Source organism: Hylobates moloch, unplaced genomic scaffold, assembly GCF_009828535.3.
Source record: "Hylobates moloch isolate HMO894 unplaced genomic scaffold, HMol_V3 SCAFFOLD_17, whole genome shotgun sequence".
Lineage (NCBI taxonomy): Eukaryota > Metazoa > Chordata > Mammalia > Primates > Hylobatidae > Hylobates > Hylobates moloch.
This window is the reverse complement of record NW_026652292.1, coordinates 49020269-49152743: the sequence shown is the minus strand read 5'-3', so window position 1 is coordinate 49152743 and position 132475 is coordinate 49020269. Positions and strand designations below refer to the sequence as shown.

General features: G+C 38.2%; 2 protein-coding genes and 1 pseudogene across 2 annotated transcripts; all 3 read left to right on the top strand.

Annotated features, from left to right (window-relative positions):
• The first annotated feature begins 16881 nt into the window (after nucleotides 1–16881).
• On the top strand, nucleotides 16882–21633 carry DCAF4L1 (DDB1 and CUL4 associated factor 4 like 1). The gene has a single exon (XM_032135956.2). The coding sequence runs from the start codon at nucleotides 16983–16985 to the stop codon at nucleotides 18171–18173; it is 1191 nt and encodes a 396-aa protein (XP_031991847.1). The 5' UTR covers nucleotides 16882–16982; the 3' UTR covers nucleotides 18174–21633.
• Nucleotides 21634–25687: 4054 nt separating this feature from the next.
• Nucleotides 25688–125564, top strand: SLC30A9 (solute carrier family 30 member 9). The gene is made up of 18 exons (XM_032135955.2): nucleotides 25688–25932; nucleotides 37374–37538; nucleotides 56889–56948; nucleotides 59180–59279; nucleotides 61436–61528; nucleotides 61901–61983; nucleotides 73017–73075; nucleotides 77078–77145; nucleotides 87583–87685; nucleotides 98647–98702; nucleotides 101470–101605; nucleotides 103794–103833; nucleotides 105024–105095; nucleotides 105559–105666; nucleotides 108997–109162; nucleotides 114085–114214; nucleotides 116645–116758; nucleotides 124118–125564. Exons 1-18 carry the CDS (start codon nucleotides 25821–25823, stop codon nucleotides 124160–124162), a joined length of 1710 nt encoding a protein of 569 aa, XP_031991846.1. The 5' UTR covers nucleotides 25688–25820; the 3' UTR covers nucleotides 124163–125564.
• On the top strand, nucleotides 65836–68013 carry LOC116457030 (sodium/potassium-transporting ATPase subunit beta-1-like; annotated as a pseudogene).
• Nucleotides 125565–132475: the final 6911 nt, after the last annotated feature.

Below are 132475 nucleotides of genomic sequence, written 5' to 3'. Positions count from 1 at the left end.
TAGTTTCACCATTAAATAGAGTATGCAAAAAGCCTTTTTGAAGAGTACAAAAGAAGTTTGGGTTATCAAAATTAACCACTTAGTAAATCTGGTTCTAAATCACGGTACAAAGTCACATAGACTCTTTTGAGGAATGTTGTTTTTTTTTTTCTTGAGATGGAGTCTCGCTCTGTCACCCGGCTGGAGTGCAGTGGCCACACCCGGCTAATGTGTTTTGTATTTTTAATAGAGACGGGGTTTCACCGTGTTAGCCTGGATGGTCTCGCTCTCCTGACCTTGTGATCCGCCCACCTCGGCCTCCCAAAGTGGTGCAGTTACAGGCGTGAGCCAACGTGCCCGGCCTCTTGAGGAATTTTTAAAAAATTGTTGCTACTGAATATTGATCAGGCTCTTAAGAAAAAATAAATGGCCCAGACCCCAAGTGTTCAAGTAGGTGATTACTATTACCTAAGGAAAATAAACACAAGATGATGTCACACACACATGAATTGATAATATTGGTAGTAGTGGGAAGACTGAACTGAGCTGGAAAGTACATGGTTTGCCTAAAAGCATTCAAACTTTAAAAACATGTGGTAATCGCACACTAGATCCAATTTAGCAGCCCAAGTGTTAAAACATTATCAAGGAGTTATAAATAATAGCATCAGGAGTGATGGCAGGAAGTCCTCAAATAGTGGTTCCAATCTGTGGACATTCTCTTAGTTTCTCTGGGCCTCAATATTTTCATTTGTAGAATGTGGCTAGGAAAGGATTATTTGAGGTAGTGTATGTGAAAGTATTTGTATACTATAAAGATTTATATGAACAAACAGCTACATTTTATATTATGCTTCTCATTTTACCTTTGGAGATTCTGGGACTCTTGGAATTTAAAAGAACCTCCCCCAAGACCATACTTCATGAGCTGGTATTGGCTAAAATTTGTGTGACCATATTTTAAGTCACCTTTCTGAGAAAAAACGCTTTGGATCTGTGTCACCAATCGAATTATTTTACTCTCTCTCTTTTATTTCCATAGGTTTTTGGGGGAACAGGTGGTGTTTGGTTACATGAGTAAGTTCTTTAGTGATTTGTGAGATTTTTGGGCTTTTGCAAGGGACAAAAAGCAAAAGTGCTATTACTTAGCAAAATCAGATTCACTTCTGTAACTGTGAGACCACTCTCCAGAAGTACATCTTCAAAATCAGGAAATGATTATAAGTCCTCTTCAAAACCATGCTCCTTCTAAACCCTCCCAAATGAATACATAAGAAGAATGCAAACACAGTCTATGAAATGCTCAAAACTAAATGTATCTGTAATGTTTAGAAAATAGAGACCAGAATTACAATTCTGTTTTCATTAGGGATTATGCCAGAAATTGGTAGAGACTTGATTTTTATCCTGAGGTACCTAGGAAGAAGCAGGGATAAAAACAGTATCATTGGAAGTCACTGCAGTCACAGCTGAAGAACGACTTTCAGTCAACAATGGTGCATATATGATGGTGGTCCCAGAAAATTAAAATGGAGCTGAAAAATTCATATCTCCTAGAGGTGCCTTAGCTCTTCTAATGTTGCAGCGCAATGTATTGTGTTTGTGGTGTTGTTGGTATAAACAAATCTACTGTGCTGCCAGTTGTATGGAAGTATAGCAGATACGGTTGTGTACGTTAGGTAATACTTGAAAATGACAATAAACAACTATGTCACTGGTTTATGTTATTGGTTATTGTTAGAGTGTACACGTACTTAACAAGGTAACTGTAAAACAGCCTCCGGCAGTTTTTCCAGGAGGTATCCAGAAGAAGGCAGTGTTATCATAGATGACAGCTCCATGCACGTTAGTTACCGCCCTTGAAGACCTTCCAGTGGAACATGGAGGTGGAAGACAGTGATATTGATGATCCTAACCCTGTGTAGGCCTAAGCTAATGGGGTGTGTTTGTGCCTTCCTTTTTAATTTAAAGAGTTGAAAAAGTTAACAAGAATTTAAAATAGAAAAAAGCTTATAGAATATGAGGATAAAAGGAAAGAAAATATTTTTGTACATTTGTACAATGTGCTTGTGTTTTAAGCTAAGTGTTATTACAAAAGAGTTTAAAAAGTTGGCCAGGTACAATGACTCACGCCTGTAATCCCAGTGCTATGGGAGGCCAAGGCAGAGGGATCGCTTGAGCCCGGGATTTGGAAACCAGCCTGGGCAACATAGTGAAACCTCATCTCTACAAAAATTAAAACAAACAAGCCAGGTGTTGTGGTGCACACTTGTAGTTTCAGCTGTCTGGAAGGCTGAGGTGGGAACATAGCTTGAGCCCAGGAATTGGTGGTTGCAGTGAGCCATGATAGCATCACTGCACTTCATCTTGGGCAACAGAGAGACACTGTCTGGGGGGGGGGGGGGGGGGAGTCAAAAAGTTTTTAAAGTAAAAAATGTTACAGAAAGCTAAAGTTTATTATTGAAGAAAGAAAAGTTTAAAAATAAATTTAGTGTGGCCTAAATATATAGTATTTATAAAGTCTACAGTAGTATACAGATATGTCCTAGGCCTTCACATTCACTCACTACTCACTCACCCAGGGCAACTTCCAGTCCTACAACTCCATTCATGATAAGTGCCCTATACAGGTCTACCCTTTTTTAAAAAAAATATTTTATACTGTATTTTTACTGTACTTTTTCTGTGTTTAGGTACACAACCATTGTGTTTCAATTGCCCACAGTCTTCAGTAGAGTCACATGCTGTACAGCTTTGTAATCTATGAGCAATAGGCTCTAGCCTATTTGTGTAGTAGTCTATACCATCTAGGTTTGCATAAATACACTATGATGTTTGCACAATGACTAAATCACCTAATGATGTATTTCTCAGAATGTAATCCTTCATTAGCGATGTATGACTGTATAATGTGACTAGTCTCTAGGGCTCTGAAGTATAACAGACCCGGTTGCCATCATTTTGTAGCTGTGTGACCTGTTTTTCCTCTGTAAAATGGGAATAACAATACCCCATACTTTGTGAAATGGTAAAATGAGCTGAAACATATAGTGTTCAGCATAGTATTTTCACATAATGCTCAGTAATTTTGGCTGTCATCATCATCATCATCAATGGTATGGTTTGGCTCTGTCCCCACCCAAATCTCATCTTGAACTGTAGTTCTCATAGTCCCCATTTGCCATAGGAGTGACCTGGTGGGAGGTAATTGAATCATAAGGGTGGTTACCCTCATGCTGCTGTTCTTGTGATAGTGAGTGAGTTACCCAGTCTGGGGCAGTTCTTTATAGCAGTGTGAGAACAGACTAATACAGTAAATTAGTACCAGGTACTGCAGCACTGCTGTAGAGATACCCCAAAATATAGAAGCAACTTTGGTACTGGGTAACTAGAGGTTGGAACAGTTTGGAGAGCTCAGAAGTCAGGAAGATACTGGAAAGTTTGGAACTTCCTACAGCATTTTGGCATTGACCAAAATGCTAGTAGTAATACAGACAATGAAGTCCAGGCTGAGGTGGTCTCAGATGGAGATGAGGAACTTATTGGGAACTGGAATAAAGGTGACTCTTGCTATGTTTTAGCAAAGAGATTGGCGGCATTTTGCCCTTGCTCTAGAGATCTATGGAACTTTGAACTTGATAGATGATTTAGGGTATCCAGTGGAAGAAATTACTAAGCAGCAAAGTGTTCAAGAGGTGACTTGGGTGCTGTTAAAAGCATTAAGTTTTATGTATTCACAAAGATATGGTTTGGAATTGGAACTTATGTTTAAAAGGGAAGTAGAGCATAAAATTTGCAGCCTGATGATGTGATAGAAAAGAAAAACCCATTTTCTGAGGAGAAATTCAAGCTGGCTGCAGAAATTTGCATAAAGAGGAGCCAAAGGTTAATTGCCAAAACAATGGGGAAAATGTCTCCAGGGCATGTCAGAGGTCTTCTGGCAGTCTCTCTCATCACAGGCCCAGAGGCCTAGGAATTAAAAATGGTTTCGTGGGCTGGGCCCAGGAACTTGTTGCTTTGTGCAGTCTTGGGACTTGGTGCTCTGTGTCCCAGCTGTGGCTAAAAGGGGCCTAGGTAGAGCTCAGGCCTTGGCTTCAGAGTGTGCAGGCCACAAGCCTTGGCAGCTTCCATGTGGTGTGGAGTCTGTGGGTGTGCAGAAGAATTGCGATTTGGGAGCCTCCACCTAGATTTCAGAGGATGTATGGAAATGCCTGGATGTCCAGGCAGAAGTTTGCTGCAGGGGTGCAAACCTCATGCAGAACCTCTGCTAGGGCAGTGTGGAAGGAAAATGTGTGGTTGGTGCCCCCACACAGAGTACCCACTGGGTACTGCCTCATGGAGCTCTGAGAAGAAGGCCACTGTCCTCCAGACCCCAGAGTGGTAGATCTGTTAACAGCTTGCACCGTGCTCCTGGAAAAGCCACAGACATTCAACACCAGCTCGTGAAAGCAGCCAGGAGGGGGCTGTACCCTGCAAAGCCACAGGGGTGGAGCTGCCCAAGGCTGTGGGAGCCCACTTCTTGCATCAGCGTGACCCAAATGTGAGACATGAAATCAAAGGAGATCGTTTTGGAACTTTAAGGTTTAATGACTGCCCTACTGGATTTCAGACTTGCATGGGGCCTGTAGCCCCTTTGTTTTAGCCAATTTCTCCCATTTGGAATGGGTGTATTTACCCAGTGCCTGTACTTCCATTGTATCTAGGAAGTAACTAACTTGCTTTTGATTTTAGAGGCTCATAGGTGGAAGGGACTTGCCTTGTCTCAGATGAGACTTAGGACTTGGTCTTTTGAATTCATGCTGGAATGAGTTAAGGCTTTGGGGGACTGTTGGGAAGGCATGATTGTGTTTTGAAATGTGAGGACATGAAATCATATCATTCCACGGTTGGAATGATATGATTTGGCTATTTCCCCACCCAAATCTCATCTTGAATTGTAGCTCCCATAATCCACATGTATCATGGAGGGATCCGGTAGAAGGTAATTGACCTCCATGCTGTTCTCGTGATAGTAAGTTCTCATGAGACCTGATTGTTTTATAAGGGGCTTTCCTCCCCTTCACTCTGCACTTCTTGCTGCCTCCGTGTGAAGAAGAGTGTATTTGCTTCCCCTTCTGACATGATTGTAAGTTTCCTGAGACTTCCCCAGCCATGCTGAACTGTGAGTCAATTAAACCTCTTTTCTTTATAAATTACTAATCTTGGGTATGTTCTTATATAGCAACATGAGAATGGACTAATACAATCTATAATTAGAACAATTCTGTGAATTGCTTTATTGAATAAATTGAGTAGTTAACATAATTTCCCACATATTTATATTCCAAAGGGTTAAAAAATAACTATTCTTCAGATACTTTCTGGTAATCGATATTTGTAATGATGACCACCCCATCTTGTTCCCTCCCAGATAGTCTAAAATTTTGAATTGTCAAAACTTAAATTTTGGAGACACATGATATTGTGATATAATGGTAACAGGAATGAATAAAGATCAGATACCAGACTTCAGTATTAATTACATACAGCTCTGTGACCTTGGGTAACAAATTTAACCACTCTGAACATCTGCTTCGTCTTGTAAAATTTGGAGAGTAATATTGAATGAAAATAATTTTGTGTGGTGGAAGGTTCTCTCCCCTGTCACTCCCTTCCATTTTCTAGGATGTTGAATCTCTCAAAGCTATCTTAATAGAAGGATGTATTTTTGGCCAGAACACTGTCTCACAACTGTAATCCCAGCACTTTGGGAGTCCAAGGTGGGAGGAGTGCTTAAGTCCAGGAGTTTGAGACCTGCCTGTGCAACATAGCAAGACCCTATTCTGTACAAAAATAAATAAATAATTAGTTGGGCATGGTGGCATGTGCCTATAGTCCCAGCTACTGGGGGAGGCTGAAGTGGGAAGGTTGCTTGAGCCTGGGAGGTCAAGGCTGCACTGAGCTGTGATTGCACCACTGCACTCAGCTTGGGTGACAGTGAGACCCTGTCTCAATTTAAAAAACATAAATAAATGAAGGATGGATTTTGATATTGCCTAAGGTAGTAAAGCAGAAAAAGCATCAGTGTGATGAGGAAAAATATCTAATTGCATCAGATATTTACATGGGGGGCAGACCCCCATGAGAACTTTTCCCGTCTGCCTCATGCACACTCATGTTCTGAAACCTGACTGCTATGAATAGCAGAACAAGTCTGAGTAGAGAAATACTGACAACATCCTTTGGAGACAAGACTCAAGAAGAGCTGGAGCAGGGACTTCAAGGAAGGAGTGAGTACTGTATATCAAAAAAACTAAGAGACTGTGTGTGTGTGTGTGTGTGTGTGTGTGTGTGTGTGTGAATTAGCACTGTCCAATAGAAATATAAAGCAAGGTGCTAATGTGAGCCATATATGTAATTTTAAATTTTCTATTAGCCACATTAAAAAGAGTAAAAAGGTGAAGTTAATTTTTATAATATATTTTATTAAACCCAATATATCAAAAATATTTCAGCAGTAATTAACATAAAAGTTAACGTATTTCACATTTTCATACTAAGTCTTTGAAATCTGGTATGGTATTCTTATAGCATATCATATTAGACTAGCTATATATCAAATATTGATGTACATATTCCATAGGTACATATGGCTAGTGGCTAAGATACTGAACAGTACAAGTATTGAGGGTATGAAGGGGATTGTTGGAGATTCTCTGGTAACCATGGTGTCACTTCACAGTGCTCCCCCAGAGTCTAGGACAAATACCCTATGTCTGTGAATGGAACTTAGGGATAAGTTGAAGTGATCAAAACAGTGATTCTAGGCTCATTGGCTTGTGGATTTGTGGACCTTGTGTGGTTTGGATTATATGGCCTGAGAATGAAATTGTGAATGAACATTCTTGGAATTTTGTGTGTATATGTAATTGGCCAACATCAAGACCACCTTTTCCTTCTATAATGTGGTGTATTAGTCATCATGGGCTGCCATAACAAAATGCCACAGACCGGATGGTTTAACAACCAAAATGTATTTTCCCAGAGTTCTGGAACCTAGGAAGTCTAAGTTCAAGGTGCCAGTAAGATAGGTTTCATTCTGAGGCCTCTTCCCTTGGTTTTTTGGGAGTTACCATCTCACCATGTGCTCACATGGCCTTTCCTCAGTGTGTGTGTATGCAGAGATAAATAGATATCTCTCTGTCTTCCTTTTAGAAGGCCACTAGTCCTATTGGATTAGGGTGCCTAATATGGGTGTGCGTCCCCACCCAAATCTCATCTTGTAGCTCCCATAATTCCCACGTGTTACAGGAGGAACCTGGTGGGAGATATTTGAATCATGGGGGTGGTTCTTTCCTGTGCTGGTCTTGTGATAGTGAATAAATCTCACTAGATCTGATGGTTTTAAAGAATGGGAGTTTCCCCGCACAAGCTCTCTCTCTCTTTGCCTGCTGCCATCCATGTAAGATGTGACTTGCTCCTCCTCGCCTTTTGCCATGAGAGTGAAGCCTCCCCAGCCATGCGTAGGTAAGTCCATTAAACCCTTTTTCCTGTATAAATTATCCACTCTCTGGTATGTCTTTCTCAGCTGCATGAAAACAGACTAATACAGTAAATTGGTACCAGTAGAGTGGGGTGTTGCTGAAAATATACCCAAAAATGTGGAAGAGACTTTGGAACTGGGTAACAGGCAGAGGTTGGAACAGTTTGGAGGGCTCAGAAGACAGGAAAATGTGGGAAAGTTTGGAATTTCCTTGAGACTTGTTGAATGGCTTTGACCAAAATGCTGATAATGGTATGGACAATGAAATCCAGGCTGGGGTGGTCTCAGATGGAGATGAGGAGCTTGTTGGGAACTGGAGCAAAGGTGATTCTTGTTATATTTTAGCAAAGAGATTGGCAGCATTTTGCCCCTGCCCTAGAGATTTGTGGAACTTTGAACTTGAGAGACATGATTTAGGGTATCTTGTGGAAGAAATTTCTAAGCACCAAAGCATTCAAGAGGTGACTTGGGTGCTATTGAAAGGCATTCTGTTTCAAAAGGAAAACAGAGCATAAAACTTTGGAAAATTTGCAGCCTGACAATGTAATAGAAAGAAAATCTTATTTTCTGAGGAGAAATTCAAGTCAGCTGCAGAAATTTGCATAAGTAATGAGGAACTGAATGTTAATCACCAAGACAATGGGGAAAATGTCTCCAGGGCATGTCAGAGACCTTTGCGGTAGCCCCTCCCATCACAGGCCTAGGAGGAAAAAGTGGTTTTGTGGGCCAGGGCCAGGCCCAGGGTCCTTGTGCTGTGCGTAGCCTGGGGACTTGGTGCCCTGCCTCCCAACTGCTCCAGCTGTGGCTGAAAGGGGCCAACATAGATCTTGGACCTTGGCTTCAGTTGGTGCAAGCCCAAAGCCTTGGCAGCTTCCACATTGTATTCAGCCTGTGAGTGCACAGAAGTCAAGAATGGGGGTTTGGGAACCGCTGTCTAGATTTCAGAAGATGTATGGAAACACCTGGATGCCCAGGCAGAAGTGTGCTGCAGGGGTGGACCCCTCATAGGGAACCTCTGTTAGGTCAGTGTGGAAGGGAAATATGGGGTTGGAGCCCCCACACAGAGTCCCTACTGGGGCACTGCCTAGTGGAGCTGTGAGAAGAGGTCCACCATCCTCCAGACCCCAGAATGGCAGGTCCACCACCAGCTTGCACCCTGCGCCTGGAAAAGCTGCAGACACTTAACACCAGCCCGTGAAAGCAGCCAGGAGGGAGGCTGTAACCTGCAAAGCCACAGGGGCAGAGCTGCCCAAGACCATGGGAACCTACCTCTTGCATCATTGTGACCTGATGCAAGGCATGAAGTCAAAGGAGATCATTTTGGAGCTTTAAGATTTGAGTGTCCTGCTGGATTTTGGATTTGTGTGGGGGACCTGTAGCCCCTTTGTTTTGGTTAATTTCCCCATTTGGAATAGCTGTATTTACCCAATGCCTGTACCCCCATTGTATCTAGGAAGTAACTAACTTGGTTTTGATTTTACAGGCTCATAGATGGAAGGGACTTGCCTTGTCTCAGATGAGATGTTGGACTGTGGACTTTTGAGTTAATGGTTTAATGAGTTAAGACTTTGGGGGTACTGCTGGAAAGGCATGATTGGTTTTGAATTGTGAAGACATGAGATTTGGGAGGGGCCCAGGCAGAATGATATAGTTTGGCTCTGTGTCCCCACCCAAATCTCATCTTGTAGCTCCCATAATTCCCATGTGTTGTGGGAGGAACCCAGTGGGAGATATTTGAATCATGGGGGTGGGTCTTTTCTGTGCTGTTCTTGTGATAATAAGTCTTACAAGATCTGATGGTTTAAAAAACGGGAGTTTCCCTGCACAGGCTCTCTCTTTGCCTGCTGCCATCCATGTAAGACGTAACTTGCTCCTCCTTGCCTTTTGCAATGATAGTGAGGCCTCCCCAGCCACATGGAACTGTAAGTCCATTAAACTCTTTTACCTATATAAGTTACTTGGATACGTCTTTTATCAGCAGCATGAAAATGAACTAATACAGTGGCATTTTGACTTCATTTAACCTTAATTACCTCCTAAAGGCCCTCTCTCCAAATACAGACATACTAGAGGTTAGGGCTTCCAACATAGGAATTTTGTGGGGGCCTACTCAGTCCATAGCATATGGGCTTAGTGTTCAAGAAACATATGTAGAAAGTATTTTATAACTAAGAAAGTGAAACTTAGGTGATGGTGGAATCCTACTTCAGAGTATAGTTGTGATGTAGCACTTTGTGAGTTACAGAATCTGGCTGTGTTCAAGGATGGATGTTAAAGTGCTTTGTAAACTCTAGTGCTACTTAAAATGTTTGGTGATATTACTAGATTACTATGTCTTGCACATAGTGCTGAAAATAAATACTTTAAAAATGAGTTTGGCATGGTAATGATGATATATTTTATTACATGCATCAGATAGTGTTGACTCTAAAGCTCTATATCAATATATCAATGTTGGGGGTTTATAGCACCACTAATAATGTTTTAGTACATATTTCTGGCTTTTGATTCTTAGAAACCACATTAAATCGTATGTGCTAATTCTAGTTGTCAGAAGCATTAGGTCATCAGAATGTCCCCAAAACAATCCATAAACAAATTGTGTCAGTTATACCTTCAACATATATTCAGAAATGCCCAGGCACAGTTTGCACACATGTAATCCCAGTTACTTAGGAGGCTAAGGAAGGAGGACTGCTTGAACCCAGGAGTTCAAGACCAGGTAGGGCAACATGGTGAGACCCTATCTCAAAAAAACAGAAACAAAAAACAGACAAACAAATCTAACATATATCCACAATCAGATTCTCTCTTCACCCAGCTCAATTATCACAGTGAATAAACAACCTTCATGTCTTACCTTGATTATTCCAGTAGCTTCCTCACTTTTCTCTTCTGCTTTTGCCTGCCTCTCCCCAATTTGTCTTGATACAACAACCACAATAATTCTGTTAAGTCATACATCAGAATATGTCTCCTCTGCACAAAACTCTTCTGTGGCTTCTACTCTCAGAGCTCTTGCAGTGACCAACAAACGCCTCTTGATCACACTTCTTGTTCCTCATCTCCTACTACTTATTCCCTCATTTGCTCTGTTCCAGCCACACTGGCTTTTTGCTCTTTTTTGAATTTGCCAAGTACAAAAGTACTCCTCCTACCTAGAATGTTGTCTTAGCTATCAATTTGACTCATTCCTTTACCTCCTTCAGATCTTTATTCAAATGTCACCTTGGTGAGTCCTCTCCTCAACTCCCTATTTAAATATACTACACCCACTTCCACACTGACATTTCTTTTTTCCTGCTTAATTTTTCTCTATAGTACTTATTGCCGTATAGTGCCTATCATAATGTACATAGCATTATCACACATTTGTTTATTTTGTTTCTCATTTGTGTCCCCACCAGAGTGTAAGCTTCATTAGGACAAGAATCATTTTCTGTTTTGTTCATTGTTAAAAACCAGTTCCTGGAAAATAGTAGGCACTCAATAAATACACATTGAATGCTTGAAACAAAACTTACCCTAGTTAAACAGAAGAGGAATTTTTTTAAAAAGGATATTAGGTATTTAAAAGTCTGGACGGAGCAGGGAATCAGGCTTGGAAGCTATCTAACCAGGAATAATGCAGTTTCCATTGGGAACAGTCACCACTATTACTGGGACACTCCCCTGGACTTGTGTCCTTACCACCTCCACTGGTTGTATTTTGCCTTACGCCTCTTCCCTTGCAGAATATGTTCCTTGAGATGCCTTACTTTTCCCATTACTTTATTTCAAATTGTAGCCTCTCATAGATGTTCTGATGGTTGGTTGGTGGTTTGTCACATGCATGGGCCCTTGCTCCAAAGGAGCCCAGGAGAGCAAATTCCAGCCTTCTACTTTGGGGAGGTAGGCTCACAAGGTAGGACATTCCCCAGATATTGGAAGTATGTTCAGAATATGCTGTGCAGTCACAAAATATAAATGCTCTTCACTGGCACTGAGTGCTATCATTAAAAAAAAAAATCTAGCTCAGGAGACCTGAAGTTATTTTAAAACTTTATGTGTAATCCAGAATCCATTTCCCATAGCAATTGTTAAACAATCTGTCTGCTTTCAAATTTATTATTCTTCATTCCTGACCTTGTTTCTAAGCTTAACCAATCACATATTTTCTCATTTGACATCCCAGTAATTAATAGCTGAAACCCATTGCCTGGAGAATGGTTTCCATTATGAAGTGGTATTCCTTGGCTGGAGAGCGGGATGAACAGGCAACAGAATGCTTTATTTATGGAAAAGGAATAAGAGTGTGAGTCCATTATCAGAAAATGCAGCAAGGGTGTAAAATATTGGGCTGCCATGTTAGAGCTCACCTGTTACCATAAAAACCTCTGTACTCAGCAGCTGGGTCAGTGGGAAGCCTGCTGCCCAGTTCGAATGGTATATTGAATTATATGACCAGTCTTGGCATCAGTTTACCATTTTTTTAAATAACTTTTATTTTTTCTTCCTTTCTTTTAGTCCTTTTTTTTTTTCTTGCAAGTAGGAAGCAGGAATGACTGTTCAATTATTAGATATTCAAGTTTAGAATTCACTGTCATTACTGCGCAATTCAATTGCTAAAATAACAAGTAGCAGATGCTACAGTGCAAGTTAATGAATAATTCTTATTTGTACTCTGGCCTTTCATTGCAATTCATTTGTTACAGACATGTGGGTTTAGTAATTATTATTCTCACACTTTCTAAAATGTTTTTAGCTTTTTAAAAAGCATTTTGCTCCTTATTTTTTATTTTCTTCTGTTTGTTTCATTTATTAAATTCTCCCATTTATCCCAATTGTTTGGGAAGTCTCATGGCTCTTTATGGTTCACTTCTGAATATGAAATACTTCAGTTGATTTGTTCCTCATTGCAAATAAGCCAAAGCCATGGCTCATTTACCATTACCAGGTTTGTTTACCATTTCACAGGCACACTTGAGGCCTCAACTTTCAAGGGCATGTTTTCAGCCTGTTACAAACCATGCTTGGCCTTCCTTCTCTAAAGTCTGCTCCTTCCTAACCAGGAAACAGGGCAGGAATGGAATTTTCTTCCCATTCCAGTTTCTCTTTAGCTGCTTGTGTCCAGAAGTTGATATGGCATAGCTAAAATTAATACCTGAATTGACCCAGTTCACCTTCTGTTTTAGAAACAACAACAACAAAAAAAATTGGCTAAAATGCAAAGGCCTGGGTATTTTTAGAAAGAGCAGTAATTAGTGTAAAATGTCACAGATATATAACACGTTTAGATTAATGTCAGACAAAAGTTATTTCCAGCAAGCTTCTCAAAGACAAGAAAAGGAATGTTGGAGATACTGGGAAAAAGTATAGTGAAATTGGTAAGAACAAGTAAGCTGCAGTGAAGCCTATCTGAAGCATTTGGAATATGACTTTGCAAGAGGCTCAGAATAGAATAGAGTAGGAATCTATCCCTGTTTATCTTTTTACCTCCCTATCCCTCTTGTATAGATATTAGAGTAAAAAGATGAGGAATGTTGCCCCTTGTTCCTCTCTCTGTGACTCATAAGAGTGATGCTAAAGTGAGGAAGTGGCTTCAGACATGAACAGAGGTGGGGGATGGGAAAAACGGTCAGTATTAAGAGGCACGTGGCATGTGTGAAGATTTAGGAATTTAAAACACACACACACACACACACACACACACACACACACACGGTGGAAGCTGGTAAGCCTTGCCTTTTATACACAGTCCTGAATTTCAACTCTGAGAGAAGGAAGGTTTCTCAATAGTGGCACTATGTTTTTTGGGGTATAATTCTTTGTCATAAGAGGCTGCCCTGTGTGTTGTAGGATGTTTAGCAGCATCTCCAGCCTCAACCCACTCGATGCCAGTAGTATCCAGTTGTGACAGCTAAAAATGTCTCCAGATATTGCCAACAGTTGTCCCAGGATGAGAACCACTGCTGCAAAGGTCACACGATGTGGTTGGGCAGGGTGAGTATGGGACCTTGAGCTGGGGTAAGACCTGAGGGGCAGAGTTGTGAGAGTTGTGGCGAATGTTTCCAATTTTTCCTATGGAGAAATGGGAAGAGATGGTGGATGAAGGAAATGGAGTGGCATGGTGGGAATGGAGTATGTAAATTCCTAAAAGAGAAGGAAAGAATGCTAAAGGCTGAAATAATTTTTTAAGACAGTAGATAAAAAGTCATGTAGCATTTAAGGAGACTTATTTTTTCTAGAAGGTTGATTTATGTGTTTATTGAGAGGGAAGGAAAGTTAGTTGATCGGAAAAAGAAGGGAGAGGTGGGGATAGTAAATGAGTAAAAAAAAAAAAAATTTTAATAATGAATAGGACTGACCAGGCGCGGTGGCTCATGCCTATAATCCCAGCACTTTGGGAGGCCGAGGCAGGTGGATCACAAGGTCAGGAGTTCGAGACCAGTGTGGCCAATATGGTGAAACCCCATCTCTATTAAAAATACAAAAATTAGCTTGGCGTGGTAGTGGGAGCCTGTAGTCCCAGCTACTCGGGAGGCTAAGGCAGGAGACTCGCCTGAACCCAGGAAGCAGAGGTTGCAATGAGCCGAGATCATGCCACTGCACTCCAGCCTGAGCAACAGAGCAAGACTCAAAAAAACAAAAAAACAAACAAACAAAAAACAAAAAACGCATAGGACCTACTATGTGATAGCACAACGAGGTGATTATGGTCAATAGTAACTTAATTGTATGTTTTAAAATAACTTAAAGAGTGTAATTGGATTGTTTGTAACTCAAAGGATAAATGGTTAAGGGAATGGATACCCCATTTACCCTGATGTGCTTATTTCACATTACATGCCTGTATCAAAACATCTCATGTACCCCATAAATATATATACCTACTATGTATCCATAGAAATTAAAAATTGAAAAAAAGAAGTGGAAATAGATTGAAAGCTCTCTCTGTAGAGTAGAAGTTGGATAGATTTTGCAGAAATAACCCTAACCCCTTATTCCTCTCAGTGAAGGAGCCTATGCAATAAAGGAGAATTAAACATGTAGTTCTTATAATTTTTATTCCTTCATTCACTTACCTATATCCTATGTCCCATGTACTATATTATACACTAGACAGTAAGGATAGAAAGATGGATAAGAAACAATCCCTGTCTAAAGATGTCCACAGTATACTAGGATAGACAAAGATGTGTAATCAGTTTGATTGAGAATCTCACCTCAAGAGGCATAAGCTTGAAAGTCTCATCATTTCTACATTTGGTATTTTGTCAGATTTCATTGCTTCAAAGTATCAGCCTCCTTAGTTATTAAAACTTTCATTCTAGGTATTGAGATTAGGTCCTACTCATTTAAAATATTAGTCTCATATTTATTTCAAAAACTTCCTCCATGCCTTCCAGAGCAGACCAGACCTGTAGTTCCAACTGTCTTTACACACACCCCTCTTTTTTTCCATGTGCCTGGTCTTCCGATGGTGGGGTCAGGAGGTTTAAGAAGGAAAACAGGCAATGCCTTAAATGTCTGACTGCCGCCATGTTGCTATCTGCTTTCTGTAGGTCATTGTTAGTGAGAATGCATGGGGTTCCTAACAGACCCACCGATAACTCAGTATCAAGCAGTCCTCTATGCTTTGATAGCCCTTTGCGAGACTTCTGCATCTGTCAGCTGACTTCCATTTGGCAGTGGTGAAACACATTCTTCTGATACATAGAAATCCCTTGTCCCATGTTATGTTCCATGGCAAGTGTGTGCGCCTCAATCTCCTGTGCTCTCTGTGATCCCAGCTCTGGGGCCTGTAGATTCCGACAGGATCCATAGTACAGATATCACCGGATTTCTCTGTAGTCCCTACCAACTCTCCCCAGTCCTCCAAAATTCCTGGAAATTCATAGCGTAGGGGGATTCAGCAAGCTTTGTGGCAGAGGAAACATCCAGATGGGGACTGGAGGTATCAGTCTCCTCTTGAAGACACCCCAAAACTTTACTAGTATCATGTAATAGGTACAAATGTCCTGAACAGAACACGAAAGATACTAATCATTAATGAAACAAATGGACAATTTGGACAAACTCATAATTTATTTACTTATTTTTCTTTCTTTTTTGAGACAGGGTCTTAATCTGTCTCCCGGCTGGGCTGGAGTGCAGTGGGGCCATCACTGCAGCCTCAACTTTCAGGGCTCAGGTGATATTCCCTCCAAGACTCCTAGGCTCAAGTGATTTTCCCTCCCAGTCTCCTGAGTAACTAGGTCTACAGGTGTGCACCATGCCCTGCTAATTTTTGTAATTTATTTATTTATTTACTTTTTGAGACAGAGTCTCACTCCGTTGCCCAGGCTAGAATGCAGTGGCGCGGTCTCAGCTCACTGCAAGCTCTGCCTCCCGGGTTCACACCATTCTCCTGCCTCAGCCTCCCGAGTAGCTGGGTCTACAGGCGCCCGCCACGACTCCCGGCTAATTTTTTTATTTTTAGTAGAGATAGGGTTTCACCGTGTTAGCCGGTATGGTCTCAATCTCCTAACCTCGTGATCCGCCTGCCTCGGCCTCCCAAAGTGCTGGGATTACAGGCGTGAGCCACTGCGCCCGGCCTAATCTTTGTATTTTTTTAGAGACAAAGTTTCACCATGCCGCCCAGGCTGGTCTTTAACTGTATTTTAAAAATACAGGAGGCTGGGTGCAGTGGCTCACGCTTGTAATCCCAGCACTTTAGGAGGCTGAGGCAGGCCGATCATGAGGTCAGCAGATCAAGACCATCCTGGCTAACACAGTGAAACCCCATCTCTACTAAAAATACAAAAAAATTAGCCAGGCGTGGTGGCGGGCGCCTGCAGTCCCAGCCACTTGGGAGGCTGAGGCATGAGAACGGCGTCAATGTGGGAGGCGGAGCTTGCAGTGAACCGAGATTGTGCCACTGCACTCTAGCCTGGCCGACAGAGGGAGACTCCGTCTCAAAAAAAGAAAAAAGAAATACAGGCAGGGCGCGGTGGGCTCATGCTTGTTGGGAGGCTGAGGCAGACAGGTTGCTTGAGCTCAAGAGTTCCAGACCAGCATCGGCAAAGCAGGGAGACCCCATCTTTGCAAAAAAATTAGCCTGGCGTGGTGTTGTGAGCCCGTAGTCCCAGCTAAGTAGGGCAGAGGTAGGAGAATCACTTGAGCCCAGGAGTTCCAGGCTGCAGTGAGCCGTGGTCGTGCCACCGGACTCCAGCCTGGGTGAAAGAGCAAGACCCTGTCTCAAAAAGAGAAAGGAAAAAATTTAACAGCAAGAACTTCCTTTCATCAAGACACCACTGAGAGAATAGGACAACCCAGAGTATGAAGAGATTTGTAATACACATCGGCAACAATGGACTTCCTCCTAGAATATAGAGGATAAAAAGTAGCAACACTTCCGCTTGCACCCGGACGGAACTTCCTGTCACGGAGAAGAACATCCTGTCACGGAGAAGAACATCCTGCAGAATTTCCTGTCACGAGGAACATTCCGCAGGAGGAAATGGAGGCTGAAAGGCTGCGACTTCTCGAGGAAGAGGCCAAGCAGAAAAAGGTAGCCAGAATGGGATTTAATGCATCTTCCATGCTCCGAAAAAGCCAGCTAGGTTTCCTCAACGTCATCAGTTACTCCCGTTTAGCCAACGAGCTGCGTGTGAGCTGCATGGAGCGGAAAAAGGTCCAAATTCGGAGCTTAGATCCCTCGTCTTTGGCGAGCGACCGATTTAACTTCATTCTGGCGAGTACCAACAGCGACCAGCTCTTCGTAGTGAACCAGGTCGAAGTGGAAGGCTCCAAGTACGGCATCATCAGCCTGCGAACTCTGAAGATCCCTTCGTTCCACGTGTACGTGCTCAGAAACCTCTACGTCCCCGACCGGAAGGTGAAGTCCCTGTGCTGGGCCTCGCTGAACCAGTTGGACTCTCACGTTCTGCTGTGCTTCGAGGGAATCACAGATGCTACAAGCCGTGCAGTGCTGCTCCCAGCGTCGCGGTTCTTAAGTGTTCACACAAGAGTAAACCAGCCTGGCATGTTCTGCAGTTTCCAGATCCCAGAGGCCTGGTCCTGTGCCTGGTCCCTCAACACCCGGGCATATCACTGCTTTAGTGCAGGCTTGTCTCAGCAGGTCCTGTTGACCAACGTGGCGACGGGACACCAGCAGTCATTTGGTACCAGTAGTGATGTCTTGGCCCAGCAGTTTGCTAATACGGCTCCTTTGCTGTTTAATGGCTGTCGCTCCGGGGAAATCTTTGCCATTGATCTGCGTTGTAGAAATCGAGGCAAGGGGTGGAGGGCCACTCGCCTGTTCCATGACTCAGCAGTGACCTCTGTGCAAATCCTCCAAGAAGAGCAATGCCTGATGGCGTCAGACATGACTGGAAAGATCAAGCTTTGGGATCTGAGGGCCACTAAATGTATAAGGCAGTACGAAGGTCACGTCAATGAGTCCGCCTATCTGCCCCTGCATGTGCACGAGGAAGAGGGAATCGTGGTGGCAGTGGGCCAGGACTGCTACACGAGAATCTGGAGCCTCCATGATGCCCACCTGCTCAGAACGATTCCTTCCCCGTACTCTGCCTCCGAGGACGACATTCCCAGCGTGGCCTTCGCTTCTCGGCTCGGGGGCATCCGGGGAGCAGCACCAGGGCTGCTCATGGCTGTCCGGCAGGACCTTTATTGTTTCCCCTTCAGCTAATTCTGCAGGTTGCAGCGCGGCCGAATGTGGATTTGACTTAAGGAAGTTAAGAGTATCTTACTACCCTTTCTGTGAGAGCATTTTAAGAGACGTGTTGTATGTAGATCCCATCCATCCGGCTGCCAGGGGTAAGGTGTTCAGAGTTTTATGTGGAGACATTTTTGTAAAGTTATTTCAGTTAAACTATGGACTTCACTTGAAAGTCTTTTTCATAAAAGGTACCTGTTTCTTCTTGTTGAATGCCTTAGAACAGTTAACCACCTCCCCCACCCTTTTTTTTTTTTTAAATAATTAAGACTTTTCTAAGGACTGAAGATTGGCAAAAGCTAAAATAAATTAAAGCAGCTTCTTTCACTAGTAGCCCTTTAGAGAAGCATAATGATGGTACTGGTAAGATTGTTTGACTAGTCATGCAGGGTCCCAGGCATCTGCGCTTGAGGAAGCCAGTGGGAGTGGAGACAAGGGAGAGGTAATTTCTCGGACTCTCTACAGAAATATTTAAGGCTGGAGTTTGGAATCATTAAATTTGGCCTTCTCAAACTCAATAGCAGATCTCTTAAGATTCTCCTTTTATTATTATCATCCATAGGCATTGGAAGGAAAGATGGATTTTTTAAATACTAGAAGTTTTAAACAGTCCTTAATGTGCTTTTGTTGAGGTACCTTTCAGAATGTAAGGTGCAGCAGCTCCGGTTTCTATTATGGTGACTTGAAGTTCAGATTCAAGGAACTGGCTTTGACTTTTTGTAATCTAGGAGCAGCAGTTTGTGAGAGATGTATTAAAAATCTTAGCTTGTTTCACTACTAAGCAAGGAAGAAAAACAACGTGTAATAATGTTAGTTGCTACTTCTTAATAGCCAAAGCCTGGAAATGATCTGAATTTCCAAAATGCTAAAATTCGTGCTATAATCATACAATTGGATACTGCATAATAATAGAAAATAAGGCACACTTGCTATGTCAAACAGTATGGATCAATCTCAACATGTTGATTGAAATTAGGTAGAAATGAATACAAACTGTATGATTCAATTCTAAAGTTCAAAAGCAGTAAAAACTTGTCTATGGTGATTAAAGGTAGAATAGTAGGTACCTCTGTAGAAAGAAAGGATTTTTTTTTCTTTTTCTTTTTAGGATGTTTGAGAAGTGACATGGGGAAGCTTTAGGAATGCTGAGTTTTCTTTATCTTGACACTGGATACATACATAATTCATATATCTATATGCTTCACGTTTTATAGTTTATGTTATTCCTCAAAAAATAAAAATAAGCAATTAGGACACTATTGTAGTTAGTCAGGCAAGGGACAATGATGCCTTGGACCTGCATGTGAGAAGTAGAAATGATCAGAAATGATTGCATTGGAAGATCATTCGAAGGTAGTATTATTGATAAGGCTTGCTGATGAGGGTAAACAGAAAGTGAAAGAAAAAAGCATGGCAGCTTTTTTTTTTTTTTTTGAGATGGAGTCTCGTTCTGTCGCCCAGGCTGGAGTGCAGTGGCGCGATCTCGGCTCACTGCAAGCTCTGAGGACGGCAGCTTTTTTGTTAACTTTAGAACTGGTAAATGATGGTGTCATTTACTAACCTGGGGAGGATGAGGAGAAAAAACTAGGTGAAGGGAATGATGCTGAGTTTTAAACATCTACTAAACCTCCAATTGGAGATACAAAGTATTCTGTAGATCAGGGGTCATGTCACGGCTGGTAATACAAATTTGATGACTTCAATACATAGAATTAAAATAGATGGGATAGATGTGCTTTATATGACATAGATGAGGTTAATAATGTAATTACATATTGATAGAAGATGAGTAGATCAATAGAGAAGATATGGGAGTGTGGTTAGGCACAGATTTTTGGAATCCTTTCAGTCAGTTTTTGATACTAACTTGATATGTGACATGAGAAATTGTGTAAGCTTTACTTGCTGTTGTTTCTTCAGTGTAAAATGTTTTAGATAATAAAACTAAATGATAAAGTAGATATAGGGTTAAAGGATATATACCTTGTCCCTTTTACATTGTAAGCATTCAAAATAAAACAATGAAGAAAAGACATTGTAATCATTCAGTAAGAACTAGCTGCAGACATATATATGTATATATATGTCTGATACTGATACGTCATTTATTTGGCAATTGACAAAAAATGACTACATAACTTGATAAACTGTTTATCCTCATTTGCAAAGAAAACAAATGCAAAAAAAAAAAAAAGAAATCAGTAAGAAAAACACACCTAAAAGAAAGGTAGGCAATAGTCTTGAATAGGAGAAAAAGAGGAGATCCAAATGGCTAATATACATTTGAAAAGGCATCCAACTTCATTTATTGTCAAGGAAATGCAAATTAAAACCACAGTGCCACATCACTTTCACCATGATGGTTAAAATACATCAGGTGAAGTGACGTTGGGAATTAAAGAGAAGCAAATGTTGGTGCAGTTGTGAGCAAATAGAACTTTCATATACTGTTGAGAGTGTATACTGGTACAAACACTTGGAAAAGTTAGTAATTGCTAAAGCTAGAAGTTTGCATACTCTATGACCCAGTAATTTCAGTTCTAGGAATATATTAATCAGAAATGCATACCTGTGTCCACCATAATTTGTTAATAGCTCCAACTGGAAACTACCCAAATGTTCATTAATAGTAGAGTGGATAAATTGTGGGATATTAACACAATGGAATCCTTTTTGCAGTGAGAATGAACATAGCAGTATGGACAAATCCTGCAAACATAATGTTGAAATAAAGATGCCAAACACAAAAGAGCACATATTGTACAACTAATACACATAAAGTCCCTAAACAGGCAAAATTAATCTATGTTCTTAGAAGCAGGATTAATGGTATACTTGTAGGACAGAAGAGTAGTGACCAGAAGAGGATTCTAGGAAGCTAGCAATGCTGGTGTCATGCCAGACCCCTAGTGACTCCAATAGGAATGGCACTGTGTCCGAGAGTCCAAAGAAGATGTGTAGACAGCGAACAAGAGTTGGGTTTATTGGGGGAACTTATATAGGGATGGTCCAGTGGTAGTAGGCTGGACAGAAGAACCACTACTGTTTGTCAAAAGCATGCAGTTTATATAGCATTTTCATTTAGCACACTCCACCTAGCAACCTCCATTTAACCCAAAGCAAAGGACCTTGATCTCCTATATTGCCTGTGTTGTAAGGGATGGGCTGGGGGTTCAGACGTCCTTCATAAATAAGGAGTGAAACTCAGGGTTAGTCGCTCCTGATTCCTTAGTTTGGGATTCTGAGCACACATTTGTTTTAGATCACAGGGTCATTCTCAGAGTATGGTTGTTATTGCTGTCAAGTGCATCTGCTGTATAGTGGGGTACTGGCTACACAGTTTTTGTTCACTAGTGATAATTCTTAGAGCTGTGCCCTTAATATATGTGTCTTGTGTGTATTGTACTTCAATAAAAAGTTAAATTTTAAAAAACCTAGTAAGACTTTCTCTTGCTGTCCCCACCTGTGGCTTTGGGGAAGGAATTGACTCTTCACAAATGCTACCCTCTCTAAAAATACTACATCTCCATGCTCTGTCTCAGCTTAATTCTTCTCAAGGATAAAGGTTATCAAACAGTCAATCTCTTGCCTCCAGGAGTATTTAATAACTCAATTATTCCAGCTATAATATGAATCTTGTTCACTACCCTCTAAGGAAAAGGTGTGTGTGTATGTGTGTATATGTAATTTTTTCTCCACCATACTGGGTAAATTGCAGAAGAAGCTTTTATTGGAGAAGCTAAGAAGTGTTGAATAAGAGAGCTATGATCCAGGAATACAGTTATCATTGGAGAACTCATTCTCCTTTTCTTGGATGGAAGTGGCAAAGAGTGAACCTAAGTTTAATGTTAGTGGAATACTAAATGGCTATTTTAAAAGATAATTGTGACAAACAAATCCCACAAGTAATTTCATAGGATAATGTCAGGGGGAAAACCTGTAAGAACAAGCCACTCCTTCCTTCTCTTCTCCTCTACAATGCTCACTCAACCATGTAAATTGATTGGAGTTAGAGGACCTGAGTCTGATTCCATTTTCTATGACATTCTTGCTAACTGAACTGTGGAAAAAACCTTTCACCTCTCTGAAAAATGGAGATGAGGATTAGCAACCTGGTCAGAAACCACATCAACTGCATGTTTCATTTCTTTTGCATGTTTGCCTTTACAGGCCAAGTGTGTCTGTGCGGACGCTTATTGCTTCTGACCATTGTTGTACAGGAGAGGGGGTGTGACCAGATAATTCTTTTTACCCATGTATAAGCCACTTTTGCTTTCTGTTTTTTGTTTTTTTGGTACAGATGGGATCTCATCGTGTTGCCTAGGCTGGTCTTGAACTTCTGGCCTCTTGCCTTAGCCTCCCAAAGTGCTGGCATTACAGGCATGAGCCACTAGCAGCTGGCTATAAGCCATTTTCTTTCTTGCTGCTTTTGTTTTCGAGACAGTCTCACTTTATTGCCCAGGTTGGAGTGCAGTGGTATAATCTCGGCTCGCTGTAACCCCCACCGGCTGGGTTCAAGTGATTCTTATTCCTCAACCTCCCGAGTAGCTGGGATTACAGGTGTGCGCCACCATGCTCAGTTAATTTTTGTATTTTTAGTAGAGAAAAAGTTTTGCCATGTTGGCCAGGCTGGGCCATTTTCTTATTGAAGTGTTCAGGTGGGCAAGCTCCCTCCTCCCCCACTCCTAGAGGCAAAGAAAAAAAAATCGCCAAAACATGATGACAACAAATATGTCTGTGTTCAAAATTAGTGTTCTTGGTAAGCCTCATGATAGAGCCACTTACTTTATTTTGCAATGAATTATCTAAGTCAGTTTTCCAGATAACCAGTCAAGTTTGTCTCAAGATCAGAATTATTTCCCCAAAGCTATAGACAGGATGAAACCAAGCAATGGTAGTTAGCTCAATTGCACAAGCAAATTTCTGAAAGATGTTGGAACTTCTTCAGAATTAATGGAAAACCTTGCAGGAATTATGGTGTATGGTAATAATCAAATGACACTTCACTCCTTTCCTACTTCTATTTCTATCTATCTGACTTAATAGTTCCCTATATTTAGTCATCTATTTATATCATGAATCCTCATGAAACTCAGACAATTTTATACCATGTTGATCACATAAAATGATGTAAAAAATATCTGGGGAAATTCTCTCTTAACCTACATTCCAGGGGAAAAAAAAATAGAAACACCACATTATCATTCGAGTCTTTTGAGAAGACCTCACATTTTCTTCCAAAGGCAAGTACCCACTGACTTAGAAAGAGTGGTGCTTAAAAGCAAGATCTTTGTGCCTTGGTTTCTTCATCTACCTATAACTTATTTAAGGTATTATGAATGAGAGTGTACACAGAGGGCCTGGCAATTAGTAAATTATTAATATTACTACTGCTGCCATTAGTTTTAAATTATCAATATGTTTGTTTATAAATTTGCTGCCACTTCCAATAGAAAATAAGCCCTATGATACTAGAATCTTACCTGTTTTGTATAGGTAGGCAACGCTGAATGTGTCTCAAATGGAGCATAAAAGCAAAGTCTCTTGGTAAGGATGGGATTTAGGGTCAAAGGAAATTCCCCTAAGGAACTCTAAAACTGACATTATCTTAAGTTTTAGCACTTGGGGAAGTTTCGAAGACTTTCCAAAGGGATAAATATATCATGATATGTAGGCATAAATACCAAGACAACTGCAGAGTTATTTTAATCCAAGTCTGTTGAGGCTTTATTATGTAATACAGCATTATGAGAGTTAACACAAAATGATACACTTTGTTCTTCAAACTTATTTGGCAAATCAAGAGTACTGGAGGTTTATAACAATTAGTAGTGTCTAAGTCAAGTTACACCCCAACTATACCAGGAAAAAGAAGGAGAGGAAAGAACACACGGTGAAATTTTACTGTGCACCAACATTATATTTTACACATCAGGTGGGCTGTTATGGAAATTAAGAACTCTGACAAAATGTATTTTTTTAAAAAGTTTTATCAAAAAAGGAACATTTTCTAAAAATGATTAGAACATACAGCTAAACAAAATAAAAATAATAATCCTATCACACAAATTAAAAATAAAACCTAAGAAGTTTCGATTAGGCTTGCCTAAAATGACAGTTGAAACCAGAGCCATTTTAAGAATCCAAAATATGAGATTAGTTTTGTTCAAAAAGAATTATTCATAAAAGTTAATAGATGTTTGCATAGTTACCATAAAATAAGAGGTAAGCCTTTATGTATTTTTACTTCATAAAGTTGAATTTCTATTAAAATCTATTACAAGAAAGGGAAAGTAACTTTCCAGTAATGTTCAGATTTTTTAGTGATATTGAGCCTACATTAATGGGACATCATTTTTTAATGTTTGTCCACTGAATATTTTAAGATGTTTGTCATAGGAAATTAAATTTGCTTACCATTCTTACGATAATTTCTTCTCTTTCCTCATTTGGTTATACTTATCTCAATTAGTATAAAAGACTTGTTGATTTTTTTAAAAATTAAGGACATACTAAATTTCCCCGAGATAGTTATTTTGCAGTAATATAGATAAGCGACTCAGATTAACTTTAAAACAAACCACCATACATTCCATTCAATTTATTTTTGCCAGGCATTGTTTTAGCGTCTTTATACAGCCATGTACAAAATAGACAAGATTCCAGCATCGTGATGCTTATTTTCTATTCTAGGACATAAAATAGAAAAAAAAAATCTCAAATAGTGATAAGCGTTTTGAAGAAAAGTATATAGGACAGCGCGGTAGAGAATAACCAGGCCTACCATAGCTAGGGTGGTCAAGGAAGGCCTCTCTTGAGTTTGAGCTAAGAGCTGAATGAGCATGGCAGAGAGAAACAGTTAACGTGGATAGTGTTCGGGTTTCTTTCTCCCTGGGACCAGAATGTTTCGAAGTCTCCATACCTCCGTTTACCCTAACTTGTCATGAACATAAAACCCTTTCTTATATTGCAGGCAAAATCTGAGGTTCACAGATTAGTAGGGCAAGTAACTGATTCCGAAGTGTGTACTTGCCTTTATGATGCTGGATACACACTGGTGTTAACAAGGAGAACGATGTACGTGGCAGAGGTACGGAGAGTACTGTACATGTTGGCTCCAACTTGGGTTTATCCCGGCAGGCTCTAGGTGGAGAGGCTCAGAACACCTGCGTCCATCCTTCCCATCTTTCCTCCCATTTCCGAAACCATGGCCCCGGTTTCGAGTCCAGAAAAAAGGAATAAGTAGACAGAACTCCCAAAGGACAGCTTTCCTGGCTGACCAAGATGTAAACAGTTTACGTGATAATTTCCAACCAAGCGCAAAGTACAGGTGCAGAAGAAGACGGCAGACATCACACTTCCCCTGCAGCCACGCCCTCCCCACTTTGGGAGGGGTCCCTGGGAGGGAGGCCTCCCTATTGGTGGTCAACGTGTTACGTCACTTCCGCTACCTCCACGGCAGGCGTCGGTAAATGACGTTGCCGCTTCCGGGTCACTGACGCAGCCTGTGGTGGCGAAGGCATCAGTGTTCGCTGATGTCCAGTCTATGGAGTCAGTTGGTACCGGTGGCGGCGCGGAGGCAGAAGGCGGTGTCCGAGTAGGGGCCTCTGCCCCACCAGGATGTTACCGGGCTTGGCCGCCGCCGCCGCGGCGCACAGATGTAGCTGGTCCTCCCTGTGCCGGCTCCGTCTGCGATGCAGGGCGGCGGCCTGTAACCCCAGCGACCGCCAGGGTGAGTGTCCCGCGCTGGCCGCTGGCTCCGTAGAAGCCGAACTGGAGGGCCAGGCTGGGCTCGGCGCCTCGCCTGGGGCAATTCGCCCACTTGCCTTTCGCCAACCCCAGAACCTTCCTTTGTGGCTTCCGCCTTTCCAGTTCACCCTGCGCAGCCCGCGGGGATCCTGACAGGTCTCTCTGATGCCTTCTGCAGCCCTAGCATGGCCCCCGCGGGAACTTGTGGGCACCTCGCGGGCCGGATTGCACCTCTGAAGCCTACTGCTTTGTACCAAACAAAATGTTACGTGCGCATCGCGGTGTCCCGCGGTGACTCACCTCCGCGGTTGGAAATTGCGGACTCCGCAAAGTTCCAGGGTCTTTGGAACTTTCCAGTGCACCTTCATTTAGCACTTGGTTGAGATTTTCTTAGCCTTCTTTTTCTTATTCTCCCAACTTGTTTTCTTAAATTTTCTAAAAGGAAGGAGGGGTGCTACTCAATACGGATCTTTCGGAAGAAGTACGAAAGTATCCGACAATCATTGAATGAACCCAGTTTGGGGCCGAAAAACAAAGGAACTCTTCAGTTCGGCTGAGCAGTCTTTTTGGTGAAAAGGTGTCAGTTGTAATTGTAACCCAGAAAAAAAGGTGGTTGAAGAGAATTTTCGTCTCTCAACATTCTTTTCTGACTCAAATTTAAATGGTTTGAGAGTTTCCAAAATAACATTGAACTTCTAATCAGGCCTACCTTCTTTTTTACCGTAGCTTGACACACATTGCTTGACACTGAGAACTGATAGGAACTCTGAGGGAGAAGACAGAACTAAGTCCACCCTTAATCTAATCCCTCCATTCTTGGGATGCAGAGAGTATTTACCGAAACATTCGTGTTCGAAGCCAGGTGTGGTGGTGGGCTTCTGTAGTCCAGCTACTCGGGAGACTGAGGCAGGCAGATCTTTTGAGCCCAGTAGTTCTAGGCTAGCCTGGGCAACATAGTGAGCTGTCTCTAAAAACATATCATGTTTGAAAAAACCTGTAACGTGTTTGTGACCTCCTGAAAGAAGTCGAAAGTTGCAGTCATTCGAGATTTTATGTAGTATAAGCTATAGTAACTATGCTGTGGATATAAATTAGAATATATTCGTATCTTTTATTTGCAGTAAATGTAAAAGCTGACTCTTAGAATTTGAAACGAATAAATTTTAACAGCACTATTCCCAGGGCTTTTTTGGTAGTGATAGAAAAGTGTAACTGTTGAGTTTTTCCATATTGGCAATATACTGCCAGGTTCTCTTATGGACAAAATGAATCATCGACTGGGTGCAGTGGCTCATGCTTATAATCCTCAGGAAGATTGTAAACCTTAGGACGCTGAGGTGGGTGGATCGCTTCAGCCCAGGAGTTCCAGACCAGCCCGGGCAACATGGCAAAACTGCTTCTCTACAAAAAATTAGCCTGGTTTGGTGACGCACGCCTGTAATCCTGGCCTGTACCCAGGAGGCTGAGGTGGGAGTATCGCTTGAGCCCAGGAAGTTGAGGCTGCAGTGAGCCTTGAGCATGCCAGTGCACTTCAGCCTGGGTGACAGAGTGAGACCCTGTCTCAAAAAAAAAAAGGAAAAATGAATCATATGTTTATACTGTACTCCAGAATCCCCAAGTAAGTTTCTAACACAATTGTTTCTATTGACCAAGCAATTTGGGCATTTTACACTGAAATTACGGTGGCTGTTAAATTTAGTCTAAACTGCCCTTTAAGTGTTGCCAAAAAGGAGTAGAAACAGTGTAATTTGTAATCCCTCTTCTGTGTAGCTGTCATCATGTTGAAAATTATGTTTTCTTTGTCTCATCTGTCTGTGAAACACAGATAATTATTACCTATCTTAGTGGTCAAAATGACTTTCAAAGTTGTTTAGAATGTTTATTACTACAAAAAATTAAAATGTTAGGCCGGGCGCAGTGGCTCATGCTTGTAATCCCAGCCCTTTGGGAGGCCGAGGCGGGCAGATCACGAGGTCAGGAGATCGAGACCACGGTGAAACCCCGTCTCTACTGAAAATACAAAAAATTAGCCGGGCGTAGTGGCGGGCGCCTGTAGTCCCAGCTACTCGGAGAGGTTGAGGCGGGAGAATGGCGTGAACTCGGGAGGCGGAGCTTGCAGTGAGCTGAGATTGCGCCACTGCACTCCAGCCTGGGCGTAAAAAAAAAAAAAAAAAAAAAAAAAAAAAAAATTAAAATGTTTTTTCACACTTAAAAATGCTTAATAGGTTTTTAAAAATAACTGTGAAAATTTAGTTTCAGTAATGAAGCATTTCTTAAAAGGGCAACCATTATTATGGCAAAATTTAAAAATCATTTAGAAAAAGTACTATTTAAATTGGATGCATGTGAGAAGACTATTTGAAGAACTTTTGGAGAAAGAAAATCTAAAAACAGGTGTTTTTATTTGTCTAGAAGTAAGGTTTAGTTTATGCTTCTAAAATGCCTGTGGCTGGGAAAAGCTTATAAAGCATAAGGAGAGGAGGAAACCTTGAGGGATTGCTTGAATACTTAAAAATGAGAAATGCCTTTAAAGGCAAAATAGAAACGGTCTAAAAGAAATATGAGAGCCCTGTTTGTAATTTTGAGTTGTCTGATAGCCATATTAAAAAAAGCAAAATTAAAGATGAATTAATTTTAATATATTCTAGAATTAATTTTAATAATGAAATTAATATATTTTAATAATAAAATACATAAAATTTAATACTATTTTATTAAGTATATTCAAAATATTTCAACATGTAATCAATACCAAATTATTGAAGTATTTTACATCATCTTTTTGTACTGTCTTTAAAACCCAGTGAGTATTTTACGCTTACAGCGCATCACAGTTCAGACTAACCACGTTTTAAGTGCTCAGTAAACAGTGACTACTCAATTAGGTAGTGTAGTTAGAGTTAGTATCTAAGTTATAAAGAATTTTTACAAACCAGTATACATTCCAGTAGGAAAATGGACAAAGGAATTGAATACAAAGTTCATAAAGTTGTTCAAGTGGCCAATAAAAATGCAAAAATGTTCCATACTTACTGAAAAACAGACTTTAAAGGGTTTTACTTCTCACTGCCTATTTCATTTTGGCCTAATTTTTCATAATGATGATACCCCGTATTGAGGGTGTGGGAAAACAGGAACTCTGTTAACTAGTGATTGAAAACATAAAAGGTTTATGCCCTCTGACCTAACAGTTTTTACTCAAAAGGATTTACTTTAAAGAAATAATCAAGATACATATTAAAATGTTTGCAGAAGTTTATTATAGTAATAAATTGGTAGTTCATAGTTATGGAGAGTTGGAAACCGAAATATGTTACATTTATTATGGGCTGGTGATATATACAACCATTTTTTTAAAAAATTATAATTCAGGGCTGGGTGTGTTGGCTCATGCCTGTAATCCCAACACTTTGGGAGGCCGAGGTGGGTGGATCACCTGAGGTCAGGTGTTCGAGACCAGCCTGGCCAACATGGTGAAACCCCATCTCTACCAAAAATACAAAAATTAACTGGGCATGGTGGCGGGCGCCTGTAATCCCAGCTACTTGGGAGACTGAGGCAGGAGAATCACTTGAACCCAGGAGGCGGAGGTTGCAGTGAGCTGAGATTGCGCCACTGCACTCCAGCCTGGGTGACAAGAGCGAAACTCCATCTCAAAAGAAAAAAAAAAAAGTTATAATTTAGAAGAATAGTGACATGGACAATACTCTTGTGTTATTAAGTAAAAACTGTAGAAAAATACAGTAAAAATGTATACTGTGATATTAACAGTGAGTTTCTCTAAAAATTTTTTTATTTGTGTTTTACAAATGATCTACAGTAGACATATACTTCTAAAGAATAAAAATGTTACTTAGTTTCTGTAGTAAGTATATCCTTTTTTATAAAAAGTTCTTTGGGTAAGGATAGAGCACATATTTCTTTTTTTCATGTATTTATACCTTGCCTCATTTGGCAAAAATTTGAGAGGGGAAGACACGTAAGTATACTAGATGAACACTGAAATTAATAAAAGTGTAATTTTTAAATAGAAAATAGAAATCAAACATACTCTGTTATTATTGTCTCTAATCTGCTAGTATTTATTGTCATAAGAAAAGTAGGCTGAGAATTTAACTTTTATCCCCAGCAGAGGTCCCTCCTCCTCCTCAACCTCTTTAAATTACTAAGAGTATCGACAGTTACAAAAGACCAGCCTGGCCAACATGGTGAAACCTCGTCTCTACTAAAAATACAAAAATTAGCTAGGCATGGTGGCGGGCGCCTGTAATGACAGCTACTCAGGAGGCTGAGGCAGGAGAATTGCTTGAACCTGTCAGATACGGTCTCAAAAAAAAAAAAAAAAAAGGCCATTTAGACTGTCAATGCTCTTAGTTGTTTAAAGAGGTTGGGGAGGAGGAAGGACCTCTGCTGGAGATAAAAGTTAAATTCTTAGTCTGATTAAGAGCACTGACAGTTATAAAAGACCATTTAGGGCTGGGTGTGGTGGCTCACACCTGTAATCCCAGCACTTTGGGAGGCCGAGGTGGGCAGATCACCTGAGGCCAGGAGTTCTAGACCAGCCTGGCCAACATGGCAAAAACCTGTCTCTACTAAAAACACAAAAAAATTAGCTGGGCATGGTGGCAGGTGCCTGTAATCCCAGCTACTTGGGAGGCTGAGGCAGGAGAATTTCTTGAACCCAGGAGGCGGAGGCTGCAGTGAGCCAAGATCACACCATTGCACTCCAGCCTGGGCAACAAGAGCAAAACTCCGTCCCCCCCCCCCCCCCCCCAAAAAAAAAGACCATTTAGGCAGGCCGACAGGACGATTCTATGCAGATCAAGTTCATGATAGAATTTATTGTACTTAAATATAAAATGAAGCTAACTGTAGTATGTGCCTCCTGGAGTTTTTGTGAATGAGAATCATTCAGCATTAGATGCCAGACATTATAGTTGCTGATAGTGTAGTGCTGAACAAGGTGGATGGTTTCCACCTTTCTTCCACCAGAAATAAATATATTTAAAGTGCCATAGAAGAGATAGGCAGGATGATGGGCTAGAAAGTAGCCAGGACGGGCTATTTCATTAGATAAGATGGCCTAGGACTCCAGCTTTTCTGAGGTAATGACTGAGCCTAGGCATGAAAGATGAAAATGAGCAAGCCACGTGAAGGTCTGGGAGAAAGAGCAATTTGGGAAGAGTAAAGAGGAATGGGAAAGATCAGACTTGTATGTATATATGTATGTATTTTTGAAAAAGGGTCCTGCTCTGTCACCCAGGCTAGAGTGCACTGAAACGATCACAGCTCACTGCAGCCTTGACTTCCTGAGCTCCGGTGATCCTCCCACTTCAGCCTTCTGAGTAGCTGGGACCACAGGCTAGCGCCACCACGCCCAGCTAATTTTTGTATTTTTGTTAGAGACTGGGTTTCACCATGTTACCCAGGCTGGTCTCGAACTCTTGAGCTCAAGCATTCCACCCATCTCGGCCTCCCAAAGTGCTGAGATTTTAGGTGTGAGCCACTGCGCCTGGCCCAGACAAATAGTTTTAAGGAGCAGAAAGAAACCTGTTGTGTCTAGGATATGGTGGGGTGGTATGAAAATAAATTTGAGTTTTTTTATTATTATTTTTTTTTGAGATGGAGTTTTGCTCTTGTTGCCCAGGCTGGAGTGCAGTGGCAGATCTCGGCTCACTGCACCCTCCACCTCCTGGGTTCAAGCGATTCTCCTGCCTCAGCCTCCCAAGTAGCTGAGATTAAGGTATTAGCCACCATGCCTGGCTGATTTTTGTATTTTTAGTAGAGACGGGGTTTTACCATGTTAGTCAGGCTGGTCTCAAACTCCTGACCTCAGGTGATCCGCCTGCCTTAGCCTCCCAAAGTGCTGGGATTACAGGCATGGAGCCACCGCACCTGGCCGAAATTTGAGTATTTTAAGCCATAGGCTTAGAAAAAGGGGAGTGTTTTCAAAATATCACTCTTGGCCAGGTGTAGTGGCTCACACCTGTAATCCCAGCAAAATTTGGGAGGCCAAGGTAGGTAGATAACTTGAGTCCAGGAGTTTGAGACCAGCCTGGGCAACATGGCAAAATCCCATCTCTACAAAAAAAAAAATATTAAAAAATGTAGCCAGGTAGGGTGGCACACGCCTGTGGTCCCAGCTACTCAGGAGGCTGAGGTGGGAAAACCACCTGAGGCCGGGGAGGTTGAGGCTGCAGTGAACCATGATTGCACCACTGCCCCAGCCTGGGTGGCAGAGCAACACCCTGTCTCAGAAAAACACAGCTGGGTGCGGTGGCTCACGCCTGTAGTCCCAGCACTTTGGGAGGCCAAGGAGGGTGGATCACCTCAGGTTAAGAGTTCAGGACCAGTCTGGCCCACATGATGAAACCACATCTCTGCTAAAAATACAAAAATTAGTCAGGCGTGATGGCACATGCCTGTAATCCCAGCTACTCGGGAGGCTGAGGCAGGAGAATCACTTGAACCCGGGAGGTAGAGGTTGCAGTTAGCTGAGATCATGCCACTGCACTTCAGCCTGGATGACGGAGTGGGACTCCATCTCAAATAAATAAATAAATAAATAAAAATGAAAAAGAAAAATAGAATTAAGCAAGGCAGTAGAGATGTATGTCAAGATGCAGTCTAGGAAGTTGTCATCATCTCCTATTGTTTCCTAACTCAAAAAAAAAAAAAAAAAAAAGATTCTCTGTTTCTTACTCTGCTCTAGAGAAAAGTTACATCAGCAATGGTCTTCTAGACTGAGCTACTCCATCCAGGTCACACTTTTGCTTGCTACATGATTAAGGATAAAAAGGATTTTCCTGTAGTTTTGGCTAGCTGAAAGGATTAAGGTAAACCAGAGATAGTCAATCTGTTAATGGTAGACAGTATTACAAATTGTGATGATGATGTTAATAAGACCTTGATGAAGTTCCAGATAATTTAGCCATAGATACATTCTTAGGTTATTTTTTTTATTATTATGGGCATTTTTTTAATACAGGGAAAGTATAAGGTATAAAGTAAAAACTATGCATAATTCAGATATTTCACCACATTCTTAGTAGTTGAAATCATACTGTATAAGTCTCTTGCTTTTTTTCATGCAACATTATAACATGAGTGTTTTTCCTTGTTATTAAAATTTTTAATGAATACATAATAAAAGTATAGTTACCTGCCGTAACTTAATCATTCGTCTATTAGGGAACATTTGAGTTGTTTCTGTTTTTTCCTGTGATAAATAATACTATGAGGAATCATCTTTGCATTCTGTATTATGTATTTTAAATTCACACTTAACCTCTTTAAAAGATTATATAACCTCTTAGTAACCTCTTTAACAGTTATTTAGCTTTCATATATACTGCCTTAGAAATTTTGGGAAAGAATTATTGAAATAGTCTCTTAAGTAAGGAGACTGAAATCTAGAAGACAGGCTGCAGGCTTGACTCTGGCTCTGAAATTAGCTGGAAATAAACACATGTTGCAAGAAATCTTTTTGTTTATTTTTAGTTGTTGCGGAAGCAACATATACCGTAGACTGAGTTGTCAGTTTGTGTGAGAGAAAAGGAGTGTCTTTTTGTTGTTATTCGTAGCCTAAAAATGATGGCCAGATTTTCTCCGGAAGCCAGAGTAAGTGGTAGGTGACAAACCAGATTGGAGAGAGAGAGGACAAGTAGTGGTCACTGGCAATGGCCATTAGGTCACTAGCTACAGAGGCCATGAGAGTAAAATAAACACAGAGAAGTGTGGCTGTTCTGAGTAGACTGATGATGGGATACCAGTAGCTCTGCAGTCTTGAAGACACAGCCCTTATATACACAGCCATAAGAAAGTTCTTGTCCAGGCCAGTAGAATAGTAAGTGCCAGAGTAAAGACTTCGATATGTAGCTTGTTTAGAAGTCACCTTGAAAAAAGAATATTAATGGTGGGTAATATTTTTCACTATCTCTTTGCTTACTGGAATTAATGAATTAAGTAATTCTTTTTTTGTTTGTTTTTGAGATGGAGTCTTACACTGTCACCCAGGCTGGAATGCAATGGCGCGATCTTGGCTCACTGCAACCTCCGCCTCCCGGGTTCAAGCGATTCTCCTGCCTCAGCCTCCCCCATAGCTGGGATTATAGGCGCCCACCACCACGTCTGGCTAATTTTTTTGTATTTTTAGTAGAGACGGGGTTTCACTATGTTGGCCAGGCTGATCTCAAAACTCCTGACCTCATGACCCGCCCACCTTGGCCTCCTAAAGTGTTGAGATTACAGGCGTGAGCCACTGCACCCTGCGGAATTCAGTAATTCTTTAACCAGTGGTTGTGTTTCTATTGCTGTGTTTTAGGTATTATATTTGTTTTATTGAGTTAAATGTGCTCCAGTATAGTTTTTATAATAATACAATATTAAAGGTGGTAAATGTACGTGCCATTTTCTGTCTCGTATGAATGCCAAATGTGTACTTTTAAAGTTGCCGATACCTGAATTTCTACTGGTGTTAAAAGTTAAGGGCCGGGCGCGGTGGCTCACGCTTGTAATCCCAGCACTTTGGGAGGCCGAGGCGGGCGGATCACGAGGTCAGGAAATCGAGACCATCCTGGCTAACACGGTGAAACCCCGTCTCTACTAAAAATACAAAAAAAATTAGCCGGGCGTGGTGGCGGGCGCCTGTAGTCCCAGCTACTCGGAGAGGCTGAGGCAGGAGAATGGCGTGAACCCAGGAGGCGGAGCTTGCAGTGAGCCGAGATCGCGCCACTGCGCTCCAGCCTGGGTGACAGAGCGAGACTCTGTCTCAAAAAAAAAAAGTTAAGGACTTTTCAAAACAGCCAGCAAGAAAGCTATCAAAGATTATGAAGATAGTGTCAAAAGCACTTAGGAGTCAGTTTTAAGAGGCTGCTACTGGCCCAAAATAGAACAGCTTGAGCATTAGTCAGGATAATGACTAAACTAGATTGAAAAATGCCAAGTACTGTTTAAATTTATGAAGTTGCAATGATATACACACAAATTAAAAATGTGTAACTATTACAGGACCTTGGGTAATTAACGTATTATTTTGAGAACTGGTAAATAAAGGGAAAGAAGCATTTAGTCTGACTTTCCTATGTGAACCACTTTTCTGAATAACCAATAAATGATGGATATTTTCTCTTTGTAGAAATATTCTGAGTAGTAAATGAAGGAGTAATAAAATTGGTATCATCATTTTGTAACCACCTAATGAATAAATGATTCTAAGCATTGAAGAACAGTAGATACTATCATCATAAATAAATCAACCAGTTACTGTGTGGTTCCTGATGAAAGAACTCATCACCACTTAACAAAGTAGTGTTGACCTAATAAAAAGAGCCTGAAGTTAGATAAAGCCTTTACAGCCATTGATTTATAGAACATACAGAAGAATGGGCTAAACAATACCATAGGAATTCAGTCAGCAAAAAACAGCCTGGGAAACTACCAGGACAAAAACTCAGGACAAACAACCTGGCTTTTTCAACATAAAAATTGCAGTTAAAAAAAAAAAAAAAGACATTCTGTAGCTTAAAAGAGACTTAAAAGACATCTCAATTAGTCCCAATATGTGGACTTTATCTGGATCTATTCACGTAGAAACTGGAAAAAAATTGTAACATTTGTAACAACTGGAAATTTGAAATTGAGAATATTTGATATCAAGGATTTTTTTTTAATTTCTGGTAAAGTTTTTGTCTCTTATAAATACATACTGAAATATTTATGGATGAAATTATATCTGAGATTTGCTTCAAATTAATATTGGTGCAGGTAGAGATGAGATGAAATTGTCCATGAGTTCATCATTGTTGAAAGTAAGCAATGAGTACGTGGCAGTTTATCGTGCTGGTTTTTCTACCTTTGCATACGTTTGAGATTTTCTGTAACGTTTTAAAAACAAAAGAGAACACTGAAAGAAATCTAGCATCAAGTCGTGGAAATGGGTCGTCTTCCGAGGAAGGACTTTTAAACTGTGGAGTAATCCCTCTTTAAACAGCTTAGCACAAATTCTATGAAAATATTTCATCAGTGTGTGAAAAAAAAGAAAAGTTAGTGGCATATTGTCTTTGTCAGGTAATAATTACAGAAGATATTTTGAATAGGGCTGAACGGTCAAAACACCAGTGGCCAGGATGAAGAAGATGCTTTTCTGGAGTGTGTTTCCTATGAAAATCTGCTTTAGTCCATATTTACTAATTATTTTTGCTAGTAGGCAGCATATTTTAATGTGTAGGAATCTTTTGCTGTTATATTTGCTTTACTGACCCTTTAAAAAATAGACACAAATGACCAAAAACATTCCAGGCCTTCAACAGTTTCCCAAATAAGTAAAAGAATCAGTTCACATCAGAAAGTTTTTCAAGAGAATAAGTTCTAGGCCTGAAACTTGAGTGAATACTTACGTTCCCTTATGCCCTTTGTGCTCTTCATATTATCTTCAACATTCACAATAATTTATGTTCCTGATGAATTCTCTGAGCTATTAAGAAATGGCTTTTCTTTCAGAATGCATATATCTGCACACACAATCCATGAATTAACATTTTTGGAAGATCATTATTAAGCAGTTAGAAAAGTTTCAACTCTTAAATGCTCAACCCTCCATCCTTGGAAAAACTTGACTGTCTGTAATGATGTAATTTGATTTCACCTAAAACTTTACAAAATATATGAATGATATCTAGATAGAGTTTTTGGGTTCTTTCAAAAAGAGGAATTCTCAGTACTCCATAGTAAAAAATAAAAGAGAAGGACGGTCACAGGAAAATAGAGACAAATTTGGTTTTCTAGTACTTGGGTAAATTGTGGAATATATTTTCCTTCTGTATTTGGGCCCTTCAAAGCTCACAGTCAACCCAGATGAAGCAGCTGAAGTGCTTTGTAATTAGTCTTCTATTCTTCACTCAATTAAAATTCCCCGTTTACTGAGGCATCTCACCAAATGTTGATCTAATTATCTGATTAAAAAATCGGTGATAGTATGAATGAATGATTAATATAATTCACTTATTGATTGTGAAATGAAAGAGGAATAAATCTTTAGCTAGTGGAAGAAGGACACAGGATAATTTTGTGTAGGAAGTCTTCCTGACCTTCCCTCCCAGAGTCCTTTATTCTGAAAAGTAATTATGCCAACATTTTTTTAGCTTGCAACCAGCATGCAAAATAAAGAGTATCTGTTATGTACTATATACCTTTCAAAATTGCTGAATAGCATAAATATTTTATTTTATTTTTTTATATTTTTTAAAATTTCCAAATAAGTTTACAAGTTAGAGAAAATCAGAATGTTGTCACTAATTTTTCTTTACAAAATGTATTTCCTGTGTACCTAGAAGCAGTGAAACACCTCTGGAGACGGTGGCTTGGCAATTAATTATGCAGCTAGGACTTGGTTTGAAATTAAAGTATATATATTTTTTCTTTTAGAGTGGCAGAATTTAGTGACATTTGGAAGCTTTTCAAACATGGTTCCCTGTAGTCATCCATATATTGGTACACTGAGTCAAGTAAAGTTGTACTCCACAAATGTTCAGAAAGGAGGACAGGGATCACAAACACTCAGAGTGGAAAAAGTACCATCATTTGAAACAGGTATGTGTAATTTTTTTAATGTACTTTTTTCTGTATACTGGAATAGTTTGTGTAAAATTATTTGTTCCCTGGATGTTTGATAGAACTTACTTATAATACTGTCTGGACTGATGTTTTCTTTGTGAGAACTATTTTTTTTTTTTTTTCGCAAACCAAAAAAATGTTCATTTTATTCTATTTTTTTTTTATTATTATACTTTAGGTTTTGGGGTACATGTGCACAATGTGCAGGTTTGTTACGTATGTATCCATGTGCCATGTTGGTTTGCTGCACCCATTAACCCGTCATTTAGCATTAGGTGTGTCTCCTAATGCTGTCCCTCCCCCCTCCCCCCACCCCACAACAGTCCCCGGAGTGTGATGTTCCCCTTCCTGTGTCCATGAGTTCTCATTGTTCAATTCCCACCTATGAGTGAGAACATGCGGTGTTTGGTTTTTTGTCCTTGCGAGAGTTTACTGAGAATGATGTTTTCCAGTTTCATCCATGTCCCTACAAAGGACATGAACTCATCATTTTTTATGGCTGCATAGTATTCCATGGTGTATATGTGCCACATTTTCTTAATCCAGTCTATCGTTGTTGGACATTTGAGTTGGTTCCAAGTCTTTGCTATTGTGAATAGTGCCGCAACAAACATACGTGTGCATGTGTCTTTATAGCAGCATGATTTATAGTCCTTTGGGTATATACCCAGTAATGGGATGGCTGGATTAAAGGGTATTTCTAGTTCGAGATCCCTGAGGAATCGCCACACTGACTTCCACAATGGTTGAACTAGTTTACAGTCCCACCAACAGTGTAAAAGTGTTCCTATTTCTCCACATCCTCTCCAGCACCCGTTGTTTCCTGACTTTTTAATGATGGCCATTCTAACTGGTGTGAGATGGTATCTCATTGTGGTTTTGATTTGCATTTCTCTGATGGCCAGTGATGATGAGCATTTTTTCATGTGTTTTTTGGCTGCATAAATGTCTTCTTTTGAGAAGTGTCTGTTCATGTCCTTTGCCCACTTTTTGATGGGGTTGTTTGTTTTTTTTCTTGTAAATTTGTTTGAGTTCATTGTAGATTCTGGATATTAGCCTTTTGTCAGATGAGTAGGTTGCGAAAATTTTCTCCCGGGCTTCATCTCTGGGATACAAGGTGGGTTCAACATACACAAATCAATAAATGTAATCCAGCATATAAACAGAACCAAAGACAAAAACCACATGATTATCTCAATAGATGCAGAAAAGGCCTTTGACAAAATTCAACAACCCTTCATGCTAAAAACTCTCAATAAATTAGGTATTGATGGGACGTATCTCGAAATAATAAGAGCTATCTATGACAAACCCACAGCCAATATCATACCGAATGGACAAAAACTGGAAGCATTCCCTTTGAAAACTGGCACAAGACAGGGATGCCCTCTCTCACCACTCCTATTCAACATAGTGTTGGAAGTTCTGGCCAGGGCAATCAGGCAGGAGAAGGAAATAAAGGGTATTCAATTAGGAAAAGAGGAAGTCAAATTGTCCCTGTTTGCAGATGACATGATTGTATATCTAGAAAACCCCATCGTCTCAGCCCAAAATCTCCTTAAGCTGATTAGCAACTTCAGCAAAGTCTCAGGATACAAAATCAATGTACAAAAATCACAAGCATTCCTATACACCAATAACAGACAAACAGAGAACCAAATCATGAGTGAACTCCCATTCACAATTGCTTCAAAGAGAATAAAATACCTAGGAATCCAACTTACAAGGGACATGAAGGACCTCTTCAAGGAGAACTACAAACCACTGCTCAATGAAATAAAAGAGGATACAAACAAATGGAAGAACATTCCATGCTCATGGGTTGGAAGAATCAATATCGTGAAAATGGCCATACTGCCCAAGGTAATTTATAGATTCAATGCCATCCCCATCAAGCTACCAATGACTTTCTTCACAGAATTGGAAAAAACTACTTTAAAGTTCATATGGAACCAAAAAAGAGCCCGCATCACCAAGTCAGTCCTAAGCCAAAAGAACAAAGCTGGAGGCATCACGCTCCCTGACTTCAAACTATACCACAAGGCTACAGTAACTAAAGCAGCATGGTACTGGTACCACAACAGAGACATAGATCAATGGAACAGAACAGAGCCCTCAGAAATAATGCCACATATCTACAACTATCTGATCTTTGACAAACCTGACAAAAACAAGCAATGGGATAAGGATTCCCTATTTAATAAATGGTGCTGGGAAAACTGGCTAGCCATACGTAGAAAGCTGAAACTGGATCCCTTCCTTACACCTTATACAAAAATTAATTCAAGATGGATTAAAGACTTACATGTTAGACCTAAAACTATAAAAACCCTAGAAGAAAACCTAGGCAATACCATTCAGGACATAGGCATGGGCAAGGACTTCATGTCTAAAACACCAAAAGCAATGGCAACAAAAGCCAAAATTGACAAATGAGATCTAATTAAACTAAAGAGCTTCTGCACAGCAAAAGAAAGTACCATCAGAGTGAACAGACAACCTATAAAATGGGAGAAAATTTTCACAACCTACTCATCTGACAAAAAAATTTTCTCAGCCTACTCATCTGTGGGAACTATTAAACCACTTATTTAATTTCTTTATTTTTTCTATTTCTTTTTGACTCAGTTTTCTACGAAAAACTATCTACTTATCTACTTAAACTAAAATTTTAATTTATTGGTATAAAGTGTATAATAATACTCCCTGTTTACTCCCAATAGCATATGTAGTTATGTCCTTTTTTCATTCCTAATATTTGTCTTATTTTCTTGGCTAGTCTTCCCAGAGGTTTGTCTTTTATTATTTTTCCAAGTAATTTTTTTTTAACTTTGAACCATTATATGTTTGTATCCTATTTCATCAATTTTTGCTTTTTAATTATAGCCTCCTTTCTGCCTTTTTTTGGGTTTGTTCAGTCATTTTTTTTTGTTTTATTATTTTATAACTTCAACTTTTATTTAGATTCAGGAGGGTACATGTGAGGGTTTGTTACGTGGGTATTTTGTGTGATGATGAGGTATGGGGTACACTTGATCTCATCACCCAGATAGTCAGCGTAGTACCAAATAGTTTTTCAACTATTGCTGCCCTCTCTCTCTCTCCCTCATCTAGTAGTCCCCAGTGCCTATTTTTGCTATCTTCATGTTCATGTGTACCTAGTGTTTAGCTCCTAGTTATAAGTGAGAATATGTGGTACTTGGTTTTTTGTTTTCTGTGTTAATTTGCTTAGGATAATGGCCTCTAGCTACATCCATGTTGTTGCAAAGGACATAATTCATTCCTTTTTGTGGCTGCATGGTATTCCATGGTGTATATCTACCATATCTTCTTTATCCAGTACACCATTGGTGGACACCTAGGTTGATTCTAAGTCTTTGCTATTGTGAATAGTGCTGCAGTGAACATATGAGTGCATGTGTCTTTTTGGTAGAATAATTTTTTTCTTTTTTTTTTTTTTTTTGAGACGGAGTCTCGCTCTGTCGCCCAGGCTGGAGTGCAGTGGCGCAATCTCGGCTCACTGCAAGCTCTGCCTCCCGGATTCACGCCGTTCTCCTGCCTCAGCCTCTCTGAGTAGCTGGGACTACAGGCGCCCGCCACCACGCCCGGCTAATTTTTTGTATTTTTAGTAGAGACGGGGTTTCACCGTGGTCTCGATCTCCTGACCTCGTGATCTGCCCGCCTTGGCCTCCCAAAGTGCTGGGATTACAAGCGTGAGCCACCGCGCCTGGCAGAATAATTTATTTCTTTTTGATATACACTCTCTAATGGGATTGCTGGAGTTCTTTGAGAAATCTCCAAACTACTTTCCACAGTGGCTGAACTAACTTACATTCCCACCAGCAGTGTATTAAGTATTGACTTTTCTCTGCAGCCTCACTAGCATCTCTTGTTTTCTGATTCTGTCATTCTGTTATTAATTGTCAGTTAGATACTTAGTTTATTGATATTAACCCTTCCTTCCTTTCTGAAGTAGTCATTTAAGCCATGATAACACATCCCACAGTTTTGATATATAATATTTTTATTATTTGTAATTCTAAATGTATTCTTATTTCTATTGTGATTCTTCTATGCCTTTTTAGTTGTTCAAGTAGCATTTTAAATTTACAGATAGATGGAATTTTTGTTTATCTTTTTGTATTTAATGTATTCACAAAATGTGGTCTGTATTGATTCAGTCTTGAAATTTGTTGAGTGTAACATTTTGGTTTAGCAGTTGGTCAGTTTTTCTAAATGGTTTTCCTGTGCTTGAAAATAATGTGTATTTTTAATTGCTGGTGTGGTGTTTATACACATCAATTCTTATTTTTAGTTGTTCAATGCAGATCTTTGTCCTGTTTTAAAAATTCATTATTACCAAGGGAGATGTTGGAGTATCACACTCTGATGGTAGATTTGATGGTCTTTTTTTATGGTTCTGTAAATTTTTGCTTTTTATAATTTGAGGCTGTCATTAGATACATACATATTTAGAATTATTACATAACACTGATGAATTATACCCTCTATCATTGTACAGCTACTGTTTTTCTTTAGTGAGCTCTCCACTACATTTCTTTTGGTTACTATTTTCCCATCCTTTGATTTTAACTTAATTTTGTCTTAATATGATCATCTCTGTCTTTTAACTGGAAGTTTAGGCAGTTTACATTTACTGTAATCACTGATATAGTTAAACATATTTCTACCATTTTATCATGTTTCCTTGTCCTGTTTTCTTAAATTCCTTTTTTGCCTGTAATTTTTTTCTCATTCCATCATCCTTTCTCCTCTATTCTCTTCCTCTCATTTGAAAGTTTTAGACTCTGTGTCTGTACTTCAAAGCCTAAAGTTAATTGATAAATTTACTTTCCTTCTGAAAAACACAAAAGCTTTAGAGTGCTTTAATTCTGATCACTTCCTCCAACTTATGTGCTATTTGTTGGCTAATATTTTCTGTCTATTCTGCTCTTTCTGTGCTATAAAGTATACATTGTTGCTTGCTTAGATTTATTCAGAATCTTCGTTAGCCACCTTTTCTTATGTCTGATTTTTCTGTCTGATGTGCATCCTATAGAAGTTCGTTTAGGTGGATCTTTTGTGGGAAAGGCACATTTAAGATGTTACTTGATTGTTTTTTGGCTTCCACTAATTGTTGAGAAGTCAGATATTATGCCTTTGTTTGTATATTTTTTCTATTTGACAGCATTTTAAAATTTGATTAACTTTAATTTGAAAGTCTTTTTCTTTGGTATAAATGGCAGTTTTATTATGAAGTAACTACGTATGTATTTCTTTGTATTTATTCTACTTGAGATTTGTTGGGCTTCCTGGATCTGAGGATTGATATTTTTCTACAGTTCTGGAATTTTGCAGTTCTCTTATTATCCCTTCATATATTACATCTTCCCATTTCTGTCTCCTTCTGGAACTTCAATTAGAAATGTTACATCATCTTAATGCTTTTCATGTCTCTAAACCTCTCTATCATATTTTCTACTTCTTTACCTTTCTGGCCTGCATTCTGTATTATTTCCTCAAGTCTACCAGGATCACTAATTTCCTCTTTAGTTGCTTCTAACATGCTGGTTGATTATGTATGTTGGGTTTTTAACTTAAATGATTATATTTTTCTTTTCTTTTCTTTTTTTTTTTTTTGAGACCAAGTCTCATTCTGTTGCCCAGGCTGTAGTGCAGTGGCCTGATCATGGTTCACTGCAGCCTTGACCTCCTGGGCTTGACCTACCTCAGCCCCCTAAGGAGCTGAGAAAACAGGTGTGTGCTTCCAATTTGCCCAGCTAATTTATTTTTATATTTTGTAGAGACAAGGTCTCCCTGTGTTGCCCAGGCTGGTCTTGAACTCCTGGGCTCAAGCAATCCTCCCGCCTCAGCCTTCCAAAGTGCTGGGATTACAGGAGTGAGCCACCATACCGGCCATATTTTTCATTTCTAGAAATTGTTTTTTACCTTGCTTGGTTGGTCTTTAATTCCTTGGCTGTATTTTCAGACTTACTTTTTATTACATTAGATACATTAAACATAGCTATTTTATATTTTTAACAGAAAATTCTGCTATATGAAATCTTTTTGTTTCTCACTATATGAGACTTTTCTTCCCTTTTTTTGCTCTTATTCATGATGTCATACCTGTGTTTTATAACTGTGAGTTGTTCATTTTCCGTGATGTTTTTGTATCTTGAAAGTATCTGATGTTTATCTGGACTGAAAATGACTTTCTGCCTGGAAGGGTTTGTTTTTGCTTTTGTGTGCTACTCTCCAGTAGCATTATTGGGACCACATTAAATTCAGTTCTCTGCTTTAGATTTACATTGTGAATTCAGACTGTAACTTGTGTTAGGGTTCACTTGTCTGTAGGATTTTCAGAGGAGTATTTTTTTCTTCCCCACTATTTAACACCAAAATACAGATAGGCCACTTTACTTGCTGTTCCCTTCTATGTGTATTATTTATTTCTAGTTCATAGTGATCCCATGGCTGTGGCTTTTTACCTCAGTGTCTCCTGTTAGACTCCTTATCTTGGGCAGAACCTAGTCTTATTCTCTGGTCTTCCATGCCCCTTGTAGCTCTGGAGGTAGAAATAAGCTCAAAGAATCCAAGCTTCAATAGAAATCGGGGGAAAGCTGGCTTTGATGTGTTCATTTATTCTGTAGAGGTTCTGCTTTCACTTCATTTTTGCCCTTTTCATATCATTTTTTGCTAGACTAACAATGCATTTAAAAAGATTTTGCTTGGGGTATAATAAAAGGAAGCATTAAAGGAAGTCCTTTATTCATTTATTCATTAATTTACTCAAGAAGTATTTATTGAGCACTTTTTATATGGCAGCAAGTGAGAATGACTCAGAGTTGATTACTAAAGCAGAAAATTAAGCAAACAAATATTGTATTGTAACATTTAGCCCTGTATTCATGTGTTCTGCATCTGTGGATTCAACCAAACAAGGATTGAAAGATTTGGGGGGAAAATGGATGGCTGCATCTGTACTGAACATATACAGACATTTTTTCTTGTCATTATTTCCTAAACAATACAGTGTAACAACGATTTACTTAGCATTTGCATTGAATTAGGTATTATAAGTAATCTAGAGATGATTTAAAGTACATGGGAGGATGTGCATAGATTATATGCAAATACTGCACCATTTTATAAGGTGGACTTGAGCATCCATGGATTTTGGTATCTACAGGGAGGTCCTGGAACCAATCCCCAACAAATACTGAGGGATAACCATACTGTGATAGGGGAAATTCATTGTGCTGCAGGGGCACACAGGAGAGGCACTTAATCGAGTCTTGAGTGGTTAGGAAAGATTTCCATAAGGAAATGATACCTTCTGGGAGACATGAAAGAAAAGTAGGTATTGGCCAGGTGTGGTGGCTCACACCTGAAATTCTAGCACTTTGGGAGGCCAAGGTGGGTGGATCACTTGAGTCTAGGAGTTCGAGACCAGCCTGAGCAACGTGGTGAAACTCTGTCTCTACAAAAGATACAAAAATGAGCTGGGCATAGTGGTGTGCACCTGTAGTCCCAGCTACTCAAGAGGTTGAGGTAGGAGGGTCACCTTAGCCCGAGAAGTCAAGGTTGCAGTGAGCCATGTTAGTGCCACTGCACTCTAGCCTGGGCAACAGAGTGAGACCCTGTCTCAAAAAAAAAAAAGAAAAAGTAAGTATTGATGTGTGGTGAATGCTGGAAGAAGGAGGTAAAATTCCTGGAATAGTGGGTAGAGGATTTGGTGGTGGGGTTGGTAGTGTTGAAAGTACAAGAGATGGTGATCCAGCTTCCATATTCCTTTTAAATTTTTTCTACTGCTCTCTTGCTTGCTCATTATGTTTCAGCCAAAGCAGTCTCCCTTTTTCTCAGCCATGTTCTCAGAAAATGGCAAGAGTTAAGCAGTAGTCAGATCGGGGTCTTGTTCGGGAGTTTGGACTTTGTTTTGTAGGTAGTGGGAATAACAGAGTATTATTAATACGAATAGGAGAGGTACTTGATCAGATTTAAGGTTTTAGAAAGATAACTAGTTGCAAAATGTCAAACAGATTGCAAAGGAGGGAGATTGAAAGTAGTAGTACAAATGAAGGTCTGGAGTAGGGTAATGATAATGCTTTTTTTTAAAGGAGTAGATGACCTTAAGAGATCTAGGAGCTGAATAATTAGGACTTAGTAATTGAATTTGGGAGATGAAGAAGAGGGTCAAGCCAAGGGCAGTACTTGGTTACTGTTTGGCCAACTGTCTAGATGATTTCATTGATATCTAAAATTAGGAGTACCAGAGCTGGAGGATATTTTAATGAGATAATGGCTTGGTTTGGACATCCAAATTATAGGTGCCTATGGAAGGTCTTAACAGATGATGCAGTGACCAACAGGCAGTTGGTTATCTGATGAATCTACTAGTCACTGCATCATCTGTTAAAATGCCACACATCAGGTAGGGTGCGGTGGCTCATGCCTGTAATGTCAGCACTTTGGGAGGCCGAGGCGGGCTGATCACGAGGTCATGAGATCAAGACCATCCTGGCTGACCTGGTGAAACCCCATCTCTACTAAAAATACAAAAAATTAGCCGGGCATGGTGGCATGCACCTGTAGTCCCAGCTACTCGGTAGGCTGAGGCAGGAGAATCACTCGAACCCAGGAGGGAGGGGTTGCAGCGAGCTGAGATCGCGCCACTGCACTCCAACCTGGGCAACAGAGCAAGACTGCATCTCAAAAAAAAAAAAAAAAAGTCACTCGTCTTAACGCAACTACTATCCTACTTCAAGACATCATTATCTCTTGTCTGATTTACTGTGGTAGTATTCTCCCTGGGATCTCTGCTTCCATTCTTGTCCTTCTGTAGTTCATTTTTCACATAACAAGTGTGGTCTTTTTAAAAACAGATCATGCCAGTTTTTTTTTTTTTTTTTTTTTTGAGACAGAGTCTCGCTCTGTCGCCTAGGTTGGAGTGCAGTGGCGCAATCTCGGCTCACTGCAAGCTCCGCCTCCCGGGTTCACGCCATTCTCCTGCCTCAGCCTCTCCGAGTAGCTGGGACTACAGGCGCCCGCCACCACGCCCGGCTAATTTTTTTTTTTTTTGTATTTTTAGTAGAGACGGGGTTTCACCGTGGTCTCGATCTCCTGACCTCGTGATCCGCCCGCCTCGGCCTCCCAAAGTGCTGGGATTACAAGCGTGAGCCACCGCGCCCGGCCCCCAGTTTTTAAATTAAAACTCTCCATTGGCTTCTAGTTACCCATAGAACAAAGCCAAGACTGCTAGCATAAAATTAAAATTTACTATTCTGACTCCCAAAGTTCTCTCTAGCTGATCTGGCTTCCATATTCCTCTTTATTTTCTTCTGCTACTCTCTTGCTTGTTCATTATGTTTCAGCCAAAGCACTCTCCTTTTGGTTCTGAGAAAATGGCAAGCTTGTTGTTATAGGACCTTTGCTGTAGTTGCGTTCTCTTTCCAAGGTGCCCTTCTTCACATGGCTCAACCTCTTCTGGTCATTCATATCTCAGTTTAAATGTCAGCTCTGCATAGAGACATTTTAAAATCACTCAACCTAAAGTAGCCACCCGGTAAGTCTTTAATACTACCCTAATTTAATTTTTGGCATAGGTAGCACTTACTCTTGATTGATGTTTTCAATATTTTATTTTCTCATCACCTACATGTTTGCAAGCTCCATGACAGCATGAACCTCAGTGTCTTGCTGATAGTAGGGACATAATAAATATTTATAAGTGAGTGAATGCTTAGAGTTCTAACCTGGAACTAAAGATTTAGGAGTTTTTACCTATACATAGATGGTAACTGAAGTCATGGGTCTGTTTGAGACAGTGCAGGGAGAGTGTTTAGAGTGAGGAGAGATCTTCTAGTACAAAATCCCCCACGTAGGTGAGGGACAGGTAGAAGAGGAGCCTGCAAAGAAGACTTGAGAAGGAGTGGCTGGAGAAAATCCAGACTATCTGGTGTCAGGAGAAGACAGTGTTTGAAGAATAATAAACATTTCAAGACCATTTTTCCTTTAGTTAGATGTCTTTCACAGGGGAAGATTTTACAGATTCCTTGAGAAACCTGTATACATTTAATGGTTCCTTGTTTTCATTCTTTTTCCTAAGTCTCATCCTCCCTTTGGGGTTACCTGTGCAATTTCTTCTCTTTCTTTTGTGGTGATGGAGAACTGCTGGGGTAAATATTGATTGAGAGTTTGATTTTATGCAATGAAAGAATGCAGAGTGTAATGAGTCCCTAAGTTCCAGAAATAAGCATGTTTATTAGAACATAGTTAAGGGAAAAGAAATAGTGATGAAATAATATAATTAAGGGTAAAATATGTTATAATGCTCTGTAGAGGTGAACACAGACTCAGGGGAAAATATTTAATATGGTTCCACCATTCAGAATCTTTCAAATTGAAGTCCATGATTAAGTTTCTTTTTTCTCTGCTGACTGGAATAAAAATGTTAGTTTATTTTCTTATGTTAGAAATATATTGTTTATTGACAGTTTTATTTTGGGCTCAATTTTTCAGTACTTGCTTAGGCCACATTAGACCTTGTTAGCCATCAGATAGAGTGCAAGTAATTGCTTGATTGAAAGATAATTTGTATATTTAAGGATTTGAGATTGAGCTTTGAATAATTCAAATCACATGATAAAGTCAGGAACAGCTCATTAAGAAGCAGAGACTTGCTAAGGAATCCTTAAGTTTTTAAGGAGCATTCAGATGTGTTAAATTTTAGTAAAATTAGTTTTAATTTTGCTAATGACAGCAGATGTGTGGCAAACAGCCACGGTTTGAGCTTAAAACAAATGTCTAGAGATATTCATGGATAGAATGTTTGGTTACTGATTGAAATCATAAAGATTCTATTCCAGTGATGCAGTGCGAGTTTATTAAGTTGGTGCTATGTAAAATAAGTATTGATACATGTGTTTAAGCCATTTACTAGCATTCTTGTTTGTGCTGTATAACACTGTATATTTAGTAACATCTAGACAGCTTGTAGTGAGAAGAATATCCAGAAATATACAGCTTAAAGCAACTCATTTTATGTGATTAAGTTCAATAACTTTGAGCATTGTAGAAACTAGGGTTGTTTCTGAAACTTTTGACAGTAGATATCAGTTGTTTGGACATTAGGTAAGTTTTGAAAATGTATTATTCCACCTTTTTCCCTTCACTCTTCTCTGCCCTGCTCTCTGTTTCCCAAAGCTAAATTGTAAGAAATGGATATGTAGGTTCTATAGATAAAGATACTTTAGAATTTGCTTGCTGTGTAGCGAGACAAAAATAAAATCATAATAATTTAATTTTTTAAGGTCAAATGTAGTTACTAAATAGAAGTGTTTTTAAGCTTATCTTCAATTTACCAGTATGACATCATAACCTACTTAGGATTTGGCAAACATTAAAGCCTTTTTAGATTTTCTGTACATGCTTTAGGTATCAAAACATACTGTATTTTGGTCAAGTGCAGTGGCTCACACCTGTAATCTAGCACTTTGGGAGGCCAAGATGAAGGATCCCTTGAGGTCAGGAGTTTGAGACCAACCTGGGTAACATAGGGAGACCCCCGTCTCTACAAAAAATAAAAGAATTATCCAGGTGTGGTGGCATGTGCTTGTAGTCCCAGCTACTCGGGAGACCAAGACAGGAGGATCACTTGAGCCCAAAAGGTTGAGGCTGCAGTGAGCCCTGATTGTGCCACTACACTCCAGCCTGGGCGACACAGCAAGATCCTGTCTCAAAAATAAAATAAAATACACACACAGTAGTCATTTTCCCAGTGGTTTTCACTGAAAAACAATTGCCAAGAAATACCCTAAAAATTACCTGTAAAATGTTTTGCTTTTATTTCAAACAGGGCTTTGCTTTTGTTAGTGCTTAATATATTGGCATTTAATTGCTTCATATAAGCTTTGAAAGAGGTAACTCAATGGATAGGCAGAACTTCTGATCACAGTGGTATTGTGAATACATACTTTGAGGCACCTGTTCTACTAACCACTCATTGGAATAATAGATAAAGTATAAAAAGAGAAAATTGAAGACATAGTTGGACTGAAAAAAGACATGTTATATCAAAGAAATGGAACAGAAGCATCTGGACTCTGGGTCTGTAATCTGGGAGTGGCAGCTAGGAGTTTGGCTTGTTCGGAGTAATATGCTACATGTGCTATTTGAATAGCAAGGTACTGGAGTCAGACTCACTATTTGAACTTATCCACCCACCCCCATAGAAGGAGGCTGAAAATAGCTAATTCCAGTTGCTACCTGAGGCTGTGTCTTACAGGAAGCTGTAGGCCTAGGGAGGCAAGGAGAAGACCAGTGTACTAGTCCATTTTCATGCGCTATGAAGAAATACCTGAGCCTGGGTAATTTATGAAGAAAAGAGGTTTAATTGACTCACAGTTCCACATGACTGGGGAGGCTTCAGGAAACTTAAAATCATGGCAGAAGGCACCTCTTCACAGGGTGGCAGGAGAGAGAATAAGTGCAAACAGGGGAAATGCAAGACACTTATAAAACCATCAGATCTGATGAGATTCACTCACTACCATGAGAACAGCATGAGGGAAACTGCTGCATGATCTGATTACCTCCTCCTGGTCCTGCCCTTGACACATGGGGATTATGGGGATTATAATTCAAGGTGAGATTTGGATGGGGACACAGAGCCAAACCATATCAACTAGGAACTGAAACTTGCTGTTTCCTGGCTTAGAGACTGGATTGAGGGGAAGGAATTTCAAACTGGCAATATGAGATCAAACTAGCAATATGAGTTTTGCATAGAGGTATTAGATTGAACTCTGAGCACAAGAATGTGAAGAGGAGAATGAAAGGATATACCCTATTCAGGGTAAGATGGTGAACTCTAAAATTTCAAAATACATGAAGAATCCTAATGCTACGAACGCCAACAGAATCAACAAATGTGAATTAATTCCAGATGAAGCTAAAATAACAGCTTCAATTGCTTTAAAATAAGTTTAATGTTCTCAAAAGGTTAAATGAAGGACTCATGTTCATTAAAAATGACAGGGAGTTTTGAAACACAAATTTGCAGAAATAAAACCAGAGCAAATAATTAGGAAAAGGAGACAATTAGAAATCTTAGAAATGAAAGTGTAGCCACTAAAGTAAAAATGTAGTAGACTAAATAGTCATCATCAGTAGGAGAGTTAGTAAATTCAAATTCACCCTGACGGCACATAGGAAGGCAAAAAGATTTTCCAAAAATTGAAGGCGTTTAAGAACATGTGGCTGTAGCTTTCATTTAATAGGTAGAGAAATGGTGAGGAATCAATATATAGTGATGAGAATTTTTCAGAATTTGACAAAAACATAATTCTCAGATCGAAAATATGTTTTGAGTACCAAGCAGGATAAATAAAAAGAAATCTACCCCGACACTTTGTAGAGAAACCACAGATTTAAAAACCAAAACACAAAACAACCCAACTTAAAAGCTGACAAAGAGAAAAATCAGAATACTATCAGCCTAATTGTTGTTCTACTGAAATAGACTTTTTACCTGCAAAAATACGCAGAAAGCAAAGATGGGGGAGTGATTTGGAGTAATATCCAGGAAAGAGTAAGAGGAAAAATAAATGCTACTCTAGAATTTCATAGTGATCTAAATAATCATTGTAGAGTGAAGGTAAAAATAGGAATGTTATCATATATATAGATGAATGTCATTTTAAAAGAAAACCTATTTTCTAAAATTTTGGGAGGTACATGGTGTATATATGGAATACATGAGATGTTTTGATACAGACATGCAATGTGAAATAAGCGCACGATGGAGAATGGGGTATCCATCCCCTCAAGCATTTATCCTTTGATTTATAAACCAATTACATTCTGTAAGTTGTTTTAAAATATACAATTAAGTTATTACTGACTATAGTCACCCTATTGTGCTATCAAATAGTAGGTCTTATTCTATTTTTTTAATCCATTAACCATCTTTATCTCTCAAAGATGAGAATCATTTTACTAATCAACCTCTCCACGTTAAAAAACAAACAAACAAAAAAAACTATTAAAGCATGTACTTCTGCAAGATGCAGAAGAAACCCGGAGTTACAGAAGGGATGAAGTATCCAAGAGACAACGAAGAACAAGAAATGGATAAAATGTCCTGGTAAAACTAACTATTGATAATAAAACAGTAAACTTTCTTTTAATATTAAATGCTAAAACCATAATCAACCAGGCTCAGTGGCTGAGGCCTGATACTATAACCAGGCTCAGTGACTCAGGCCTGTACTCCGAGCACTTTGAGAAGCTGAGGTGGGAGGATCACTTGAGCCCAGGAGTTTGAGACCAGTCTGGGCAACATAGTGAGATCTCATCTCTACAAAAAAATTAACAATTAACTTTGGTGTGATAGTGTTCACCTCTGGTCCCAGCTACTAGAGAAGCTAAGGTGGGATCACTTGAGCCCAGGAGTTGGAGGTGGCAGTGAGCTATGATCTCACCACTGCACTACAGCCTGGGTGACATAGCAAGATCCTGACTCTTAAAAAATTAATAATAATAGTACGATGGAAGACATTTAGATCACTATGAAATTCTAGAGTAACATTTATTTTTCCTCTTACTCTTTCCCAGATGTTACTGCAAATCACCCCCTACCCACCTTTGCTTTCTGGGCAACGAGAAAAAAACTGTGGAGGAATATTACCAGACTTCAAATTATACTACAGGGCTTTAATAATCTAAACAGCATAGGTTTAGGTTACTAAACCTAAATCCTTGATGCTGTTTTACTAGCATAAAAACAGACACATGGACCAATGGAACAGAATACAGAGCCCATAAGTGAATCCATAGATATACAGTGAGCTCATTTTCAACAGATGTGCCAAAAACATACATTGGGGAAAGGACTGTCTATTCAGTAAATGGTGCTGGGGAAAACTGGATATCCATATGCAGAAGCATGAAACTAGACCCCTTCTCTCATCATATACAAAAATCAAATCAAAATGGAGTAAAGACTGAAATCTAAGACCTCAAATGATGAAACTATTTAAAGAAAACATTGGGGAAACTCTCCAGGACATTGGACTGGGCAAAGATTTCCTGAGTTAGATCCCACAAGCACAGGCAACCAGAGCAAAAATGGACAAATGGGATCACATCAAGTTAAAAGGCTTCTGCACAGCAAAGGAAACAGTCAACAAAATGAAGAGACAACCCACAAAATGGGAGAAAATATTTGCAAACTATCGATCTCACCAGAATATATAAGGAGCTTAAATAACTCTCTGGGGAAAAAATCTAATAATCTGATTAAATGTGGGCAAAAGATCTCAAGAGACCTTTTCAAAAGAAGACATGCAAGTGGCAAAAAGGTGTATGAAAAAGTGCTTAACATCATTGATCATCAGAGAAGTGCAAATCAAAACTATAATGAGATATCATCTCACTCCAGTTCAAAAGGCTTTTATCCAAAAGACAGGCAATAACAAATGCTAGTGAAGATATGGAGAAAAGGGAACCCTTGTACATTGTTGGTGGGAATGTAAATTAGTACAACTACTGTGAAGAACAATTTGGAGGACCCTCTAAAAACCAAAATGGAACTAACAGCAATCCCACTGCTAGGTGTATTCCCAAAAGAAAGGAAAACATACAAAAAAATTAGCTGGGTGTGGTGGCGTGTGCCTGTAGTCCCAGCTACTCGGAAGGCTGAGGCAGGAGAATCACTTGAACTCAGGAGGCAGAGGTTGCACTGAGCCGAGATTGTGCCACTGCACTGCAGCCTGGCCACAGAGCAAGACTCCGTCTCAAAAAAAAAAAAAAAAAAGGAAATCGGTATATCAGAAGAGCTATCTGCATTCCCATGTTTATTGCAGCACTGTTCACAATAGCCAAGGTTTGGAAGCAAGCTAAGTGTCCATCAGCAAATGAATGGATAAAGAAAATATGGTCTATATATACAATGGAGTATTATTTAAGCATAAAAAAGAATGAGATCCTGTCATTTGCAGCAATATGGATGGAACTGGAGGTTGTTACATTAAGTGAAATAAGGCAGGCACAGAAAGAAAAATGGCACATTCTCATTTGTGGAGCTAAAATTAAAACAAGTAAATTCATGGAGAGAGAGAGTAGAATGATGGTTACTAGGGGCTGGGAAGAATAGTGGGAGGTGGAGAGTGAGGATGGTTAATGGGTACAAAACTGCAGTTAGAATGAATAAGATCTAGTATTCGATAGCACAACAGGGTGACTACGGTCAGCGATAATTTATTGTACATTTAAAAATAACTAAAAGAGTATAATTGGGTTGTTTGTAACACAAACGATAAATATTTGAGATGATCGATGCTCCATTTACCCTGATATGATTATTACACTTTGTATGCCTGTTTCAAAATACCTCATGTACCCCATAAATGTATAAACCTACTGCATACCCATAAAAAATTAAAATATAAAAGCAAATTTAAACAAAAACCCAAAAATTAATAATAAAAAGTTTTTTTAAAGAAAAATAATGTTAAACAATAGAAATATAGTCTTATAAATTCCAAATAGCAGTTGGGGGGTTGGATGGGAGGAGAATATAGAAAACTTTTTCAATCTAAGAGATGGAGATGGCAGGAAAAGCGAAATAAAAATAAAAGCAAAGAAAACAAGATGGTAAACTGAAAACAATAAGATGGCAGAAGTACAAATGTACCACGGTTAAGTAGTCAGACTTAGTGGTGTTCCATATCATTTAAATGAACTCATAATCTAAATATGTGGAATTAGTTAATTTCTGTTTCATTCCATGTTTTCAGAGACTTATATTCTGGATCACCTACTACCTCATCTGCTCAAGGACTTTGCTTTTCGGATTATCCTATTAGCCTACTTTATATTTTCTTCATGGTTATTGCATCATTCCCATCTCTATGTAAAAATGCAGTCAACCTTTCCTTGATTCATTCTCTTCAGCTTCTGCTGAAAGTCCAAATACTACTTCTATTTAATCTCCTATTTTCTCCTCAACTACTGTGTCCATTCCCATTCTTGTCCAGAAACTGCTGTTTTCAGGAGGTTCCAGTGATCTTCATGTTGGTAATCCAGTATCTACTCTTTTTTTTACCACCTAGAAAAATACACAAATACCTACACATAAAATTAAATATTGTTCTAAACACAAGCAATACAGGAAAGTGGTTAAGAGTATAGAGTAATCAAAATAACTGTGCCTCCATGTTTAAAATACTAGCTGCGTGACTTTGGGAGAATTTACAAAACCTTTCTATGCCCCAGTTTCCTCATAATAAGGAAAACTGGCTCTGTGACTTTGGGGGAAGTTATAATAATCTCTGTGCCTCAGTTTCCTCATAAGATGAAGATAATAGTATTTTCCTCAGAGCAATTTTGTGACAACTAAATAAAATAACTGCATAGGACAGTGCATGGCACATGTTAAATGCTTAGTAAATGTAGCCATTCTTCATAAACTCTGAAATGTTATTGAATGAGGATATAAATATAATGGAAAATGTTTTAAGGGTGAGATTTTTATAATATATTTGATACATACAAAAGGATATTATAATACATATGTAAGTTAAAAAACATAAAATCAAACCTTGGAATTTACTACTCAAGCTAAGAACTTCACTGTCTTGATCACATCCTCTTATCTCCATTTGTCCTATGTATCCATGTGAAAAAAAAGAGGAAATAGCTTTATACGTTTGTATATAGCCCTGATTGTTTACTTTTGCTTGTTTGTGAACTTCGTTGTGATAGCTTATTGTATGTATTCTTTTGTGATTTACTTTTTTCATTAAATTTAGTTGCTAAGATTTATCCTATTGATTGGTGTGTGTGTCTGGTTCATTAATTTTCTTGGAGATAATTATAGCACATACTGTTCAGGGATGTTGTATGAGTTAAATGAGTTGATACATGCTTAGAGTAGTACTTAGCACACAGTAAAAGCTCAAAGAAAGATGGCCATTATTTGTTACTATTCATTGCTGTGTGAAATGTTGTGTGAGTATAACATGGTTTATCTATCTATCTATTTGTTCTCTTGCTAATGGGCATTTGGGTTGTTGCCAGTTTACAACAACAGAACAGAGTCCTGCTCTGAACACTCATGTACCTCTGTCCTTGTGCCCTTGTGCAAGAGTTTCTTGAAGCCAAATATATTGACCTAGAAGAATTGCTGGGTCATAAATTATGCTTGTGTTCAACTATAGTAGATAATGCCAACTTGTTTACCAAGGTATTGTGCCCGTTTGTATTTCCACCAGCAGTGTATGCATTTTCATTGTTCCATACCCTTGCCAACATTAGGTATTGTCAATTTTCCTTTTTCTTGAGCTGATGGTTATAAAATAGCATCTTGTGATTTCATTTGGATTCTATTAATAATGGGGCAGACATTTTTTCAAATGTTTATTGGTTATTTGTATATCCTTTTCTTTGCAAGATTGTCCTTCCTGTTTTTTTCTAATGGATTGTCATTTTTTTGATCTAGAAGACTTACTTAAATATTCTTGATTACTTTTGTTGATTCTATTTGTTGGAAATATCTTCTCTCAGTTTGCGGCCTTTCTTTTTTCTCTCTTTTTTTTTATGGGATTACTTGATGAACAGTTTTTCTGAGTTTTAATTTGGCAGAAATTTATCCAGTTTTTCTTGTGTTGTTTATATCTTGTTTAAGAAATCTTTCTGTTCCGTAAAAGTATCCTGTATTGTCTACTATGAGGCATGTAAATACCTTAACATTTAAATAATTAATTAATCTACCTGTAATTGTTTTTTCTTTATGGTGGGAAGTAGATTCAAATTTTTTTAATTTAATGTGTTTTTTGGCAGGTATAGGGTTGTACAGTTGTCCCAGTCCCACTTAATAATCATTCTTTATTCATTGAATGGTATCTCTGGTACAGTTTTAAATGGAAGAACTGTGCATTCTTTTGTTCCTTAATTTAAAAATGCATTTAAACATTCACCATTAAAGACAATGTTTGTTGTAGGTTTGTTTTACCCTTTAAAGAAATTCCTATTTGTCCTAATTTTCTAAAAGGGTTTGAGATTTGCATGGATGTTGAATTGTATTAAATGCTTTTTCTTTAGCTTCTGAAATGATTGTATAGTTTCTCTTCTTTAATCTGTTAATGAGGTAAATAGCTTTTGTAATGTTTAACTACTCTTACATTCTTAAGATGAATCCAACATGGTCTATGATACATTGTCGTTTTTATGCATTGCTATATTACATTGGCTAATATTAATTAAGTTTATAGATTTGTACAGAAGCAGTTGTTTAATGTAGACTTGTTTTAATAAACTTTACAGCAGAAGGTATAGGCGCAGAACTCAAAGCTCCACTTAAGCAAGAACCTCTCCAAGTAAGAGGTAAATATATTTTTCCTATTTTTTTATTATAAAGATGTTTTGAATTAAATATATAACATTGGTTTATGTAGAGCTCTTTATAGTTATATTATTCTAAGAGTATAGTTTATTTTTGCTTTTATTTAAATAGATTGACCATAAGGATTTATTTTCTTATGTATAAACTAATTTCCTATTGAATTTATTTTGCATTTTTGTCACAAATTTTTTCAAAAGCCCAAAGAAAGGAATAATGGCAAATAAGAATCATCAATTGCATTATCATTTTTAGAAGAGTAAGGCAATTAAAGAACAAGAGGCCCACACTTTACAGCTACTGCTTATTCAAATCTAGGTAGAGTTTGGCTGTTCTTGTCTGACTTTCTTTTCTAGGAGAAATTGAAGGAATTCCTGTTTGTAGCTCTCTTCTGTATAACAGGCTGTGGTTCCCATCTCCAAAGCAGCTGTTTCATGGAGGCAGCAACTCTATGATTAACAGCACTGTGGCTTTGGCGTCAGACAAAACTGGATTAAATTTGTGGCTCCAGTGCTTACCAGCTGGCTGACCTTGGGCAATTTACTTGACTTCTCTGAGGCTTAGTTTTCTCCCATATAACGTGGTGCTGAAAATGAGACTTCTTTTCTAGGGTAACTTTGATTAACACATGGTAGACAGTCAATTAATAATAATTAATGTTGTTATAGCAGCCATCATTATCATTATCATCCTCATCTTCATCATTAATAACCTAGGCCAGGGTTTTTTAGCTATTTGGAACAAATTTTTAAAAAAATTTTTTAAAAATTTAAAAGGCAGTTTAGAGACCTGAAACTCATGCAAAAAAAAAAATCTGTATTTCCTTATATGTTTTTTTCAGATAAGGTTTTGATTTTTTAATTGAACTTTATTTTTCAAATATTCTTACTACTTAATATTTGTGCATTTAATGTAAGTATGTATTATTTTAGGAGTCTTTTTACCCACTGTAGTGATAGGTAATCTTAGGCCGAATTTGCTCTTTCAACTTGGAAGTAGAACAGAAAATTGTGAAATAATAAATATGAGAATAGAACATGAACTGAATAGGTGACAATTTGAAATAGAACACATGAATGTGTTATTTTGCTCTTGCACTTCAGGTATTTGCTTATTTATCTCTAGCATATGACCAAAAGTCTCACCTTATAATGATTTATTAACATAAATCAATGTTCTGTAATTTTTAACTCACAGACTATAATTGATGCCAAATTGGTATTGGTATTGGTGTTGCTGGCCTTTTTATGAGCAGTTTGATACTTGACAATAAAAAAACAATTTATTAGAAGGCAATATTTAACCTATAATCTGTAATAATTTTTTTTGTAATTTTTAACTGATGAAATTATTCCGTACTTTTCTTCAGTTTTATTACATTATGTGAAATGGTCTAGTGACTTTAAACTTTTTTGACTGTGACCCACATAAGAAATACTAATTAGCAACTAGTATACATATAGATTAGTATATGTAAATGAAACAAAGGTTTTCACAAAAAAATAATTATATGTAGTAGTCTTTGATTACTTTATATTTCTACTTTGTATGAAATGCTGATTTCACCTCACAGTTTGAAAAGCACTCAACTACTCTGTAATTTTTTTTTTTTTTGGACAGAGTCTGACTTTCTAGCCCAGGCTGGAGTGCAGTGGCATGATCTGGCTCACTGCAGCCTCTGCCTCCCAAGTTCAAGTGATTCTCATGCCTCAGCCTCCTGAGAAGCTGGGATTACAGGCACCCACCACCACACCTGGCCAATTTTTTGTATTTTTTTTTAGTAGAGACAGGGTTTCACCATGTTGGCCAGGCTGATCTCAAACTCCTGACCTCAAGTGATCCACCTGCCTGGGCCTCCCAATACTCTGTAATTTTTTATCGAAACTTCAGTTCATTTTCATTTAGGCCCTAAGCAATTTAAATTATACCAATATGATTTAGACAGACCAGTAATACCTATTCAAGGTGTTCATTAGACAAAGGTTGACATTTTGGAATCACTTATAGATGACATATAGAGACAAAAGCTAGATGGCTACAAATGCAGTTTCATCCTATTCTGCACTTGGATAATTTTTTCTCTGATGTCATTCAGTGAAAAAGATCAGTTTTCTGTGAAATTCATTAGTGAAGCCTCTTAAGTATCAGCCTATATTCATCTTCACATGTGACTTTCAATGCGCATATTTATTATGTTTTCCTGTTTTTTGTTTAGTTAAAGCAGTCCTTAAGAAAAGGGAGTATGGATCAAAGTACACTCAGAATAATTTCATCACTGGAGTCAGAGCAATAAATGAGTTCTGCCTCAAATCCAGGTAATTTTTTAAAAAAATGTAGCTGTGTGTCATATCTAAATAATCTAAATAACTATTCCTTTCTTAGAGTGTGTTACCTGCTACCATCCATATATGGAAAATTTGCTACTGGCTCCTTAAAATGAAGAAATATTTTTATTCAGTCAAAAATGTTAAAAATTGTTAGCAAACTAAACTGAATCCTGCCCCAGCATTAGCAATTCTAGTCTTTCTTAGTTTGTTAAACCCACAATGGTAAATTCTTCAAAACCTCTCCATCACACAAGAATCTTAGGAGTTAAATTGTTAAGTCATTGGTATGTGACAGAATTCCCAAGAAGATTATTTGCGTATTTGTATGTTTGACTTTTTTGGTTTTTTGGCCAGCAGAGTTGAGTACTTAATTTAGTGAGTTAAATTTATGTTCATGCTCCCAACTGTGATTTCTGTTGAGTATAAATTATTTTTACTACTTTCCAATATCTGTTGTTATTAATTTTCTCATATTTATATTTATTGAAATTATGTTAGTCACAGATTTAAACTTTTCTCCCTCCTTTGTGCACCAATTAGAGAAATCAGATGATCTATCTTTTTTTCAGTCTTCCTCATTGTCACAGCCACTTTGGTATATATCAAGAAATAGGTATTCCTATAATTTTTAACTTTTATAACTATTACATCAACAACCAATTATAATATTGATTTAGTTCTCACACAAATTTTGTGAATTAAGTGGATTAGGCATTGCTATCTCCACTTTAATAGGCCAGGATGAACATAATATAAGATGTTAGTGATTGACCCAGCTCATTTAAGTGAGTCAGTGACAGGGAGAACTAGAATATATATCTTTTGAAAGCTGATCCATACATTTTTACTAACATGTGATGGCTATTGATGTTTTTTAAATCTAGGTTTAATTTCTAGAACTTGATAACATTACATAGTCACAGACTTTTTATTTATAGATTGTTTCATTGCTTTAACAAAATTTCCATGGGAAGATCCATGATTAAATATAGAATGACTGTTTAGCAGTGACTTGATGAATATATAAGCCTTTCAGAATTTAAGAGAAAGGAAAATAAATAACTTGTAATTGGCATATACTCTTTATGATATCATACCTTTGAATGGATATTACCACTTAGTATTAATCTACATATAAACAAATAATGACTGTAAATTTTTAACGTAGATTCTCAGAAGTAGAGGGATGATATTCTAATCCATGTTCTTTCTTCTTTTCATTTTTTTTTTTTTGGTTTTTTTTTTGAGACGGGGTCTGACTCTGCTGCCCAGGCTGGAGTGCAGTGGCACAATCATGGCTTACTGCAGCCTCTACCTCCCTAGGCTCCAGTGATTCTTCCACCTCAGCCTCCTGAGTAGCTGAGATGACAGCTGTGCACCACCACACCTGGCTAATTTTTTGTATTGTTTGTAGAGATGGGGTTTTGCAGGTTGCACAGGCTAGTCTCAAACTCCTGACATCAAATGATCCACCCACCTCAGCCTCCCAAAGTGCTGGGATTACAGGTGTGAGCTACCACACCTTGCCTATTTTTCACTTTTTTTTTTTTTTTTTGCTTTATCTCCCAGGCTGAAGTACAGTGGCGTGATCTTGGCTCACTGTAACGTCTGCCTCCCGGGTTCAAGTGATTCGACTGCCTCAGCCTCCTGTGTAACTGGGACTACAGGCAGACACCACCACACCCAGCTAATTTTTGTATTTTTTTAGTAGAGATGGGGTTTCACCATGTTGACCAGGCTGGTCTCGAACTCCTGACCTTAGATGATCCACCCACCTCGGCCTCCCAAAGTGCTGGGAGTGAGCAACCACGCATTACCTAACTTTTCACTTTTTTTCCCCATATATTAGAGATGGCAGTGGTGTGCCCATAGCAGATAAAAATACAAGCACTGGTGAGGGAATTGAATCTCTACATATTATATTGTGGTGTCTACACTGAGCATCAAGAGTAATTTTTTTTCACTGTCTCTATTTTTTGTATACAAAATGTCATCTTTAAACTGTTCTTTAAAAGCCATTCACATCTATATTCCTCTAAGATGGGGATCAGTGTTGTTGCTTTTATCTGCCCTTAGTAATCCTCTTTAAGTATATAAACTATATGCACTTTGTCTGAATAAATTCAACATGTTTCTTTCTCTAGTGATCTAGAACAACTTCGAAAAATCAGACGACGAAGTCCCCATGAAGATACTGAGTCTTTCACTGTATACTTGAGATCAGATGTGGAGGCAAAGTAAGAACATAGTTCTTTCAGAATAAAACTGCAAGCCAAATTTTGGATTAATAAAAGTACATTTTAGACAGAGTCAGAATTTTTAAAATGACTTTTTAAAAACAGTATTTTTGTATTTGCAAATTTGCTTATTTGTGAGTTACTAATATGTACTCCTTAACTAAATATATGTCATAATGTGTAAGAAAATTAGCTGTTGAATTTACTCTAATTGTTTAGATTTCATTTGGAAAAGTTCGTTAAGTCCTTTATGTTTCTCCGAAAGCACCTTACGCTTTGTTGTAAGATTCTCATTAGAGAATTTAGATTTAAATGCGATGTCAATAAAGTCATTAAAATTGTTCATTGTGGTGACCATGTGTGTATGCACAGATCTTTGGAAGTTTGGGGAAGCCCTGAAGCTCTTGCCAGAGAGAAAAAATTGCGTAAGGAAGCAGAAATAGAATACAGAGAAAGTAAGTATATTCAATTTAAAGTCAAGTTAGTTGAAAAATAACTTGTAGGTGAGAACTGTATCTGTAAGAACTCTCTAGTGCTAGCATACCTGTTGGCCTAGGCTCTGTTGCTTCCAGCAAATGCTAGTTTCCATTTTGGGATTCAATTATTTCACAAAAACAGGAACTGTGTTTTTGTTTTCTCCTGTATAGCTTTTTGAAGATGATGAGAGGAAGAGAAGCTACAGTTTATCATTTTTATAAGACATATAACTATCGAAACTTATCTGATTTAAAGATTATACTTGTTATAAAAGTGATAGAATAGGAAGTAATTGCTGTATTAGTCTGTTTTCACACTGCTATAAAGATACTACCCAAGACTGGTTGTTTATAAACAAAGGAGATTTAACTGACTCACAGTTCCGCATGGCTGGAGAGGCCTCAGGAAGCATACAATCATGGCGCAAGGGGAAGCAGGTGTGTCTTAGCATGGTGTCAGGTGACAGACAGCATGTGTGTAGGAGGAACTGTCAAACACTTATAAAACCATCAGATCTCGAGAACTCAGTATCATGAGAACAGTATGGGGGAGACCGTCCCCATGATGCAGTCACCTCCCACCATGGCCTGTCCTCGGCACATGGGGATTATGGCTATTATAATTTGAGATGAGATTTGGGTGGGGACACAGAGCCAAATCATATCAGTTGCTTTTTTACAGAAAGGTCTATTAACTCAGCTACGTTAATTAATTCAGCAGATATTTATCCAATACCCGCTATGAGCAAGAAGCTGTGCTTGGTGTTTGAAAGGTATATGCAAGTAAGACTCTTAGGAGCCGGGTGTGGTGGCACATGTCTATAGTCCCAGCTACTTGCCTGTAATCCCAGCTACTCAGGAGGCTGAGGTGGGAGGATCACTTGAGCCCAGGAGTTTGAGACCACCCTGGGCAACATAGACATAAATGGGAGGATACCATACATATTGTTGTACATCTTGCTCTTTATAGATAGTGGTATAATCATAACGGTTTTCTGTATCTACATATAGAAATCTACCTCATTCTTTTTAACAGTTGTATAGTACCCCGTTGTATGGATGTAGCAAGATTTATGTTCTTCAGTTTTTCACTGTTAGAAAGAATACGTCAGTAAATATTTTTATTTTTTTAACATGAGATCATTGTGAATATTTACATAGGATTGAGTGTTAATATAATTTTAGGATCAAATGGCATAGGCATTTAAAAATTTGATAGATCCTAAAGAATTACTCTCTGAAGGAAATATGGTACCAATTTACTTTTACAATCACAGTGTATGAGGGTGACTATTTTTTCATACCCTTGCCCATGCTGGATATTAACAAGATTTTAACTTTTTTATGTATTTGATGGGCAACAGATGGTACCTTGTTTAATTTTGAATATCTTGACTACCACTGAGGTTATCTTCTATGTATATTGGTTTTTCTTAGTTCTTCTGTAATAATTTTTTTATGTTTTGTTCACTTTTCTATTAGATTGTGTGTCTCTTAAAATTGATTTAAATAAGTTTTTGGTGGATTTTAACCAAAATCTAACCAAGTTAGTTTCATATGTTCTAAATATTTTCTAACAGTCTATCTTGAAATTCGGTTTCCCCTCTTTTTAGTAGGGAAATTTCAAACATATTCAGAAGTGCAGAGAAAAGTATAATAACCTTTTAATGCCCATCAGCTGGCTTTACAGCTACCAACACATGGCCAGCCTTGTTTAATGTATATCCCTCTCACTAACCTTCACTCTACTGGATTACTTTGAAACCAGGTCCAGACATTATATCATTTTATTTATAAATATTCCAGTATATATTAAAATGTCAGGATGTTTGTTTTAGTCAGTTCATGTGATGGTGATGGTTGAACTGTTTTAGAAAAGTTAACTATCCATTGCCTGTAGTAAGCTGTCAGTCTTAATAATCCTCTCATTTGCCCTTTGGTTGAAGGTCTAGGATGTTCTCAAATAGCTTCAATTCTGACAAAGAAAGTGATTGACCTTCTGTTGATGATTCCTTTTCTTTTTCCTTTTTTTTTTTTTTTTTTGAGACGGAGTCTCGCTCTGTCGCCCAGGCTGGAGTGCAGTGGCGCAATCTTGGCTCACTGCAAGCTCCGCCTCCCAGGTTTACGCCATTCTCCTGCCTCAGCCTCCCGAGTAGCTGGGACTACAGGCGCCCGCCACCACACCCGGCTAATTTTTTTATATTTTTAGTAGAGACAGGGTTTCACTGGATGATTCCTTTTCTTGACAAAATTGAAAATGGTATGTCTCTTTTCAGCTAATCTAGTCAGGAGGAATAAGGAGTATATTTGAGATTCTTGTGACCTGGAATATATAATATTAAATCATCTAGATGTTGAATAAGTATAGTTTTTGTTGTAAAATCCAAGTTCTTTAAATCATGGGTTTGGCATTTTCAAAAGTTTGAAGGAGACAGTGAATCCTAGTATCAAAGGATTTTTGGCCTCAGAAAAAGTTGTTGATTATTTTTATTTTATTTTATTTTATTTTATTTTTTCGAGACAGTGTCTTGCTCTGTCACCCAGGCTGGAGTGCAGTGGCGCAATCTCAGATTACTGCAAGCTCCTCCTTCTGGGTTCATGCCATTTTCCTGCCTCAGCCTCCCAAGTAGCTAGGACTACAGGCGCCCGACACTGCACCCAACTAATTTTTTGTATTTTTAGTAGAGACAGGGTTTCACCATGGTCTCGATCTCCTGACCTCGTGATCCACCCACCTCAGCCTCCCAAAGTGCTGGAATTACAGGTGTGAGCCACCGGGCCTGGCGATTATCTTTTTTTTTAAGAGATGAAGTCTCACTATGTTGCCCAGGCTGGAATACAGTGGCTATTCTCAGGTGCAATCATAGTGAATTATAGCCTTGAACTCCTGGGCTCAAGTGATCCTCCTGCCTCAGCTTCCTGAGTAGTCAGGATTACAGGTATGTGCCACCGTGCCTAGCTGACTATCCACAGATATTATAAAGAGGGCTGCACTTAACAGAAGTGAAGTATTTACTTTCAATGGAAGAAATACATACTGGGGACAGATAGTCCTGGAAATTCTGGTGTACTATGCAGTTAATGGTTTTCATTGAGTTTCTTTATAGGTAATACAGGTACTAATACAGGATACAATCAGATAGGGCATATTCCATTGGGGAATTAGATATTGCCAGTGCAGTTGTATAGTTCTTTTACTCTTGGGCACTTATATATGGTAATGTATCAGGATTAAAGTAGAGATCGATGTGCTAGTATTTATGAAAAATGTATACATATTTTTCTTTGATAATCAGGCTGACTTTATTGTTATCTGTTAAACGACTAACAGATTTTATTGAGCATCGTGAGGTTTCTCAGAAGAATATCATTGCTGCCATTCCCTTTCTGGTTTGATAGAACAATTTATTTTTTAGTGTTCGTACTTCTTATCAATGACACTGATTTTTATTAGTATTAGAAAGGGACTGCACTTGCTTGGAGTTTGAGAAGTTAATAAATTTTGCCGTGTATGGCTGTTAAAAGCCGTAAGAAAGTGGTTTTCTAATGGCGAGTAAATTAAGTCCTGTTTAATTTGAGCAGCTGAAGAAATGTATCCAGGACTAGTAGTCTTTAGGCAAGACTAGTTGCTTCAAGAGTTGAGGACACTGGGGACAGACATCAGTAGTCAATTAAAAAGCAAGGCAAATGCTTTTGAATGATATTCCTTGGCTCTTGATAAGTTGACCTATGTACCAATACTATTTGAGGAGTGAGTGCTGAGTTTGAAGAGACTGAAGAATTACCCTTTGTGAGTAGTCTGTGTGGAACAACCACAGGCAAGAATTTTTTTTTTTTTTTTTGAGACGGAGTCTCACTCTGTCACCAGGCAGGAGTGCAGTGGCATGATCTCAGCTCACTGCAACCCCTGCCTCCCGGGTTCAAGTGATTCCCCTGCCTCAGCCTCCCGAGTAGCTGGGATTACAGGTGCGTGCTACCACGCCTGGCTAATTTTTTTTGTATTTTTAGTAGAGACGGGGTTTCACCATGTTAGCCAGGATGGTCTCCATCTCCTGACCTTGTGATCCTTTCTCCTCGTCCTCTCAAAGTGCTGGGATTATAGGCATGAGCCACTGCGCCCAGCCACGTGAGAATATTTTCAAAGAAGATGTGAAAATATTAATTCAGTAAACCTGATGTGGAATCTGCTAAGATGTCTTATATAGATGATGGTGGTAAAAATACGTGTGGAGCAGAAAAAGCCTTAGTTGGACAGATTTATAAAGTTTGTGAAAACATAGATGTTTAAAGCCTTTTCATCAGTAGATACTTCGCAGAAAATATTTGTCACGAGTAGGAACTTTGTGGAAAATACTTAAATCTCGTTTGCTATTGAACCAGTAGTATCACCTTTGAACTTGTGGACTTAACCACTGAAAGAAATAGAAGCTGATTATCCTGACTTGTTCTACACTGCATTTCATTGGTTTAGCAGTTTTACTGCCATTTTTTGAGCTCAGGATTCAAAAATTCAAAATGGAAATTTTTCTGAATAAGAAGACCCACCTGTCAACCACTATTATCAAACACTGAATGGCCTAGAAAATTAGCTTTTGCTGCAGACGTTATGTTTCTTAATGCATTCAGTGTAAAATTACAGGGGAAAACAGTGCTTAAATACAAAACTTACTCTGCTGTAAAGTCATTTCAACAGTAGATTTATTGTTTGAATCAAAGTAATGTCAGTCAGCTTTATGTACTTCCCATGCTGTTAAAAGTTTAACAGAAGCACTCAGATCTGCAGTGGCAGTGTTGTGTCCTGTCTGCGGAGAGCCAGGCCAGAGACAATGAGCAACACCTCAGAGAAACCAGGGCGTGCCCTGAAGCCACCCACCCTTCCGACTGCGGCAACTGCTGACCCACTGTTGCCATGGCCTGCAGGAAAGCCAATGAGGAGGGCAGTTGGAAGAAATTCATCTGGAACTCAGAGAAGAAGGAGTTTTTAGGCAGGACAAGTGGCAGTTCGTTTAAGATCCTTCTATTCTACATAATATTTTATGGCTGCCTGACTGGCATCTTCATCGGAATCATCCAAGTGGTGCTGCTCACCATCAGTGAATTTAAACCCACATATCAGGACCACATATCAGGACCCCACCTGAATTAATACAGATTTCTCAGATCCAGCAGACTGAAATTGCCTTTCATCCTAATGATCCCAAGCACTGTGAGGCGTATATGCTGAATGTAGTTAGGTTCCTGGAAAAATACAAAGGTTCAGCCCAGAAGGATGACATGATTTTTGAAAATTGTGACAACGTGCCCAGTGAACCCAGAAAACGAGGAGACTTTAATCATGAATGAGGTGAGCGAAAGGTCTGCAGATTCAAGCTTGAGTGGCTGGGAAATTGCTCTGGATTAAATGACGAAACTTATGGCTATAAAGAGGGCAAACCACATGTTATTATAAAGCTCAAGTGAGTTCTAGGCTTCAAACCTAAGTCTCCCGAGAATGAGTCCTTGGAGACTTACCCAGTGATGAAGTATAACGCATCTGTCTTTCCTGTTCAGTGCACTGGCTAGCGAGATGAAGATAAGGATAAAGATGGAAATGTGGAGTATTTTGGACTGGGCACCTACCTTGGTTTTCCTCTGCAGAATTATCCCTACTATGGCAAACTCCTGCAGCCCAAATACCTGCAGCCCCTGCTTGCTGTACAGTTCACCAGCCTTACCATGCACACTGAAATTCGCCTAGTGTAAAGCGTATGGTGAGAACATTGGGCACAGTGAGAAAGATGGTTTTCAGGGATCCTTTGATGTAAAAATTGAAGTTAAGAGCTGATCACAAGCACAAATCTTTCCCACTAGCCATTTAATAAGTTTAAAAAAAGATACAAAAGCCTATTAGTCTTGAACAGACTGTCATACGTATGGGACCTATACTTAAAGCATAATCTATATGCTTTACACTTGCTTTCTGCATTTAATCGGTTAGAATGTAATTAATGTAAACTAAAGTGTAGCAATAGCAACAAAATATTGTACTGTAAGTGACAAAAGAAAAATTGAGCCTTGGGATGTGCTCATTTTTACTGTAAATTATGATTCCATAAGTGACTTGTAAGCAGTGTTTCTGGCTCCTAAGTATTGCCTCCTATATTTTATTTAACGTATAGTACTATAGGTGCATACTCTGGTCCTTTTTCAAGCCATGTTTTATCATATCTGTTTTGTACTTTATGTGAGCAGGTTTTGCTGTCCAAGGTGTAAATATTCAATGGGAATAAAACTGGCATGGTCTTTCTTTTTTCTTTTTTTTTTCTTTTTTGGCTCTTTCAAAGATAATGGCCCATCAGTGAGCATCTTTAGCATACTCCATAGTCTTTTCCTGTGGTGTTAGGTCTTACTTTATTATTATTTTTTCCTCCTGGGACTGGGACAGGGGTTTGTCACGGGGGAACTGCCCTTTAAATGTTAAGTGATACTGCAGAAAAACACAAAAAGGTGATGGGTTGTGTTGTGCTTGTTTTGAATGCTGTCTTGACATCTCTTCCCTTGTCCTCTAGTATGTTCTAAAACTGTCTGAGATCTGGATTTGCCCATCACTTTGGCTAGTGACAGGCCTAATAAATTTGCTTTGTACATTTTCTTTTACTTTCCTTTTTTCCTTTCTGGAGGCATCACATGCTGATGGTGTGTCTTTGTGAATGTTTTAACCATTTTCATGGTGGAAGAATTTTTTATTTATGCAGTTGTACAGTTTTATTTTTTTCTGCAAGAAAAAGTGTAGTGTATGAAATAAACCAGAGTCACTTGTTTGAAAATAAATCTTTATTTTGAACTTTATAAAAAGCAATGCAGTACCCCATAGACTGGCGTAAAATGTTTTCTACCATGCAAAGTCCATGTTCTAATAATTGCCAGGAGTACAGTGCTCTTGTTGATTATGTATTCAGTCAAGTTAAAACAATGGACAATAAAATAATGAATACATGAAAAAAAAACAGAAGACATCTGCAGAAGATATATTTTCCAAGCGCAACCTATAGTTCCAGAAGTGTTTTTCAGATTTCCATGCAAGTGCAGAGGAAATTTACATATTTCAAAATCCATTAAATAGTGCACTTGAGCAGCTTTCTCCTGACTTCAATTGGAAGTGATTAGTCCTCAATGTAACAAGATGCTAAAAGGCAAGTATCAACAAGAATTTCATAGAATTCTATAAATGCTTTCAAAGCAATGAGTATAGTTATTTAAAATCATGTTTATAGATTTATATCAGCATTTGACAGTACCTATCTATAAGATTTCGAATATGAAATAGTAAAATATCAGATCATTATCAATAGATGAACATTTGCAATTAATTTTGATGATAAGGAATACTAACTGAATCCCAATTAAGTGAAATATTTTATCCTATCCCCCCTAAAAGAATTCTGTTCTTCTCATTAGTAGACCCATATTACAAAGAATTGCACTCACATATTTTTATTATATTTTAAATTTTGTCAAAAAATTTCATGGAAATTTGTAGTTATTTCTTGTTATACCTTCATCATATCCTTTATATTACCTCTTGGCCTCCAAAGCATAAAATATTTGCTATTTAGCTGTTTAGTCAGTTCTCGCATTGCTGTAAAGAAATACCTGAGACTGGGTGATTTATAAAGAAAAGAGGTTTAATTAGCTCACAGTTCTGCAGGCTGTACAGAAAGCATAGAAGCTTCTGGGGAGCCTCAGGAAGCTTCCAGTCTTGGCGGAAGGCAAAGATGGAACAGGTATCTTACATAGCAGGAGCAAGAGAGAGATGGGGGAGGTGCCTCACACTTTTAAATGACCAGATCTCATGAGAACGAACTCAACCTGTCATGAGGACAGTACCAAGAGGGATATTGCTAAATCGTTCATGAGAATTCACCCCCATGACCCAGGTACCCCCCAACCAGGCCCCACCTCCAACAATTGGATTTCAATTTGACATGAGATTTGGATGGGGACACAGGTCCAAACCATGTCACCAGCCCTCTTCAAAAAAAGTTTGCCAACCCTATTTCAATGGTTTCTTTAGGATTCCACCCCATTTTATTTATTTTTGTTACTAGTAACCTGGAAAGAAGTTATGAAACTGGAAGGATGTAACCAGAAGCCTTGGCATATAAATATTTAGGAGGATTCTAAATTATTTGACTATCTCAGTTCTGCACAGGACCAAGGCTTAGAAATGACAATATTTCCTTCTCCAGATGAGTTGGCAAAATTTCAAAGTGGAAATTGTGAGACAATTATGGTCAATAACCCAGGAAGAAAAGGGATGGAGAGAGTTTCTTGAGAATACAGGAGTTCATTACCAGGAGGGGAGCAGTGGGATGGGAAGATCAAGGAAGAGGGAGAAGAAGATATGCAAGGAAAGAACAAAGTAGCAGTGCTCAGACTGTCCTAACGTTGGTCAATGGAAGCACCTCAGTTGGCTCCTAAGTACCTTTGTCATAACTCTAGTATCATGGCGTCCTTACTTTCAGGAATAATATGTTTCAGACTCATCTTGTACGTTTCCTGTCCTGGGTTGGTAATCAACTGTTTCTAAAAGGAGCCACTTTTCCTTTTACTGGAAAATAAAATCAAGTTAAAGTAATTACATACTTGATTTATTCTATGTCTCTACACACATAGAGAATAAAGTGTAGTTTCAAATAACAGTATTAATACTAACAATGTAATTTAAGATTTCTTTGCTTTTCTTTGTATCTTTAGTATATATATCCCGCTAGAGATGTATAGTTCAATTTCTGTGTGTTAAAGTCACTTAAAATTTTTCTATATAGAAATATCATCAGTAGATATACAGTTAGGCTCATTTGTTTCATTTTGCTTCTGATTTTTAAAAATAATTTTGTTTTTATTTTATAATTGCCTAAAAATTTACATGATTTCTTAGTCAAACCTACAGAACAGATATTTCAGAGAACTTTAGCTTCCATCTCTGTCCTTTCCACTCTAAGTCCTCTCTCCTGTATAAGTAACTGTTTTAAAGTTTTTGGGTTTTTTTTTAATACTTAAAATATAAGAAAATAAAGCCAGGCTCCATGGCTCATGCCTATAATCCCAGGACTTTGGGAGGCTGAGGTGGGAGGATCACTTGAGACCAGGAGTTTGAGACCGTCAGCCTGGGCAACATTAGCAAGACTCTTTTCCTTACCAAAAATTTAAAAATAATATTTTTAAAAAAAGATACACATTTGTATTAAACATTTTTTTTAATATTTTAGAAAAAGATACACATTTGTATTTATTTCATAAATAAGGCATACTATACATACTTTCTGCTCTTGCTTTTTTTTTTTTGAGACAGAGTCTCGCTCTGTGGCCCAGGCTGGAGTGCAGTGGCACGATCTTGGCTCACTGCAACCTCCACCTCCCAGGTTCAAGCAGTTCTCCTGCCTCAGCCTCCCAAGTAGCTGGGACTACAGGCTCATGCCACCATGCCTGGCTAATTTTTTGTATTTTTAGTAGAGACGGGGTTTCACCATGTTAGCCAGGATGGTCTCGATGATCTGACCTTGTGATCCACCCACCTTGGCCTCCCAAAGTGCTGGGGTTACAGGCATGAGCCACCGCGCCCAGCTGCTCTTGCTTTTTTTACTTAACTCTGTCATGAGGACTATGCCATAGCAGTAAATAAAGACATTTCTTCATTTATTTTATAATACTCTGTGTTTTGATATACTGTAATTTATTCAATCATTCCCCCATAGGACATTTCTAGTCTTTTGCTATTAAAATGATACCATGAGAAGCCTTGTAAATAAAAGTTAAAGGAATTTTTTGTAATACAAAAATTTGAGAAAACACAGTAATAGAAAAATACTCTCATATTTTTCAACTTTGAGGTAAAAATGAAGGACTTGTTTTTATATCAGGCTTAGTTAACTTTTATAAAGGTAATATTGAGAAAAGAATCTTACCAAACTGTCTTTATCTCATTGCAAATCCAGACTTTCCTGCCTCCTTTTTTATTGTGATAAAAAAACACATAGCCCAAAATTTACCATCTTAACCATTTTTAAAGGTATGGTTCATAAGTGTGTAAGTATATTCACATTGTTGTGAAACAGATCTTCAGAGGTTTTTCATATTGCAAAACTGAAACACTATACCCATTAAATAACCACCCACCATTTCCTTGCCACCCCCCTGGTCCCTGGCAACCATCATTCTGCTTTTTGTTTCTATTAATTTGAATACTTTAGATACCTCATATAAGTGGAGTCATACAGTGTATATCCTTTTGAGATGGGCTTATTTCACTTAGCATAGTGTCCTCAAAGTTTACCCATGTTGTTGCATGTGACAGGATTTCCTTTTTCAAGGCTAAATAATACTCCATCATCATATGTATATACCACATTTTGTTTATCCATTCATCCATCCGTCCATGGACATTTGGGTTGCTTCACCTCTTGACTGTTGTGACTACTGCTGCTATGAACATGGGCATGTAAATAGCTTTTTCAGGCCCCACTTTGCTATTCTTTTGGACGTGTCTCCAGAAGTAGGATTGCTGGATTATATGGTAATTCTATGTTAAAATTTTTTTTAGGAACCTTCGTATTTTTTTCATAGCAATTGTACCATTTTACATTCCTACCATCAGTGCAAAAAGGTTCCAGTTTTGACACATTGCCAATCCTTGTTATTTTCTGTTTCTTGTTTTTTTAATAGTAGCCATCCTAATGGATGTGAGGTGATATCTCATTGTGGTTTTCATATGTATTTCTGTGATGATTAGTGTTGTTGAGCATCTTTCCATATGCTTGTTGGTGGTTTCTGTATAATCTTTGGAGAAATGTCTATTGAAATCCTCTCCCCATTTTTTAATCAGGTTTCAAATCCAAATTTTTTATAACTTAATATTTTTGCTGTTAGCTAGTAGCACATATTTAACATAGTCCTAAAGAGAATATCATTTTAATCTAAACTGTGACTGATAAGAATATCTATGACCTAAATTTATTTTGTCATTCTTACAGGGCTATTTAGAAACCAAAAAATATTAAGAGAATACAGAGATTTCTTGGGAAATACCAAGGTAAGGATGTCTTTGTAATAATGTGTATGTTTGCGTTGCACAGCAAAATTCTAATATCAGTCCATTGTAAAATTCTAGCATGTCTGTGATCTCAGTCTAAGATTTTCTTGAGTACATTGTAGTTCACTGAATTGTAGTCTATTCATTCATTTCCGTCTGATTTTCCTTTTTTTTTTTTTTTTTTGAGACAGAGTTTCGCTCTTGTTGCCCACGCTGGAGTGCAGTAGTGTGATCTCGGCTCACTGCAATCTCCGCCTCCTGGGTTTGAGCGATTCTCCTGCCTCAGCTTCCCGAGCAGCCTGGACCACAGGCACGCCACCGTGCCCAGTTAATTTTTGTACTTTTAGTAGAGACAGAGTTTCACCACGTTGGCTAGGCTGGTCTTGAACTCCTGACCTCAGGTGATCCGCCTGCCTCGGCCTCCCAGAGCGTTGGGATTACAGGCGTGAGCCATTGTGCCCGGCCTGATTTTCTTGAAATTTAAAACATTTGTGCATAAGTTTTCTTTAAAGTCATAACCGTGTTATGAACCTTAAGCATGTAGAGATAGATGAGGAAGACTTTATTTTCATAGGTTTTAGTGAGATTTATATCTGTCATACACACTCTTAATTTTCTTTAGCCTCTCTCTTTCTGCTTCTAACTCTGGTTCAACATTCAGACTGCCAACTCTGTGCTTGTATCCAAGAAGCTTAGCCCTTGGAGAAGAAAATTACACAGCCAGTGTGATTGTTCTTTCTTCATTATATGACTACAAAATCAATGGATACTCAATATTATTTGACAGTATTACTAAACTTCCAGAGTATATTCACCTTCCCACTCTTTGAAATAGCTATTGCATATCTTTTTCTTCCCAACAGCCTCACTCTTTTCAGCTGTTGACTTTGCTTCGTATTTTATTGAAAAAATAAGTGTAATTTCATAAAAGTACCTCATCTTTTTCATCACCTCATCTTTTCGTCACCAAATTTACTAACTCATCTACACATGTGACGAAATACTGTGCTTACTAGAAGGAAATTAATATTGGGACACATATAGAAAGTTTGCCTCTACTGTTCTACCTCTTATTTTCTCCTGAACCTAATCCAATTGGGCTTTCAACCCCACCACCCCACCGAAATGACTTACCAAAGTCCCCAGCACCTTTAAGATGCCAAGCAGTCTATGGCCAAGTTGACTTTCCGTTTAAACTTGGCTGGGAGGAATCTCCTATCAAGAAGTTAATGTCATATTTGGATAAAAGGCTACCTATGCACATTTTCTTCTCTCTGGTGGCATTCAAGACATTTCACCCGTTTTGCAAAGTTTAGACATTGGCAGTGATGATAATTTTAGCTAAATCTTATTTGATATGCTTTCCTTTTCCATTTATTATCTTCAAGACCTCTTAATTTCCATTTCCCCTTTGATCCCTGCATTTCTGGCACCCCAGTACTGCCCTGAAGATGTGGACTCTCCTCTGGTAGAGCCTTCATATGTCTTGTGAGCCAGCATTTTCACTCTCATGCCTCAAGGGCTATTGCCATTGCCTCTTGTGCTGGGATAACTTAGGCTAGTGAGACCTGCCTCCTGGGAAGATTCACTCCTCGCCTTCACATCTGTTTCACATGGAGAATCATCCTCACCAGATTTTCTAATAGTAGCTGTTGACTTATGAAATCTTTGTTACTTTAGAAGATTAATATTGGTCAGCTTTTGAATATTCCATGTTTTGAATTGATTTTTTTTTTTTTTTTTTTTTTTTTGCTATTACAACCTTGTTTTGCTGGGACATTAGGATAAAACTAGTATTTCATTTCCCTCTACTATACCCCTATTCCCTTTAGGAATGGTTGTTCTCCCACTGAAGATGGTTGCTTTCCTTCTCTAAAACATAGGGCTAATCCTGTTTGCAAAAATAAAATGCCTTCTTTTTTTTTTTTTTTTTTGTTATTTCTGACCCAGACACTTGTTTTTCCAATATATTCTTATCTCATGAGAACTCCAATAATGAGATATATGAAATCACAGTGTTCTGGGTCTGCTTCTCTGGTATTTAATTTCTTATATAATAATTTCCCCTTTAATACATTTCTACTTTCCCATGCCTTCCCTTCTATTTCTAATACATGGGTTTCTTCATATAGTACTTCAGAGAATTGGAAGTACCTTTATCTCTGCTTAATATATTTAACTCCACAATAGTGTCACCTTGAAATGCACCAATAATGCTTTGAACAATTTATGCTCCTTTTCCTGGTAGTTCTCTCTGAAATCTATCCAGATTTTCTGTACTTGTCCCGGTATTAAAGAACCCTGTTTATTGTGAATGTTCTCAAAGTTATATAAAAATAGAAAAAATAGATACTGGCTATCCAGTTTCATTAATTTCTTTTTTTTTTTTTTTTTTTTTTTGAGACGGAGTCTCGCTCTGTCGCCCAAACTGGAGTGCAGTGGTGCGATCTCGGCTCACTGCAAGCTCCGCCTCCCGGGTTCACGCCATTCTCCTGCCCCAGCCTCCCGAGTAGCTGGGACTACAGGCGCCCGCCAACACGCCCGGCTAATTTTTTGTATTTTTTTTTTAGTAAAGACGGGGTTTCACCGTGTTAGCCAGGATGGTCTCGATCTCCTGACCTCGTGATCCACCCACCTCGGCCTCCCAAAGTGCTGGGATTACAGGCTTGAGCCACCACGCCCGGCCACAGTTTCATTAATTTCTAACATTTTGCTGTCCTGGTCTTCAAAAAGGGGCAGTTCTCCAATTGCTCTGATTATGGAATTTTTTTATATTTTATTTTATTTTTATCTTATCGTCTTATTTTATTTTATTTTATTTTTGAGACAGAGTCTTGCTGTGTTGCCCGTGATCTCAGCCCACTGCAACCTCTGCCTCCTGGGTTCAAGAGATTCTCATGCCTCAGCCTCCTGAGTAGCTGGGATTATGGGCACCCACTACCACACCTGGCTGATTTTTTTGTATTTTAGTAGAGACGGGGTTTTACCACGTTGCCCACACTGGTCTCAAACTCCTGAGCTCAAGTAGTCTGCCCATCTTGGCCTCCCAAAGTGCTAGGATTAAAAGCGTGAGCCACTGCGCCCCGCCTGATTGTGGAATTTTTGAGTAGCTTTTACAGGAAGCTCCCTAAGTGAGTTGTGGATCCTGGCTCCTTGTGATCTCTTGTTTTTCCAGATTTTTATTCTCTTGTTAGAGTTCCTTGCGCCTTATCATTGTTTCTAGTTTCTACCAACACATCTTCCCGTTTTCTACAGCCTTCTTTATTAGAGTGGGTTGAGCCCAGTGAATCTTTTTCCTTATTTTTCTTATTATTTCTTATTCTGATCTTAAAGATCTCATTTCCTTTCCCTGTTTTGCCCCTCCCATGAGTTCCCAAACCTTTCTTCTAAAGAAATCTTATTTTTCACCGTAAGCAGCATTCTATTGTTCCCATAATAATTTCATTGAGTTTTTTCTCTATTCAACCAAATAACACAATATATTCTTATTTTAATAAAACATACATTCTGTTTGTTCTCAATAAACAGTATAATTCAGAAATCTAGACCCATAGTCAGAGTTTATGGCTTACAAATTGACGTAAAAGTTGAGACCACATGGACAAAGTTTATCCCTGTGTAGTTCCTTCTCTTAGCTCTGAAGGCAGGTCAATACAGAATTAGGGGTGTCTGATTTCACACATTCTTAGAGCATATGAATTTCAGCTCAGTGCATTTTTCTACTTTATTACTAGTTTTTATATAGCCAACTCAGATCCTTTCTGGAAGTAGGCAAGACATGAATTACAAGGAAACAAAACAAACAGTTTTATGGAAAGAGACCCAGATATGCTTTCGGTTTTAATCTTTCCACTTTCTAAACAAGAACTTCTAGAGAAAAATAAGTAAACCTAATTCAGAAGTTTTGATAGAGGAAAATGTTCTGGTCTGTCAAAGCCACTAGTTACAGTGCTTCTCTGCAAAAGTTTGTAGGTATTAAAAAAAGTTTTTGCTTTTTTACAGCCACGCTCCAGAACGGCATCAGTGTTTTTTAAGGGACCAGGAAAAGTGGTGATGGTTGCAATTTGCATGTAAGTACTGAAAAATAAGCTCTGTGAAATAGAATATATTCTTTTAAATATGTATATCCTTGAATATATAAATTTATTACATGGTAGCTAGCTATAGAGTTTGAGGTTTATTTTGTTTTATGAGGAAATTGAATAAGTCTTTATTATTGTCAGTAAAGTGGTGGGGAAAGATCATGAATTCATATAGACACCCATGCTCATTCTCTGTATATTTTTGATGTAGTTAGATCTAAGAATAGTTGCTACCTGAAAATCCTTTCTTTCTTTTATTGGAGTTGATAGAAGTCTTTTTTAAAGAAGTTAGCTAAACCAACCTGGGTTACAGCTACTGAAGAAGATCTTTGTGCTTATTATCTTTATTCCACTTATCTTGGAAGAACATAATTGTTATTTTTGCCTCCTCTTTTTTTTTTTTTTTGAGACAGAGTCTTGCTCTGTTGCCAGGCTGGAGTGCAGTGGCGCAATCTCAACTCACTGCAATCTCTGCCTCCCAGGTTCAAGCCATTCTCCTGCATCGGCCTCCCAAGTAGCTAGGATTACAGGCACATGCCATCATGCCCAGCTAATTTTTGTATTTTTAGTAGAGATGGGGTTTCACTATGTTGGCCAGGATGGTCTCAAACTCCTGACCTCATGATCTGCCTACCTCGGCCTCCCAAAGTGCTGGGATTACAGGTGTGAGCCACTGAGCCTGGCCTTGCCTCCCCCTTTTTCCCTCTATCTTCTTGATTCCTATTGTTTTGTTCACCTTTTATCTGTTTTTCTGACTGATCTATTTTAGGATGTATGAAATCATTCAATAATTCATTAGTTCTTTTATTCTTAAATATATATATGTAAAATATGTATCAGATAGTGTGATATGATCTGAAAATATAAAGATATAATACATAATTCTTTAAGGATTGGAGGGACACTAAACTAGAGGAAGGCATTTATAATACAGACAAAGAATAATGATGTCATAACTACAATAGTGGTGGTACAGATAGACATAGACAGTTTCAGCTTCTTAGAAGGTATGTTCAAGGATAGTGACCAGGTTTCTGGCTTGTACAGTTGTGCAAATAATGTACCATTCACTGAGGAGAGCACTGGAAGGAGGAGCAGGGTGGGATCAGAGAAAATGATGAGTTCATTTTTGAGCTGGTGGTATGTTTAGGGCACCCAGGTGGAGATAGTCAACAGGGTTCTTTTCACCAGTAATACAGGGATAGTGATTATAGCTTTTCTCATTTGAGGGATGTATGTGTGAAAAGTGCTTAACATAGTACCTGCTCTAAGATATGTACTTAAGAAGTATTATTGTTAATATATATTGGTCTGAAGCTCAGGAGAGAAATCTGAGTTAGAGGTTCAGAGTTGATAGCTTTTAGTATATAGATGATAACTAAAGCCATAAAAGTAAAGATCACCTGAGGAATGTATGTATATATAGTATCAGGAATAAAAAGTCCTCAGGAAAAATTCCTTGAAGAATGTTAACGTTAAGAAAAAGGTGGAGGCTTTGGGAGGCCAAGGCAGGCAGATCACGAGGTCAGGAGATCGAGACCATCCTGGCTAACACGGTGAAACCCTGTCTCTACTAAAAATACAAAAAATTAGCTGGGTGTAGTGGCGGGCACCTGTAGTCCCAGCCACTCAGGAGGCTGAGGCAGGAGAATGGTGTGAACCTGCGAGGCGGAGCTTGCAGTGAGCCAAGATTACGCCACTGCACTCCAGTCTCAGTGACAGAGCCAGACTCCATCTCAAAAAAAAAAAAAAGAGAAAAGAAAAAGGTGGAGGAAAAAGTGCCTGCAGAGGAGACTGAGGAGGAGTAAGGAGAAAAGCAGAAAGAAAACCAGGAGTGTATTAGTCCATTTTCATGCTGCTGATAAAGACATACCTGAGACTGGGCAATTTACAAAAGAAAGAGGTTTAATTGGACTTACAGTTCCCATGGCTGGGGAAGCCTCACAATCATGGTGGAAGGCAAGGAGGAGCAAGTCATGTCTTACATGGATGGCAGCAGGCAAATAGAGCTTGTGCAGTGTAACTCCCATTTTTAAAAGCCATCAGATCTCGTGAGGTCATTCATTATCACAAGAACAGCATGGGAAAGACCCACCCTCATGCTTAAGTCATCTCCCACTGGGTCCCTCCCAAAACACGTGGGAATTATAGGAGCTACAAGATGAGATTTTGTGGGGGACACAGAGCCAAACCATATCAAGGAGTGTCAAGAAAGCCAAGGGAAGAAGCGTTTGTTTTTTTGTGAGACAGAGTCTCGCTCTGTCACCAGGCTGGAGTGCAGTGGTGCAATCTCGGCTCACTGCAACCTCTGCCTCCCAGGTTCAAGTAATTTTCCTGCCTCAGCCTCCTGAGTAGCTGGGACTACAGGCACACATGTTTTAAGAAAATAGCAGGCCTGGTACAGGCTCCCACCTGGAATCCCAGCACTTTGGGAGGCTGAGGCAGGAGGATTACTTGAGCTCAGGAATTTGAGACCACCTTGGGCAACATAGTGAGACCTTGTACCTACAAAAAATTTTTTTTAATTAGCTGGGCATGGTGGGTGATGTGCTCCTGTAGACCTACTCAGGAAGCTGAGGCAGGAGAATCATTTGAGCCCAGGAGTTTAAGGCTACGGTAAGCTGTGATTACACCACTGCACTCCAGTGTGGGCAAGAACAAGACCCTGTCTTTAAAAAATAAATAGCCAGCTGGAGGGGGCTGGCAAGATGGCTGGATGGGAACAGATCCTGTCTGCAGTTCCCAGTGAGATCCATGCAGAAGGTGGGTAACTTCTGCATTTCCAGCTGAGGTACCTGGCTCATCTCATTGGGACTGGTCAGACAGTGGGTGCAGCCCACAGAGGGTGACCCGAAGCAGGGTGGGGCATTGCCTCACCGGGGAAGTGCAAGGGGTCGGGGAACTCCCTCCGCTAGCCAAGGGAAGCCATGAGGGACTGTGCTGTGAGGAATGGTGCATTCCAGCCCAGATACTACGCTTTTCCCATGGTCTTCACAACCTGCAGACCAGGAGATTCCCTTGGGGGCCTACACCACCAGGGCCTTGGGTTTCAAGCACAAAACTGGGCAGCCGTTTGGGCAGACACCAAGCTAGCTAGACTAGTTTATTTTCGTACTCCAGTGGTGCCTGGAATGCCAGTGAGACAGAACCTTTTACTCCTTTGGAAAGGGGGCTGAAACCAGGGAGCTAAGTGGTCTAGCTCAGCACATCCTACCTCCAGGGAGCCCAGAAAGCTAAGATCCACTGGCTTGAAATTCTGGCTGCCAGCACAGCAGTCTGAAGTTGACATGGGATGCTTGAGTTTGGTGTGTGAGGGGGGGTGGGGGTTGGGGGCCACCATTACTGACGCTTGAGTAGGCAGTTTTCCCCTCACAGTGTAAACAAAGCCATCAGGAAGTTCAAACTGGACAGAGCCCACCGTAGCTCAGCAAAGCCACTAAAGCCAGACTGCCTCTCTAGATTCCTCCTCTCTGGGCAGGGCATCTCTGAAAGAAAGGCCCAGCAGTCCCAGTCAGGGGCTTATAGATAAAACTCCCATCTCTCCGGGACAGAAAACTTGGGAGTAGGGGCGGCTGTGGGTGCATCTTCAGCAGACTTAAACGTTCCTGCCTGCCACCTCTGAAGAGAGCAGCAGATGTCCCAGCACAGCGCTCGAGGTCTGCTAAGGGACAGACTGCCTCCTCAAGTGGGTCCTTGCCCCCCATGCCTCCTGATGGGGAGATACCTCCCAGCAGGGATCAATAGACACCTCATACAGGAGAGCTCCAGCTGACATCTGGCAGGTTCTCCTCTGGGATGAAGCTTCCAGAGGAAGGAACAGGCAGCAATCTTTGCTGTTCTGCAGCCCCCGCTGTTGATACCCAGGCAAACAGGGTCTGGAGTGGACCTCCAGCAAACTCCAGCAGACTTGCAACAGAGGGGCCTGACTGTTAGAAAGAAAACTGACAAACAGAAAGGAATAGCATCAACATCAACAAAAAGGATGTCCACACAAAAACCCCATCCAGAGGTCACCAACATCAAAGATCAAAGGTAGATAAATCCACGAAGATGAGGCAAAACCAGCACAAAAAGACTGAAAATTCCAAAAACCAGAACACCTCTTCTCCTCCAAAGGATCAAAACTCCTCGCCAGCAAGGGAACAAAACTGGACAGAGAATGAGTTTGACGAAGTAGGCTTCAGAAAGTGGGTAATAACAAACTCCTCCAAGCTAAAGGAGCATGTTCCAACCCAACGCAAGAAAGCTAAGAACCTTGAAAAAAGGTAAGAGAAATTGCTAACTAGAATAACCAGTTTAGAGAAGAACATAAATGATCTGATGGAGCCAAAAAACAGCATGAGAACTTTGTGAAGCATAGACAAGTATCAATAGCCAAATCAATCAAGTGGAAGAAAAGATATAAGAGATTGAAGGTCAACTTAATGAAATAAAGCATGAAGATAAGATTAGAGAAAAAAATGAAAAAGAATGAACAAAGCATGCAAGAAATATGGGACTGTGTGAAAAGACCAAACCCACATTTGGTTGGTGTACCTGAAAGTGACCGGGAGAATGGAACCAAGTTGGAAAACACTCTTCAGGAGATTATCTGGGAGAACTTCCCCAACCTAGCAAGACAGGCCAGCATTCAAATTCAGGAAATACAGAGAACACCACAAAGACAGTCCTCGAGAAGAGCAACCTCAAGTCACATAATCATCAGATTCACCAAGGTTGAAATGAAGGAAAAAATGTTAAGGGCAGCCAGAGAGAAAGGTCGGGTTACACACAAAGGGAAGCCCACCAGACTAACAGCGGATCTCTCTGCAGAAACCCTACAAGCCAGAAGAGAGTGGGGGCCAATATTCAACATTCTTAAAGAAAAGAATTTTTAACCCAGAATTTCATATCCAGCCAAACTAAGCTTCATAAGTGAAGCAGAAGAAAAGACAAGCAAATGTTGAGAGATTTTATAACCACCAGTCCTGCCTTACAGGAGCTCCTGAAGGAAGTACTAAATATGGAAAGGAAAAACTGGTACTACCCACTGCAAAAACATACCAAATTGTAAAGACCATTGACACTATAAAGAAACTGCATCAACTAATGAGCAAAATAACCAACTAGCATCATAAAGACAGGATCAGATTCACATGTAACAATATTAACCTTAAATAGAAGCAGGCTAAATGTCCCTGTTAAAAGACACAGACTGGCAAATTGGATAAAGAGTCAAAACCCATTGGTGTGCTGTATGCAGGAGACTCATCTGATGTGCAAAGACACACATAGGCTCAAAATAAAGGGATGGAGGAATATTTACCAAGTAAATGGAAAGCAAAAAAAAAAAAAAAAAAAAAAAAAAAGCAGGGTTGCAATCCTAGTCTCTGATAAAAAAGATTTTGAACTGACAAAGATCAAAAAAGACAAAGGTCATTACATAGTGGTAAAGGGATCAATGCAACAAGAAGAGCTAACCTAAATATATATGCACCCAATAGAGGAGCACCCAGATTCATAAAGCAAGTTCTTAGAGACCTACAAAGAGACTTAGACTCCCACACAGTAATAGTGGGAGACTTTAACCCCCCATTGTCAATATTAGACAGATCAACAAGACAGAAAATTAACAAGGATATTCAGGACTTGAACTCAGCTCTGGACCAAGCAGACTAACAGACATCTACAGAACTCTCCACCCCAAGTCAACAGAATTTACATTCTTCTCAGCACCATGTCAGTCTTATTCTAATATTGACCACATAATTGGATGTAAAACACTCCTCAGCAAATGCAGAAGAAGAGAAATCAAAACAAACAGTCTCTCAGACCACAGTGCAATCAAACGAGAACTCAGGATTAAGAAACTCACTCAAAACCGCACAACTACATGGAAACTGAAAAACCTGCCCCTGAGTGACTACTGGGCAAATAACTAAATTAAGGCAGAAATAAATAAGTTCCTTGACACCAATGAGAACAAAGACACAGTGTACCAGAATCTCTGGAACATAGCTAAAGCAGTGTTCAGAGATAAATTTATAGCACTAAATACCCACAGGAGAAAGTGAGAAAGATCTAAAATCGACACCCTAACATCACAATGAAAAGAACTAGAGAAACAAGAGTAAACACATTCAAAAGCTAGCAGAAGACAAGAAATAACTAAGATCAGAGCAGAACTGAAGGAGATAGAGATGCAACTAACCCTTCAAAAAACCAATGAATCTAGGAGCTGGTTTTTTGAAAAGATTCACAAAATACATAGGAAATACAGAGAACACCACAAAGACAGTCCTCGAGAAGAGCAACCTCAAGTCACATAATCATCAGATTCACCAAGGTTGAAATGAAGGAAAAAATACATAGACCACTAGCCAGACTAATAAAAGAGAGGAGAATCAAATAGACAACAATGAAAAATGATAAAGGGGATGTCACCACTGATCCCATAGAATTACAAACTACCATCAGAGAATAATGTAAACACCTCTACGCAAATAAACTAGAAGATCTAGAAGAAATGGATAAATTCCTGGACACACACACCCTCCCAAGACTAAACCAGGAAGAAGTTGAATCCCTGAGTAGACCAATAACAAGTTCTGAAATTGAGGCAGTAATTAATAGCCTATCAACTAAAAAAAGAAAAAAGCCCAGGACTAGACGGATTCACAGCCAAATTCTACCAGAGGTACAAAGAGGAGCTGGTACCATTTCTTCTGAAACTATTCCAAACAATAGGAAAAGAAGGACTCGTCCTCAACTCGTTTTATGAGGCCAGCATCATCCTGATACCAAAACCTGGCAGAGACACACACAAAAAAGAAAATTTCAGACCAAAATCCTTGATGAACATCAATGCAAAAGTCCTCAATAAAATACTGGCAAAGCAAATCCAGCAGCAAGTCAAAAAGCTTATCACCACCATCAAGTTGGTTTCATCCCTGGGATGCAAGGCTGGTTCAACATATGCATCAACATATGCAAAATAATAAATGTAATCCATTACATAAACAGAACCAATTACAAAAACCACGTGATTATCTCAGTAGATGCAGAAAATGCCTTCAATAAAATTCAACACCGCCTCATGCTAAAAACTCTCACCTTAAACTAGGTATTGGTGGATCGTATCTCAATATAATAAGAGCTATTTATGACAAACCCACAGCCAGTATCATACTGAATGAGCAGTAGCTCGAAGCATTCCCTTTGAAAATTGGCACAAGACAAGGATGCCGTCTCTCACCACTCCTATTCAACATAGTTATGGAAGCTCTGAACAGGGCAATCAGGCAAGAGAAAGAAATAAAGGGTATTCAAATAGGAAGAGAGGAAGTCAGGTTGTCTCTGTTTGCAGATAACATGATTATGTATTTAGAAAAACCCATCATCTCAGCCCAAAATCTCCTTAAGCTGATAAGCAACTTGAGCAGAGTCTCAGGATACAAAATCAATGTGCAAAAATCACAAGCATTCTTATATACCAATAATAGACAAACAGATAGCCAAATCATGAGTGAACTCCCATTCACAGTTGCTACAAAGAGAATAAAAGTTGCCACAAAGAGAATACAATTTACAAGGGATGTGAAGGACCTCTTCAAGGAGAACTACAAACCACTGCTCAAGGAAATAAGAGAGGACACAAAGAAATGAAAAAACATTCCATGCTCATGGATAGGAATAATGAATATCATGAAAATGGCCATACTGCCCAAAGTAATTAATGGAATCAATGCTCTCCCCATCAAGCTACCATTGACTTTCTTCACAGAATTAGAAAAAAACTTCTTTAAATTTCATATGGAACCAAAAAAGAACCTGTATAGCCAAGATAATCCTAAGCAAAAAGAACAAAACTGGAGGCATCACGCTGCCTGACTTCAAACTATACTACAAGGCTGCAGTAACCAAAACAGCATGGTACTGGTACCAAAACAGATATATAGACCAATGTAACAGAACTGAGGCCTCAGAAATAACACCAAACATCTACAACCATCTGATCTTTGACAAACCTGACAAAAAGCAATGGGGAAAGGATTCCCTATTTAATAAATGGTGCTGGGAAAACTGGCAAGCCATATGCAGAAAATTGAAACCGGACCCTGTCCTTATACCTTATACAAAAATTAACTCAAGATGGATTCAAGACTTAAATGTAAGACCTAAAACCATAAAAACCCTAGAAGAAAACCTAGGCAGTACCATTCAGGACATAGGCATGGGCAAAGACTTCAAGACTTTGACAACAAAAGCAATGGGAACAAAAGCCAAAATTGACAAATGGGATCTAATTAAACTAAAGAGCTTCTGCACAGCAAAATAAACTGTTATCAGAGTGAACAGGTAACCTATAGAATGGGAGAAAATTTTTGCAATCTATCCATCTGACAAAGGGCTAATATCCAGAATCTACAAGGAACTTAAACAAATTTACAAGAAAAACAAACAACTGCATCAAAAAGTGGGTGAAGGATATGAACAGACACTTCTCAAAAGAAGATATTTATGCAGCCAACAAACGTACAGAAAAAAGCTCATCATCACTGGTCATTAGAGAAATGCAAATTGAAGCCACAGTGAGATTCTATCTCACGCCAGTTAGATTGGCAATCATTAAAAAGTCAGGAAACAGCAGATCCTGGAGAGGATGTGGAGAAATAGGAACACTTTTACACTGTTGGTGAGAGTGTAAATTAGTTCCACCATTGGGGAAAACAGTGTGGTGATTCCTCCAGGATCTAGAACCAGAAATACCATTTGATCCAGCAGTCCCATTACTGGGTATATACCCAACAGATTATAAATAATTCTACTATAAAGACACATGCACATGTATGTTTATTGTAGCACTATTCACATTAGCAGACTTGGAGCCAACCCAGATGCCCATCAGTGATAGACTGGATAAAGAAAATGTGGCACATATACACCATGGGATAATATGCAGCCGTAAAAAAGGATGAGTTCATGTCCTTTGCAGGGACATGGATGAAGCTGGATACCATCATTCTCAGCAGACTAGCACAAGAACAGAAAATCAAACACCACATGTTCTCACTCATAAGTGAGAGTTGAACAATGAGAACACATGGACACAGAGAGGGGAATATCACACACTGGGGCCTATTGGGGGGCGGGTGGCTAGGGGAGGGATAGCATTAGGAGAAATACCTAATGTAGATGATGGGTTGATGGGTGCAGCAAACCACCATGGCACATGTATACCTGTGTAACAAACCTGCACATTCTGCACATGTATCCCAAAACTTAAATTATAAATTTAAAAAATAAATAAAATAAATAAACATTGTTTAAAAAAAGAAGAAAATAGTGTCAGGTGCTCCCAGGAGGTTAAGAGAAATACTAAAATATTTCCAGGAATTTAGTAGTATGGAATGGTAGGTGGTATTGCTAAGATGAAAACTGTGACGGCCAGAATAAATATGATGTTTTTAAGAAGTTATCTGAGGTGGAGGAGATGGGAAAAGGGTAGCTAAAAGGGGACATACAGTTCTGTCATTTATAAAATTGGGGTGTTAATATTTGTATAACAGACTTGTAATATAACATGGTAACTCACTAGCATAACGTCTCAGATAAATCATATTAGTCATTACTGTTGGTATCTGAGCAGCTAGTTTCCTCAGAGTTAACTGTGTTTATTTTGGCATCTAGCTGCTTCTAGTATGACTCTGAGACTGCTTAGAGTCACCTCTGGCTCCTTAAGTAAACAGACTTTCACTGAAGTCTTGCCTTTGACACTGGCCCAATGGACAGTATCAGGTGCAGATCTGCTTTTATCTACCTAAAACACATAATTTTCTTTTAAATTTTATCTTGTCCACGTATAGAAGACCCTCTTTTCTCACCAGTTTTCAAAATATACTTAACTAATTTGCTTACGCATAGCATGCCTCTTAACAGTACATAATCTATATTTTTTCAAATTTTTACTCTTGTTGCCTAAACAGAAAGTTTTTTAAGGCTAGGGATTCTTTTAATTGTACTTGTTTGTTGTTGTTGTTGTTGTTTTTAGCGACGGGGTCTCACTCTCTTGCCTAGTCTGGAGTGCAGTGGCACGATCATAGCTCACTTTAGCCTCAAACTCCTGGGCTCCGATGATCTTCCCACCTCAGCCTCCCAGTAGCTGGGACTACAGGCGTGTACTACCACACCAGAATAAGTTTTTAAAAAATTATTTGTAGAGATGGGGTCTTACTTTGTTGACCAGCCTGGTCTTGAACTCCTGTCCTCAAGCCGTCCTCCCACCTCAGCCTCCCAAAATGTTGGCATTGTAGGTGTGAGCCACTGTGCTTAGCCTAATTTTACTTTCAACAGAATCTAGTATAGAGGTATACAGCTGATTGAGTATGCTTTTGGCTTAAATTTTTATCCAAACCTATGCTAAGTTGTTTTCTCTTTCTCTTCTAGCAATGGATTAAACTGCTTCTTTAAATTTCTTGCCTGGATTTATACCGGTTCAGCAAGTATGTTCTCAGAAGCTATACACTCATTATCTGATACTTGTAATCAGGTGAGGACTAAAGCTTTTTTATAAATCAATTTTAAAGTAATAGTTGTAGGCTTTAATCTAAAAGTTGATCTATTTTAAAATGGAATGATTCCGGTAGTTGGCTTGTGGGAGGAAATAAAAGTTTACTTTTCAGCAATGAAGTGCATAGAAATTTAATCATAGTATTTTAAAGCAGATTGTTATGCTTTAGGCTGGGCGCAGTGGCTCATGCCTGTAATCCCAGCACTTTGGGAGGCCGAGATGGGCGGATCACGAGGTCAGGAGATTGAGACCATCCTGGCTAACACGGTGAAACCCCGTCTCTACTAAAAATACAAAAAATTAGCCAGGCGCGGTGGCAGGTGCCTGTAGTCCCAGCTACTCAGGAGGCTGAGGCAGGAGAATGGTGTGAACCTGGGAGGCGGAGCTTGCAGTGAGCCGAGATGGTGCCACTGCGCTCCAGCCTGGGCGACAGAGCGAGACTTTGTCTCAAAAAAAAAAAAGAACCTCTGACAATCGAATGTGGAGTATAACACTGTCAGTCACTGAGCAGAAATCTGGTCTTTGAATATGAATTCTCAATGACTGTAATAGTCAATGAATTTAAACTTTTAGAATAAAGATGTAAAATCATATGTAATTGGTTAAAATCCTTTCACATTAGATTCATAATTTGAATTACTTTCCTTGGCTTTGCAAATGGAGAAAAATTTTTGTATTAATAAAATTAAAATACCTTTTAGACCCCTTGTGGCCCAAATTGTGAAAACTAGAAACCCAAACCTTTTGTAAGAATATAATAAAAATTTCTGTGTGTGCATCCTATTACATTTTAAAGAGTGTGGTATATTAAGAAGATACCTTTTCAATATTTACTTATTTTTAGTCCTGTTATGTAAAAACTGATTTGGGAGAACTTCAATGAAAGACACAGGTAAAATAAGAATATTTAAGACAAGGATAAAAATAACATGAAGATGAGGAGCAAGGAGGAGAGCAATATTAATTAAAAATTAAGCCCGAGAACTTGTCTCACTCACTGTCAAATCAGATGGATTAAAACCCTTCATAAAAGTAAGGAAAGAAGACGAGCGTTTGCCATTAGTACTAAGTATTTACCTTGAACTTAATTTTTATACTCAGTATATACTTAATAAATACTGTCTCTATAAAATTTTACCATTCAACTGTGGCATGCGGTGGGAGGATAGGGGTTAGGGAGAGATATATAACTTATAATCTCTATTTTCTTGTAAGCTTATCAAGGAAAGTTGAAATACAGAAATATTTGTCCATATGGCAAGGAGATATGTATGATGTTATTAGTTTCAATATTAGTTTTTATTTCAAACATTGAAGAGAATGTTTAAGTGTTCATACTCTATGCTATTCAGGCATTTAAAAAGAATGTAGTAGATATCTGTGTACTGACCTGGAATGATAGCTATGATAAACTGAGTGAAAAATCAAGTTGCAAAATATTATGTTCAGAACTTCTGCTTTCACCCATGACAGAATAACAGGGATTGAATTTAATCTTTTGCCATAAACAACTAAAAAACTAGACAGTATATTGGACAATAGCAGCATAAGACCATGATCTCTGAGAGGTAAGAAACAAATTATTTGAACTCAATGATCTCTCTGGCTTTCTGCTTGAACGCATATTTGGGATAGTGGAGCAGGACGGGAAATAACAGCCTCATTGAGTTGCAAAGACAGAAATCAGTGTTCAGGGTGTCTAAGGTGGCTAGAACTTACAAGGCAGAGTTCCACAGAAGAAGGAGCTACAAAGACAAAAAGCTGTAGAAGTCTACATAGGGATTTCCTTGAACTGAATGTTTGCTGAATGTTAAGTTACACATGTGTAAGATGTGAGCATCAGTCTGGGTAGAGAACCAGCAGGGAGCAGTAACTAATTCCCACTGCTCCCACAAAGCCAGGATACATTCAGGTTCTGACTAGCTGAGGTAAGAGAGTTCTCGTTGATTATCAAGGCCAATAGAAGGCTCGCCTTAGGAGCAGGGCTAAATTATTCTTAACATGAAGGCTGTTCTAGAACCCTCCCTAAAAAATCTTCCTAGAAGTTCTAAAGGATCTAGCTAATCTTCAAATAATTTAATCACTTGCCAGAACAAAGCCTCACATTCTTTAATAAAGGCAGCAAAATCCAAACACTCAATATAACATTCACAGTGTTTAGCAGCCAATAAAAAAGACTAATCGCCAGTATAAGAAGCAGGAAAATTTGACTCATAACCAGGAGAAAAATCAGTCAGAATCAGACTAAACAGATGATAGAATTAGCAGACAAGGATATTAAACAACTATTTCAAGTACAGTCGTGTATTGAAAGGAAAATATGAACATAAGAAGAGAAATCAAAGGTATAAAAAATAAGCCAAATGAAACTTTTAGAGCTAAAAAAATATATCTGATGTGAAAAATTCACTGTATAGAATTAACAGCAGATTAGACACTGCAGGTAAGACAGTCAGTGAACCTCAATATGTAACAGCAGAAAATATTCTTACTAAAGCCACAGACAAAAAAGATTGAAAAAAATGGAGGAAGCCTCGGTAACCTATGGAACAATATCAAGAGTATTCTGTCTAGCATTTAGGGAAGAAACAATACTGAATACACAGACTTTCAGAAATAGAGAATGAAATGTTTTTCTGCTGCTTTAATGAGGCCAGTATAACCGTGATCCCAAAATTTTACAAAGTCATTATGAGAGGGAAAAAACCCTACAGACCAGTTATTCCTCATGAACACAGATATAAAACTCCTTAAAATATAATCAGATTGAATTATATAAATATATAAATATGATATAAAAATGATATTATATCATAATTAAGTGAGTAAGATTTCAGGAGTGTAAAGTTGGTTTAACATTCGAAATCAGTAAGTATAAAAGGTTAATATGAAGAAATTAATTGCATTTCTACTATCAGCAAATAAATGGAGAAGGAAATTTTAATAAATTCCATATAAAGTAGTATCACAAAATATTAAATACTTAGCGATAAATCTAGCAAAAGACATACAAGACCTTTACGCTGAAAATCATAAAATGTTGCCAAGAGAAATCAAAGAAGACCTAAAGAAATGGAGAGATACAATACTGCGTTCATAGATTGGATGTCATAGATCTGTCGAATCTCCCTAAATTGATTTACAGGTATAATGCCATCCCATTCATAATATGAACAGACTTTTCTGTACAATTGACAAATTGAATAAATTCCAAAATTTATATGGACATGCATAGAACCTGGAATATTCAAAGCAATCTTGAAACAAGAAATTTGGAGAACTTCAAGACATTATAAACCTATAGCAATTAGGACAGTGAGTTACTGGCATAAGGATTGACAAATCAGTGGAACAGAATTGAGGATCCAACAACAGAGCCACATTTACATGGCCCGTGACTTTTGGCAAAGGCATCAAAGCAATTGAGTGAAGAAATGAAACTTTTTAAAACAAATAATGTTGGAAAAATTGGATCCATATGGGGAGAAAAAGGACCTTGACTCCTACTTCACACACTGTATACAAGTTTGAAATGGATCATAGTCCAAATATGAAAGTTAAAACTATGAAGATTCTAGAAGAAAACCTAGGAGAATATCTTTTAGACCTGGTAGGCAAAGATTTCATAAATAGGACACAGAAACAGTATCATAAAATAAGAAGATTTACAAATTAAACTTCATCAAAATTAAAAACTTCTGCTCATTGAAAGACATCCTTAAGGAAATAAGTAGGCATAGATTGGGAGAAAATAGTCACAAAGCATTCTGACAAGGGACTGGTATCCAGGATTAAGAACTTCCACGATTCAGTAGTAAAATGAGAACGCAGTTTTTTTCCCCCCAGGATAAAGATTTGGGCAGGTACTTCACAAATAAGGAAACATGAATGGTGGCCAGTGGACACCTGAAAAAGTGCTAACACCATTAAAGATCAGGAAATGTATATTAATACCACAAGACATCCCTGCATATCCAGTATAATGGCTACAAGTAAAAACCTGACAGCCAAATGTTGGTGAAGATGTGGAGCAGCCAGATCTCCCAGTCATTGCTGGTGTATTAATAAAATGGTACAACCACTCTGGAAAATATTTGGCAGCCTCCTATAAACATATGTTTATCCTGTGACCCACCAATTCCACTTCTAAGTATTTACCCAAGGGAAGTGGGAATGAATGGTCCCAAAAGATTTGTATAAGAATGTTGGCTGGGCGCGGTGGCTCATGTCTGTAATCCCAGCACTTTGGGAGGCCAAGGCGGGCAGATCATCTGAGGTCAGGAATTCGAGACCAGCCTGGCCAAGATGGTGAAACCCCATCTCTGCTGAAAGTACAAAATAGCTGGGCGTGGTGATGGGTCCCTGTAATCCCAGCTACTCGAGAGGCTAAGGCAGGAGAATCGCTTGAACCCGGCAGGCGGGGGTTGCAGTGAGCCGAGATTGCACCACTGCACTCCAGCCTGGATGACAAGAGTGAGTCGTTCTCCCAAAAAAAAAAAAGGAATGTGTATAGCAGCTTTACTTATAATGGCTGAAAAAATTGGAATCAACCCAAATGTTTATCAGCAGTGCAGCAGATAAACAAATTGTGGTATACTCATACAATGGACTATCATCTGGCAATAAAAGGGAATGAACCACTTTTCTGACCGGCAACACAGATGTATCTCCAGCAAGGAACTTTAATTTTTAATAGTTTAAAAAATTGGGAAAAATGGTTGCGTCTGATGTTGGGGAGGAAAGAGGCACAGAGAGCTTTTTGGGAATGATGGAAAGGTTCTGTGTCTTCAAAGGAATATATGTTTCAAGGGTATGTGTATTTATTAACAACCAGAACTGTACATTCTGGGCCGGGTACGGTGGCTCATGCCTGTAATTCCAGCACATTGGGAGGCCAAGGCAGGCGGATCACTGGAGGTCAGGAGTTCGAGACCAGCCTGGCCAATACGGTGAAACCCCCATCTCTACTAAAAATACAAAAAAATTAGCTGAGCGTGGTGGCACATGCCTGTAATCCCAGCTACTCAGGAGACGGAGACAGGAGAATGACTTGAACCCAGGAGGCAGAGGTTGCAGTGAGTCAAGATGGCACCACTGTACTCCAACCTGGGCGACAGAACTAGACATCTCAAAACAAAAAAACAAAACTGTACATTCAGGATTTGTGCATTTCATTGTATGTGAATTTTACCTCAAAAAAATTCTCCCTATGTGGAAATGTGATTACTTAGTAGATATTTGATAATAGTAAGGAATTAGTATTGATTTTTTTTTTTTTTTTTGAGACGGAGTCTCGCTCTGTCGCCCAGGCTGGAGTGCAATGGCATGATCTCAGCTCACTGCACGCTCCGCCTCCCAGGTGCACACCATTCTCCTGCCTAAGCCTCCCGAGTAGCTGGGACTACAGGTGCCTGCCATCACGCCCAGCTAATCTTTTGTATTTTTAGTAGAGATGGGGTTTCACCGTGTTAGCCAGGATGGTCTCGATATGGTCTTGATCTCCTAACCTTGTGATCCGCCTGCCTCGGCCTCCCAAACTGCTGGGATTACAGACGTGAGCCACAGCACCTGGCCAGGAATCAGTATTGATTTTTAAAAGTCTGATAATAGTCTTGTGGCTGTATTTTCTAAAAAGCCTAGTTTTTAAAGAGATTCATCCAAAATATTTAAAGATGAAATGGTACGATGCTTGGAATTTACTTCAAAATATTCATGAGGGAGTAGATATGGATGAAATAAAACATATTTGGTTACATATTTATAATTGTTAAAGCTTAATGATGGATGATTTGAGTTTTTAAAAATGTTCTTTCAGGGCTGGGCATGGTGGCTCATGCCTGTAATCCCAGCACTTTGGGAGGCCAAAGCAGGCAGATCACCTGAGGTCAGGAGTTCAAGACCAGCCTGACCAACATGGCAAAACCCCATCTCTTAGAGTTTTCAAAAAGGCTTTTATGAAAAATATTTCAACTGGACCTTTCTGAATAGATGGAAATTGTATTTCAGAAAGTTGTTTCTTTTGAGACCTATAATATTTTTAAAATTTTAACTCATTGTAATATTTTTATGCCATATGTTTTTCCTCACTTCTTGAGATACTTAAGTACCTCCAACTTTTAAATTGGACCTGTGTCTCTAATTATAATGTAGTTTTTAATTTATTTATTTACTAATTGTTTGAGACAGAGTCTTGCAGTGTTGCCCAGGCTGGAGTGCAGTGGCGCGATCTCGGCTTACTGCAAGCTCCGCCTGCCAGGTTCACGCCATTCTCCTGCCTCAGCTTCCCTAGTAGCTGGGACTACAGGCGCCCACCACCACGCCTGGCTAGTTTTTTGTATTTGCAGTAGAGACGGTTTCACTGTGTTAGCCTTACAATTTCTGTTACAGTTCATTTTGGAAAACTTTTCTGTTAAATAAAAACATATCATTTAGTATCAATCATTTAATATCAACTTCATATCATTTAATATCAACTCAGATGAGTTTATTGAGCACCTGAGTTTGCAGTGTAGCAAGTGTTTAGAAGAAGACATGGTTCTTTCTCTGTCTTCTTTAAACAGGTTATACGCACATAAAACAACTAGAAAGATCTTCTAAGGTACCATTTATGCAGGTGCTGGATAGTATGATACTTAAGGAACACCAGAAACATGAAGGGTGATCATGGAGTAGAGAGCATTTACAGTACTTCTTAGCCAGTAGATGTTAATGTTTGTTATGCTGCAAACTAAACAAATGCTCTGTAGGTTATATATACGTAACTGATAGAGATTTATGTTGTAAATGTGTAGAAAAAGGTCTGGAAGGATACATATCAAATATAACTGTGATTCTGTCTTACCTCTGAAGGAGAGCTGGTTGGGGTGGTCTTATTTTTGTTAGAACTAATAAATATGGTCCATATTCAGTTTATAAAGTAGTTGATGGTATCTCACACTTCATTGCACAGCCAACTGAATATTAAGGATTTTTTAAATAGTTGAATGTTTATTGAATATTTTTGAAATAATATAAATACATATCTATGTATACATATATACACATAATGTGAATTAATAATGACTGTCACTTTTAATGTACAGGTGTGTATTAGTCCATTTTCACGCTGCTGATAAAAACATACCCAAGACTGGGCAATTTACAAAAAAAAGAGGTTTAATTGTGACTAGGGCAGGCTCACAATCATGGTAGAAGGGAAAAGGCATGTCTCACATGGCAGCAGACAAGAGAAGAGAGCTTGTGCAGGGAAACTTCCCTTTTTAAAACCATCAGATCTTGTGAGACTTATTCACTATCACGAGAACAGCACAGGAAAGACTTGCCCCCATGATTCAGTTACCTCCCACTAGGTCCCTCCCATAACATGTGGGAATTCAAGATGAGATTTGGGTGGGAACACAGCCAAACCATATCTTTCCGCCCCTAGCCCCTCCCGAATCTCATGTCCTCACATTTCAAAACCAGTCATGCCTTCCCAACTGTCCCCCAAAGTCTTAACTCATTTCAGCATTAACTCAAAAGTCCATCCAAGGTGTCATCCAAGACAAGGCAAGTCCCTTCTGCCTATGAACCTGTAAAATCAAAAGCAGGTTAGTTATTTCCTGGATACAATGAGGGTACAGGCATTGGGTAAATACAGCCATTCCAAAAGGGAGACATTGGCCAAAACAAAGGGGCTACAGGCCCCATGCAAGTCCAGAATCCAGCGGGGCAGTCAATTCTTAAAGCTCCAAAATGATCTCCCTTGACTCCATGTCTCAGGTCATGCTGATGCAAAAGGTGGGCTCCCACAGCCATGGGCAGCTCCGCCTCTTTAGCTCTGTAGGATATAGCCCACTCTTGGCTGCTTTCAGGGGCTGGCATTGAGTGTCTGTGGCTTTTCCAGGTGCACTGTGCAAGCTGTCAGTGGATCTATCATTCTGAGGTATGGAGGGCAACGGCCCTCTGCTCACAGCTCCACTAGGTGGTGCCCCAGTAGGGATTCTGTGTGAGGGCTCCTACCCCACATTTCCATTAAGCACTGCCCTAGCAGAGGTTGTCCATGAGAGCCCCGTCCCTGCAGCAAACTTCTACCTGGGCATCCAGGTGTTTCCCATACATCCTCTGAAATCTAGGCAGAGATTTCCAAACCTCAATTCTTGACTTCTGTGCACCCACAGGCCCAACACCACGTGGAGGCTGCCAAGGCTTGGGGCTTCCACCTGCTGAAGCAATAGCTGGAGCTGTACCTTGGCCCCTTTTAGTCACAGCTGGAGCAGCTGGGATACAAGGCACTAAGTTCCCAGACTGCACACAGCAGAGGGACCATAGGCCCAGCCCACAAAACCACTTTTTCTTCCTAAACTTCCAGGCCTGTGATTCAAGGGGCTGCCACAAAGGTCTCTGACATGCTCTAGAGACGTTTTCCCCCTTTTCTTGGTGATTAACATTCAGCTCCTCATTACTTATGCAAATTTCTGCAGCTGGCTTGAATTTGTCCTCAGAAAATGGGATTTTCTTTTCTATTGCATTGTAAGGTTGCAAATTTTTGAAACTTTTATGTTCTGTTTCCCTTTTAAAACTGAATGCCAGGGCTGGGCACAGTGGCTCATGCCTGTAATCCCAGCACTTTGGGAGGCTGAGGCAGGCGGATCACGAGGTGAAGAAATCGAGTCCATTCTGGCCAACATGGTGAAACCCCATCTCTACTAAAAATACAAAAATTAGCTGGATGTGGTGTCGCTTGCCTGTAGTCCCAGCTACTCAGGAGGCTGAGGCAGGATAATCGCTTGAACCTGGGAGGCAGAGGTTACAGTAAGCCGAGATCGTGCCACTGCACTCCAGCCTGGCGACAGAGTGAGACTTTGTCTCAAAAAAAAAAAAAAAAAAAAAACAAAACTGAATTCCTTTAATAGCACCCAAATCACCTCTTGAATGCTTTGCTGCTTGGAAATTTCTCCTGCCAGACACTCTAAATCATCTCTCTCAAGTTCAAAGTTCACAAATCTCTAGGACAGGGGCAAAATGCTACCAGTCTCTTTGCTTAAAACAACAAGAGTCACCTTTGCCCCAGTTTCCAACAAGTTCTTCATTTCCATCTGAGACCATCTCAGCCTGGACTTTATTGTCCATATCGCTGTCAGCATTTTAGGCAAAGCCATTCAACAAGTCTCTAGGAAATTCCAAACTTTCTCACATTTTCCTGTCTTTTTCTGAGCCCTCCAAACTGTTGCAACCCCTGTCTGTTACCCAGTTCCAAAGTTGCTTCCACATTTTCGGGTATCTATAGCAGCACCCTACTCTGCTGGTACCAATTTACTGTATTATTCTGTTTTCATGCTGCTGATAAAGACATACCCAAGACTGGGCAATTTACAGAGAAAGGAGGTTTAATGGACTTACAATTTCACATGGCTAGGGAAGCCTCACAATCGTGGCAGAAGGTGAAAGGCACGTTTCACATGGTGGCAAGACGAGAAGAGAGCTTGTGCAGGGAAACTCCCCTTTTTAAAACAATCAGATCTCATAAGACGTATTCACTAGCACAAGAACAGCATGGGAAAGACCTGCCCCGATGATTCAGTTACCTCCCACCAGATCCCACAACACTTGGGAATTCAAGATGAGATTTGGGTAGGGACACAGCCAAACCATATCAGGGTGTAAGAGAGTTATATCTTCCTTTGAATTTCTTCTCATTCTCTTAGTTTAATTCCCTGAAAAATCATGTATATTTTAGGTGGTTTGCTCCCTTTTCCCATGGAATCCAGTGGTAAAAGCTTATAATATTCCGTGTATTTAGGGTAGGGTTTCCAATATTAAGACCTAAAAATATATTTGTATTAAATATTTTCAAGTTTGTTTAATCGCTATTTTTTATTAGAAAAAAAATGTTTCTGTTAAATTTCTTGTAACCTAAGGGAAACTTCATCTATGAAGAAGTCATTGTCTAGAAACTTTACTTATCTGATTATTTGGTATGATGCTGAAAAAAGGAAAAGCCTCAGATTAATCAACTAAAATTACATAGGGAATTCACTCAGAGGCTTTATATTTTTATCAAATAGTTCTAATAAGGTAGTCTTATGATGTGATTTCTAGATTCACATCAAATTAGGATGGAAAGGACTTACTAGGGACAAGCATACTACTATTGAGAAGTTCCAGTGGATAACTCTTTAACAAAGGACAAAACTTTAAAAACCACCTAAGTGGAAATGAAAGAAGGAAGAAATGATGAAGGCAAGTGAGACAGAGGAGAGGGAGTAAGAAAGGAAGGAAGAAAAGAATGTGATATATAATTCCTGTGCATGGTTTTGCGGTTTTAATAGAAATGTATGTGCCCATACACAATATGTATATTGTTTAAAGTTTTTATTATCTTTTACTTGTACAGCTATACAAGTTATTCTTCCTGTAAAAAGTCAAATATTACAGACTACCTTAATTCTGCCTCTCTTCAGAGATACAAACATAGTTACATGCATGTTCTTTTTAACCTTTTCTGTGCTTTACATTATATATAGTTTATAAAAACTACAAAGCGTAAGTTCTGTACTGTACATACTGTTCTTAGCTTGCTTTTTTCTCTTCTTCCATTTAATGGTATGTCTAGGAGCTTTATCCATGTCAGTATAGAAAGCTCTACTCTAACCCTATTTTTTTAACCTACTGTAGAAGTAATTTATGGCTTATCATTTATTTTGTCATTCCCAATTGATGGATTTTTTTTAGGTTGCTTTCATGTTTCTCATCTTTATAAACAATGGTGTTTTGAATCCCTTTGAGTTCATCTTTATTTTTTAAGGTAAGTACTAGAAACCAGAATTGGCTGGGTCATTGGACATGCATATGCTGAGTGTTTCTTTGTCATTGTTAGCCTGCACCCTCCACATTGGCTTTACCATATTATACTCTCATCTTGCTAATGATTATTCACCTTTTTTTCTTCTTCTTCATAGGGTTTACTAGCACTGGGCATCAGTAAGTCTGTTCAAACACCAGATCCTTCTCATCCGTAAGGACATTGCCTTATTTTGTTTTTGATTGTTTTGGTGATAAGTCATTGAAATAACTAAATTTCAGAAATCTCCTGCAATTTATGTACTTGCAGTTTGTTAAAGATTTGGTCATTTCTTCCACTGTAGTATCTAAAATGCAGAACTTCCCGCTGTGTCAAAGTAAATTCAAGGTATAATTTGAAAATGGAGTTCAAGTTATTTTTATGCTTTGTAGCACAGCATGGAGATCTTGTTTTCTCTGTATTTGATAATAATAAAGCACATATTTTGATCTTAGAGATCTGTTTTATTTTGGTCCAAGGAAACATATATTCTAGATTTAGACTCATAGGCTGCCCAATCTAAAATTTTGATGATAACTTCTATTAGATACACACTTATTTTAATCCTCCTGTTGTGATTTGGAAATAGTATTTTGTTAATATTTCAGAATTATTTATTTGTAAAATGAGTATACTTTTTAGAATGCATTCTTTTGAATCATAGCCATTATTTGATACAGAGGTTTTTTTCTATTGCTTCTATTAACATAACCATCTAACACTTTTGAATTCCACAAGCATCATTTTAAGACTAGCTTCAGTAATATAATTTGATAAATCTTAAGGCCAAAAAAGTGCACTTTTATTTCTGTAAAGGAGTCTACCTCTATTCTTTAGAAATGCCTTTCTTTACTTGAAAGCAATACTACTATTTTCCCATAAAAAATATATTTGAATGTTTTGTAACTGTCAAGCTAGTATAGAGAATAGCTCTCTAGTGTGTTAATTACACATCATTACAGTGTTTTACCATCTTAAGAAAAAATTTTTTTTTCTTGGCCAGTTTTATGTACAAAAGATTTAAAAACAGAAGGTAAAACTTTAAATTTTAGGTTGTGAAGATTTCTTCTTAAGGTATTTTTATAGTCTACTTTAGTGCTGCCCAACAGAATTTTCTGCAATGATGGAAATATTTTATATCTGTCCAGTATGGTAGTAGCTAACTACATGTAACTATTGAGCACTTGAAATGTGGCCAGTGCAACTGAAGAACTAGATTTTAAACTATATTTAGTTTTAATTTATTTAAATTTAAATTGCCACATGTGGCTAGTGGCTCATCATATTGGACAGTTTAGACCTACATAATCAAAATTTTCAATAAGAAGTTAATAATTCCTTGAAATCACCTAAAGTGTAAGTAATACCATTTATTTTAGATCTTAATTTACTTTAACGTGAATATATATTCATGTTACGTTAGAAGAAAGTAAATTTTTCTGAGTGAGCTGATTGTCACATTGTCACATCTATAAATTGGGAATATTCCCCATGGCAGGATTACTCTTTGCAAAAAGGAATTCCAAGAGCAGTTTGATTAAGAATTCTTGTTTAAAGCTGGGTGCAGTGGCTCATGCCTATAATCCCAGCACTTTGGGAGGCTGAGGCAGGCGGATCACCTAAGGTCGGGGGTTCGAGACCAGCCTGACCAACATGGAGAAACCCTGTCTCTACTAAAAATACAAAAAATTAGCCGGGTGTGGTGGCACATGCCTGTAATCCCAGCTACTCGGGAGGCTGAGGCAGGAGAGTCACTTGAACTCAGGAGGCGGAGGTTGTGGTGAGCCAAGATCGCACCATTGCACTCCAGCCTGTTCAACAAGAGCAAAACTCCGTTTCAAAAAAAAAAAAGTCAGGCGCGGTGGCCCACGCATGTAATCCCAGCACTTTGGGAAGCCGAGGCAGGCACATCATCTGAGGTTGGGAGTTCGAGACCAGCCTGACCAATGTGGAGAAGCCCCGTCTCTACTAAAAATACAAAATTAGCTGGGTGTGGTGGTGCATGCCTGTAATCCTAGCTACTTGGGAGGCTGAGGCAGGAGAATCCCTTGAACTCGGGAGGTGGAGGTTGCAGCGAGCCAAGATCCTGCCATTGCACTCCAGCCTGGGCAACAAGAGCAAAACTCCGTCTCAAAAAAAAAAAGAAATCTTGTTTAAATTTGTATTTCTCAGAAGCTCAGAAGAGTGCCACTGAGTTTGGGTTTGGGACTAAATTTTCCAGGAAATATTTTTATTAATGAGTGATTCTTTTCCTCCTCTAGTATGTTATTAATATATTTTTGAGCACCTTTAATACTAAGTATTGTGTCAGTACTTACAATAATACAAAATAATGTACATATTGATGAAGCGTGCTTGAAAAATAGTTGAGATTTTAGCACCACAAAAACACCCAGAAAACTGAAGGTCTTAGTTCTAGTAATAGTTGAAAGTTGCTGTGTGCTAACCTATTCAGAACCAGCAATAAATTATGTGTCGTAAACTTCTGTATCCAGCATCAAATTATAGATATTATAAATAATAGACTGGCTGCACACAAAGGTGAAAATATTCAATTAGAAGCTGCATTACAAGGAAAGTTAAATGTTATCCTGTTCATTAAACATCTGAATGCATTTTTTAAAAGATTAATTTTACCAGGATCTGTGGTACATAATAGTAAAGTAGCTCTCTAAATCAAAATAGGCTATTTGGAAAAGAGATCAGAAAATACCTGAATTAAATGGTATTCACTTTATTTTTATGTATTTTCAAAATTCTTACAGTTTTTTCCACTTTACATATTGCTTTTCAAGTTTGGCACTTAACATCTTACTTAAATATAAAATTATAACATCTTGATATTCTTAGTCTTTTTCATTGACCTATTAATATTAAGCACATATATTTTAAAAGAAACCATTTGTATTTCTTGCGAACTGTATTCTTTTCTATTTTTCAGGTACGGATTTTCAAATATGCGCTATATTTCTTCGCTAATTAGTGGTGTTGGTATTTTCATGATGGGTGCAGGACTATCTTGGTACCATGGAGTCATGGGATTGCTTCATCCTCAACCAATAGAATCCCTTCTATGGGTAATCCTCTTTTTTTCTCCTCAGTTTTGATGTCTTATGACATAATGATTGTGTACAGTAGAAGGCCTTTGTCATATTGGTGTTAAAGAAGGGGAATGACATACACCTTCTTGACTGTGTATTGTAGGGTTATATATCTATAGTTTAATTTTTAGAACGTGACTGAACATAACCTCTAAATCCGTAAGATTCAATGATGTTGAACAAGATCTCTGTAGGTACCAATTATCAAGCCCTGCTCCTTGGTTAAAATCTTGGGCAATTCCATTAATTTCTCCAGTTACTGTTGAAGAACAAGAAAACCTCTGTTCACTTTTGGTCCCAAGAATAGTCTCATTTCAGTAATTAAAATATTCAGACCCACGTAATAGTCATAAGTTGGAACTATATTTGAAGTTAAAGCTTCTCTTTTCCCGCATCCTGGGCTTCCTTCAGGTAGGAAGCCTGCACTGGGGGAATGGGAGGATAGCAGGATGATCACCTGTATGATCCCCTCTGGGGCTTCTGCCCCTCTCTTCTATTCCCTGGGAAGTGTTGAAGGTTTGGATAGGGGATAAAAACATACCACCTTACTGACTACAATGTTATTTTGCATCGGTTTCCTCTGGCCTTTGTAGATGTTTAAAGCTATCTTTTTTTTTTTCTCATGGGCACTTCTTGGAGATTACTCTGCTTGGCTGCTCTGGCTGTGGCTGCCCAAATTGATCACATAGCCTACCCTCTCAGCTTCTGTATCTCATGATGTGGTTTCCAGACAGTGCTGAAGTTGTCTTGCATTTGGAAAGAATGCCCTTTGAGCAGCTGATCTCCTTATAAAAGACTCCTAGGGACCTGTGTGTTAAAACAGACATCTTCAACACACTTTCTGTGGGAGTGCAGGTTTTTTTCTCAAGCCCAATGATCTACTCTGCTGATACAGCCAATATCAGTTAGTAGGCTTGCATATGGATGTATCACTCAGGTATGCATCAGACAGTTTGCTGTGATATCCAATATCCCGGGGAACAGACATCAAGGCTACTAAACCATCTTAGTAGCTCAACAGCTTTCACCAAAGAAATCTTCATTTTTGGCCTCCTCAATTTCAGCTCTTCTTATGTGGTCTAGAGGATGTGGAGCTAGCATGTAGTCTAGTGGGTAGAGGCCCCAGGTTTGGGCTACCTTCTGTGCAAGGCCTGAATAGATGGTATAACACCTTCTTTTGGAATGTAGGGATACTTGTACCTATTTTCTTCTCTATTTGGGGTTGTAGTCAGAACTAGACAGAATCAATCTGTCACCTTTTTTAATATCATGTTATATCATGCAAACCTACTTAATAACAAGCACATTAAACTAGGCTTATTTGTTATTCTTTAGTTTTCTATAGTTTTGATTGACTAGTTTCTTACCATAATACATTTCATATAATTAAAACAAACAAATGTATTTCCTCCATTCTGAAAAGATTTGGCCACTTTATTGGTACTTCATTGTTCTAGCATTCTTCTAATTTGTATAGCATCACTTTATAGAGGCAAAGCACTCTCTGGAGTTAGAGATTACGTAATTAGTTACATTTTCAGTTGTGTGTAAGTTTTAAAACTTCTGAAAGCTCTTGTGTCTTTCAGTAACTAAATGGGTTTCCATTAGACTATGGCCCTTTTTAAAATAGTGTTGGACTAGGTTCAAAGTTTTCAGACCTCTATTTTAGGAAAGCCTAGGGTTCTAAACATTGTTGAAAATTCTGTAGATGTTTGGTTTGAATTTCATTAAAATAAAAAAAATGTGTTGCTAGGTTAACTGTTTTTTTTTTGTACACTCCTGTCTAAAGCTTTTCTTACCATCTTTAATTGAAGAGTGTCCTGGGATTGCAGGGAATGTGGTATTACCAAAAAACAAAAATTGGTTACTGTTTGTAACTACTTATCTTTCTGAATCAGGATTTTCTTGGTATTAGGCATGGAAGCAAAATCCAGAAGTTACTTCAGTTTGGGTGTGGATCTTACTGTATCTGGTGTCTACAACTCCTGATATCAAATATTGTATTCATATCTCATTGTACTTCTCATTTGAGTTGTTTCCCATTAGTAACCTTACTGTCTGGCTTAAATTTGAATTCGTGTTTTTGTTTTAGACATTATGGACTTTATATATGAACAATTGTGATTGGAAGTACTTAATTTATGCTTTAATATTTCTTTTCTAGGCATATTGTATTTTAGCAGGATCATTAGTATCTGAAGGAGGTATGTACTGTCACAAAGTATGTCTCTATTCTTAATTTAGTAATATATATTCAGCTGTCCATTATTATAGTTTGCTAAATTCTGTTGATTAAAGAAAAGCAAGTGTGGGAATAGGCATCTAAGCCTTCTCTACTTTTAGGGAGTAAAGTCTTTGTATAATGTACTGTGGTTGTTCCTGTAATGGATAGCTGTGGGGGGTGTGTAAGTGCGCCCTGCCATGGGATGGCATCCTGGCTAGGCCTCATTTCTCTTTGTGTCCTGAGCTACTAGGATAGGCTCAAGTAGGTGACTGTCAGATAGATGCAGGACAATAACTGATGTGGCATGAAAGCGCTTAGCAAGCCCACCATATTTGTGGTTATTTTTAAACTGTGTGGTGGTAAGAAGTGTTCCTTACAATTTTCACTTTGCAAACATTATTCCTTGATGGAACCCACTACCACTACTCTCGCTGTTACTTGCTGATTTACTAAAAATTGGATAAATAATTATTTTACTTATTTAAAAGGGAAAGTATGTTTCGTTTTTGAGTATCATATCATAATACTCAAAACATTTGAAATGGAGTATAAAAACATAATTAAACTGAACTTTAAAATTAGAGTTTAATAATATTCATCAGAAGAAGCCTGGCTCTTGTGATACAAATATTTCCAAGTTTTTGAAATACACAGCTATAGCAGTATGATGACAGAGAACTGCTAATATCAGTATAAAACTGCCTGATTCACTGCTGTGCTCATGTTTACTTCTGAAACACTGTAACTTTCTATGTATAATGTTCCCTTCATCTATTTTTAAAATTAACATTTTTTATTGACAGATCCTAATTGTATATGTTTATGGGGCCCCTCATCTTTGAAAGTCTATGAAATGGTTATAACACAACCTGCTTCAAAAGATTGGGAGGCTCAGAAATGATTGTGGTTAGTGTGGTGCTGCCAAATAGCAGCTCTTCAATAAACTAAAGCTGTTGTTATTAGTAATTATATTTAATTATTATGGTTTAGAATTATGGGGTTCATTTTATTATAATGATTAATTAATAATAACTATTAACATAGAACTTGTCCTTATTGCCAACCCTAGTTTTAAAATGTTGTGCTTATTTGTTTATCTTTTGAGATGCCATCTTTAAAGTTTGGAGGCATGAAGTCTCTGTCTTGCTGATATGAATGCTTTTCTTTTAGCAACACTTCTTGTTGCTGTAAATGAACTTCGTAGGAATGCTCGGGCTAAAGGAATGTCATTTTACAAGTATGGTATGTATTTTAGAAACCAAGTATTTGTTTCACCTCCCTTATTTGCTTAAAATTACTTAGTACTGTTATTGCTTTGTTCCTAATGGAAATGTACAAAATATATCTGAATATCATCCCTGTGTGGCTCTTACATATCCTTCAGCCCTTATTAAAAAGAAATGTAGTATACAAATTTGAACATGGATACTTTATATTTGGATTTGACTTAAGTGAACTAAGGTATTTCTTTATATGGTTATATAACTTGAGAAAGTAATTTGACTTTATGTATCAGTTATTGTTGACATTTAAGCCAAGAAATTATGTTTGCATTGAACAAAGTTTTTAAAATCATAATCTCTCATACACTTTTTTATCTTAATTTATATCTTGATTTTAAATGGATACTTATTAAAATGTTACCTGATAGTGTCAAGTTAAGATTTTAGAAATTTTCTTTTCTTGTCTCTTCCCCAATGACTAGTAATGGAAAGTCGTGATCCTAGTACAAATGTGATATTATTGGAGGATACTGCTGCAGTCTTGGGAGTTGTAATAGCAGCCACTTGCATGGGCCTTACTTCTATAACAGGTAAATATTTCTTAAATTACAGGTGATTTATTTGTCCTACTTAAATAATTCTCTAATACATGGGAATTTTCTTATATCATTGAATAATATTAAACCAACAAATTGTTAAATATTAATTCCATACTAATCATTGACTTATATAAGACATTTGGTCAGCAGAAGTATTCAGGTTTATTTGAATTAAAAATGTCTCTAAATTAGAAATAAGGAAGGCTATTTGTAGAGGATTTCTGTAATGCTGTAAGTCTTTCTAGCTGTGACTTAAAAAATTGTGCAATCACTCTGAACTTTTTATTTACCTATAAAAGTGTGGATAATATTTACCTTGGTAACCTCTTAGGTTTATTAAGAAAATATGAGAGTTTTAATAAACTCTAAAGTTCCAAACAAATATACATAGGTCCTCAAATAACATTGTTTTGTTCAACTTGATTTTGTTATAACCTTGTTGCGAAAAATATCAATTCCTAACTGGAGCTACCATCTCTGTGGAGTTTGCTCATTCTCCCTTTATCTGCGTGGGTTTTCTTTGAGCAATCCAACTTCCTCCCACATCACAATGCTGTGCATGGTCAGTGAATTGGGGTGTCTAAATAGTCCCAATCTGAGTGAGTGTGGGGGTGTGTGTAAGTGTGCCCTGCCATGGGATGGCATCCTGGCCAGGTCTGGTGCCTTCTTGTGTCTTGAGCTGCTAAGATAGGCTCAAGTAGGTGATAATCAGACCAATGCAGGACAATAACTGATGTATGAAAGCGCTCAGCAAGCCTACATATTTGTGGTTGTTTATTTTTGAATTATGTGATGGTAATAGGTGTTCCTTACAATTTTCACTTTGCAAACATTTATTCTTTGATTTAACCCACCACCCCTACTATTGCCAGTACTCACTGATTCACCAAAAATTGGGTAAATAATTATTTTACATAGTTTTTATTAATTTTTAAAAATGTATATGTAGCCCACATTTATTTCAATGTTCAATATTAGACATGTTTTGGGTCTTAGAAGTTGAGTGATGTTTTTGTGACCAGAAATATGCCATAGGAACTTAACTCTTTTTTTTTGGAGACAGAGTTTCGCTCTTGTTGCCCAGGCTGGAATGCAATGGTGCCATCTCGGCTCACTGCACCCTCCACCTCCCGGGTTCAAGCGATTCTCCTGCCTCAGTCTCCCGAGTAGCTGGGATTACAGGCATGTGCCACCACGCCCGGCTAGTTTTGTATTTTCAGTAGAGACGGGGTTTCTCCATATTGGTCAGGCTGATCTCAAACTCCTGACCTTGGGGGTGATCCTCCCACCTTGGCCTCCCAAAGTGCTGGGATTACAGGCGTGAGCCACCGCGCCCTGCAGGAACTTAACTCTTGTTTATATCGGTTAGCTTATGGTAAAGTTGGTTTTGTTATATGTTGTTCCCTATAAAGTCGCAGTTTCTAAGAACCTATTGACAATATAAATGAGGACTTAACCATATACTGTGGCTCTTGTTCATTTGTCTTTTTCCACCCTTAATGCCAATAATAACTACTGTTGCCTTCCTATTTCTTTAATTCTAAGTTGTTTCTGTCCTCATTTTGGTAGCTAATTAAGTGTTTTGAGGGCCAATAAAATACAGGTAAATGAAAAGACAGAAATTATATTTTATTTTTATTTTCTAAAACAAAAGAACCATTTAGCATGAAAAGACTCAATTTATGAAGTTGGAATTCTCTTGGAAAGGAACTTCTTCCATTCTTCTCTATTTGTCCTTACATATTTAAAATAATTTTAGGTGACAAGCTTCCACAGTTCTGCAGTGTTTCTTCAAATAGTCTGAAATATGAATACTTCTTTCTCATTCTGAGTGTGCATTTTAATACCAAACCAGCATTCCCTGATGTTTATTGTGATCCAAAATATTTGTAAAAGTGTTGATTGTTTTTCTGGTTGACCATATAGTTTTAGACTGTTTTTGAACAGAAATTACTAGCAAAATTTTAGGCTTAAGAAAAGTGTGACTTGATGCAGGCGTCAACTTTGAATAATTTATTTTCTTTTACATAATAATAGAAACCAATCAAATTAAACTTACAAAAATATGTAATGTATTTTACATGAATTAAATTTTGCTTAATTAGCTAATTTATTCAAATTAAATTAAATAACATGCCAAGAAATAAAAGTTTTCTTTAAAAAGGTATTTTCTTTCAGCTAATATTCCTGTAATTTCTTTAAGAGTACATGAATGTATATATTTAAATCAAAATAACTCTTTACATTTGGATTTCTAAAGAGCAGTATTTGATTTTGAGCTCTATAATTACAAAACTTCTAATGGATAATGTTTTACAAGCGGATCATTTTTAACACTTAGTATAGACAAACAAGTTTGCTTTTTAGTGTTATAGCTTAGCAAAATATATGTTTTATCAAGCATTAAAAGAGTTAAATATATTGATGACATTTTATCTTTGGGATAAGAAGACTTGTAGTCAGAAAAGCCATGTGTAAAATTTATTATAAAGATTTAAAATGTATTTATTGGTCTATTATATAAATATTACCTATACATTCATAGATGATAAATCAGCCTTTCTCATTGGTTCTGGGAGAGAAGCCCTGACAACCTAAGGCAAATATTAGAATCAGAATCACCTGAAGGGCTTGGGGAAACACAGAATGCTGAAACCCACATCCAGAATTTTTTATTCACGGGCCTGAAATGAGGTCTGACAATTTGCTTTTCTACCAAGTTTTCAAGTGATGGCTGCTGGTCCAGGAACCACACTTTGAGAAGCACCACCTTGAGGCACCTATGGCATGTAATGAATTAAGTTCTCTCCTTTTTTCTAGAATGATACTAGCTATATATCATCCTTGGTTGGATGAGAAGAGAGTCACCCATATTATTTTCTGTAGGGCTCAATTCTCTTACAGAATATTAGTAGGAAGAAGATACAGAAAATGGTTTCTTTCAGCGTTTGATTTCAGTGTTATTTTGGTCTGTCTGGTGTAGGAAAAGTGCTATGGATATATCTAAAAGAAATGGACTCTTCATTATGTCATTTCTTTGTATTGGTGTCTCTAAGTGTGCTCAGAAACTTCACATATGTAATGACAGGTACAAGTAAGAGATCTTAATTATGTCACATAATACTCTTATGAAAGCAAGTTGTAGCATCCTCATTTTGTAGTATATTAAAACTATTAGGAGTCATTAAAGGAAGTAATTAAATAAATTAGCAATAAATTTCAAGTGCCTTGATTTACTGGTTCTGGTTCTTTGCTCTCTATAAAGTTCACTGAAATAATAGAAACTGTTAATTTACTGATTTTTTTATGTGCTTTATTTAGGCAATCCACTGTATGACAGCCTAGGTTCTTTGGGTGTGGGCACCTTATTAGGCGTGGTCTCAGCATTTCTCATCTACACTAACACAGAAGCACTCTTAGGGCGGTCCATCCAGCCAGAACAAGTACAGCGGCTCACTGAACTCCTGGAGAATGACCCATCAGTAAGGTCAGCCTTATTCCAGTAATCCTGTTAAGGCTTACAAAAACATATTAAAAAACAGAAACACCTGGTTTGTAAATACTTCTAGAGGAAGTTTTGGATTCCTGGTCTTCAGAGTGTTTTAATCTGTAACTTTTCAGAATTATAATCCTGGAAGGAAGAAAGAATACACTTAGGAAACTCCTTCTAAGTTTCCTTTTAAATTTTCTATACTTCTAATTTTTAGAGTAACGAGCAGTCAGTTGATATAATGAGAACAGAAGTTTGCAAAGTAGTTGTCTTCTTAGTGGAAATACTTAATGTGGAACCTGTAGAGTTGCCTTATATTCGCATTGCAATTACAAATTGAATATATTAAATTTAAAAAGATTTTTGTTCATTGGGCAATGATTACCAAATAAAATATAATTTATATTTATTTTGAAAATAGACTTTGTTTTAGCTTAAGTATTTTTATTATAATCTTTATCTTTTAAATTATGTAAAACTAAAGAACTGGAGACTTAGGAGATAATCAGCAGGAGAGATACAGAATTCTAACAGTGCTTTTCAGTGAAATTCCAGCAGCATTGTGGTTTTATAATGAAATAAAAGAATAAACCTTTAAAAACCCAGTTTTCTACTAACTCGCTCTATATTTTTTCAAACTTTAAAATAAGATTTTTTTGTGTATTATACTTGAAATCTTTAAGTTAAATCTTTTTAAAATGACCTGTATATCTGAAGTAGTAAAATATATTAACGATTACTAGATTTATATTCTATGCCCTATATGTTTAATCTTGAAAAGTAACTATCTCATTGGAACAAGATTAGAAATTGAGAGACGGGCACAGTGGCACACGCCTATAGTTCCAGCTACTTGGGAGGCTGAGGCAGGAGGATCACTTGAGGCCAGGAGTTTGAGGCTAGTGTGCAATAATCATGTCTGTGAATAGCCACTCACTGTACTATAGTCTGGGCAGCATAACAAAACCCTGTCTCAAAAAAAAAAAAAAAGATTAGAAGTTGAGCATTATGAAAATCAGTATTAGAGTTATTAACATAATGTGAGATAATCCAAATTAATATACTTTCCTTGTGATGTTTTTGTCTAGTTTTAGTATTAAGATAATACTGGCTTCAGAGAATGAGTTGGGAAATGTTCTCTCCTATTTTTTTCGAAGAGTTTGTGAATAATTGATGTTAGCTTCTTTAAATGGTAGAATTCAAGTATCTGGATATGAGCTTTGCTGTGTGGGTAGTTTTTTGATTAGTAATTATATCTCTTGTTATGGATCTGTTCAGATTGTTTCTTCTTGACTTAGTTTAAGTAGCTTGTATTCTAGGAATTTGTCTTTTACTTCTGATTTACCTAATTTGTTGGTATACAGCTATTTATAATATTCCTTTGTAATCAATTTTATTTCTTTAGTGTTGGTACAAATGTCTCATCTTTCATTTCTGTAATTTGAATCTTCTCTTTTCTTGGTCAGTGTAGCTAAAGGTTTGTTCATTTTCTTGATCTTTCTAAAGAACCAGCTTTTGGTTTAATTGACTTTCTCTGTTGTTTTTCTGTTTTCTTTTTCATGAATTTCTGCTTTAATCTTTATTATTTTTTTCCTTCTGCTTGCTTTCAGTTTAGTTTGCTCTTTTTCCACTGTCTTAAGGTTAAGCTTTTAATTTGATGTTTCTTCTTTTTTAAAATAGACAATTACAGCTACAAATTTTCCTTTTTAAGTATTGTTTTCTCTGCATTCCACACATTTCCATATATTGTGCCATTTTCATTCATCTAATAGTATTTTCTAATTTCTTTTTTTATTCTTTTCAGTTATTTAGGGGAATATGTTACTTAATTTTTACGTATCTGTGAGTTGCACAGATTTCTTTCCATTATTGATTTATTATTTTGTTCTATTGTGGTCAAAGAATATATTTTATATTAGTTCTGTCCTTTTAAATTTACCAAGGTTTGTTTTATGGCCTTACATATAGTCTTGGATAATATTGATGTGCACTTGAGAAGAATATATATTCTGCTGTTGTTGTATAGAGTGTTCTGTAGATGTTTGTTAGGTTTAACTGGTTTATAGTGACTTCAATTTCCCTAATTATCTTCTTGCTCTATTGTTCTATCCTTTTTTTTTTTTTTTTTTAGATGGAGTTTTGTTCTTGTTGCCCAGGCTGGAGTGCAGTGGCACCATCTTGGCTCACTGCATCCTCCGCCTCCCAGATTCAAGTGATTCTCCTGCCTCACCCTCCCAAGTAGCTGGGATTACAGGTGCTCACCACTATGACCAGCTAATTTTTGTATTTTTAGTAGAGACGAGGTTTCACCACTGGCCATGTTGGCCAGGCTAGTCTCAAACTCCTGAGAGACGAGGTTTCATCACTGGCCATGTTGGCCAGGCTGGTCTCAAGCTCCTTGACCTCAGGTGATCCACCCACCTTGGCCTCCCAAAGTGCTAGGTGTGAGCACTGCACCCAGCCTCTGTATCCGTTATTGAAAGTATCGAAGTCTCTAGTTATTGTTGTTGTATCCTCTGTTTCTCCCTTCATTTCTTCTCGGTTTTGGCATCATATATTTTCGTGCTCTGTTGTTGGTACATACATGTTTATAATTTTGTATATATTGTTTAATAAGTAATGTCTAAAAAAGAGCTATAAACTGAAAGACTGGCAAATTTGAAATTTTCTGGAAGAGTGAAAACCTGTGGATTCAATTATTGGAAAAAATACGTTAGTAATCCAGAAAATTCATACAATTTTTTAAACAGTATATTAGTTACCTACTGCTGTGTGACAAATTGGCCCAAAACTTAGTGGTTTAAACAACATATTACCATCTTACAGTTTCTGTGAGTCAGGAATCAGGGCACAGCTTATCTGGGTCTTCGACTTCAGGGTTTCTCATAGACTGTAATCAAGGTGTTGACTGGGATTTATAGTCATCTCCTGGGGAAGGGGCTGCTTCTAACCTTACTCCCATGATTGTTGGCAAGATTTAGCTCCTTGCCAAATGGGCCTCTTCAATATGGCAGCTTGCTTAATCAAAGCGTGCAAGTTGATAGGGCAATAGAGAGTGAGTGTGAACAAGACAAAAGTCACAGATTAGTCACCTGGTCTTGGAAATGACATCTCATCACTTTGCCATATTTGGTAGGTATAGCCCACATTCAGGGAGAGGAGATCACACAAGGGCTTGCGTATAGGTGGCAGGGATTGATCATCGGGAGCCCTCCAAACAGTTTTCTGTCTGTAGTTAGTTATATGTAAGAACATAAGGAAAAAGTATATCTAAATATATTTATTACTTGCTACTTACATACCAGCCAAATAATGAAATGTGTTAATACTCTGTGAAGATTAAAATAGAAATGATTTTTAAAAATGAATAAATATGTTCTGTGAGTTACCAGGAGAGAAAAAAAAAGAAAAAATGATATAGCCTCTTGCCAATCTGAAAAAGTTTTGTTTTAACTTGAGCACATGTAACTATAAATATTAAAACATTAATTCTTATTTCACCCTTGATGGTTGATTAAAATATAGCTTCCTTATATGGATAAAAAATTTTGGACTCAGTGTTTAATAACCTGCTCAGGATCCCTCAGAAATTAGGGTCTAACGTTTTAAGAATACTTGTTGTCTTACGTAGGCTTGTTTTTCTACTAAATCTCCATGTCCTCAGAATTCAGAGTATTTTGTTATTTCTTATATATGCTGTACAGAAAAGATCTTACAGTGATCACTGTAGAAAGAAGAGAATTTCTCAACAGCTTCTAGGGAAGATTGATTACTGAGGGTTAGAGCAGGAGGGGTGAAAAGTAGTTATGCCTGAGTATCTGCTTTCCTGTCTGGGAGGCAAAAGGGTATGATGCAAAGACCACTGGGCTTGGATATCTGAAGAGCTGGGCTGGGGAGTCCTAGTCTGCTGTTTACTAGCTGAATTACCTTGAGCAAGTCACTTATGCCCCTCTAGGATGGTTTTATCATATGTAAAATAAAGATGTCACCCTATCCACTTGTGAAAACCATCCATTAAATGCCTGCCTTATAGTTCTTACTATATTAAACATTTTATATATGTATTAGCTCATTATTCCTCACGTCAATTCCCATGTGGCAGTTATTATTAACCTCATTCTAATAGAGAATTTCACAGCATTGTATGAAGACTTTTAAAGAAGCTAGTGAACATACAATTGGTTAATATACTCTAAAACACCATTATAAATTAAAACAAATTTTTATATGGCATTTAGGAAGTTGATAAGTGGATGTATGGGGACAAAGGCTTATGAGATAACATGACATTTTAGAAAATTGATTTACAGTTAATGAAAATATATATATATATATTTTTTTTTGAGACAGAGTCTTACTCTGTTGTCCAGTAGGCTGGAGTGCATTGGCACAATCTGGGTTCACTGCAACCTCTGCCTCCCAGGTTCAAGCAATTCTCCTGCCTCAGCCTCCCGAGTGGCTGAGATTACAGGCATGCACCACCATGCCTGGCTAATTTCTGTAGTTTTAGTAGAGACAGGGTTTCACCATATTGGCCAGGCTGGTCTCAAACTCCTGACCTCAGGTGATCCTTCCCCCTCGGCCTCCCAAAGTGCTGGGATTACAGGCATGAGCCACTGCGCCCAGCAGAGTAAGTGAATTTTTCATACATGAGCTTTATAATTCATATATATAAATTACCATAAAATAATATTCATTAAGTTTGCACCTTTGTATGATACCATACCAAAAAAAAAAAGCTAAATGGACAGGCCTTGGAAAATGATAGGTGGTACTTAATGGTGAATACTCTGAAGCCATCTTAGTCCATTCTCATAACTAGTGGGGAAAAAAACAGTAATTCAAGCCTTTGTGCTATTAAAGTATATATATGTGTATGTATGTATAAATAAATTTGTATGCATTGTTATTGATTGCAGGGCAATTCATGATGTTAAAGCCACAGATCTGGGATTAGGTAAAGTAAGATTTAAGGCAGAAGTAGATTTTGATGGGCGAGTTGTTACAAGATCATATTTGGAAAAACAAGATTTTGACCAAATGTTACAAGTAAGTTTATTTATTGTTTTCTTACATAACTGAGGGTTAGAAAAATGCTTTTAAGGTAAACAAAATGAAATTTTTTTATAAATCTTAAAGACACTTTAGCTCTCAACTTACTAGGTTTCCAAAATTTAACAGAGACCTTTATATTTACTATGGAGGGGTTCAGAGGAGACAGCAGAAGAACAAACTTACTATTACGTGCTTGCTATGTGCATTTAATCTTTTTTTATCTAATTTACCCTCAACAACCCTGTTATTTCAACAATGAAATAACATTTTTATTTTAACATATATAGAAATTGAAACACAGAGAGATTAAGTAACTTGCCTTAAGTTGTAGTGCCATAGAGATGGAGTCATATATGAATCGAGATCTGCCTGACTCCAGAATCCATTTTTTTACTAAGAATAGTTTAAAAGAGAATTTATAAAACAGAATATAATGAACAGCACAGATGTTACCACTTAAGTCCCTGTCAAATCTTAACATTTTGCTATAGTGTGTTTGCTTAAGGTCTTAAAAAAAGAAATAATTACAAAAACAGTTCAAGCCCCCATTTTCTCTTTCTATATCTCATTCTTCTTCTTCCATCCCTAGAATTAAACATTATGCTGAATTTGGTACCTGTCTTTTCCATTCAGATTTTTATACTTTTCAGCATTTTTTAGTATAATATGTAACATTTTGAATGTTTAAAAATTGGTATAAATGGTATCCTACTGTATGCATCTCTACAATTGGCATAACGACATATTTTTTAGATTCTTCCGTGTTAACTTATAGATTGCTAGTCAGTTTACTTTCATTCTTACAGAGCATTTCATCCTATGAATATGCTGTAATTTATTTATTTTGTCTCCAGTTGATGGACATTTATATTACTGTTAGAAACAATGCCATGGCTGGGCGCGGTGGCTCACGTCTGTAATCCCAGCACTTTGGGAGGCTAAGTTGGGTGGATCACAAGGTCAAGAGATCGATACCATCCTGGCCCACATGGTGAAACCCCGTCTCTACTAAAAATACAATAATTAGCTGGGCGTGGTGGCGCACGCCTGTAGTTCCAGCTACTTGGCAGGCTGAGGCAGTAGAATCGCTTGAACCTGGGAGGTGGAGGTTGCAGTGAGCCTAGATCGTGCCACTGCACCCCAGCCTGGGCAACAGAGCGAGACTCCGTCTCAAAAAAAAAAAAAAAAAAAATGAAAGAAACAATGCCATGATTGCATTCTCACACGTTTCCTTGTTCACATCTATGAAAATTTCTTTAGTATGGTGTATATATAGATAGCTAGATTTTAAATAGGTGGGCCATTGGGTGTACTTACCTTCAGCTTGCCTAGGTCTTACCAAGTTATTTTCCAAAGTGTGTCAATTTAACTTCCATCATTGTATATCAAAGTTCTTGCTTCATATTCTTACATGATTGTATTAATAGAGTTATTAAATTTTTGCCAGTTTGATAGGTGTGAAATAGTATCTTGTTCTAATTTTATTTCTTGGAGCACTGAGGTTAATAAACATTGAAGTTCATTGACCAGTGGGATTTCCTCTACATTGCTCCCTGATTTTTCATGTTTTAAGTTCATTTATATTACACTTATAGATTTGAAAGGTCTTTATTTTATTGTATTGTATTATTATTTTTTGAGACAGAGTCTCGCGCTGTCACCCAGGCTGGAGTGCAGTGGCACGATCTCAGCTCACTGCAACCTCTGCCTCCCAGGTTCAAGAAATTATCTACCTCAGCCTCCCAAGTAGCTGGGATTACAGGTGCCTGCGACCACACCCGGTTAATTTTTGTATTTTTAGTAGAGATGGGGTTTCACCATGTTGGCCAGGCTGATCTTCAACTCCTGGAAATGTCTTTATTTTTAATATCCTGGATGCTAATTCTTACTTGTATATATGCAGTTTTTTTTTCTAGTTTATAACTTCCTTTTCTTTTTGTTGTTATACAAAATGTTTAATATGATTTTTAATTTTAATGTCAGATTTGTAATCTTTTCCTCTGTGCCTTTTATTCTTTTGCATGAAAAATCCTTCCATATCCCATTATCATAAAAATATTCTCTTCTCTTCTAGTAGTTTTGTGGTTTGTTTTTTACCCTTATGTCTTTCATCCACTTCGAATTATTTTAATGGTCTGACATAGGGATTCAATTTTTTTTCTTAAGGGAAAATATCCTAACACTATTTATTGACTATATTATTTCCCCAGTAATTTTGTAGTGCTACCTCTGTGTAGTATTATACTCAGTTTTCTTCATCTGAATTGTTTTGGAAATAGGTAATCCATTGCCTGTGGCTTAAAGTTTTAAAAATGTTCATTAAACTTAATGGTGTTTGTTATAGGTTTTTTTTTTTTAAGGAGTCATAAGTATACCATTATGGTTTTTAAAAAATTTATTTTCCTGTTTTCATTTTCTTTATAGGAAATTCAAGAAGTGAAAACTCCTGAAGAACTAGAGACCTTTATGCTTAAACATGGAGAAAATATTATTGATACTTTAGGAGCTGAAGTAGATAGACTTGAGAAGGAACTGAAAGTAAGATGTATTCATAAAAATAACATAATGATAATGTCAGCTATTTTTTTGAGTACTTGCTCTACAACAGACACTAAGTGCATCCATCACATGCATGCTTTAACCCACTCATAACTCCACAATGTGTAGGTATTTATAAGCAAGAAAATGACTGGGTTAGATAAGTTGAATAATTTACCCAAGGAAATAGGGAAATTGTGATTTGAACCAGATTCTTTACTTTTAAACACTATTTTATGCAGCCTGCCTAGTTTCTAAAATAGTCAAAGGAGTTTTTTTTGTTTGTTAATAAACAAGCATTTTGAAAGTTCCTAGAGAAAGATGAAAAGGAAACTTTAGACTCTGGTCAAAAGTTAGAAAAAATAGAATGTATATCTTCCTTTAGTCCATTTGAAATTATTTTCTATTTTTGCTTGTTTCTATTCAATTGGAGGTTATTGTAATTTATTGATTATGTTACTGAAATATTACCTGATCCTGATCAGGTTGTCTTTTAAAATGTCTCAGTGTTCTCAAATTGCCATTTATTGGCATTTCAATTCTGTTTGCAATGAATAAAAACTTGTAAATGATCTTTAATGTATATAATTTGTTGAAGGCAGTGCTTTTTCTTCAGTTGATATTGACCATTCTTTAATTTTGTAAAAAATTGAAGAAAAAAACTTCCATCTCTACTTTACAAGTTTTCCTTTGAGAATCTAGATATCTGATTAGATTAATACAAGTACTTCAAATAAGATTTTGTTAATATTATAGTTCATGAGCTTTATCTGACATAATTTTTGAATTTTCTAGATGAGCATTTCTCAAATATTTTGGTCTTAAGACTCATTCTTAAAAATTATTGCAGACCCCAAAGAGATTTTATTTATTTGAGTTATAGTTACTGATATTTCCCAAATCATGCATGAAAGTAGATAAATTTTAAAATATTTATCATTTACTTTTAAAAACATACACCTATTTAATATAAATAACTCTGTTGCCTAGGCTGGAGTGCAGTGGCATGATCTGGGCTCACTGCAACCTCCATCTCCTGGGTTCGAGCAATTCTCCTGCCTCAGCCTCCCGAGTAGCTGGGACTACAGGCGCCTGCCACCATACCCAGCTAATTTTTGTATTTTTAGCAGAGACGAAGTTTCACTATGTTGGCCAGGCTGGTCTCGAACTCCTGACCTCAAGTGATCTGCCTGCCTTGGCCTCCCAAAGTGCTGGGATTACAGGAGTGAGCCACCCCACCCAGTCACATTTTTTTTTTTTTAATTGAGATGGAGTCTCGCACTGTCGCCCGTGCTGGAGTGCAGTGGCGCAATCTCAGCTCACCGCAGCCACCGCCTTCTAGGTTCAAGGGATTCTCCTGCCTCAGCCTCCCAAGTAGCTGGGATAACAGGCACCCACCACCACACCCGGCTAATTTTTGTTTTGTTTTGTTTTGTATTTTTAGTAGAGACAGGGTTTCACTATGTTGGCCAGGCTGGTCTTGAACTCCTGACCTTGTGATTTGCCCGCCTCAGCCTCCCGAAGTGCTGGGATTACAGGCGGGAGCCACCGCGCCAAGCCCACATTTTTATATAAAGAGTTATATTTTCCAAAATGAAAAAACGTAGTTAGAAGAGTGATATTTCACATTTTTGCAAAAGTCTCTTATGCCTGGCTTAGTAGAAGACAGCTACATTCCCATATCTGCTTCTGCCTTCAGTTATAGTGATTTGATTGTTTGGCCAAAGAATATGAAGGAAAGGGAAAACTGTTCCTGTAGCCTTTTGAGATAATTGTGATATTCTCTTTTGGTGCTATAACAGCTGGTAGAAACCAAATCAATGAATGAACTTTTCATATGCTACTTGTGAAGGTAGGGGGCACAGTCTACAAGACTGTCCTTCCTTCTAATACCAACTATGAGTTCAGGAAGTTCCCTAGAGCACCTTCAGGTTTAATAACTCGCTAGGACTCTTAGAACTCACCGAATCATGTTATACCCATCATGGTTTGGTTGGGAAAGGATACTGATTGAAATCAGCCAACAGAAGAAGTGCATAGGGCAGGGTCCAGGAAAGTTCCAAACATGAAGTTTCAGTTGTCTTTTCTCTGTAATGTATAGTATTACTCTCCTGGCAATGAAGTGTGACAGTAGCGTGACGTGTTGCCAACCAGGAAGCTCATCTGAGACTTGATGACCAGAGATTTTATTGAGGCTCCATAGTTGACTGCCTAAGTGGCTGACCTTTTGTCTCTAGCCCTTCTAGAGGTAGAGCAGATACTGTGTGGCCAAAGGCCCCCATCATATATCACATTCTAAAGTTAATGCCCCCAGATAAACAAAGACACTCTTAGGCAGGACATGTCAAGGGCCTAGAAATTCCCTCCCGGTTATGGAGAACAGAAGCCAAACCTCCCCTTTGGGTAAGATTAATTCTCTACTATACACTGTTTTATTAAAATCTGTTGGTCTGTCTTTATACTCTGAATGCATCCTTTACCCATGCATGATTCTATAACATTATGAATTAGTATTTTGGAAAATACCGGTTCACAGAAGTACATAGATCTTTCAGATGTTGATACATTTCTAAATATGGGTACACTCTCAGGCTGATGGGGTGGATATGTTTTTCAACTTAAATTTCCACTTAAAAGCTCAGCATTTCATCATTAGCAACAAATACTGTTGTTTCCCTTGAAATAAGACTCATTTTGTTCATTTTTTAGGAGATGCCTGCCAAATACCCAAATTTGAATAAACCAAGTTTGTTAATCTTTCAAATAAAAATATACTCTAGATTAAAAAGCAGTTTATTCAGCTCACAACTTAAGCAGTCACAGAAGTACTTTTACATACTTTCCATTTTGTCACAGTATTTTTAAAAATGAACTCAAGGGTTGAGGTTTAATAAAATGGATACATTTGCTATTTCATAAAAGACTTTTTAAAATGAAACTGGCTTTTTTTTTTATGTCAAGTGTGGAACAGTAGAGACAATGACTACTGGTATTGTTTGATGCCATTTGCATTGAATTGTGCAAAGGTGCAAGCAGTTTTACCCACCATTGTTTTTATGCCATCAGGAAATGTCAACATAGTAAAAAAAAGCAAAGAATGTCTTACAGTTACTATGAAAATAGTTCTGACCTTAGAGTCCCCCTAAAAAGGTCTCAGGACCCCAGCAGTCCTTGAACTGCACTTTGCAAACAACTAATCTATATAAAATGTGAGACGATGGTTATTTTTATGCAAGGTAGCACAAGATTGAATAAACTTTGCTCTTTATTCTATTTGTTTTTACTTTGCTGGCAAGGAAAATAATGGACTAAATATTTGCTTTACGTTTTAGTAGATACAAGAAATCAGAAGCCAGATTTAAGAATAATCAATAAATTGGTCATTGTCACCTACATTTACTCTTATAACAATCAGACTTAATTGTTTTTGTTTAGCTAACTTTGTACTTTAACTAGAGCCTATTAAATCATTAATAATGTTTTTGAATTATGTAAGTCTTTCAAACCAGGAAGCTAAGTATAATCCACACATTCAGGTGGAAACATCTTTGGCTAAGATAATAAAGCATGGCCGGGTACAGTGGCTCACGCCTGTAGTCCCAGCACTTTGGGAGGCCAAGGCGGGTGGATCACGAGGTCAGGAGATCGAGACCATCCTGGCTAAAATGGCGAAACCCCGTCTCTACTAAAAATACAAAATATTAGCCTGGCGTGGTGGCGGGCGCCTGTAGTCCCAGCTACTCCGGAGGCTGAGGCAGGAGAATGGCATGAACCCAGGAGGCGGAGCTTGCAGTGAGCCGAGATCGAGCCACTGCACTCCAGCCTGGGCGACAAAGCGAGACTCCATCTCAAAAAAAAAAATAAAAATAAAAATAAATAAATAAAATAAAATAAGATAATAAAGCATAATTAATCTTAAGTCAAAGGACATGTTCATAGTTGAGGTGCCAAACCAAAAGGGAATGCATGAATGTAATTGTTTTTCTTAGTCATGAAAATAAGCTGATTTTCTTTTGAAAACTAAAACTTTGTTCACTGGCATATTCCTTCATTTTTAGTATCTCAGTTTAAATTGTAATTATTATTGGATTATTTTGGAAGGTCACACTCATTTATATAATTCTGTACCAGTGGAGTCATCTCTGTTGAGTAATGCCATTGAGTGTTGAAATAGATTATATTTTTGGCTTAAAATTCCAGAACTTGTGGCTGGGCACAGTGGCTCATGGCTGTAATCCCAGCACTTTGGGAGGCCAAGGCGGATGGATCACCTGAGGTCAGGAGTTCAAGACCAGCCTGACCAATATGGTGAAACCCCATCTCTACTAAAAATAGAAAAATTAGCTGGGTAGTAGTCCGAGCTACTTAGGAGGCTGAGACAGAATTGCTTGAACCCGGGAGGTGGAGGTTGCAGTGAGCCGAGATTGTGCCACTGCACCTCAGCCTGGGCGACAGAGCAAGACTGCATCTCAAAAAAAAAAAAAAATTCTAGAACTTTTGTATAGTTATTTATAAAGGTGTTAAAAATAATAGAGAGTAATTCATAGATTCCCATATTACAAGATGGGAACTACAAGATTAATATAAAATGTATCTTATTATTTTGAAGTTCTTTGACCTGTTAAACATTTGTCTTATCTCTGTATTTCAGAGTATAGATAAACCTTTCTCCTATCCCTCCATTAAGTTTTTTGTTTATGATGATTAATGGAAATTAGTTCATTAGGAGGCTGCTGTAGCATTTATAAATTCCTTATAAATAATGTCTGAATTAAATGCTCTGTTCTTTATTTTGCCTTTGTTTCTCCAGTTTCTCTTAAAGCATTGTTTTGAATGAATCTGCAGCATTGTAAAATAAATTATGTAATTTGGGCTTTAACTCTGCAAGTATTGGAATAAAATCCTCATGGTGTGTAAAATAGCCTAATCGGTATTGAGCAATGCAAGGAATATAGATTTTAAAGTATTTGTTGAATAAGTGGATGACAATTTTAAGTTGGATACCAATTATTGATTTTCAGTTCTGTTCAATAAATATAGTTTCTACTATATATATGATATCTTATTAGGCAGTAAACATTGAATTTTAAGGATATTAATCATGTTTACTCATTCATTCAGCATATATTGTGTGCTTTGTATTGTGCACATATACTTTTATAAATTTGATTAGTTTACTCTGAAAACTTGATTTTAAAAAGCAGAGCAAATTTTTAGGCTTTTTTTTTAGATAAAGCTTTTATTAGTACACATTTGTTTATATCATGCTTTTTAGATAGAATAGTGTCAAACTTTTAATGAACAGGTAAATTTTTCAAGTCATATTAGGATAGGTAAGGGTTGATTGGAGTAGGAAGATAAATTTAGTTTCATTTCTGTTTGGAGAATTTTTTTTTAATTCCATATTGAGTTTAAGGAGTTCTAGAGACAGGGAATAGTTTTAAATAAGGAAAAAGTTGAGAACAAAAGTGTGTCCTCCTTGTTAAAAGGTCCCTGGTCATTCCCACATTAGGATCTAAGAGGAAAGTACCCCCAGGCACACCTGAGCGACACTAGTTATAAGAAAAATCCCTGTGTGCACTCAGTAGAGTGTTCTTGCTGGAGCAAAACTCCAATATTCTGCCAGATTTTGTTTTTATAACTGGATGCCTTTAATACCAGTAATATGCACATGGTCCTAGGATATTTTTAAGCTAGGAATCCTAACTGAATCATTTACAGGAACTTTTATCCCCTTTTGATTTATTTTTGCAATTTTTATCAATAATGCACAAAGTTTATAAAGTCAAATAGAACTGAAAAGATTATAACAGAAATAACTATCACTGCCTCACCTGCCTCAGTACTTATATTTTAAGAGATAACCATTTTTAATACTTTTAGTATGTCTTTATTTACTGCCATATTTCTACATAAAAGTCTTATACTACTTCTCTTGATTTAACAGTATTTCCTCTACGATAGGTGTAGATTTAGTTCTTTTATACACTACTTTCTGTCCTCCCTTCTCACAGTATTAATATATTACATTTTATTATATTTGTAATTCCCCTCAAGTTGATTTAGGTGCCCTTCCTTTGTGCACTCACAGGAAAAAGAAACCCAAAATCTTTACTTTGCTCTGTGGTAGCCGAGTGTTGTAATTACCTACTTAATTTACCTATATCACCTCACTACTGAACGTAAGTCCACTGAAGGCAAATGCTGTTTGTTCCCAGCTCATTGTCATATACACTTCAATGCCTGGCACAGAGTAGGCATGTAATAGTAGACAGTGTTGGTTGTTATTGAAGTTCCTTAAGCTAGCATATAAGATTTTTAACAACCTCATTTCTCTGTGTCTTTCCAGCCTCATTACCAACCCTATCCTTTTTGCAGCTTCTGTGCTAGCTATACCATAGTGCAAGTGCACACTTTGCAGGCTGTCTGACTTTGCTGATGTTGTGTTTTCTGTCTAGACACTCTTCATTATCTACCTGGAAGGCTCACCATATGCAGACCCAGCTTAGATATTATATCCTCAGTGACATTTTCTAGATCTCATGAGCAAAATGGCTGTCTCATTTTTGCTCCCAGTGTTATTATTTAGTACAGTGTAATAGGAGCTTGGGGTCTGGAATCAGGCCTGGAGTCAGGCCTAGAATCAATCCTGGCTCCATCACCTACTAGCAGTGTGACTTCAGACAGATTAGTTAATTTCTACATACTTCAGTTTTCCCATGTATAAGATGGAAATAGTAATTAGGTTATGAGGCTTTTAAAACACACACACATGTGCACATGTAACACAGTACTTGATACATGAGTAAGCAAGCAATAAATGTAACTATTATTAGCTCTAATACTTTAACTTGTAGATGGTTACTGCTATGCTTGTCTCCCTAGCTAAACTGAGTCACTCAGGGTCAGGAACAGAGACTTTTTTAATCATCATAGCTCTGTTTTCTAGCACAGGGCCCGGCCCAGGAATATATGGATTGTTGCTAAAATATATCAAATGAGTGGTTGTCAGTTTACTCTTTTTGATTATTATTGTTTTGCAGTGATTTTCTTTTCACCACACAAAAATGTGTATTTCCAGTTCTTTGCAATGCTTGGCATGTACTAGATCTTTAATGTACTTTTGTATTAATAAACTCATGCACAAAGTTAGGAATGTGGGACTACTTATTGTACTGTTTATAGTATGTCTATTTACCTATTGATCTTATTTTTTTTCTTATGCAACTATTTCTCTCGTTAGTATGCTATAGTGAAATAGTTTGCAAATGTTTTCATTGGCTCTAATGATCAAAAGGAATAAAAAGAAACAAGATTTTATTTTGCTACGAATAACGTGGTGGTGATTTTTCTTTCCAGAAACGAAATCCTGAAGTTCGACATGTAGATTTGGAGATACTGTGAGTTTGATGGAATGAATCACCTGGGTGGGGACCTTGGAAACAAGTTTGTCCGTCCACTCTACAAAGTTTCCTCCTTTCCTACACTGAAGGACTCAGTGCCGTGCAGAAGCCTTTTTTTTAAGATGAAGGAAATATTTCATGTAAAGAGCAATTCAGCAGGACACAGAACTAAAACTACTACTTACATCTAAGAGACACACTACAAGTTGAATCAATTTGAAAATCATGTTTTTATGCTTCCATAGGGAACATTTTGGTTATTTAAATTGTTCATAATATCCCATATTTCACCTGTTCAGTGTATACTGTACTTTGCAATCATCTTTCCTTTTTTCACATTGGTAAAAATAAGTGGCATCCACAGGATCATGATTTTTAATTTGTTGCCTCTGAAGATTTCACTCCATCAAGATCTGCCAATCTTGAATATTCTGGCTAAATCTGGTTTTTAAACAGTCACTCCGTTTCAAAGTCTGTCTTTCCTTATAGAATGTGGAAATTATTTCTCCATACCTTGTGATTTTGACCTGAGTGCTAAGAGAATCACTCTCCTTACCTAGTTATCTACAAATGTTCATTCCAGAAATGTTTAGTTACTGAATTGAATGAAGACATCTCAGTACACTCTTTTAGGTCATAGTAGTTGCCATTTTGTAAAATTTCTTTTTTTTCTTCTTTGCTCTTTTACCCTTATTTGGTTTAATTTTTCTAATGTTAGGAGATATAGTCCTAGATATTTCCATGGGCCAGTGTGATGACTTTTTTTTAAATGAGGTTCAGTACCATAATGTTTGTTTACTGGGAGATAATGCATTTATAAGCATTTTAAAATTCTGTAAAATGGGTTAGAAATATTTGTAATTTTACAGGCAGGGCAGCATTTGACTTTTATTTAAAAGGCGGCACTACTTGCGTAAATCTGAGCTGTGGGATATTTCTTGCTTTAAGAGAGAGACAGAATCTGTCACTGAAACTCATGGTCATGATTTTGTATAATATAGTTCATACTGTGTCTGTGAGTTTCTTCCAGTTACAAATGGGCATTTAGCATAGTTATATTGACTATAACATGTAAGTAAATAGCTTTCTACTTGACCCTAAGTTATCAAGGTGAAAAAAACATGCAATTCAGCAATTGAAAATGTGGTGAAAAGCTGCAGCTGTCATCATCAAAACAACTCATAACGTACTTTAAAATGTTCAGGTAGCAGTGAGCATTGTTCATATGAGAATGGCGGCTGGGTGATCTCTTTGCTGAATAAATGAGTTGTTAACATGTCGGCCCAACTTCCTGTGTGAGATCTGTGTCTTAAAACTTACTGAAATGGAAATTTATGAATTATTGCAAATTGTAATGCTGGAAACAAAAAATAAATCCTTGGTTAAAGGGTTTGTAATGGTGATTTTTGATCCAGAAATCTCATTTACTGGAAAATTGTGAGACTTTACGTTAGTGTATTTTTCTTTTCTTTTTTTTTTTTTTTTTTTTTTTACTATTACAGAGTATTTTGCGTGCTGTACATTTTAAGTGAAATAACATTCCAGTTTTATTTTATTATTTTTTTTTGAGATGGAGTCTTGCTCTGTCACCCAGGCTGGAGTGCAGTGGCGCAATCTTGGTTCACTGCAAGCTCCGCCTTCCAGGTTCACGCCATTCTCCTGCCTCAGCCTCTCCGAGTAGCTGGGACTACAGGTGCCTGCCACCACGCCCGGCTAATTTTTTGTATTTTTAGTAGAGAAGGGGTTTCACCGTGGTCTCCATCTCCTGACCTCATGATCCGCCCGCCTCGGCCTCCCAAAGTGCTAGGATTACAAGCGTGAGCCACCGCACCCAGCCCCCAGTTTTATTTTTAAGGTAGAAAATTGTTTTATATATATATATAATTTGATACTCTATTCTTACAGTTTCAAATTCCTTACCACTTCTTTACAAAAAAAAAACTTTGTTTTTTTACCTGTTATGATTCATTCTATACTTCTTCCTTCCCCTTTCCCACTTGCCATTTGTTACTTCATGTCATTGCCATATGAGAAAGTACCAAATTATATCCAGTTTCCTCCTAGTGATATTACTCTGAAAAATTTCACAAAGCCAGACAAGCATAATTAACTCATTTTTTTTCCCAAGACGACCCTCAAAGTTAACGTGCAGCAGGCATTCCAAATGGTAATTTTTTTTTGGGATTCCCTAAAAAAAGCCAATTTCTGATATTTCTCTTTAAATCTAATTTTGGTTGAGGTCATGCCATTCTTAAATAATAATTGAAGGTTTATGTTGCCATCTTTTCTAATTCTGTTTTGCACTGATAAACTTATATAAAGTTTGTTTATGTAAAATAAGACATAAAGGAGTATAACATATCAAGGAATTTGAGTATTTATATGGAATCAGGAAATTTTTCTAGAGTCATTGAATTTTAAAATCAGAGAATTTGGGCTGGATGTGGTGGCTCATGCCTGTAATCCCAGCACTTTGGGAGGCTGAGGCAGGAGAATTGCTTGAGCTCAGGAGGTCAAGACCAGCCTGGGCAACACAGCAAGACCTCATCTCTACTAAAAAAAGTTAGCTGGGTGTGATGGTGCTCACCTGTGTTAGTCCATTCTCACACTACTATAAAGAAATCCCTGAGACTGAGTAATCAAGAAAAGAGCTTTAATTGGCTCACAGTTCTGCAGACTGAACAGGAAACATAGCAGCTTCTGCTTCTGGGGAGGCCTCAGGAAACTTCATTCATGGCAGAATACGAAGGGGAAGCAGTCATAGCCAGAGGAAGAGCAAGAGGTGCGGGAGGGGGGGTGGGGGTGAGGGGTAGGTGCCACACACTTGTAAACAACCAGATCTCATGAGAACTCACTATACAGTACCAAGAGGGGAAGGTGCTAAAGTATTTATGAGAACTCTGCCCCGTGATCCAGTCACCTCCCACCAGGCCCTACCTCCAACATGGGATTACAATTCGACATGAGATTTGGTGGGGACACAGATCAAAAGCATATCAGCACCTGTAGTCCCAGGGAGGCTGAGGTGGGAGGACCACTTGAGCCCCAGAGGTCGAGGCTGCAATGAGCTATGATCATTCCACTCCAGCCTGAATGACAGAGTGAGATCCTGTCTCAAAAAGTCAGAGAATTTGGATCTCTTTCTCCAAAAATAAGGCTATATTTAGTTTTTCAGGTTTCTTGTTATTTTACCAAATTAATGTTTCTTACTTTGTATCTACTTTAGCATATGGCATTTGAGTATTAAAACATATAAATCATTTTTAAGGAAAATATTCTCTGCAGGAGAATAATTACAAAAATAATACTGGACAGAGGAGGGGCAGTCAAGAGTCTATGATTGACTCCTTCTTGCCCAAAACTAAAATCTAGGATTTATCAAAGGTGAGGTATACAGTGGTCCCTGACTTACAATGGTTGCACTTTAAGAATTTTTGAGTTTATGATGGGTTTATTGGTACATACCCATAATAAGTAAAAAGCATCTGTACCTACTTTTAGCTTTGGCTGAGAATGGATCTCTAATTTACTGTAAGTAGCAGGCCCCAAACTACATAAGGTGGCACAGTTTTCCTCATGGCAGTGGGAGGATGAGGGGTGGAGATTTTATTTTATTTTTTTGTTTTTTTTGAGACGGAGTTTCGTTCTTGTTGCCCAGGCTGGAGTGCACTGGCACAATCTCAGCTCACCGCAACCTTCGCCTCCCGATTCAAGTGATTCTCCTGCCTCCTGAGTAGCTGGGATTACAGGCATGCGCCACCACGCCCGGCTAATTTTGTATTTTTAGTTTAGACAGGCTTTCTCCATGTTGGTCAGGCTGGTCTTGAACTCCCGACCTCAGGTGATCCGCCCTCCTTGGCTTCCCAAAGTGCTGGGATTACAGGTGTGAACCACTGCTCCGGTGGTCTGTTTTTAAGTGGAGTATCCTGGGGGCCTATAGTATCCAACTCCAAAGAGATAGGTTCCTGAACATAAAGAACCTGTGAGATAAGATCAGACGGAAAAATTTTCCAATTTTTTCAAAAGCAAAGTTAATCCCTGCATACATCCTCCTACACACACACATACTGCAAAGTGAATAACAAAATGTCATAAGGCTTGAGTTTTTGGTATATGGCTTTCAGTGTTACGTTATCTCATAATTTAGGTAATGATTTTTGCTAAAATGGTACCATCTAAAGAGTGCCTAAGTTTTAAGTCTCATAACTTTTTGAGGAAGAATGCTGGGAACTACAGAAAACTGCACAGGCATTTAGAATTTGTATTATCTTCTTAGATTGCATTTGTCAAGCTTTGGCAGCATTTCTTTTAAATGTGACGACCCCCAATTTGCCAAACTGTCAGAAGTCAGTGAAGCAAAGAATCAAAGGTAAAATGTTGATTCAAAGATTGTCTTCCCTAAATCCTTCATTCCTGTCTCTGAAATGGAACTTTGGAAGGCATTTATATAGAAGATTCGTCTGACAGCCTTTATATTTGCATGTAAGTTTACTTGCATCCTTAGACTTGGCTTTATGCAAAAAGAAAATTTTTATTTGTTATATTGTATTTCATCTGTCTGATTTCCCTGGCACGTTAATATGGTCCTGGTCCCTCAGGATACATTTTCCCTTAATAAATGTCATATGTAAATAAAGGCAACTCATTTATTAGTTTGGGATTTTTTTTTCCCTTGAGAAATAAATGTTTGTTGAACATAAATTATTCTTTACCTCATGTGCTAAGAACTAAACTATATAATCTGTTATATATTTTTTATGCCTATGTTTTTGAGCAGAATTTGTTACTCATTCAGTGTGCCTGTTAGGTGTTGTTGTTGTTGTTGTTGTTTGAGACGGAGTCTTGCTGTCGCCCAGGCTGGAGTGCAGTGGCACGATCTCGGCTCACTGCAAGCTCCGCCTCCCGGGTTCACGCCATTCTCCTTCCTCAGCCTCCCGAGTAGCTGGGACTACAGGTGCCCGCCACCACGCCTGGCTAATTTTTTGTATTTTTAGTAGAGATGGGGTTTCACCATGTTAGCCAGGATGGTCTCTATCTCCTGACCTCGTGATCCACCCGCCTCTGCCTCCCAAAGTGCTGGGATTACAGGCGTGAGCCAGCATGCCTGGCCTACATGTACACATTTAAGTCCCACAAAGAGCCAGTGAAATGTGGTCTGTAATTCACATTTTTGCAGATGAGGAAACAGATGCAGTAGTTAATATTAGTGTCTGAGGCTACTCATCCAATAAAGGCAGAGTCAGGATTTGAACTCTGAAGGAAGCATTCTGCTAAACAGAAAAGCCCAAGAGAAGTAACACTGTATAAAAAGTAGAAAGGAAATATTCATTATATTTTTATACAGTAACCTAATTTATATTCAGTAGTCAGAACGATTAGCTACTACCGGTGGGGTAGGGCATGGATCATTGAGTTGTTTTTGTTTTTTTTTGGGGGGGGGGGGGGGGTGGTGTTTGGGTTTTTTTTGTTTTCTTTTGAGAGGGAGTCTCACTCTGTTGCCAGGCTGGAGTGCAGTGGCACGATCTCGGCACACTGCAACCTCCGCCTCCTGGGTTCAAGCCATTCTCCTGCCTCAGCCTCCCGAGTAGCTGAGACTACAGGCATGCGCCACCACACCCAGCTAATTTTTGTATTTTTAGTAGATGTTGGCCAGGATGATCTCGATCTCTTGACTTCATGATCCACCCCCTCAGCCTCCCAAAGTGTTGGGATTATAGGCATGAGCCACCGTGCCCGGCCCTCATTAAGGTTTTTATGGACGCTGAGGTCTTGTCTGTTACATTAGGCTATTTTTTTTTTTTTTTTTTTTTTTGAGATGGAGTCTCGCTCTGTCTCCCAGGCTGGATTGCAATGGCGCGATCTTGGCTCACTGCAACCTTCGCCTCCCAGGTTCAAGCGATTCTTTTGCCTCAGCCCCCCAAGTAGCTGAGACTACAGGCACCTGCCACCTTGACCAGGTAATTTTTGTATTTTTAGTAGAGACGGGGTTTCACCTTATTGGCCAGGCTGGTCACGAACTCCTGACCTTGTGATCTGCCCGCCTTGGCCTCCCAAAGTGCTGGGATTACAGACGTGAGCCACCTGGCTGGCCTATTTTTTTAAATGATATTTTAACTATTACTACCACTGGATAAACATATCCAGAAGATAATATTTTGTTCAAATGTCAGTCATTGATTTGAACCACGTAGGAAAGAAATTCAGGGAGAGGTGTGAAAATTAGAATTAGTCAGAAGTTTTAAAAATATAGTTATCCCAGCCAGGCGCGGTGGCTCATGCCTGCAATCCCAGCACTTTGGGAGGCTGAGGCGGGTGGATCACGCGATCAGGAGTTCAAGACCAGCCTGGCCAACATGGTGAAACCCTGTCTCTATTGAAAATACAAAAATTAGCCGGGCATGGTGGCGGGCACCTGTAGTCCCAGCTACTCAGGAGACTGAGGTAAGAGAATTGCTTGAATCTGGGAGGTGGAGGTTGCAGTGAGCTGAGATCGTGCCACTGCACTCCAGCCTGGGCGACAGAGCAAGACTCCATCTCAAAAAAAAAAAAAAAAAGAAAATTTATAAATATAGTCATCCCTTGTTATCTGTGGGAATACCCTGTGGGGATATCCTTGGGATACCAAAATTCAAGGATGTTGAAGTTTCCTACATAAAATGGCATATTTGCATATAACCTACACACATCCTCAAGTATACTTTAAATAATCTCTATTATAATACCTAACATAATGTAAGTGTTTTGTAAGTAGTTGTCATACTGTATTGTTTAAGAAACAATGAAAAGGAAAAAAGCCTGTTCACGTTTAGTACAGACACAATTTTTTATTTGTTGAGTATTTTCGATACATTGATTGAATCAGAGATGCGAACCCACGGATACGAAAAGCTGACTATATTTTAAAATTGTGCTTGAATAGATAAAACATTCACATGATGCTAAATTCAGAATGTTTAAACACATTTATAGGAAGCACTCTCTCTCAACCTTGCTCCCAGCTATCCATTTTCTTTTCCCAGAGGCAACTAATGTTATAAGCTTGTGATATATCCTTATAGAGATATTTGATGTATATATTCACATATACACACGTTTATTATATATATTTCCCCGTTCTACAAAGATGATAAAATAGTATATATATTAATGAACCTTCTGATAATGTAAGTACACAGCCATCTTCCAGAGTTGTGTTTACTGAAAATTACTGCATCAACAGGACATAACACATAATGTGCTTTACCATATGGTAGCCACTAGTGACATGGGGATATTTAAATTTAAATTAATTACATAAAATAAATTCAGTTCCTCAGTTGCATCAGCCACATTTTCATGTGCTCAGTAGCCACACGTGGCCAGTGACTGTGTTGTACAATTCAGATACAGAACATTTTCATTATCACAGAAAGTTGGACAGTCCTAATGTGGTGGATTAAAGTAATCCTAGTCTCTCTTTAATATTTGAGAGTGTCTTTACTGTGTACAGCATAAGACTGCCTGGTTTCTGCTGTTGGAGGCAGGAGGATAAAATTCTGGCTTAGCTCTTAGAAATGTATCAATACAAATAGCTCTTGGGCTATAACTTAAGGCTACCAACTTGTAAGTGTTACTTTCAGCAAATAGATTTCTCATGTTCAAAATAAGAGTTTGAATTTGACTTCCCCTCATTCAAATGCATAATATACATTCTGAATATTAGAGAACAATTGAACCATACAAAAGTGTTCTTGAGCCATCAAAAATTCTTACCCAAGTTGAAAAATTATGATTCTGAATGTTCATGTCAGTTTATCTTGTGGCCCAGCAAAGGGCTAAGTAAGTATGATACCATTCATCACATAAAGGTCTCAGAGATCAAAATATGGGATTGGTGGGCCCAGGTGGTGAGAAAGGAAGGAGTTGCGGGTTTATCACACTTTATACAAGAAATAAGTTCCTGGGCCAGGCGCGGTGGTTCACACCTGTAATCCCAGCACTTTGAGAGGCCGAGGAGGGCAGATCACGAGGTCAGGAGATGGAGGCCATCCTGGCTAACATGGTGAAACCTCGTCTCTGGTAAAAACACAAAAAATTAGCCGGGTGTGGTGGCTTGTGCCTGCAGTCCCAGCTACTCAGGAGGCTGAGGCAGAAGAATCGCTTGAACCCAGGAGGCGGAGATCGCAGTGGGCCGAGATCATGCCACTGCACTCCAGCCTGGGTGACAGAGCCAGGCTCCGTCTCAAAAAAAAAGTTCCTGGACATTGTGTAAATTAAATATTTCTAAATCTGTTTTTAGATGCACTAGAAGAGTTCACAATTTAAAGAAATCCTC

Bases quoted from the DNA above. Each gene is read 5' to 3' on its own strand.
- DCAF4L1 (XM_032135956.2), top strand. From the start codon at position 16,983: ATGGAGGCTGAAAGGCTGCGACTTCTCGAGGAAGAGGCCAAGCAGAAA.
- SLC30A9 (XM_032135955.2), top strand. From the start codon at position 25,821: ATGTTACCGGGCTTGGCCGCCGCCGCCGCGGCGCACAGATGTAGCTGG. The intron at 56,949-59,179 runs GTAAATATATTT...TTTTTTGTTTAG, and splicing joins AGAACCTCTCCAAGTAAGAG to TTAAAGCAGTCCTTAAGAAA. The intron at 98,703-101,469 runs GTAAGGACATTG...TCTATTTTTCAG, and splicing joins ACACCAGATCCTTCTCATCC to GTACGGATTTTCAAATATGC.